This window comes from Thermobia domestica, chromosome 13 (assembly GCF_964235325.1).
Source record: "Thermobia domestica chromosome 13, izTheDome1.hap1.1, whole genome shotgun sequence".
Lineage (NCBI taxonomy): Eukaryota > Metazoa > Arthropoda > Insecta > Zygentoma > Lepismatidae > Thermobia > Thermobia domestica.
Genome location: NC_137466.1, coordinates 152,265,132 through 152,409,310, shown reverse-complemented (window position 1 = coordinate 152,409,310; position 144,179 = coordinate 152,265,132).

Below are 144,179 nucleotides of genomic sequence, written 5' to 3'. Positions count from 1 at the left end.
GAATGCAAAAATCTGAATGCATGAATAGGATATGGTTTATAGATAGCTACTGTTAAAGTTGCCGTTATCCCTTAATATTTCATCAGATTAACTCCGTTAACGAACTCGTCCGAGCTCGCTTTCGTTCAAGAGTTATCGTGTGGAGTAACGGACAGACGAACGGACAGAATCGTGTTAGTCTCACTGCGATAAATAAGAACAGACATGTAGGATTGTGGGAAGTGTCAGTTAATTATATATACCGTATTTACTCGCGTAATTTTCGCACTTTTTTAGACGAAAAAAGTTGTTTTGAAACAAGGGTGCGTAAATTATGCGGGGAGAAAATTAGCCGCATCAGTGAACATCATCTAATTTTTTCCCCAGTCAAAATAACACGAAAATACCGGTACACATTTTCTTTGTAGCAAGAAGTGACAAGAAACAACTAATTCTAAATTTGTAGAAAAATAACATTAAAAAATTGATTAAGAAGTCGTGTTGTTTCTTACCTTACAACAATGGCTTTGCTACATTGCCAATTGTTCATTAGCTACCGTAATTCATTCCTGGAGAAATGCTGTTTCACAAAAAGTTTCCGCGTGCGCAAATTACGCGAGGAAAATAAAATATACAGAAAATGCCCTTCAAAATTGGGATGCGAAAATTATGCGAGGGCGAAAATTACGCGCGTATTTACGGTATTATTACGTTAATTCAGTCCGACGTAGCAACCAGTTGAGTGCGGGCGTGTGTATGTGTCTTGGCGGATTTTTAATTGCATAAAATGGATAAAAAATTGAAACAACGCGTTTGTGTGAAATTTTGTTTTCAACCTGGGAAATCTGCTTCGGAGACTTACGAACTCTTAAAACAGCTTTTGGAGACAAATGTTTGAGCCGGTGAAACATGTTTATGTGGTTTCGCAGATTCAAAGATGGCCGCGAGTCAATAGAGGATGATCTCCGGTGTGGCCGGCCTTCAACATCAAAAACTAACGAAAACATTGCGAAAGTTTGCGATTTAGTGCGCTCGAACCGTAGAATTATATTAGGAAGATGGCTGAAGCAGGCACGTAGCCAGGATTTCGTGAAGGGGGGGGGGGTCCGTGACGTGAAATACTGTGTTCATCACAAAAGGGGCTTGATCACTCTAAACTATTTTACTGGAACATATATTGGTTTGTTTAGCCAGGATTTCGTAGATGGGGGGGGGGGGGGTTATATGAAATTCTGAAGTCCCAGGAGCTCGATCAATCTAAACTACTTTACTATCAACATATATTGGATTGTTAGGACAATAAAATGAGGATACGTTGGCAAGTATTTTAGTAACAAACTATGAAGAAATTTCGAGCAAAATAATAAAAAAAGTATTGAAAAAGATTTTGCAATATTTACGTCTTTGTCCTGTTTATTCAAATATAACAATTTTCCTTTCGTTATGACCTCAATTATTATAAAAAAGTACATACTGAATACTGTCTTGTAAACTATCTTCTAATATAAATAAAATAAAGAGTTTGTTTGTGTGTTTGTTTGTCTGTCTGTGTGCGGCCTGGGGACCAGACGAGTGGACGTACCTTGGTCCAGGCCCCAGATCAAGACGAAGCGTTTTCTTTTCAAATTTCGAAACAGTGGGGTCTCAGGGGGGCGTTTACCGGAATCGGCTTGGAAGCCAGACAAATTGACCGAGAGTTACCAAATTTTAGTCACGAATACCTTGGTCCAGGCTCCAGACCAGAGTTAAACGCTTTAGCGAAATTCGAACCAGGGGGGTCTCAGGGGAGCGTTTACCTGGACACGTAAAAGTAGTAGAAAATAACCGATATTTATTTATTTAACAATCACCAGATACAGCTCAGAAGTCATTTTACATTGAATATCCAACAATATTAACAATGGAAAGGATTTGGGAAGGTATCGGCCAGGGCCTGTTTTGTAGGTGCCATCCCGGCATTTGCCTGGTAGGACTGAGGGAAACCCTAGAAAACCTCAGTCAGGATGGTAGGCAACGGTATTCGAAGCCACGACCTCCCGAATGCGAAGTCAGTGCTCTACCACTTGAGCTATTAATGTCGATTTCATATTTTCGCGGTCGCTGAAATCAATGGTGAAACTCCAATCGCATTAACCTCCAATATCACGCTATTAGGCTTAGGGGGTGAGATACCAAGACATATAAAATGACCGATATTAGTGTCAAATCCATAGTTTTCGCGATCGCTGAAATCAATGGTGACACTTCCATTAGCGATGACTTGCAAGTATGCGGCCCGGGAGTCAGCGGGGGGTGGATACCAAGACATGTAAAAAATATAGCTTCTGTGCGAAGCATGTGTATATTCAACTAGCTTTACAATATATGCGTTCCTTTCTCTGTTGAATCAAATGATAACATAACTTTCTTTCCACATGTTTATTATTATTATTATTATTATTATTATTATTATTATTATTATTATTATTATTATTATTCCGTCAACTACTGTCGGTTCCAAATGACAGGTTAAAGGAGCAACAGAAAATTGTCCTTGAAATAACATGTTTGATAGTGCAAGGATGCGATGACGAAAAGTTATGATTAAAAATTTCCACGCTGTTACACAACGGCACTTATGCTTTCAAAAGCTTGAAATCTCCCTGACTAGTAGCAGGAATTCTGAGAATTCCATAACTTTTCTTGAAATTTCAAATTCCCTGACTCTTCCAGAATACCTCGCTTACCTCGCCACCATATTGCAAGTAATACAAATCTCCTCATAAGAAAGAGTAAGCAAAAGCTTCTTGTGGTTTTCTTTTTAATTTTTAACGCTGATCCTTCTTTTTGTCATTTCATTTTGTTTTATCCTCCCTTAATTTTTTCATTTCTGATCTCGAAGGGGGGAGGATCCGGACCCCCCGGACCCCCTTGGCTACGTGCCTGGCTGAAGACCTGAATTTAAGTCTCTATGCGGTTCAGTCAGTTTTAACTGATGATTTGAACATCCCTCGAGTGTCCGCGAAATTTATTCCAAAAGTGTTGTCACACGAGCAGAAACATCACAGACTTGAAGTATCCCAAGAACTTTTTAATCTATCCGAAATGGGCTCAGATTTCTTGAATAGGGTAAAAACATGTAATGAATCATGGGTTTATGGGTATAACCCAGAAACAAAGGCCCAATCTTTTCAGTAGAAGAGCCCAGATTCACCAAGACCAAAGAAAGCGCGACAAAGTCGGTCGAATGCAAAGACAATGTTGGCGTTTGTTTTCGATTCTAAGGGCATCGTGAATTAGCCCCTAGGGAGCAGACAGTTAACCAGGAATATTACAAAAGTGTCCTTCAGCGTCTGCGCGAAAATGTGCGGCGGGAAAGGCCTGCCCTCTGGAAAGAAGAGAATTTGGATTCTCTACCACGACAATGCACCAGCGCATTGTGTGTTCTCGATCCAGGAATTTTGGAAAAAATCAACATTCCTGTGCTTCCGCAACCCCCGTATCCCCCACATTTGGCCCTAGCCGACTTCTACCTCTTTCCTAAATTGAAATTGTGATTGAAAGGGAAGAGATTTGACGCAATTGAGGACATTCAAGCAAATACGGAAAGAGTGCTTCACATTATCATGGAAAATAATTTTCTGGAATATTCCCAAAAGTGGAAACACCGTTGGAAGGTGTGTGTTTATTCAGTAGGGAAGTACTTTGAAGGAGTATCATCACAATAGCCTGTAAGTATTGCCATTTTAAAATTATAAACCCAGTCTTAAAACTTTCCAATCACACTTCGTATCTAAACAGACAGACTCTCTCTAAATAAATAACTTCAAAAAGGCGAAATGTTTGGGCTTGTCTTAAGATTTAGAGCATTGTGTGACGAAATTCTTTAAAGTTATTTAGATAATTAGTTCTAAGAATACATATTTCCTCAAATCAAAATCGAGATTAATGTATCTGGAAAGCCTATTCAAGAAATGTTAGCTGGCTTGAACTACACTAAATATCTTGCAATTTTAAGAGGAAAAACCCTAAATATGGTAGAGGAATAGAAGAATTTCCATTGTAGAAGAATGTCCCATTTTAATGCCTTGAGAGAACTTCCACAATTTCTTTGACCCTATCGATGCAAGTGGAAAATTTTATTTGCAAACCAATCTTGAATAGTACAAATTAATACTAACTCTGGATAACCTCTCTGCGCTGAATATGGTAGAGCTACCACATGCGGCAGCGCAGAAGAGATTCATACTCTGTATGAAATCAAAAAATAAAGAAACAATTTCAAGTGGAAATCTACGTGCACTGTGCTTCATTGTGTTGAACCTGGCACCTTCATTCCCACATAACACACCGGCATCCACGGAACGTCAAAAACTAATCCGCAGTGGACAACGGGACATCCCTGAATTATCCGAATTTGCTCCCGGTACATCCCTAGGAACTCCAGATATCCAGAAGTCCAATTATCCCAGAAAACTTGATGTTCAACGGTATCTCAAAGAGATGTCCACAGATAAATCGTTATCTAATGTGGCCCTTGGTATGTCACGGGTGGGATTTCTCTGGGAACTCCTGTCCCATCGGGACGTCCCGTGGACATTCTACGTAAAAATCATTTAGGACTTCCCATGCAGCGCGTCCATAATATGTCTACTCATTATCCCGATAATCCCGGAAACTATAAGGGATAATTGGGAAGAGAATGGGACGTCGTGTGCAATGTGGGTTCCGGAAGGGAATTTATTCTGTATTCCTAGATTTAAATATGGAATGTAAGATAAACTAAGTATTATTTCAATCTTTTAAAGTGAATGTAAAAGATAGAAGATTGAAGTTAGATTGTAGTTAATGAAAGCCCAATGTGTAAGTGATAACAAAAACTTTGTAATTTTCTCTTTTGCTTAAAAAATACTTTTTTTCAGTAAATTTATCACAGTGTTGGAATACGAAAGTAACTTTTTCAGGTGACGTTTGTAATTATTTGTATTAGCTTCAATTCAGTCCTACAATTATAATTTTTGTTCAAAATAATAGTAGAAAATGGATCGATCTGGGCCAGACCTGGAACAGACCTGGGCCATACTTGCTCAACTCAGGAGCCCCTGGGAAACCGAACACCTTGAACCGTCGACCCACGGTCTTTTACGGCCACCATTTTAGGGATGTTTTGTTCCCTTTTATGAGCACTTTTTAGAGGGTGTACTCATACTCTTTTATGAGTACATTTTAAGGGGTGGGCTCGTTCCCTTTTCCAACCCCTATTTTAACATAGCAGAGAATACATAAGATTCGTTCCCTTTTATGATTACTTTTTCCACCCCCATTTAAACATAGCAGAGTATGGCTTATTTTCCAACCCCTATTTTAACATAACATAAGAATACGAAGACATAGCAGAGCAGAGAATACATAATATTCATTCCTTTTATGATCACTTTTTCAACCCCTATTTGAACATAGCAGATAATACATAAGACTACGTAACATAGCAGGGATTTACTCGTTCCAACCCCTATTTTAACATAGCAACGACTGTAAGGTGTGTACTCGTTTCTAACATAGCAGAAATTACATAAGACTATGTAACATAGCAGGGGTGTACTCGTTCTCTTTTCCAACCCTTATTTTAACATAGCAAAGAATACATAGCAGTTGGCCTATTTTTCCACCCCTATTTCAACATAGTCCATTTTAGGGGTGGACTCGTTCTCTTTTATGAGCACATGTTAGGGGTGGACTCGTTCTCTTTTATGAGCATATTTTCCAACCCCTATTCGAACTTAGCAGAGAATACATTAGACTACGAACACATAGTTATGTAACATAGCAAAAACTACTTCAACCCTTATTTTAACATAGCAGAACTAATAAAAGAGTATGACTTATTTTCCAACCCCCATTTTAACATAGCAGAAATTACACAGAGACTACGAACACACACAACTATGTAACATAGCAAAGAGTACTAAGACAATAATGAGGGTGTACTCGTTAGCTTAGTACATAGCAGGAGTGTATTCGTTCCACCCCTATTTTAACGTAGCACTGATTTCGTTCCCAACCCCTAATTTAATATAACGGAAATGACACAAGCATGTCCTCAAACTACTAACCATCGAGAACAGAGGTCAAACTAAAAAACGGAGCCACATTTAGTAATAGGTCATCAAAGACCACATGTCCCAAAAGTGTTGACCATCGAGGTCAAAGGTCAAAATACTTAAAACCTAATAACTCGGAAACGGAGCTACATATTGAGACGGTGTTTCCACATTTAGTAATTGGTCATCAACTACTACAAGTTCCAAAAATAATGACCATCGAGGTGAAAGGTCAAAATACTTAAAACCTAATAACTCGGAAACAGAGCTACATATTGAGGTGGTGTTTCCACATTTAGTAATTGGTCATCAACTACTACAAGTTCCAAAAATGATGACCATCGAGGTCAAAGGTCAAATATTTAAACCCGAATAAATCTTAAAGCGAGCCACATATTGAGGTGCTGTTTCCAAATCTAGTAATAGGTCATCAACTAGTACGTGTTATAAAGGTACTGACCATTGAGGTCAAAGGTAAAATATTTAAGCCTTAATAACTTGTAAACAGCGCGTCGGATAAATTTGTGTGACCTATTCAGTTTTGTACCAAGTAGAAAAAAGTGAAGAATGAATAAATTTGAGTGGTTTATTTGCTATTGTACTAACGAGAAAGTAACCAAAGATATAAAATTTTCAGCTAGTTAAAATGGCATATAATCTTGTACGATTTAGACAAAAAAGAGATAAATTTGAGTGACCTATTCAAAATTGTACCAACGAGGAATGCCATTTTAATTAGCTTAGAATTTTATATCATTTTGTACTACTCAAATAAAGATAGGAATAAATGTGTACTAACCTAAAAAAGCGAAAAAGGCCCATTTTAATTTTCTCAGAATTTTATATCATTTTGTACTACTCAAATAAACAAATTAATAAATTTATACTAACCAGAAACAGCGAAGAAGTACCATTTTAACTAACTCAGACTTTTGTACCATTTTGTACTACTCCAATAAACGAAGGAATAAATTTGAATGAAGTATTCAGTTTTGTACCAACTAGAAAAAAAGACCGAAGGAGGACCATGTTGCATATACGTAGCTACAATATATTTTATATCGTTCTGTACTACTCAAATAAACGAAGGAATAAATTTATACTAACCTAAAGAAGCGAAGAAGGACCATTTTAATTAACTCAGAATTTTATATCATTTTGTACTACTAAGAAAAACGAATCAATAAATTTATACTAACTAAAAAACAGCGAAGAAGGACCATTTTAACTAACTCAGACTTTTATACCATTTTGTATTACTCCAATAAACGAAGGAATAAATTTGAATGAAGTATTCAGTTTTGTACCAACTAGAAAAAAAGACCGAAGGAGGACCATGTTAACTATTTAAATAAACATAGGAATAAATTTGTACACCGAGGAAAAGCAAAGAAATAGCATTTTAATGCCATTCAAATGAACAAAGGAATACATTTGGATAGAGTATTTAGTTTGGTACCAACCAGAAAAAAGAAGTGAAGAATGAATAAAATTTGGGAGGTCTATTCTCTTTTGTACCAATTGGAAAAGTGAAGAAGAGCCACTTCAACTATCTTAGAATCTTATATCATTATGTACTGTTTAAACAAACGAAAAATTACTATTTTAACGAGCTCAGAATTTACGTACCTTTTGTACTACTGAAATGTTCTGTTTTTGTACAAACCAGAAAAAATCGTAAGAAGGACTATTATAACAAGTTCATAATTTCTGTACTTTTTCGTGCTATTCAAGTGAAGGAAAGAAATAATTTGTGTCCTCAAAAATGAAAGTTCAATTTAACTAGCTGTTCATTTAAATATACGAAGAAATAAATTTGAGTGACCTATTCAATTTTGTACCAACGAGAAGGGCCATATTTAACTGGCTCAGAATTCTATACCTTTTTGTACTATTTAAACAAAGGAATAAATTTGTACTAACCAGAAAAAGCTAAGAAGTTTCATTTTAACTAACTCAAAATTTTATATCATTTTGTAATACTCAAATATACGATGGAGTATTCACTTTTGTAGCAAGCAGAAAAAGGAAAGAACTAACATTTTGTACTAATCAAATAAGCGAAGGAAGAAATTTGGGTGACCTATTTAGTTTTGTACAAGCCAGAGAAAAACAGAAGAAGGTCCATTCTTTAACTAACTCAAACAAACGAAAGAATAAATTTGAATTGCTTAAGCAAAGAAGGTCAATGGTAACTAGCTCAGCAATTTGTACCTTTTTGTGCTATTAAAATAAACGAAGAGTTAAATTTGAGTGACCTATTCAATTTTGTACCAAGTAGAAAAAAATGGTTACAAATGTTAGGTAACTTTTTCGTACCGTTCCTTTTTTATTTTATTTAAAGTGCATTAATATTGAGAAGCTTAAACATCTGCAGCAACAGAAAGAATAATTCAGCACTGTTCTATAGATGATGTGCAACATGGAACTGTTCTTTTCCTTCGTGAGCTGATTTTTACTTTGATATGATCTCTTCTGCCTTTTCCTCTATCACCAAAATGGCCAAGCATGCTGTTTCTTCTTTCTTTATTAATTGCAATGATTCGTTGTCATTCATCAGTTTTCTTTAGAACGCTAATTGCTATGTAGTCTGTTCTACACAATTAAGTTAACATTGAATTATGACGCAACTCTCGTCTGTAACCAATGGCAGTTAAATCTTACATTCAAATATGTTGTTAGTGATCGGGAAACTTTGGACTTTAGAGTCGCCCCTCTATAAAAATTGTTCCGTGAGCACCTTAGGACTTTAAATGGCACAAAAGGGTATAAAATGCGGAGCTAGTTAAAATGAACCTTCTTTGTTTTTCTTCTGATTGGTAAAAAATAAAATAGACCACTCAAATTTATTCCTTGAATTATTTGAATAGCACAAAAGGGTATAAAATGATCCTTCTTCGTCTTTTCTGGTCAGTACAAATTTATTCCTTTGTTTACTTGATTAATTCTTCCCTTTTTCTGCTTGGCACAGAACTAAATACTCCATCCAAATTTGTTTCTTCGTTTATTTGAGTATTACAAAATTTATATAAAATTCTCAGTTAGTTAAAATGGTCCTTGTTGCTACAAAATTGAATAACCACTCAAATTTATCCCTTCGTTTGTTTAAATAGTACAACATGGTCTAGAATTCTGAGCTAGTTAAAAATGGCATTTCTTCGCTTTTTCTGGTTAGTACAAATTGATTTCTTTGTTTACTTGTGTAGCTTTTTTCTGTTTGGTAAAAATTTAACCCTTCGTTTGATTAAGTATTACAAAAAGGTATAAAATTCAAAGCCAGTTTAAAAAATGATCCTTCTTCGCTTTTTGTTTTTACGTTGGTACAAAAGGAAATAGGACACCCGTATTTAAATGGCATAAAAAAGGTATAAAATGCTGAGCTAGTTAAAATGGTCCTTCTTTCCTTTCCTTCTGATTCAAATTTATTTACTTGATTATTTGAATAGCACAAAAAGGTATAAAATGCTGAGTTAGTTAAAATAGACTTTCTTCGCCTTTGCTGGTAAGTAAAAATTTATTCCTTCGTTTATTTGAATAATACAAAAGCTATAATGGCCCTTCACTTTTTCCAGTTGGTACATAAGGAAATAATTCACTCAAATTTTATTCATTCTTCACTTTTTTTCTGGTTCGTACAAAATGATATAATCTATGGCCTTTCTTCGCTTTTTATCTTACTACAAAATTAAAAAGTTATCCCTTCGTTTGTTTAAATAGTACAAAATGGTAATGGAACTACTGAGCCAGTTAAAATGGTCCTTTCTGGTTAGTAGAAATTTATTCCTTTTTTATTTAGTAAAGAAGCGAACAAAATTTATTCATTCTTCAATTTTTTCTACTTGGTACAAAATTGAATAGGTCACTCAAATTTAACTCTTCGTTTATTTTAATAGCACAAAAAGGTACAAATTGCTGAGCTAGTTACCATTGACCTTCTTTGCTTAAGCAATTCAATTTTATTCTTTCCTTTGTTTGAGTTAGTTAAAGAATGGGCCTTCTTTTGTTTTTCTCTGGCTGGTACAAAACTAAATAGGCCACCCAAATTTCTTCCTTCGCTTATTTGATTAGTACAAAATGTTAGTTCTTTCCTTTTTCTGCTTGCTACAAAAGTGAATACTCCATCGTATATTTGAGTATTATAAAATTTTGAGTTAGTTAAAATGAAACTTCTTAGCTTTTTCTGGTTAGTACAAATTTATTCCTTTGTTTAAATAGTTCAAAAACGTATAGACTTCTGAGCCAGTTAAATATGGCCCTTCTCGTTGGTACAAAATTGAATAGGTCACTCAAATTTATTTCTTCGTATATTTAAATGAACAGCTAGTTAAATTGAACATTCATTTTTGAGGACACAAATTATTTCTTTCCTTCACTTGAATAGCAAGAAAAAGTACAGAAATTATGAACTTGTTATAATAGTCCTTCTTACGATTTTTTCTGGTTTGATACAAAAACTGAACATTTCAGTAGTACAAAAGGTACGTAAATTCTGAGCTCGTTAAAATAGTAATTTTTCGTTTGTTTAAACAGTACATAATGATATAAAATTCTAAGATAGTTGAAGTGGCTCTTCTTCACTTTTCCAATTGGTACAAAAGAGAATAGACCTCCCAAATTTTATTCATTCTTCACTTCTTTTTTCTGGTAGTACCAAACTAAATACTCTATCCAAATGTATTCCTTCGTTCATTTGAATGGCATTAAAATGCTATTTCTTTGCTTTTCCTCGGTGTACAAATTTATTCCTATGTTTATTTAAATAGTTAACATGGTCCTCCTTCGGTCTTTTTTTCTAGTTGGTACAAAACTGAATACTTCATTCAAATTTATTCCTTCGTTTATTGGAGTAATACAAAATGGTATAAAAGTCTGAGTTAGTTAAAATGGTCCTTCTTCGCTGTTTTTTGGTTAGTATAAATTTATTGATTCGTTTATTTTAGTAGAACAAAATGATATAAAATTCTGAGTAATTAAAATGGTCCTTTTTCGCTTTTTTTAGGTTAGTATAAATTTATTCCTTCGTTTATTTGAGTAGTACAAAATGATATAAAGGTGGAAACACCATCTCAATATGTAGCTCCGTTTCCGAGTTATTAGGTTTTAAGTATTTTGACCTTTCACCTCGATGGTCAACACTTTTGGGACATGAGGTCTTTGATGACCTATTACTCAATGTGGCTCCGTTTTTGAGTTTGACCTCTGTTCTCGATGGTTAGTAGTTTGAGGACATGCTCGTGTCATTTCCGCTATGTTAAATTAGGGGTTGGGAACGAAATCAGTGCTACGTTAAAATAGGGGTGGAACGAATACACTCCTGCTATGTGCTAAGTTAACGAGTACACCCTCATTATTGTCTTAGTAGTCTTTGCTATGTTACATAGTTGTGTGTGTTCGTAGTCTCTGTGTAATTTCTGCTATGTTAAAATGGGGGTTGGAAAATAAGTCATACTCTTTTATTAGTTCTGCTATGTTAAAATAAGGGTTGAAGTAGTTTTTGCTATGTTACATAACTATGTGTTCGTAGTCTAATGTATTCTCTGCTAAGTTCGAATAGGGGTTGGAAAATATGCTCATAAAAGAGAACGAGTCCACCCCTAACATGTGCTCATAAAAGAGAACGAGTCCACCCCTAAAATGGACTATGTTGAAATAGGGGTGGAAAAATAGGCCAACTGCTATGTATTCTTTGCTATGTTAAAATAAGGGTTGGAAAAGAGAACGAGTACACCCCTGCTATGTTACATAGTCTTATGTAATTTCTGCTATGTTGGAAACGAGTACATCCCTTACAGTCTTTGCTATGTTAAAATAGGGGTTGGAACGAGTAAATCCCTGCTATGTTACGTAGTCTTATGTATTATCTGCTATGTTCAAATAGGGGTTGAAAAAGTGATCATAAAAGGAATGAATATTATGTATTCTCTGCTCTGCTATGTCTTCGTATTCTTATGTTATGTTAAAATAGGGGTTGGAAAATAAGCCATACTCTGCTATGTTTAAATGGGGGTGGAAAAAGTAATCATAAAAGGGAACGAATCTTATGTATTCTGTGCTATGTTAAAATAGGGGTTGGAAAAGGGAACGAGCCCACCCCTTAAAATGTACTCATAAAAGAGTATGAGTACACCCTCTAAAAGGTGCTCATAAAAGGGAGAAAATACACCCCTAAAATGGAGGTCGTAAAAGACCGTGGGTCGACGGTTCAATGTGCTCGATTTCCCAGGGGCTCCTGAGTTGAGCAAGTATGGCCCAGGTCTGTTCCAGGTCTGGCCCAGATTGATCCATTTTCTACTACTCAAAATCAAAATGTACGGTTTGTTAATGTGTATTCTGCAAGACGATGTTAATGATACGTTGTTCTAAATCATGTAGTGTGAAGTTCATTTAATGATAACATAAAAAGTACTAATAAATTAAAATAGAAGTGAGTAAAATTAACTGCATAATGACATATAGATACTTTAATCAACACTAGATGGTACTCTCGTGACTTTTCTGTGAGCAAATATGGACCATATCTCTTTGAAATCTAACTTTCTGGCTTCATAATTTTCAATAGCTACTATGGCCAATGAATTAAGTCTTTCATGGGCCATTATTGAACGTAAATATATCTTTATCAGCTTTAACGTACTAAAATATCAGTGGGATCCTAGCAAAGAATTTAAGGAATGATTCAAAAATTGCATCAAGAGGTTGTGATCTTGGCCAATAATTAGTTTTTGGTTCAGGGGTCACAAAATTTGGAACGGTTCCTAAATCGGTTTTTCGCACTCCATACTGAGTTAAGTGATATTTTGGGTTTGGCTATACTATATGTAATTCTCCAGATATAAGGCGTACATGAAAATGTTTGACTGAATGAAATATATTGAGTTTTTTGGATCAGGGGCCACAACATTTTTGAACGATCCTTAAGTCGAGTGTTCGTTTTTTTTTTTTTCTACGGAATAAGCACTTCATGCTGAGTAAATTGTTAGTTTTGATTTGGCTACACTATATGTAGTTCTCGAGATATAAGGCCTACAAGAAAATTTTTGCCTGAAATATATTGGATCTTTTGATCCAAAAATAGAAAATTATTTTTAAAAAATAGGTGTTTGTTGGACACGACAACGATTTGTGTTGTTGACATTATAATAGTTGACAGGGACCCAGCCAGGATTTCGATTCGGGGACACCGGGAAAGGGTGTCTGGGAATCCCCACCCCCTACGAGTATACGAGGTCCGGCAGTACTCTTCCAAAATTTTTGTGAAACTTAAGCCTTAAAAATTGCATTGTAATGCCTTTTTAAAAACTGTTTTCAGTTTAAACCAATATAAGATAGCCTAAATTTGAATTTTATTAAGATTGCTTCTTCGATTTTAGGGAGTAGGCCTTGAGCCCTCTCCAAGGCTACGTCCCTGATAGTTAATGAACACAGTTGTTGTATGAGGTTAGTACAGAATTGAAGGACTGAAAAGATATTTATTCTGTTACTGGAGGATTTTTTGGACTGAATAAGAACAAAGAAATGTTATTGAATTCTACTGAAGTTTCTTCAGCTTGTACCAAACTGCCATATGGATAAGAAGTATGTAATAGCAGATCTTGGTCCGTTTTTCAAGATAAAATCTCTTCTCACAGACTGCTGGAGAGAGTTCCCGTTGAATAATCCTAGACGATGATTTACATTACCAACAATTTTATTAGCCGTGGCCTGGTCATTATTAAAATATCTGAATTAACATTATTTAAAAAAAATAATTTACCAACATAATATGAATACCTTGAATTTGGTTGATTTGTCGCCCCGGCGCCCCCATTGGTCGCGGCGCCCGGGGTAAACTCCCCGGTCATCCCGCCCAAGCGACGGCCCTGAAGGTAAAGTTTTTTTCTTTTTCTTAATTTTCACTGATAATAAATAGGAGAGCATGGGAAGTGGCTATGGGAGATGTAGTTAGGATTTTACCTTCATTTGAAAAATTGTCATGGAAGACGGTTTTACGTTGTAATGTTTGGCTCTGCTTCTTTCTGATCTTGATAAGTTCTTGGAGAAGCAACATTACCGTTATTTTCTATAGTTCATTTAGATTTAGTTTAGTATCCCTTTCAGCAGCGAGATTATATGAGACGCGGACCTACAGCTTAATATGGGATTTGAACCACATACTCCTTGGCCGGTACTCGAACCCAGGTCTCCCGCGCCAAACGCTCTTACGGTATCCGCATAACAACGAGGGAGCTCTGGTTGTATTGCATAGTTCCTGTATTTGTAGTGCAGTCATCTAAAAGTTTACTTTAACTTAACAGTATCTTTAAGTTTTTGTTATTACATTTATGCTATTAGTAGTAAATTGAATATGCCAATGTGAGACTTGAAGCTTCTATTGTAATTACAGTTGCATACCGATAGGATAGACTCTGTGTTTAAGATTAATGATGTCCCTGCTGCAGAATTTAATAAAATATAATATGGATGACTTTAGTTTTGATCTCTTCGATGTGCTTAGATTAGTAATATGTCTGAGAGGTATGCTCAAGTATTTAGCTGTACTTGGTAAGACATTTTATGCTAAGAATAATGCTGTGTTTCTTGAGTTCATTGTACATTCTTTTATCCCATTAAGGGGCATAAAAAGGATGGGTTGGGTGCTTTTCGAATTTAATTCCAATTTCCAGATTTCTCACCAGGTTGGAAACGAATTTATCTTTGAAATCATAATATAGTAATAGAATGCAATTTTCTTTGTGATTGTACATAAATCCCCATTTTTGTGAATCTTCCGGAGAATATTTCCGAAAAATATCTTCCCGTGAATTTACCCATCACTAATCAGGCCATGGGTAAGGAAAATTTATTGTCGTGTACATAATTATCTATCACACGCAAATATACAACGTAACGAGTCGCCTGTGGACCATTACCTGTAACTTATGGAAGAATGGACTCGTTCCAAGATGTCTTGTTGTTGGAAAAATTAATAGATTATTAATTGAATTTTTGTTTAAGGGAATAGATATTTATACTATTTGTGTCTTAATTAACGCCAGACTCTATTATATTAAGGAGAATTATAATCTAATAGGAGTTTAATGCTTATTTTTTTTTTTTTTAAAGGGAGAGAAAAGAAGCACTGCGCTTTACAAGAGAGAATATGAAAATTGTTCGAGTTAAAGGTGGGCATGGCTTGTAGCGTGAAGCTTCGAGTCAGCGAGACATTTTGTGGTCGCTTACTGTTCTCTTATGATCCACAACGATCGGACCTTCGACTTAAGTAGTGTCTGTGTGTGTGCTTTGCTTGTACTGTTTCCTCGCTTGTCTGTTGAAGTGGTTAGTAAGGAACAAATTGGAAGTGTGTGCCAAGGAAGGAAAAGTAATTTCCGTCGTGTTTTGTGCTCGGAAATATATCTTAGTTTTGCTATTATAAGTAAGTTTGGCAATATTAACGCAATTTAGAATGCTTTCGTGTTCTTGGAGAAAGGAGCCGGAGCCAATGGGGCAAAAGTGGGACTTTTTGTATGCCCGCTTATATTGGTGTTTTCTCATTCTCCTAAGTATTCATTTAGTAAAACTGTCCTTTCCTTAATTGTCTGATTAATTTGGAGAATATTGGCTCAGTGGTTGGATTTTTTGTAATGTGATATCTGCTTTTTCCGAGGCTAAAAGGCAGTGTGGTGTATTAGCCGAGTTCCTATTGTATTGTTATTGCAGAAGGCTTTTTAGTGTTTAACCGCTTAATCGGGAACTCGTTATGAAAGCTCAACTATTTCCTTTTTGGAATAAATCTGTACTTTATACAGAAATATTAGGCTTGGAACAGGACTTGAGCTACATACTAATTGGCATGCATTTTACCAATATGTTCGATTGCTGTAAACATCAAGAAGTCAGTCAAAACAAGATGCCGAGGTCAACATTGCGATGGTTAGAGTGCAGGTAATAAGGAAAAATAAAGGATTGTATTAGGTGAGTGAAATTTCCTCTAATAAGTGGTTGTCACGTTCTATGTTTCTCGATTGTGAGGTTGTGTGTTGCAATTCCGCTTTGTCTGGTTTTAATTGTCAATCATATTGTCCTCATAGAAATCTGTTTCTAATTGGTAAAATTGCCCTCCCCTAATATTTCTTTTTTCGGTGGAATAATAATGTGGAAGATTTTTTGACTGATAGATTAAGCCAAGTTATCCAATATTCCTTGTAATTATTATAGTATTATTGAATGGTTCTTTTTTTCATTATCCGTTTATATATGAATGATGTTCATTCTTAGCATCGAATGATTTCCTGAACTCTCTTGTATAGGACATGAATGAAAGACAATATTGGTTAAAAAAAAAAAGAAAAAAGAAAGAAAAAAGAAAGAAAAAAGATAAAAAGAAAGAATGAAGAATATTTGTGGCTATGAGTAGAATTAAATTTAACTACAAAGACTTGAAACACGTCAATTTAAGAATTTTGAGAATTTTTCGAATAAAATATAGAGGCTGTTCGGAAAGCAATTGGACCGGAAATTTTCATAACGTGTTTTTAAATGAAAAAAAATTGTGAATGAAGAATGTTTAATTCTGGATTGGATTACATTTTATGATTGTAAAGGATTTTGAGGAGACTAAGCTTTATACCAAAAAAACAAAAAGTTAAAAGAGTGTAGTAAATGAAATTTTTTCGTGATTTAATTAAACTTTGAGATTTGTTGCACCCTATATTTCTTTGCATAGTATTTTTGGCTTATAAGAATCTGGATTTGATTTGAATAACGATATTATACATTACTATTCTGAATTGAATAATTCTAGGATTGGCGATTAAATGACAATTAATCGATTTTTCCCATCGAAAGAAATTAGAATATTATTTGAATCTGTAGTCTATAACAATATTTTTTCATATACTTCTATTTTTGTTGAATCGTGTATATAAATTAATCTAACGAATATGTATATACACAATAGGGCGCGTCATTTTTGAGGGTGAAATATACTTTTTGCAATTTTTCATGATGAGGGGTCTTAAAAGTATGTTTCTAGATATGAGAAATTCAAATCCGTACTTAGTTTTGTGATTAAAGACATTCTAGCTAGGTAAATCAAGATTTGAATATAGCACAAGAGCAGTTTTCGGAATTTCATACTGAAATACTTTCGAAAATGCCATGCAATGCTATAAAATAAATTATTTTTCCGTATGAAACATTTTATTAATCATCAAACATATTAATAAAGCTAGAGGCACAGTAAGAAAGACTATATAACCAATATTTTGGGAAAACACTCAATAAAATTTCTGCATACATAGACGTACGTATTGAAATACTGTATTTAGACTTTATATTATTGCATTGCAGTTACTAAGAACAGAAAGTATTATTTTGATTACGTACTATTATACTTTATAATTGTTTTAGTAAAAACATGTAACATTTTCCATGTTTGAAGTGTATAGCTTCTGTTACAAATTTTGAAAAACACATTTTTCATTGATTTTAAAAGTACCTTACTCAACCACATTGGCAAACTACTAATTTTTAATTATAATGAATTATTTTGCAACTGCTGCATCATAACAGTTCATACACTTCTTACTTACTACTATAGTATTACTATATATATCCTACATTTGTGTTACATTTTGTGATAAAGCTGTCCTTGTTTTACTTAATACAAATGTATTCAAGAAACAGCAACAAGTAAGCAATACTATTAAAGCACAAGTTATTCACAAAACAAGTTTCATTATGTCCTGTTTTGATTCATTTTCGGACATCATCTGTGGACTTGCTTCTTGAACTATCATGTACCCGTCACGTTTCTCATGCGTATAGACTTTTGCTGCTGCTTCTGTGACTTGTTTCATACACCTTTCTATAGATTGAGCGTGATTTGGCCACTGTGGTACTTTCGTCGGAACGTCTACAAATTTCTTTACTGCTACTGTTGAAAGTTTGCATGTCAAGGGAGGTTCTTAAACACCTTTAGACCAGTCGATCAGATCTAGCACGAACGAGGCATTGGCGTCGATAGCAGGTGTTTTCCCCGGACGTATAGAGAGATTTCCTTGTACTGCCTCACTTCTCAAGTTAAGTATCTTTTGAAGTACAGCATCCACAACAATCTTCTTCTGAATATGAAGTCACTGCAGCTGAAACAAGATGTGGCGTGGCCCTTTTTCCCAGCAATGCTTTGACTTTGATGTTGAATCAGCAGGGTAATAGACACTAACAATGTATTTCACTATCGGCCTAAGGTTTATAAGATATTTGACGTTAAGTTCATGTTTAAAAACCCACAAACAACGCAGTCTATGTGCTGTAGTCAACCATCTTGAATGACTGACTAACAACCAATTTCAAGAAGCGCCAGATCCCATGGAGATTTTCCAGTGAGAATGGCCTGTGTAATCTGATATCCGTATGCTTGATCTGTAGATAAATCTTTTACGATATTTTCACTCAGCGCAATAAAAGGCTCTCCAATTGGGAGTTTTTGCTATGAAGAATCGATTCCAAGTCCAGTAACTGCGTCTGGCATATCTTCAATTGTACCTTTCCACTGATTGCTAGACAAAATTATGCCATCCAGTGTTGTAATTAAGTGTCGCAAAGGTAACCAACCATCTGGTGTGAAGAGCACACACTCACCAATTTAGCTTATGACCGAGTTTGACTTCTACCCAATGCATAGTACGACCTTCCCAACCAGTGTTGACGTTAGTAGAATCACCTCCAATTACTCGTAAGATTTTATCAATGCCCTTCTAAAATCTTCAAGATTATCAGAAAAAATTCAGCTTGCTTTTTATGGTCACAATCTTTCTAAGGAGTGAAATTATAAAGATAGCGTCTACCTGGTTCGCTGTAAACAGAATAGTTTTGTTCTCGTATAATCCCAGGGAACTGGTGATTTGAATTTTCTGCTACCAACATAACGTCCGTAACATCTTCACGGCCGTCAAAAAAAGATGATGTCTATTATACCTTGCTGACAGAACTCATCAAATTCTTGGTCCACGGATTTCATTATTTTTTTCTAGTGCTCTCTTCGCTTTATTGTGATCAATCACAATCCTTTGGCCTTTGTCGGTCATCAAGCCAACATCCATAAGGGAGGCAGTAGATATGGTATTTGTGGCCCGCAAGCCGACATCATACCAAATGCTCTGCATGACAACATAGCTTAATGACGGGAAGTTCAGAGGGTAACAATTCTCTGCCGGTTCCAATCAAATTACTCCTATGTGTAAATGTATTACGTTTTGTTTTTGTCTTAGAAGTCATTGTAAAGAACCATCAAGAAACCACGATGTTAAAATAAGGACTAGTTGAAAAAGTTTACACACTCAAATTTGAAGCTCTCACTCTTATACCCTTGGAGTTATTATATAATAAATGTGAAAACTTTAGCACCCGTTTAAAATTGAAAATGTATCTAATTTAATGGTTGTAGAATATAAATTTGACATACTATTAAAACTGTAATTCAGCAATGTGCAAATAGATAAAACTAATCTTAACAAGCATGTATTTCTGCTCAATAAATGAAATATAACACTGGCGCCATCTATGAACAACAAAAGTAAATTTGTAAAAAAAGAACGAAAATGACAAAATTTTGGACTGATATTTACCTAGCTAAACAACATTATATCGAATTTGTAAATATATGCCCTGAAATACAATGTCAGGTCTCAACTTTTTATCACCCCTCATTTTAGGATTTTGAAAATTGAAAAAATCGACACCCTAATACACAATAATTATTGTTGTAATAAAGTTTGTTATCTAAAATTTGAAATTTGGTATTTTCTTATATATATATATATATATATATATATATATATATATATATATATATATATATATATATATATGTTTACCCTTTATTGTTTTTTTTTAGTACAAGGAGTATTGAATACTATCACCGTTCAGACACAGGCTTGAGATAAGTGTCCGTGCCTTCAAGTCTCTTCTGCCAGACTATGCTAATCGAGTTTAAGTCGATTGTTATTATTATTATTATTATTATTACTATTATTATTATTATTAATAATAATAATAATAATTTTTAGACATTCGATTTGGATTCGTTTGGTGGGTTAGGCGGAAAGGGACGTTACAACATACATTATTATACATATACAAATATACGTCGTTTAATTATGCAGAAGTTATTACCTGACAATTGTTTTGAACTTGTTTTCGGACATAATAAATACATCTACTACATGAAATCTAATTATTTCGTTATAAGATGCACACATTCTCCACAGAGGAGAGTTATGTAATATGTTAGTTCTTGCTTTTCTGTAATAGAATGTCCCAGTGTTTGTTGTTCTAGTATTATTGAGACACGTAATAATACTTCTGAAAGTAATTCTGGACTATCAATTTTACCGTTTAATAATTTATGTAAACAGATCAAAGATTCATCTCCTTTTCTCTAATGTTTGAAAACCAAAATTCGTTACTATGTCTTCGTAGGGAACATACTTTGGGTAGAAACATGTTTTCTTGTATGCAAGCATTTAAAAAAATTAAACTGTATTCTTTCTATTGCATCAGAGTATTTAGAGACATTTGATAGCTAAACAGTACATCAGTATTCTAATCTTGACTTCACATACGAAAAATATAACCTTATAAATGTTAAATCTTTGTAAAAATCCTGTCCTACCCTATAAATTAAACCTAGGTTTCTATATGCATTATTCGCTATCGCAACAATGTGTTGAGCAAAGTTAATTTGCTATCAAATATAACTCCTAGGTCTTTGATAGTATTTGGGGTAGGCAAGGAAATTCCACTTATTGTATAGGTAAAGTTATTTGCATTTTCTTTCGTTGTGAAAGATACAGATTTACATTTGGACACATTCAGAACTAATTTATTCTTATCACACCACATTTGATCTCTTTATAAATTCACGCAGTCGTCAATTGAACTTACTTCGGAGTATAATTTGAGACTCTTGGCAAAAAGAACTTGAGAAGCTGTAATACATACAGGAATATCATTAATAACAAGAAGAAACAAAAGGGAACCTAGATTAGATCCTTGAGGAAATGCCGATAGAGTATTGAATTTGAAAATTACCAGAAATGTAAACCATCGTCTAGGATTATTCAACTGGAACTCTCTCCAGTCCTCTGTGAGAAGAGTTTTTTCCTCCTGGGAATTTAATATTCGTCTCATTATTTGCATATTCTATGCTATTACTATGTCAATAATTCAAAACGTTTATTCATTACCTTTTATGTTTTACTTAGGTACAAAAGCCATTCACTTTAAAAAATGACAATCAGAATTTCTTTTGTCTTACATTATGATCTTACATTTCATATTTCAATCTAGGAGTACAGAATAAACTCTGGTTATTTTTCATAACACCCCACGGGGAGAAGTTGACGCCTGTAAATTCTCGCCCCGGGCGCTTACATCCTATGCGACGGTCCTGTTGAGGTTCATCGAACACGCCTACTTGATCTTCTCGTAAGACAAACCAGGAAATTTAGAAATTAGATGATGAAAGCAGTCACCATCAGTATTTAGTACCTCCACGAACTGTTTCATCAAGCCAAGCATGATGTGGAATGGGGGGGGGGGGGCGGAATGATTCTATCTCGGCTAACAATTGGTTCATTTGCAATATTTGGAATTCCTAATTTCAGAGTGTCACGAATAGGTCATTCTTTTTATGTCCAGTGCTGCTCTCGAGCTCGGCTATCTCAGATACATAGATAGGACGGGTATTTCGTGAAACCTTTTCGTTGTTCAACAAGAAAGTTGATCATTTTGGGATCAACATAGTTATGCTCTACGTACTAGAGTAATTAAACAACAAGTTTAGTGTTATTATGTTGTCGCAAATACACCGAATAACCAATTGGAACCAATAAGTAAGCATTGAGGTTGTGCGAAAAAACACATTCAATTCAGGAATTCGGGCACTAAGTAAATCAATTCAGACTGGATGAACTGCTGATGTGTAGATAACTATTTGGTGTCAGATGAGTCTTCGGATTCCAGAGCCGTTTATACACACATCTCAAGCCCTGCGATCCCCCTCAATTTCACTTTCTTCGTCTTCAAAAGAGCGGAAACCATTATAAACTGGAATCGAGGAGTTCATCCAAGTGCGAGATCGGTCGAATTACTGATGGAATACTCCTGTATAAGATACAAGGTTCTTTTTTCTTTCCAATACTTTTCGTATTGACCAGGCAAAAATAGCAGTCACTTAGATGGTCCTTCGGTTCTCGCCAAACGATAACTTCGAAAAGCATACCATTTTGCTTTTCTTTTATCCAGTCACGTATCATTTCCTCACAATTATGACCACAATATGAGGAGACCATTTTTTGTCTTGGTTGTAAAGAAAATTTAAAAATACGTTCTGTACGCACGCCTAATAAACAATGTTATATTGGCCTTTGAGGGGGAAGTGTGTAGTACCACTCTGAAGCACAGAATAGAACAGAGAAAACATCAATATTGTGACTATGTGCTCTGTTGTTAGAATAGGTTTAAGGGAAAACAGATACAAAATAAATAAGTAATGAATTTCACTACAAAATATGGAAGTTTCAAATTGCATGGAAACTATAGCATGCACAAGAAAACGGATTTCAGATTTCGATTCAGTACGCAAAAAACATGCAGAAACAACTGAAAAATCTCATGCAACAAACAACTTTTTAAAAATTGTTCTCAGTGTAATCATTATATATATGCTGTATATAGGATACTAAATATACAGGGTTAGCACAAATGATCCATTCGTTTTGAAAAAATATATAAAAAGAACCACAAACTCACCAAGTTTTATTGTGTAGAGTTTGACATCCCCCTCCATTGGCACATCCCAGTTCGTTACTACCTAAGCGATGAAGTTCCGCATCGCTGGATTGGGCATGTTGGTGAGAATGACCTAGCTTTTATCCCTGGCTTCCCAGATCTCTTGATTTAACCCAATGCGACTTCTTAATGTGGAGGTACGTCAAGGTCCTTGTTTATGTACTCCAACTACCGCAATCCTTAGTCGAGCTTAAAGAACGCATGAGTGATGCAGTGGAGGCAATTGACAAGACTATGCTACAAAACGTATGGAATGAGCTCGAGTATCGTATAGACGTGTGTCTTGTCACCAAAGGGGTACATATTAAACACTTGTAGAGGTTGTATAAACTTGGTGAGTTTGTGGTTCTTTTCATATATCTTTAATATGTGTACGTGTAATACTTTCGAAAATATAGTCTTTTCAAACTGAAAGGATCATTTATGTATACACTTATAGAAACTTTTAACTTGTAACAAATTATAGATATTATACATATTACTTTCCTTAAAGACAAATATGATTACACAAATACTATAAATTTACTGAACCAAATCTAATCACATACATAGCATAACTCTTCAAACGTAAGTAATAAATAATTTTAAATTTTAGCTACATAAAAAAGCATGTAATTAAATGGAACATAATTTACATCGTATTTTTCACAATAGAAGACAATAAAAACCATTCTGTTAAGTTAATAAATAACCCTATAGCATTGAGTATAATAGAGTTACTCACTTTATTACATGTAAATTAAATTTATAGCTCATTTTGTTGGACTAATTACACATTTTGCATTAATTTGAATAAACAACTGAAAGAAATAATTAAATACAGTATTTCGAAACTGCTTTTTCCACTAAAAGAGAGATAAATAAAAAGGAATTGTAGATTTAAGTGAAGTGTAATTAACTTTATTTTACAGCTTTGAGAGCTGAACGGAAAATTAAGACTAGATACGTAACATTGCTAATAGTTGACGTATCAATAAAGCTAATGAATATAAAATCGTGTATGAATTGTTCCTAAATCGATTTATTTGTTAAAACATTAGTAACAAAAAGGAGAGAAAGAACTCTTACGGGAACAAATGGTTCAATAATGTGGAGTACATAGCTGCTGCGAAGGGACCATGATCTGCTCCCAGGGGACAGGGATATCATCAATATAATATAAATGTGTTTCCTTGGAGTTTCACCGTTCCTTTCTATGATTCTAGCTCAGCTGCTGCTTCATAATCAAAGCTATTATACATTCTAGTTAATTACTCCCTTTATACAACCATCAGCAAAACACTGTATCTATCTACACAATTTCAATTTTTTATATTCTTCGAAATGAAGACTAGTATTTGTATATCTTGTTAGCTTTCCTGCTGACATTAACCTTCTTATCATTACGTACATTCTATTTGTGTCATGAAGATTGTTCGTGTAGCGATTCGATTCCTAGTTACAATAATTTAAGTCTAAAAAATGATTTCAACTAAATCCAAATTCACAATAGTCCAAGGACGAAAATGGTCTCTTCGGGTTCCCTTGCGTAGAATCTTTGGATATGATCGAGCTGTATGGTTATGGAGTTGGTTCGTGTAAATATATAAAGATATTTATGTTCTTTTCACTTTGCTAAATGGCTGTGATCGGCGGTGGAGAGCCCATAAATGAACCAGAAATGTGTCATTCTTATCTCTATTGTTTCATGGATAGTGCTTAACTGATATTTTGATGAAGGACAGGCTGCAGAGTAGCCAGCAATGCATCGGAACATAATAGCGGTCAAATACGTTGTTCGGGAGAGCCAGTGAAAATCTACTATTTTATTGTGAATCACCTTCTGCCAGTGTTGCCACAGTCCTAGCTCTGAAGTGGGTTGAAAAATAGTACCAAATTGAAACAAAAAGGGCTGAATTCATTATTTTATACCAGTGTAATACATGGCTCTGTAACACGACTAAAAAAGCTGAAGTGCTAGAATTTTTGTAAAATACTGTTTCAAAAATTCAAATTAAGGGAATGTATTGATAATTATCGTTAGTTCCAAAATCTTAAGATTAGTTTCATTGATCCGGGCGCATCTACCGCTGACGTGATTTCTACCCACTGCATACCAGCCAAATCTAGTTTAAATTACTATTATCAAACAACTCAGTTATATTACATTGTACACCACAGTCTTATATATTTTCCTGCCAATTATGTACTTCAACGGTATTTTGACTTCTATATTCAGAATTCATGCCACCTGTGAATCTATTTGTAAATCCATTTCGTGGAAAATTAAACTCATTATTTGTTTGATTACTAAAGGTGTTACGCTTATTATTTCTGTTGTTATTCCTGTAGTTAGTTTCGGTTCTGGTACCGGTAAAATTTAGTTAATGTTTTCTGCCATTGAAAGGAAATCTATTATTATTTCGCATATTTGACACACCTTCTTCTTTAACATTGATATTACGAACAGTCACTGGCGTAAATCCCGGGGGCACGAGGGGGACATGTCCTCCAATCTTGGACCTGGGGGACTGTCCCCCTCAATAATCTGACGTGAAAAGTGCTTTTTGGGATAAGTGTGATGATTTGTTTCCCACGGCCACAAAGGAATGTAAGATGAAATTGATTTCTCTTAGCTTTTCCACTTTTTTTTAAAGAATCGTATTCTGTAGTATTTCAAACTGAACTTCGTGCTGTAGTGCGTTTAGTAGTCTCATCAATATGTATTAATTCCATTTCCGCTCCTTAGGCACAAATTGCAATAAATGCCAGAGGAGGATATGCTCCTCTCCTCATGCTGGAAAGTTGTCTCAGCTGTGGGTACGGGCACAAATTCCGGGGATATGGGGGAGACATATCCCCCCCAACATTGGAACTGTAAGTTCTCCCAATAATCTGATTTGAAAAGTGCTTTTTGAAGATAAGTTTGATTATTGATGTCCGCCTGCACAAAGGAAAAAGAGATGAAATTAATTTCTCTTGGCTTTTCCATTTTTAATGAAAATGAAGGTGTGCGACTGTGCGTGACGTAACCTGATGTGAAATCTTCTCTTCTCCCCTAGGCCCTAGCACACGAAGAGTACACAGACTACCCAATGTCAGTAGAACAAATCGTTTCAGTAAATGCGCATTTCATCTATTTGTAGTATCAGCCTAGGCATCTACTCATGCTTCGTAAGCTAACCAACTCTATGGCCTATGGAATCCGGAGGTTCAGTGCCGCGTTCACAAAAGCTCTCCACTGACTTCTATCCTTAGCCAATTGGATCCAGTGTCTACTTTTTATTACTATTTCTGCGAGATGCATCTTAATATTGTCCTCCTATCTACGCTTAGGTCTTCCTAATGGTCGTTTTCCGATTGGTCTTCCAGTCAAGATTTTGAAAGCGTTTCTACTTTCTTCCATCCTAGCTACATGACCTGCCCACCTAAACCTCCTAGACCCTAACAATGTATGTTAAACCGTATAAATTAAGTAGTTCCTCGTTGTGAAATTTCCACCATTCCCCATTCCCGTTCCTCTTGGGTCCGAATATTCTTCTCAGGATCTTGTTCTCAAATACTTTCAGTCTTTGTTCTTTCCTCAGAGTAAGTGACTATGTTTCGAAACCGTACAGAACAACAGGCATGATTATTGTTTTATATATTTTAAGCTTCAAATTCCTCGACAGAATTCGCGACGACAAGAGATTTTGAATTGACTAATAACACGAATTTCCTGTTTTTAGTCGACACTTAATTTCTTCTTGAATGTGATTTCCGTTTGTTAATATTGATCCTAGATATTTCAAAGTATCCACTTTATCAGAAGTATTATTTAATATTTTAACGCATTCATAATTTGCCGTATTACGGCCCCGATGCATTTCCATGTATTTAGTTTTCTCTGCATTTACTTCTAAACCCATGTCCCTGTAAGCGTTTAATAACACCTCTGTATTTCTTTCTATTGTTCTCCTATCATCCCCGATTAAATTTACATCATCAGCAAACGCCATAAACTGGTGAACACCGTTCATCTCTAGGCCCTAGTTGCTATCTTTGATTTTCCTTAGAGCGTATTCCAGGACAAAGTTGAATAATAATGGCGACTACGCATCTCCTTGTTTCAGGTCATTCTCGACGTGAAAACTCGTGGACAAAAATTTTCCTACCCGGACTTTACTTTGGGATTCATTTAAACATGCCTTAATTAATTTAATTAGCTTTTTCGGTATTCCAAATTCTGTAAGAACGTTGTATAACGTTTCTCTGCTAGCAGAGGCATATGCCTTTTTAAAATCAATAAATAGTGATGTACTGGGATATTGTATTCCCACTTCTTTCCGAGTATTTAGCGAATGGTAAATATTTGGTCGATAGTTGATTGATTTCGTTCAAATCCGCACTGATAATCCCCTATAATTTCATCTGCATATGGGGTCAATCTTGCTAATAGAATGTTTGAAAGGATTATAGGATGTTTTATAGGATGTTAACAGAACAGACATGCCTTGATAATTATTAAGTCAGTTTTATCGCCTTTTTGTGGATTGGAACAACGATTGATTCTTTCCACTCTTGTGGCAATTCTTCCTTGTTCTAGATAAGGAGGACGAGTTTGTGTATCTTGTTCCACAAGTTTTCGCCTCCAGTTAAAATTAACTCAGCCGGAATTTCGTCTAAACCCGGAGATTTGTGTTTCTTTAATATCATTATAGCGATTTCTACTTCTATTTGGTAGGGTTCTGGAATATAAGGTTCTGCGGTGTGTATCTCCCTTTCTCCACGCACATTAGTTTTTGGCTGTGTGTTAAGCAAATCGTCAAAGAAATTTTTCCATTTATTTAAAATGCTATCGGTATCAGTGAGAGCTTTTCCGCCAGCTTTCTTTAATATAAGCACGAAGTTTATAGCCTTCTTTAAATTCGTTGATCCCCTTACTCATGTCCCGAATGTTTTTATTTTTACTATTATCTTCAAGTTCCTTAACTTTAACTTTCAAGAAATCGCGTTTCTTTGTTCTAAAAGTTTTGGAAGTTTCCCGCCTGATGTCTACGAAATTTTGTGTAGTTATTTCATTCGGATTTTGTAGCCAATGTGATTTTGCTTGTTTTCTCTTCTCTGCTAGTTTAATGCATTCCTGGTCGAACCATGGTTTGTTCCTACGTATTTCCGCGTGCCCCAATGTTTGTTTTGAGAGAAAATGCTTCGTAAGCAAAGAAAAGAATTCAATTGCTGAAATATTTTTCTCCATAACCTTAAGGTTGCATCTGTTAACTAAAGAGTATATGACATGCGTCAGATTTCTGTAACGATTCCTGTAATGCTATTGAGATTATCATCATTTTGCTCAAATAAGAGTATTGTTGGGTCATACATAATTGATATTCTTTCTTCATAGTTTTGGGGAAGTCATTATTTATATTATTATATTATTATAAAACAATTTTAACGTGGATCTTTGTAGATGCCTAATTAGAAATACTAATTATAAATATGCATGTATTCAGATTTCAGAATGGGTTCACAGCAGTGATTTGTAATACTGATATATACTACTACCATATACATCGCCTAATATATAACATACTTTACAACAGGTTCATCTCAGAAATCTGAGTTTCATCTCCCTTTCCTAGAATAAGCCTCAAATCTGCTCACCTCCCAATGTTGAAGGCAAACAATGACGTATTTTGCTTCGAGGGCTATGCCCAACACAGGGAAGGAAGTGGACAATTACCCACCTGAGTTTGGGAATTAAATATATTTTAATTTATGCATAAATTGTTATAATGGCAAATATTGCAGACCGATAAATTCTATATGATATGATACAAAAATTTAGGAGTGAATCTAACATTTATTCTATTCATACAAGGAAAAGGAAGCCTCTCTTGGCCTACCTAATTTCCCGGGCTAATTATTCCCCCGTTTTGATTTTCTTTAAGTCAAACATTTCCTTATTTTAAAAATAACTAAACAATATAATTTTTCTTTTGTTATAATAACTGAAGTCCCGTCATATTGATATCCGCGGAAGTTGGTATGGAACACCAGTTTCGCTTATCAACTCCTCTTAGTTTTGGTATTACTGATGACGGCAGACTTCAATCACAACTGACAACGGTCGATAAAGTATGATAAGCGAAACGAAAGAAAGAACAAAAGGACTTAGTTTTTACATGGAATGAAATTTGACAAATACAGTATTATTCCTGAACAAAGAGCATAAGAAAATGGAAAGTGAATGATTTTTAGAAATGGTAAGAAGTGTATATATATACATATATGGGAACGGTCTTACTCGTCCCTCCAATGTTGAAAACAGATTTGCGCCGATGCGTACAGACATAATTAACTTGGCTACGATTAAGATTGACTTGACCTCGATTATTATTTTGTATCATAGATTGACTTTCAAAATTTTGTACTATCACAATATGATGGTTAAAATTAACACATTGAGCTGAAATTAACATCTGTTGTAGCTTAAAAGGTAACAAAATACAAATGGAGGCTATTATTCTTAATTCTGGTTGAAAAGGATTAATTGATTTCAATTCATTGTATGCCGAGCCTATTCCGGACTAATGCATCCCTATTGGCTAACATGAAGTCATTATCAAAATTGGACAATAAAGCATTCTTAAAATTAGAATAATTACGCAAATTGACTTTGATAGCCTTAAACCATGTGGAACAGGAAGGTAATAATACATGCGGTAAATTTTTAAGAATTTGGATTCACCCAACCCCATTAGGTCACATTCATCTTCGAACTTTTCTATAAATGTACTGGCTGGTGCATCATCAGATCTTTCTCTAAATCTTGCAAGAGATTTGATTTCACTAACACGAAAAAATTTACCTCTTTTAATATTCTTCATATGTCGGGGACTTACATGATTGTATCTTCCACGGTGAGATGAACGATTTGTTCTCCGATGTCTGCCCAAACTAAGTTCACTATCACCCTTTATCGAGTATCCGGATGAATCACTCTCTTCCACATTCACTCTGGGTTGATACTTTGTCGGTTCCATATTGGTAATAAAAACTCGGTCACCATTTGACGGGCATTGTCATGATCACCATTTGCAGTAACAAATCTTTCTTTAATGGAATATACTTCCTCTTGTAATTCCCTGATTTGACTACTATGTTCACTTATTTGATTAGTTTGTTCATTACAGTTTCCACAACTTCTACAGAATTCTGGACTTCGGTGAGCCTACGTAAAATCTGCTCCATTTTGTGATCACTCTGCTCAATCCGTTGTGACAAATCTTCTGATAACTGTTGATTTGTCTGCTCAATCCGTTGTGATAACCATTGATTTGTCTGTTCAATCCGTTGTGATAACTGTTGATCTGTCTGTTCAATCCGTTGTGATAACTGTTGCTTCATTTGCTCTGTCCGGGTATCCCATTTAATATCCATCTGTTGCATTTGCCCAATCTGCTGATTCCTTTGCTCACCAAGTTGTCTGATAAGGTCAGCTATGTTTTTGAGGATGCATTCATTTCTATATTGTCACTTGCTTCATGTATATTTTCACTTCTGGTAACACTAATTTTAATATTTCTGTAATTTTAATATTTCCGTGTTGATGGATTTTATAAAACTGCTACGTAATCTTAATACCAATCTAAAGGTTTTCCTTGGTCAGTAGACTAGTCTCTATTAATTAAGGTTATCTTATTCTTGAAGTATGAATACTATACTTCGGCACGAATTCACATAAAATATAATCCTGCGGCGTAAGACACCACATAAAATGTTAGGTCCATAAGATATAATCTTGCGGCTGAAGACACCACATAGAATGTAACCACTATGCTTAATTTTCTAATTTTGGTGTTACACTTCAGCCCTTAGTCCGAATACATCTAGAATTTTGTCTACTACTTTACCAAAATCCACTTAAACACTCCATCTTGATATTACCTTTTATTATAATACGTAATGAAGTAAACATTTACACCCTTTAAATAACATACATGTTGATTCTACAAGATGCATTCTTTGTTATATATTTTTTCATATTTTCGGAGTTGTACGTATTTCTTGTAAGTAGTAATATTTTAAACTATATAATTGTGTAGTGGAAATATGATGAATAAAATACAAAATCGGTTCAATATTTGCAACATTCTCTAAACGGTGTTCAGTAACCATCAGTATTCATATGAAAATTATGTTTCCAACTTCTTTAAACTGAACTGGAACTGTAATGATGTGATTTTACTGTTTTTTTTAAGGTCTAGTTAAATTGTCCATTGTTTTTTCAATATAAATTTACATTACTATATAGATAAACTTAATATTACGTATTTAGAATAAATTTGATTGTTAAATTTTAAAATCATACAAAACAAGATTTAATTTTCATGAAATAAGAAACATTCAAGAAATAAATTTCAAGAAGAAATAAAAAATCAGTAAAACCAGACAATTAAAAGCTCTATTTCATTTGAAAGAAAATAGAAAAAATAATTCCCATATAAGTGACTGGGATAAAATAAGTACAGATGATGTGTGTAATCAACGCCGATAACATTTGTAGTGCATATGTTCTTAAACTTAAAATTGCGTTAGGTATAAAAAGAAAAATTGTGAAAATTCGCTTTCATTTATATGTTGATCTTCGTTAATCGTATTTGAAAATATTGGAAGAGTAATATCAAAATGAATCAGATATAGATGAATAATTAAAAACAATCTGGATTGGTTTGACTTAACATTAATTAGTATCCATTGATAGACGGCAACGAACGTACTCTTAATGCATACAGTATAATAAGCATATTTACTACTTTTGATTCACCCCAAATTTGTATTGCCAAAAATGAAATAAAATGAAACATCCTATCTTTGAGTTTAACGTCCCACGATTATCCAATTTAACCTAAGGGAGATAATGATTAAAGCAGGAATTGGTAGAATAAGAAAGTGGCAGGAAACGGGAGTATCCCGAGAAAACCCACGGGCACGATGTTGTCCACCACAAACTGACTTGAACAGGGACCTCACCAAGGGCATCCATATTGTGGTTTCCAAGGGGGGCAAGTATAAGCGATGTTTCAAAAATAGTTACAAATTTTGCTCTAACTAATGTAAAAATTCTATTGGATTTTCGATATTCTGAAGTACAATTTCCTCTAGGGGGTTCAAGGGCCCCACCCTATCCCCCTGATGGGCGCCTTTGGACCCCACACACGTTCCTGAGTTGAGCACTCTACACCACTGAGCCACCGTGTCTCTCTTTTGCATTAACAAGACAACGAATATACATGTAGTGTTAACCATTTAATTTAATCTTTTGAACACCTTTAAATTCTTGTTAATCAAAGCCAAGGTCTTATACCTGCTAAAGTTCTAAATTTAATTACCTCCGTTCCAATGGTCTGCGGTCTGCATAGTTTCTCGTCAGTTTTGGGAGGGAACTCAAAGTGTTTCTTTTTGTACATGGTGTGTAATCCTTTTCTGTGAAGAAATACCTCGTGACAAGCTACCTTCAAAGATTGTGTTAGTGAGAAATGCTATTTCAACTTGATCAGATTTGACTCACGCGAGTGGCTGCATAAGTTTCTCACAAACGCTGTGGCTGCTTCTAGTCTAAAGATGATGAGAATACATACTCATCTTTGATATATTAAGCAGAAAATGATTTGCTAAATGCAGCTTTAAATGTACGCACATAACGACAAATTGATCTGTGTGTTACATAAGAGGAGGTAATTCACTTATTTTAGCAGACATTTAAACTAACACTACAGGTAATCTTTGGTAAGTAATGGATAATTATATAGAAGAATAAAGAAAAATACAACAAAATATTTTAATAAACATTTTTGTAGTATGTTTTAATTTGATACATTATGAGCATATAACAGGAAAAATGTCGAAAGAGCATGCAAAAGTGGATAGATGTCATTAAATTGGGCAAAATGAAATCAATGAGCGTAAATCTTTATTTTATTTGAAACGCCAAATTTATGTAATAAACTTAATACTTAACGGTGTACGAACACTACGCCACCTGTTAAGAAAAAAGTGAAACCGTCATATGTAATCATCAAACGTTTCATCATGACACTAAAAGGACAACAGTACTTATAGTTAATGAGATACAGGACAAATTTATGATTAACACTTTAATATTCTTAATGCAGAACATTCTGCAAAGATTACAACAAACTAAACAAACAAGCTGCGTGAGAATAAATTGTCATGTGATTTTTTTTTTTTTTTTTTTTTTTTTTAGAAAATTGAGAAAAACGGATATTTGTGACTGAAAGGTATATTGCTCATCGCCAATATTCACGATGATAATATCAATAATATTCACATTGTATTGACTCATTTTTATTTATTTGTGCTTATGTATTTAATTCTGTAAAAATACCTCGTTATCCAATAGTGGCGAATCTAGAAGCTAAAAGCTGGGAAGTCAGAACCCAGGCTATGGTAAGTATATCATTAGTTTACCGTAAACTTTCAAAAATACTATATAAATAATAGGTTCAATTATTTTTGTCACTCGAAAAGCTGGGAGGGCCTAGGCCCCCCAGCCCCGGGCTAGATCCGCCACTGGTTAAAACCTGGGTCCAAACTATAAATCTTGAGGGTGCACCGCACCCACACGATTATTTCTGTGGGTGCCGAAGTCCCGGAGCACCCTCGTAGTCGGCGCGCATATAGGAAAATATGACATGGTTCATAATATTCTCTGTGTACAAGAAAAAATCGGAACAATATTACCGAGAATTCAAGATTTATAGAAAAATCTTCCCACCTTCCGCCTTCATTTTGCAACCCAGCTTGTCATTCACACAGTGAAGAAAACCTTACGCGTGTCAAGTTAGACCAACCACAACACCAAAACGACCGGAACATATCTAAGAATTATGGGCTATTTATGGGGCTAATTAGTTGCTCTAATTCCAATTTTTGGGTTCCTACTGTTTAGTGGGACATCGGATTCAAAGTGGGCGAGTCTAGCTTGATATCAAGCTAGAACCCCCCATATGTTTACAATCGTCCGATCGAAAAAATTCAAACGCCAGAATTATGAGCTAATTAGTTGCTCTAATCCCAAGTTTTGAGCTCCTACTGTTTAGCGGGAAATCGGATTCAAAATGAGCGATCCGATCGGAACAATGGTCCGATCGGAAAAATTCAAAAGCAAGAATTATTGGTTATTTATGAGATAATCAGTTGCTCTAATCCCAGTTTCGGTTAGAATGGTTCGATTGGAAAATTTCAAACGCCAGAATTATGTGCTACTTATGGGTTAATTAGTTGCTATTATTCTATTTTTTGGCTCCTAATGTTTAGCGGAAAATCGGAAACAAAACGGGCGAGTCTAGCTTGACATCAAGCTAGAACACCCCAATGCGGTAACAATGCTCCAATCAAAAAAATAAAAGAAAACCCTCAAACGCCGGCGTTATGGGCTATTTTTGGGTTAATTAGTTGCTATTATTCTATTTTTTGGCTCCTAATGTTTAGCGGAAAATCGGAAACAAAACGGGCGAGTCTAGCTTGACATCAAGCTAGAACCCCCAATGCGGTAACAATGCTCCAATCCAAAAAAAAAAAAAAAAAAAAACTCAAACGCCGGAGTTATGGGCTATTTTTGGGTTAATTGGTGCTCTAATTCCGAGTTTGGGGCTGCTACCATCTAGCAAGAGTTCTTAATCAAATTGTGGGATTTGGCTTACCTTCTAGCTATAAACCTAGTGTTATAATACTCCGATCAAATAATTAAAATGCCGGAATTATGGGTTATTTGTGTGCTAATTAGTTACTCTAATGTCGATTTTGGTTCTTCTATCGTTCGCAAGAAATCTCATGTAAGATTGGTATTGATTTCTAGATAACGTGGGATGATAATTTAAAGTTGCAGTGAGAAAACGTCGATGTCTATTAACTGAAAATTGATTTATTTGCATTCTCCGCGAATGCAAATATATATCTCTACTAGTAAATCCATGAATTGTCTTTTCACGTTTATATGTTCAGTATGTTTGGAAGTAAGTAGTGTATATATAGAATTTATATAGTGAAATATCATATTATTTTTTAAATATTTTTTTTTGTTTATAGGAAATGCCTCTTCGCCGTTGCTGGGGGACGCAGTGGCACAGCGGTAGAATGTTTATCTCTTGCGCGTGTGATCCCTAGTTCGATCCCAGATTCTGCCAAGTGGTCTTTGTGGTTGACGAACACCGTGTGCTTGTTTTATGGAGATTCTCCTGTTTCCTCACACTTTATTCATTCCACCATTTCATTCATTTCTTATTATCACCGTCTCCCTTAGCTTCGGTTAATTGGGTCGTTAAACTAGATTTTCTGTAGGCATGACCACAAGACTATTTGAAAGATATTATTTCTGATTATTATTTGCCCATTGTTATGCAAAGTTTAAGTTATATTTCGAGGCTCATTCCGAATGTAATGCCTCTTTTTTGTGTGTGTATATGTTGAGTGATCTATAAGTTAATGCAGACGGTAATAATATCAAATGAATGAATAAAGTGGGAGGAAACGGGAGAACTCCGATAAAACCCAAGCACATGGTGTTTGTCAACCACAAGAACTAATTTGCGCGATCTTGGATCGAACCAGGAATCACACGCACAAGAGGTAAACGTTCTACCACTGCGCCACTGCGGCCCCCAGCAACGAAAAAGAGGCATTTCCTTTGAACAAAAAGTTTATTTAAAAAATAATGATATTTCACTATACGTATACACTACTTACTTCCAAACATAATGAACATAAACACATGAAAAAAGAATTCATGGATTTACTATAGAGATATAGATTTACATTTGCGGAGAGTGCAAATAAATCAATTTTCAGTTAATAAACATCGATGTTTTCTCTGCAACTTTCGCAGAGAATATATATTCGCAGGATACAGGATTTTTCGCAGGAGAGGCCAAGGTTTGTCCTCTGGTTTTCATATTTTTAATATACAGGGTGGCCCAAAAGTAGTATACAGACCTGCATTGATCACGTATGACATTTTAATTTATTAAGATGATGTGTTTACTTTCTTCGGTCTGTTCCGAGCTTCAGGTATAAGTGAATAGAAGTTAAGAACAGCTCATGAAAAAACTAAGCCAATACCTGTATGGTTGGGGCACCCTGTAGTTATAATAAAAGAAAGGATATTTAAAGAAGTCGTAATGAGGCTGATTTATTTCATACCATCTCGGTATTCATGGTAGTATCACATGACGTAATCGGTAAGAATGCCAGGAACTTTTACTTAGTGGGGTGTTCAAAATAAAAGAGGGTGTGCGCCCAGAATAATAATTTTTACACAAGCTCAAAGAAAACAATATTTTATGGCCAGGGATGTTGTAGGGAAGTTTGGGGGAGTGTTAGAGGTGTTGGGGTGTGCAAAATACTCTATATAATATCTATTTTTACAACAAAAGTTGTAAACGTAAAAAAGTAAATAAATTACTGCAGCATTAAATTAAGAAAACATTTGCTTACGACCGGAACTTAATACACACTATTCATTTGCTAGTTAGGGAGAGGCCATACCCTCCGTTGTGGAGTCGATGGATGTACCTGTATTGCAGTATGTTGTTGTGTGTAGGCCTACTTGACAACCAAGATTAGCAAGACCATCTTAACGGTACCATAGCTACTTAATCGGGGTCCCCGCAAGCATTGGGGGCCCAGCGTACAGAATGGCATGTATTAATTACATGTTATTAGGAGCAAAATTTAGTCATAGGGACCACAACATACTTCTTAACCCTGGGGCCTAATATGCTGTTTAAACGACACTGGAGAGTAGATTAGACTGGACAGTAAAGTATAAGGCACTAGCGCGGGGCCCCTCAGGCGCGAGGCCCGATTGGGAGCAATCGGTCCAATTGGCTTAAGACCGACCGTGCGTAGCAGGTTGTACTCATGAATGTCAATTGCAATGAAATAAAAATACAGTAAGAAAAAAAAACGGTTACTTTAATAAAAGTTATAAACCATTAAACAGCTATAAAATAAAGAGTAGTGGCGTTGTTTTCACTGGTGCCTGCATGGAACATTTTAGCGGTAGAATGATATTATAGGTACATATTATGGGTCGAATTACTGCATATTTTGTGTTTTGGATAAGTTTGTGTCCCACCTTATAAAGCGTTCCACTTAGGCATAATTCAGGACGCTGAAAATTTTCTTTACATGGACAGATGGCAACTCTATTTCCGACACCTATATTTCGCGTATTTCTAGTTTATTTCTGTAAAATTTTGTATCTCTTTCCTTTACGAAACTTAACCTATTACATCTCTATAGTCATCAACAGATGTCGCAAAAGTGCGAATGCTAATAAAACAGAGATTTTTACAAATCAGTTTTTTAAATATGCTCTTCTAGTAAATCTAAAGGGAAGCGGAAAAACAAAAACGCTCAACTTGCATTATTTTAGCAGTGTAATTTGAATAAATTGAAATATTGCATCATTTACCGAACTATCCAAAGCTCTTTCTGTTCTTTGAAGGTTGATATATAACTCTTTTCATAACTCCAACAGTGATGTATATGTTTCAATTATAAGGGGTGTTATGCAGACTTGGTTAGACGCGTGATTAGTGACATACTAAAGAGTTCGACTTCCATATGTTTTCTGCAGTAGTCAGACCTTTAGTATGACGCTAATCATTAGTCAAAACGACTGTGCATAAGGCGGAAGCAGTAAATGTAGTTCTAGACGCTGAGCATAAAAGGGAAGTTTTGAAGCAACTGCAATTTTAATGAAGGTTTATGTCAGTTTATGTAGTTATATATATATATCTATATATAATTAGGATAGTTGTAATTAACAACCAGTGCAATATTGTTGGAAACATTTTCTTGCATTAATAAATTAAATGGATTGTGTTGTGTTATTTCTAAATAATAAATGTTCCTATATGTTACTGTGACCAATATTTTGAGATCCCGCTGCTGCGTCTTTCTGAACTCTGAAGTCTGACACGAAATTCGAACATCTCGTATGGGCTTTTAAGAGAACCAGCCTGATCACATTATTTTTTTTCTCTACTTGGCCAAGTATAAAAAATCTCTGTAACACTACTTTAAATAAAAAATCCAAACATCAAATGTCATGTCTATAATTCAGGAAAATACAGGCATTCTTCTTTTGGGTACACATTTATACGTATAGATCTAATATTATATGCTATAAGAATTTACGTGGAGAAAAACGAACATCAATGCACCCAGAGTCATTGGCGCCGACTTGAATAAAATATTGGAGGGGGGCAAACAATGAATAAATATGTAATCATATTCAGCCGTTTTCTATCAACTGCTTAATAAAAGCTGGAATCTCAATAACCGCAAAGATAAACAGGAGTTCCAGGTTTAACACCGCTGATACCAAAGTGATCCTCTTACAATATGAACTTCTAGATAGGTCAGTCTTGCTCATTATGTAATGTTGCATGTATTAGCGAATAGTGTATTCTACTAGGACGGTTTGTTACACCTAAACAATCAGTATCATTAAATATACAATACACATGCCTCCTCACATTACATCTTTGTTCTTTAATTAAATCACATATACAATAGGGTGCGTAGTGTTATCACTCACAAAGGAGTGTGAGTGAACTGACTTCTTCCCACTGGCATGGTAAGTAAGAAGTTGTCGGCTCTAAACTAATACAAGTGAGAGGAATTCGAAAGTACTGTGTTTATGTTTTTCATATTATGTTCTCTTTATAGGTCAAGTTATAGGTTCGGTTTCATATGTACAGAGCGTATGGGTATACAACTTTTCCTCTCACACCTATTCCGTCTATCAAAACAAAAACCTCGTACACTCATATCTTATGTCCTATAGTATTTCTCGAGATACATCAGGATTATGTGATTTTACCCAGGGCAACTCCGAAGGGGGCCAAAGTTGATGGGAGGTATTTCGGGAGGGAATGTTCTTAACATTCTCCCAATTTTCCCTGTTCAAGTACGTTATGGGCCCCGATACATAGCACCTCTGGCAAGCTTGTTTCATGCTAAAGAAAATGAACTATAAAACATGACTTTCCAAAGAATAGTGTTGATGTAATACCGGTAGCTGTTTCACTGTCTACGATTTTTCCGAGGGATTTACTCCGTCGTGCATGGTACCTAAATTTTTTTATGCATGAACATATCTTTGTTATGTATATCGAATGGACTATTTTTGATTCGGATGTCCGGATGACACGTTCATCTCAGTTCCTTGTGAGGAATAATATTTCTTAAGAATTTGCTAATTGAAGACATTTTTTAAAAAAAATTTTCATGAGAACAAAATTCTTGATTGTACTACATATAACATGAAACCTTGTGTTTAGCATCAAAATTTTTATATTTCGCAATCTAAAAGTGAAGATTCTCAAAGAAAATGAATGAAACTATTAATGTGATGAAGTCAGTGGAAAGAAATGGGAAATTTAAGTGACCATCCTGAAAATACTGTTTTAGGTATTTTCGAATGAAAATGGAGATTTTCTTGGTTTTACGTGTTTTCCCTTCTTTTGTTTGATTTGTATATCCATTCCGCTGACATTTGGAAATTCCTTTGACGCTTCGGAAAACACTTTGGTTCTGTGAATTCTGCTTTGGTTTTCAGAAAGCTTTGGTTTTCAGAAAGCCTTGTGTGCCGGTGCTGTGTCATCAGTTATAGCTCAGAATACGTAACAAATAAATGCAACCAAATGGGGATGGAACTGATGCACAACACGGTACTTAACTGTAAAATTGTGGTTGAATTTAAATAAAATTCAAATGTTTTTAATTTAGAAAATGACTAGTTGGGGAAAAGGGTGAAAGAAAGAGAAAAGGTTATGACTAAAAGATAAAGGATGAGCACTAGCCTGAGAGATCCAACAGGGCTGGCGTCGTCCTGGTCATCTGGAATGATGAATATCTTTCTCTGGAAAAGTCTGGATTAGCCGGAGACAGTCAACATCTGGATCTTAATCCTGTTGAACTGCAAGGGGCGTCGATAATGCTTCTTTACGATAATGTCCTTCTACATCTTCATTCTACTACTCTGGTGACAAACTTAAAGGTGTCTGCGGCGATGAACCGTCAGAATGGTACTCTTTGTCTTGTGGAGTCGGTGGTCCTCCAATGGTGGGATCTGCTTCTCTCCGATGATCCTGCACCTCTCTTGATCGCGTGTCGAATACCCCTTGTTGTTCTGTTCCTCCTAGTTTTGTCCAATTCAAGAATGATGACCTAATCGGGAAGTATCAGGCTGTGCTCGAAGGTATGCGGAAAGGAAAGAAGGAAGCTAGTCGAGTTTATTTAACAAATGTGCATTTACAACAGCCGTCTGAGAATGTACAGTTGTAGTCAAAGTTTTCTTTTATAAGTTTTCAAAAGTTCATGCTTCTTTATATCAAATACACAGTCACTTCATTCCCAATAGACAGATACTTCACACCCCCTCCTCGTAACTGAAATACACGAAAATTTTAATTTTCCGTAGAACAAAAATAAAAAAAAATGAAGAAATTCCAGAAAAAAAATGTTTGTTGAAAATAAAAGTTCTTTGTATGACATATTGTTTGTTTTGAATAAATTCTCGAACGCAAACTGCTGAGTGTATATTTCTGAGATTGTCCATGTAGTTCAGTAGGCTGACCTTGTGATAAGTAACGACAGCGTCTCTGGGAAGATGGAAAGTAAAAAAAAGAAAAATAAACATTAGTGCTTGCATAATATCATTGTGAGTGACATGTGTTGTAAAACGTTAAGTAGGAGTTCCGTTAGTGCTCAGGGAAGGGAAGTGAAAGATAGGAATAATACTAATTTTAATTATCACTAACACAGATTATCAAAACTTAGATACGTATAATAAAATAAAATCATAATCAAATAAATAAATATTTCATAATCCAATGTAGACCTGTATATATGTATGTTCCTCTAATGCAGAAAATAACATCAATATCACACGTGACTAATACGCGAAAAGAAAAAAAAAACGGTGTAATACTATCTAGCTAACCAAAGATAGTAAAGTTAGACTGCACAAGAAGGGTACTGATTTCAGTTTGAGAAAAATGAGCTTTAAGTTATTTAAGCTTAAAGCGTCCGTAGACTGGAAAAGAATTCCAAGATATGGTTATAGCCCCATATACTGGCTGTAATCAAACTATATGAAATCAGCACGATAGAACTATTCACCACATATAACCTACAACCCTAACTAACATATAAATTCTTCTTATCTTCATCTTCTTTCTTCTTAAATCTTATCCTCTTCGGGCATCGAATGCTGGACATCAATCATGGCATCGAATCTTAGACATCTGAAGGATGGAGCGTGGTTCTTGCAATCTTGACTTTAATCTTCTTACATCTTCTTAATATATCCATCGAAATATCTATCCATATACGTGTCGTTGATTTTCTACATTCTTCACATACTCACATTTCAAAAAAACATAAAAGTAAGAAACTTCTGTAGTGATACGCTGTCCAATCAAACGAAATGGTACAATTCTTGAAGATACCAAGGTGTTCCAAATTTGTTAATAAGGTTAGCTGATCGTAAATAACCTGGTAATTCGAAAATTTCTTGTTTAACTGTTTGAAGTACTTCAAGTTTCAAAGTGTTCTAAGTTTTCGAAGTTTTCCAAATTTTCGAAGTGTTCCACCGGTGGATTTGGATGCACAAATCAAAACCAAGATAAACTAACTTCTAAGCGTGGCCAGTGCTAAAAGAAAGTTCATCATCCATCTGCAAGGTTTTCCTATGCACAATCCAATCTTCAAGAAAAGTAACCCACATACAAGTTACGTGCGGACAGACGGACTAACAGATTCTTCATCAATGGGAAAATATATAGGGAGTAATCGCTGATAAATGTCCCAATTTTCTCTATCATAAACACAAAATACGACACGGTTTACGTCATCAAGATGTTCTTCTAAAAATATTCTTGTTGTAGCCAAGGCAATTTTGGCAGCTTCTAACTTCGGAAATTTAAATGCTCCAGTTGAAATGTTAGGTAATACAATTGTAGATAGGTCATTCTCCAACATTACTTTAAAACAATTTTTGTACGTCTCTCGTAAAATCTTCTTGTCTGAATTCCGTGGTCCACATGTCATAATTACATAATTAGCTGGTAAACGATAACCATTGGCAATCTTCGCTTCTCCTGGCTTCAATGATGATATGGTCAAACATTCTTCTAAAAATTCAGATCCAGCTGCGTCTTGAATGGCTTTATCTGCACCACCTAAAGGAGTTAAGGTTTCATTCGTTGGATTTACTAAGGCATCTGCTTTTATATCCACTATGTTACCTTTATAAATACTAATCTTCTGATTGATGGCAGTATTACAGGCAAATTTCGGTTTTTCTTCTATAGAATTCTTCCCTATAGTTGCCCACGTTGGTAGATTTTCGGCAATCACAATATCCTTAATATGAAGAGAAGGGATGAAAATTTCTTCTTCCAAACATTGTTTCCTGGGGTTGAAAATCTCTTCAGTTGGTGGTTCTTGATGCTCTTCGCATCTCGTCTTCTTCTTTTTCATCGTATGGTCTTCCGTGCAGACGTTGATAGGCATCTCTTCGTCAGAGTCTTCAAGGTGGTCTTCCTCTTCCGGGTTTTCCTTCTCATAAAACTTCTTCAATCTCTGGACTGCTATGCTGTCTATCTTGTAATATCCTCGGGCGGTCTTATACTTAACAAAATATGAATTTTGATTTTCCACACGTTCAATTATGCCTGGACCAATAAACTTTCCGCTGAATGCTTTGGCGTGACCTTTTTTTCTTGTAGTGTCTAATATCCAAACTTTTTCTCCTTCTTTAAAAGCAGGTTTCGTATGTCTCTTGTCAAAAAATTTTGTCGCCGTTTTATGACGTTTGTAAAGATTTTCTTGCGCTTTATCTCTAATCTCTTGTAATTGCTGTGAACGAACGGCATTTTCTTCGTATTGACACGGGGTATTTAAAATTGCCTGATGAAGTAACCTAGGTTTGAAGCCAAAAAGACATTCAAATGGTGAAATTTGAGACGATAAATTCTTGGTGACGTTAAGCGAAAAAACTATGGGTTGTAATAAGTCAATCCATTCTCCTAAATCTTTGTCACATAAAGCTGATTTCAATCGTTTTCTATGTTTCTAATAGTAACTTCACAAACACCATTACTGTAATGCCCATGTACATTTACAAAACGCATGTTAGCACCAATCATAGCACATAATTCTTTAAATAGTCCACTAGTGAAAGCACTGCCTTTATCTAAGACAATTTCATAAAAAATTCCAAACTTTAAAATTACTTTGTGATAAAGAAATGAAGCCAAAGTACTTGCTGTAACATCAGGAAGGGAATCTGCAATTATGTATCTAGTACAACTGTCTACTACAACTATCATATATTTGTGATTTAACATATTATTGGGGGAATAATTCCCAGCTACATCTATGTGGATGCGATAGAAGGGGGGAACGGAGGGATAAGTAAGCAATGTACCATACGGAGAACCAATTTTCGATTTCGATACTTGACATATCGTACATTCTTTACACTTCTGATATATATATTTCTTCATGTTGGGAAAATACACTGTTTTTATTAACATATCATAGGTTTTAGAATAGCCAGAATGAGATGATCCCAATGCAGACGTATGACAAGCATTAAAAACTTTATAACGCAAAGAAGTAGGAACTGCAACTAAAAATTTTATACCTTGAGAAGTTTTTTGTTTTCTATACAAAATTCCATCCTTAATAGTAAAATATAATGCTTGGCGTTCTATTTTAGGATTTCTATTTTCTTTCTGTTCCAACCAAGAAAAAATATCTTTAAAAAACGGATCTTTACGCTGTTCTGTTGCCAGATTTGACTCATTTAAAATTGAAAATGAATTTGTGGTCTGAGTAAACAAAATTTTCGGATCTTCTTGATTCTTTTTCTCGTCTTCCAAATCTCTAGGGGGGTTAGAAAAACGTGAAATGGCGTCTGCCTCTACGTTACTGGAGCCACTGATATGTGAAATAGTGAAATTATACGATTCGATTTCACTCAACCATCTAGAAATTTTACTTACATTCTTTGTTTGCTTCAAATAAATTAAACTATGACAATCTGTCTTCAAATAAAAATGACGACCCAAAAGAAAATACCTAAATGAATGTAATGAGTACAATAATGCTAATAATTCAAGCTGATATGGGTGTAATTTTTTCTCGCTAGGAGACGTTGCACGACTACAATAACTAATGGGAACTAGATTTGTATCGTCAGGTGAATTTTGAGGTTGTTTGATTAGTCCAGAAAGAGCGAGTTTGCTGGCATCAAAATAGAGATACAGAGGATAATCAGGCTTGTATCTCATGAGACAAGGTGCTGAAATGATGGCTTGTTTGATATTATTGAATGCTGTCTCCTGTGCATCCTTCCAACGAAAAGGAGCGTCTTTTTTCAACAAAGAAAGTAACGCTTCTGCTAATTGACTAAAATTAGGTAAATACGAACGAACAAAAGAAGCCAATCCTAAAAAACTTTTGACCTGTTTCTTTGTTTTGGAACGTTGATAGTTGGAGATTGAGTTAATTATTCGTTTCGAAATAGACAAACCATCTTTACTAACAGTGTGACCTAAAACATCTAATGAAAAATATCCCAATTTTGTTTTTTCTGGGGAAAGCTTTAAACCAATTTCTTTTATTCTTTGAAGCAACATACGAGTTAACTGCACGATTTCATCAAAACTATCACTAGACCAAAAATAATCGTCAACATAGGCAAATATTTTATCTTGTGGAAGACCTTCTAAGGTGAGTTTCACTAATCTGTTCATACCGCTAGTAGATGTCTTTACACCCTGAGGCAAAAAATTAAAATGGTACGATCCCACGCCCGGAATCGAAAAAGCTGTAATAGGTTTTGATTCTTCAGTGAGGGGAATATTAAAAAATGCTCCAAAAACGTCGCTAGAACATAAATATTTGCGTCCTGCCAAATTGGTCAAAATATCCTGGATAGGAGGAACCGGATAACTGTCAGGAACCATTTTTTGGTTCAAAAATCTCCCGTCTTGTACAAATCTATACTGTCCATTCTTCTTTTTAACAAGCATTACCGGAGAATTGTACGGACTAATACTAGGTTCAATGATCTTACTTTTCAATAAAATATCTACTTGTTTTTTGATCTCATCCCGTAGATGAAATGGTATCGAAAATTGGGGTCGATTTACTGGAATATTGTCTACTAATTCAATTTTATGCTTATATCCCTTAGCACAACCATAATCAAATTCATTCCAAGAAAAACTAGAATAAAATTCCTCTACTAAATCATATAATTGCTGCTGTTGATGTGGCAACAATTCAGGGTTAACATTTACTCTATATTTATCATAACCTTCAGGAAAAGATTTCGTATCTACTGCATTAACCTGATGAACCTTATTGTTAGTGCTATTTTGTTTCTTGAAGTTGGTATCACTGATAACATTTTCGGCAGAACCCAAAACAACATCTTTTTTCAAGTAAAGTTTACTTTTGGTAGGATTAATCACAGATATTACCGGATGAATTTCGTCTACAACTGATTTACGGACAAAAATTTCTGCCTGCGTATCTATTAATTCATTGGGAACTAATAAATTGCGAGTTCCTGCAAGATCATTTACTTTTTTCAATGTAACTTGAACACTTGAATTTGGAGGCAAAACAACAGAGCGAGCCACTAAAAATTGAGGTTTATATAATTTTGCTATATGGTTAGAAATTTCTTCAAAAGATACGTATGGCGGCAATTCAATTCTTGGAGGAATACCAAATTTAACAAAACTAAAAGAATTCTTATTGTGATCAACCATTGCAAGATGACTTTTTAAAAAATCTTGGCCAATTATGCTATTATACGGAAAATTATTATACACTCGAAAAGGATGCGTAAAATACTGTCCTCCTAATTTAAATTTCACTAAAGCGATTTGATCACTTCCTTGAGAATTTCCTGTGATACCACGAATAAAAGTCGTTCCTTTGAGTATTTTATGCTTATTGCTTAAACTATTACCAGAAATTAAGCTAACAGTGCTGCCTGAATCCAATAAAAATAAATGCGGCTTATTATCTATATATGCTTTAACATGAGGCAAATCAGCTTCGTATTGAATAGGCACATAATATCGCTTACTATTTCTAACATTATTACACATATTATTGTCTAGTTTATTCTTATTATTCGATTTAACATTCTCGTTTACATTGACTGCATTGACAAAAGAAGCAAGACGCTGCGAATGAGAGGAAGCGAAGGATGCAATGGATGGATTTCTTCGCTCGAAACGCGAATGCTCATAAGATTGTATACACACAGATTTTCCTTTGTGTGCGTGAGAAACTTTTGCGAGCGCTGTTCTTTGCACAAGATCTTGTAACTGGACTTTGATACCGTCCAACTGAGCTATCAATGTATTTTTTTCTTCAGGCTGACTTACAATTTCATTTTCGTTCTGAATATTAACATCTAAAGTATTTTCTTTTTGCTGAATAGCATTATTACTAACAGGATGTATATTGTATTCGTTTGTTATTGCCAAGGACTTCAATTGCTGACTACGCATGCTGACAAGAAAATTAACTCTTTCCTCTAAACCTAAGGACTTTGCTAACTCAATAACAGTCTTATATGATTTTCTTACAACTACAGAATAAAATGAAGGCAATAACCCATCGATTATCAAGTTAATTTGTTCGGTCACTGGCATCTTCGGATCGTACTCAAGTATTAACTTCCATTTATGAAAAATGTAATCTAAAACAGATTCAGAATCTAACTGTTCTCTATTTCTCATTTCTTGCTCTAAAACTTGCGAAACTATATTATCTTCATAAGCCTCTATTAATTTATTCTTAATCTGTACATACATGAGATTATCATATTCTGCGGTTGATTGTAAAGCTAGCAGATAAGCACGAGCCCCATTTTCTAAACAATACGGCAACAAATGACGTTTCTGTACATCACGTAGGTTATGAAGGACAGAAAAATCCTCAAAATGACTAAAAAATGACTGAACTGACTCGTTCAACTTGCCGGAAAATTTGGGGGGTTCTACTAAACGATCTAAGGCAGAAGATATAGCACTAGTATTCTCCATTATATCTATTTTCAAAATCACACTTGAGATAAATATCTTACACTACTATGTATATATATCCAACACCACAAGGAAAAACAAAATATAATAACTTGGCAAAATTTTCTCTTCTCACCCACTTATCATTCGATTAAAATACAATAAAAAAAATTACTCTAACAGAGCAAATGAATAAAGTAGCGAGGGTGGGTGGGTGGGTTAAAAATAACTCTACTTAATTTCTCTCAACAAACTATAAATTACACAGTACAAATTACTCAAATTTTGGGATCTTAAAGCATCTACCGAATATTTAGAATCGTAATTTATCGAAATTTTAGGATCGCAACAAAGGCGTAAGCCTCACAACATCTCCACCATGTGCCGGTGCTGTGTCATCAGTTATAGCTCAGAATACGTAACAAATAAATGCAACCAAATGGGGATGGAACTGATGCACAACACGGTACTTAACTGTAAAATTGTGGTTGAATTTAAATAAAATTCAAATGTTTTTAATTTAGAAAATGACTAGTTGGGGAAAAGGGTGAAAGAAAGAGAAAAGGTTATGACTAAAAGATAAAGGATGAGCACTAGCCTGAGAGATCCAACAGGGCTGGCGTCGTCCTGGTCATCTGGAATGATGAATATCTTTCTCTGGAAAAGTCTGGATTAGCCGGAGACAGTCAACATCTGGATCTTAATCCTGTTGAACTGCAAGGGGCGTCGATAATGCTTCTTTACGATAATGTCCTTCTACATCTTCATTCTACTACTCTGGTGACAAACTTAAAGGTGTCTGCGGCGATGAACCGTCAGAATGGTACTCTTTGTCTTGTGGAGTCGGTGGTCCTCCAATGGTGGGATCTGCTTCTCTCCGATGATCCTGCACCTCTCTTGATCGCGTGTCGAATACCCCTTGTTGTTCTGTTCCTCCTAGTTTTGTCCAATTCAAGAATGATGACCTAATCGGGAAGTATCAGGCTGTGCTCGAAGGTATGCGGAAAGGAAAGAAGGAAGCTAGTCGAGTTTATTTAACAAATGTGCATTTACAACAGCCGTCTGAGAATGTTTTCTTTTATAAGTTTTCAAAAGTTCATGCTTCTTTATATCAAATACACAGTCACTTCATTCCCAATAGACAGATACTTCACACTTGTTTCTTTTGAAATGTCAGGAAATGCACTAAATATCAAATACAACATGGGCGTAACACTAAGTGTAATTACAAGTAATATACATTCATTAACATTGAACATGTATCCATGTATCAATCTCTATTAAAATTTCAGAAAGTATTAAATACTGTTATTAATAACTAATTTTAGAACCATCCTGCATTTTCAGTTATAAAATGAGGATACAAGTGTCCATGTTCCATCCGTCTCTTCTAGAAATGATCCTAGTTTTGTGTTGTTTCAAGCGTATTGATTTCTGAGTTTCAATAGTATTGATATACATATTCCAGCTAACATTGATGTTATTTCATCCGCTCTCCATTCATTCAATCAACAAATCATCGTTTCCTGAAACGAATACAAGTTATGTACACTATACACACACATAATTATATATATATATATATATATATATATATATATATATATATATATATGCTCATCAATACAATTCACATTACCGTTGTTTCTCTTTGCCAAATTAACAACATAATTATTTACGATGTGATAATTCGTGTTTAATGTTTGGCCGTTGAGTTGAGTACAACGTTTCCCACGTCAAGATTATTACTGTATTATATGTCGATTAACTGAGAGAGAAGCGAGTGGAAAACCAATTTGTTTAATGTAGGGATGATGAAGTAACGCATTTATCACGTACTAACAACACTTATGGAGCATTACTGCTGGTCATTGCGACATATTTGTCATATACATTTAGCAAATGCAGCATGCAGTAGTAGAACTGTTTTTCAACTAATTGATTTTAGCATTTGCTAATGTCTTTAAAAGTAAATTGTGCTTCAAGTGATCGTTCAAATGTAGCGAAAAACTACAAGACACGAGACTGTTCTAGACCCGTAGTCCTCAACCATCGTGTCGCGACACACTGGTGTGTCTTAAAATCTTAGAGTTAAAAATCATGAAGAATTTAATAATAATTAGTTAAAATCGAGACAAACTGTACCAGTCAACACCAGGATACTATAATAATGCTCAGAGCTATATAGTTATTATAAAAACTAATAGGTTTCACTATTGTAATAGATATTATTATTATTATTATTATTATTATTATTAATATTATTATTATTATTATTATTATTAATACCACTACGATTAATAATAATTTTCATTATTTAAGTTAAACTAAATTAACGGAAAAGATCATTTTTACAACTGTCTAAAACAACAAATATAATCGAGTCCTGCATTACTAATATGAATTTTTTTCTTGATTACGTTTCAGTCTACAGAACTAGTGTAAAATGAGGAAAACTTATATTCTAAATAATTAATAGACAAAATATTTATTACCACATAAAATATGTATTTAAAATAATAACAAATAATAATATAAAATGTAATAAATAGTTTGAAATATATATTAATGTGGAATCCATTGATAAATTATTTATTAGGCTGGTGCGAATGAAATGTCTGCTTTGTCAACTCACCTTAGCAACGCAACATAGAAATGGAGGAAGGTTATGCGTTCGTCGTCAACAACTGAATACACTCTCATAAACAGGACCAGAAAGTCACATTGCTAATTAGTGCGTTGGTTAGCAGAGCAATATGGAAATGTAATATAGAGAACACACAATCTAGAGTTATTTTCCTTTACGAGTTCAAACTTCGACATTCTGCAGAGCAAGCCACGAAGTTTAAAAATTTGGTATGGGGCAGGAATGACTAACGAATGCACATTTGCTGTTGGTTTCCCAATATTTGGTTTGGTAACACAGCATTGCAAAATGAGTCCCGTGGGTATTGACTAACATCATGTCTGGATGAACTCCTCAGGGACATCATTGAAGCAGAAGCTCGAAAGAGCGTACGCACCATTGCAGACTAGTTAGCCATACACAATACCACTGTCAATCGGTGGTTCCGTGCAATCGGTAAGGTGATAAAGTTAGATTCATCAATGCCACATCTCATGCCGGTCATCAAGCTTCACTGTCTGGAGATGTGTAGTTGTCAGAGGGTCAAGAATAACCAACAAAAGTGTCCTGCATCAGATTGTTACTTCAGATTAAAAATTAGTCTGCTATGTTATGAAACGGTCAGGGTAATAGTTTGATTCTGTTAACGTTCGTCCTTACTTCTTACATTCACAAAAGCTATTGTTGATGATGTGGTGGTCTATGGTGCATGACCCATCATGACTTGCTCAGGTAAGGTGAAGCGATCAATTCAGATCGATATAGCTGAATTCCATGAAATGAACAGCAAGTTTACTGCAATCAGCTTGCAGTGCTCAGACATTGTGTCCTTATATAGGACAAATAATGGTCGCGTGTATGTTGCGCAAAGGACTCCGCGTGTCTCAGAGTGAAATCTAACCTCAACAGCAGCATTCCTTGTTCTCTTTCTAACTGACTACAACTTCTTTCAGGATAGCGATCACTTCGTGGGAAGGAATACCTTAACTCACGATTAGGCTCTTAAAAGACTCCTGACTTCTTTCTCCACATTTGTTGAGCGATGGAAAAAGTATATAAATGCAGAGGGCAACTATTTGAATTAACTAAAAGTAGTACTTATACGACTTGGCCTAACATATCTCTGATTGGCTCTTGATCATATGGTATGACGTCACAGAGGGCAATGCCTTCTTGATGTTGACAGGATTACTTATAAGCAACCCCTAAATTTTTGGGATTTACAAAGGATCACCCCCTTAAAAATTTTGGAAAATGCCAAGTTTAAAAATTTGGTATTGTGGTATAGGACCGGGGTATGTACCTCTAAACGATGCAGTTCTGTATTCGTAATATGATTCTTTTCCTTCATTACTTTCCACACTTATTACACTATTGTAAAATGAAGAAAAATACTGTTATAATTATCTACTAGCCCTCTCGGGATCTTATGGTACTACTGATTTTAACTCTCCTATTTGAGCTTTTTCGTCCGGTTTTTTGTTTTTCAAGTCCAGAGGCATCATTGTAGAAGACGTTACGTATGGTTTCACACCTTCCTGCGTCGAGATATAGGAGGTGAAGACGTCATAATTTTAAAAAAATATATATTTTCTTTTATTAAGCCTATGTTCATTATTTTTTAGCGGGCATATTTTTGCACGTAAAAGATTGAAATTTTGCACAAACATTCCGTCCAGCGAGTAGTGTTTACCAGATTTCTTTCAGATTTCTGCCTTAGCAGAAGGGGGGTCCAGGGGGACAAAAGTTTAAAAAAGAGATATTTTAACCCAAAAATCCCTTTCTTCGGGATTTTCCCGCCTCAGATACATGATAGAGACACGTGAGTCATACCGTCTGAAAAGCAGTTCTATTCTGAAGAGAATGATGAGCGAACCATGATCCTAGGGTAATTAGGGATGTCTCAGGGGACTTTTATCAAATATCTTTCTGTATACGGGAATATGGGCCATTGTCGGTATATATTTTTTGGCGGGCTTACTTTTGCACCTAGAAGATTGAAATTGTGCATAAACATTCAGCCCACCTAGTAGTATTTATCAGATTTTTTCAGATCTCTACGTTAAAACAGAGGAGTCCAGAGGGGCAAAAAGTTGGGAAAAAGGGATATTTTAACCCAAAAATCCCTTTCTTCAGGATTTTCCCGCCTTAGATACATGATGGAGACACTTGAGTCGTACCGTCTGAAAGGCAGTTCTATTCTGAAGAGAATGATAGGCGAACCATGACCTTAGGGTAATTAGGGATGTCTCAGGGAATTTTTATCAAAATATCCTTCTATATAGGGGAATATGGGACATTTTTGGTATATTTTTTTGCGGGCTTACTTTTGCATCTAGAAGATTGAAAATGTGCACAAACATTCAGTCCACCGAGTGGTATTTAACAGTTTTTTTTCAGATTTCTGCGTTAAAACAGGGGGGTCCAGAGAGGCCAAATTTTAAAAAAGATATATTTTTTTACCAAAAAATCCCTTTCTTTGGGATTTTCCCGCCTTAGATACATGATGGAGACATGTGAATGGTACTGCCTGAAAGGCAGTTTTGTTCTGAAGAGAATGATTGGCGGATTATAGTCCTAGGGCAAATAGAGATGTCTCAGGAAATTTTTTACCTGAGATCAGGGTCTTTTGCGGTAATTTGGGGCATTGTGTGGATTCTTGATAAAATTTCTCTCATCCTTACTATTGAAGATAGAAACTTGAAATTTGGCACACACATTCAGTCTACCAAGTACTATTTATCAGATTTTTTGAGATCTCTACGTTCAAATAGGGCCGTTCCAGAGGGGCCCAAATTGTGAAAAAATTCCCCCCGAAATTTTCCCTTTGACATTACTTTTCCCTCTTCTGGTATATGGTATGGCATGTAAATGGTACCATTTGAAAGCCTGCTCCATTCTGAAGAGAATGAGGTATGAACCATGATCCTGGGATATATAGTGACGATGCAGTAGCTGCTTGACTGATAGTCTAAAAAATACCCCAAAAACCCAAGATCCCGAAAGGGCTAGACATAATACTTATTACCATAGAGTCATAGGCGCCGACTTGAAGAAAATATTGGGGGGGCCAAAACAATGAATAAATATATATAATCATATTCAGCCGTTTTCTACCAACTGCTGGATAAAGGTCTCCATCCCTCCAGATCTCGGTCCGCTGCATCCGCTCCGCTGTTAAATTCATGACCTAAGTCCAATTTGTCTAAACGCATTAAAACAAATTCAAGTTGAAATTCTGGGAACTTCACTGCACTACATTGATCTTCACTTCTCATATCAGTGTTACCATAGTATTGGTTGAAGCTTCAGTGCTCTATTAACTCTTTTAGGATTTTTGGTAACTTTTGTTACCATGGCGTACTATGGTCTTTGACCTCTTATTTAGGTTCTATAACAGGTACTTAAGTCGTTTTTTTATTAGTCAAGTCAAGGATGGACCAAAGAACACTCCAGATGCCAGATGGAACCAGGTGGTCAACTTGGCTGCGCCAAGTAGGTGCGGAAGGGCGTGACTTTTTACTTTTTCTTAGGGCAAATTTCAAAAATTTTTCACGCCTGTAGTTTTCACGATATCAGATTGGAATTGTATGTACCTTTGGATATTTCTCAAATTTTTCTGAGATCTCTACGTGAAGCCGAGTCCGGGCACGAGGGCCGGAAATGTTCCGAAGGGCTGATTTTTTTAAGAAAAAAAAAGTTGTCCCGATTTTTCCGGTTCAGGAATACGATACGTACATGTGTGTGGCGCCGTTGGAAAGGGCTTATTATACTAAAGAAAACGTTTAAGCCATGACTCTAGCCTAAATAGTAATGACGCAGTAAATTTTTATAATAAGTATATACGTATGTGTGTGTATAAAGAGAGAGCCTAAATTCAGACTTTCAACAATTTTTCTGCCCTTTGTTTTTAAGATAAAAGATTGGAATTTTGCACACGTATTATGTACATAACAATGTATTTTTAGAAAAAGATTCAGATCCCTACGTCAACCCAGGCCTAGGCCAGAGGGGCAAAATGTTTTGGTTGGATTTGCAAAAATACTTCCGAGTTTTTCCCTAATTATCTGGTTTAGGTGTATGATACGAACATGTGAGTGATACCGTTGGAAAGGGCTTATTATACTGAAGAAAATGGCGTTTGAACCATGACTCTAGGTGAAATAGGAATGACACAGTACATTTTTAAAAATATTTTATACTTAGGTGTATACATAGAGGAAGTTCGGGTATTATGGAATACCATTTTTGTTTCGCTTGTAACTCAGTTAATAATTGCACATTGAAACAAAAAGGAAAACAAGAATACGCCTTACATATTTGCTTTATTTATGTATATCTTGATAAAGAAGTTTCGTTACAGGGTGGGTGAAATTTATAATTTGTAAAGAAATCACTTTGGAGGGCAATATGAAATAGTCGGGTAATATGAAATACAAATGCTATATAGAAAAGAAAAAAAGTTTTCTGTTGAACATACAATGAATATAGTGACAATATATGAAAATTCTGAATACCAAGCCATAATTGATTGTGATTACTTGCAAAAGTCTAAATATAATACTCTGCTTCAGGATCGGCACAGTCATTGTGTGCTCACATTAAACATGATGAACGCTGGACTCAAGCTCACCCCTTGTATCATCAGAAAATTTGCTGTAATAAAAAGTACACTTAGCATTGTTGTCATCATAAATGTATGTTTAATTGCCCAATACAGATTGATATTTTTGTAATCGGAATACTATACGGAATACGAAATACCATGCTTTTCATGCGAGTATTCCATATTGCCCTCCACGCCAGCTTGGAAACGAAAGAGCTGTTAAACGCATTCGAAGGCTAGTGGTGGCTATAGGATAATGGTGCTTATCAAAGTACCACTCTGTATATCCAACGTCATAGTAAATAAAGAATTGTTGTTCTATTATATTTCAATAGGAAAATACAGGTTGTAAACCACTTACCTGTAAAAGTATTTCTGAATAAGAAATCAAATTTTCACGTCTACCAACACAACGAATGTCACAATCACATGGAGACTGAATGTAGAGCATCATGGGGACGTGAGGTAATAGTTTCTTTCCTCTCCGCTTGGAAGCAATACATCACAGGCGAGCTAATGAGGTATTCCATATATCCGACTATTCCATAATACCCGAACTTCCTCTATTTATATACATATATGAAAAGATGGGTCACCTTCAGACTTTCAAAAATTTCTCCCGACCTCAGTTTTCAAGATACAAGAACGAAATTTTGCGCACGTATTATGTATATAACAAGATTTTTTAAAAAAAGATTTAGATCCCTACGCGAACCCAGGCCCGGGCCAGAGGGGCACAAAAATTTCGATTTTTTTCGAAAAATCTCATGTTTTTGTTTTCAATTTTCTTATTTCTGGTGTATAATACGGACAAAAGAGTGGTACCGTTGGAAAGTATGATATATCCTGAGAAAAACGAGGTATGATCCACGATCCTAAGATAAATAGTAAGGAAGCAGTAGCTGTTTGAGTGAAAGTCTAAATTTTACCTCAAAAAGTGGAAATACTAAAAAGGTTAAACTCCGATTTGAAAACAGTGCTTTTTATCGAATAAGAAGGCTGTTCCTAATATTGAATTAAAGGCACGACGTAATTTACGACAGAAATTCTTGCTCCCCTTTGGTAATTCTTCCTCAACTGGATTATATTGGGGGGGCGAGGACCCCACCTTTAAATATTGGGGGGGCCAAAAGTGCCCTGCCCCCCCAAAGTCGGCGCCTATGCATAGAGTTATATATTTAACCTAATAATAAACAATAATGCAAAAAGTAATAAATAGTTTGTAATGTATGTAACAACACTTTCATGAGTAGCAGTTATACAAGGTATTTCTAACATGGAAAGGCCATCCACTTTGAAATGCTTGTGAGCTGTGATAGAGAAGTTAGTAAACAATCCTTAAAGAAAAGGAATTAACATTGAAACAAAATTGTTTTGTAGAAAGAACGTTCACCTGTTACTGTGAAAGCTAGAACGAACTAAATAATTTGGCGTGATTTTTAAAATATAAATGTTTTGTGCTTGCTGAAATCCGAGTTTAGTTGGGTATGACAGTACAAGTTAATTCAAATCCAACTAAGGTCGGATATGGGTCGGAGGTCGAATATGTTAATGTGACATTCAATACACACACACACAAGTTATTTAAACATGAATATTCATAGAAGACAGCTCTGCAGGACAACTGGATTGAAAGCAGGTTCATTTATCATTGCACCATCTTTGATCTAGGTCTTTCAATGTTTTTGAGATATTTATCTCTGTGTGTGATGTGTGGCCTAGTAGAAATTCCAGAGATTGGGTCCACCCTAGGCTTCAGAACGTCTTCAGCTTTGTATGAGAAAGCTGCAAAGATATATTCACAATCCGCCTCATGGAAAATTGAATGCAGCCAGTGGCGTATTTAAGGGGGCGGCTTCCGGGCTTAAGCCCCCCCGAAATCTTACTTACTATAGTCAAGTATATGAAATATCTTGCAAAATTTTCATATTTTCAGGCAAAGCCCCCCGCCGAAAGTTAGTAAAGCCCTTCCCGAAACAAAATCGTAAATACGCCACTGAATGCAACAGTCAGTTGAAGTTCAAAAACCATGTTTCTTTATTTTCTTCTTTCTTATTCCTTCTTCTTCTTTTTCCATTCTTCATTAGATTTTCCTCTAAACAATCAATATCACAAGGGTAGAGCATATCGTACGTCACCAGATAGACTTATCCAAATTTTCACCACGTCTAGCGTAATGAAAGATCTTGCTCTGCTTATTACGTATGTGAAATGTTTTCTTGTGTGCATTTTGGAGTTTCGAGTTATGAGTCATCAAAGATGGAGTTTGTGCTTAGTGAAAGCTTTTTAAAAAAAAAAAAAAAAAAAAAAAAATGAGAAAAGTCTAAACGTTTAAAGATGAGCACTTTCAATCCTTATGGGACTTAACACAGTAGAATAGTATTCCTAGACGTGCTTAGTAAGCATGTAATGTGAAGTATTTTGTTGTGGAAGCCTCTTACGATAAATGTTGATTAACTATGTGGTAAGTCGAAGTTTGTGTTTATAATTACTAGTTTGAAAATTATACTTCGTGTATTAGATATGGTACATTGAGAAAAGAAAATTGTAGGTGGCGTACTTAAAAAGATAGGTTACATGCGTAATTCCTATAGTTTTTGGACTTAACGTACAGCAGACGTATAACTGAAAACGCATGTTTTTATAATACTTTCTGTATAAGTGTTCCATCTATACGTACTTTCCATACGAAACAGTGTAGGCGGTCAGTATCTTGCATATAATTGGAGGTATATAACATATAGCATATAACATATAGCTGACGAAGGTAGCATAAGTATATCCGTGTGATATACGGAAAACTGTTAGATGTCAGACACCTTGCAACGGCATGATGTAACATTTAAGGGCAGTGCCTATCTAACATACGGATAACGTATGCTCCGTACTGATTTCTATAGTAAGCAAGAGGATACCGTATATTTGTACAATATACCGCTGTCCCGAGAACGGATTTTTCTCTGTGTAATACTGCAAATTATACGCAAGGATTGTTCTTCTAACAAATAAATGAGTGTTGTGGCCTGATGAGGTTAGTACGACTAAAAAACACATTTACGGACTTAATAGATTGATAATTGAAGTGCATTTTAAACACTTTTCACAGAAACTGGTTATGGGAATAAATTCTGCATTCTTTTCGGATGGACGAAATTGATGAATGTTAAACGAGATTGGAAATATGACGTAATTCCTTACATAAAATCAGGTTGATTATATTTGTTATACGACTTCCATTGCTGCACCTATTTTTAACTACACAGAATGTATTGCCGCAATTGTGCGGCAAATGCCGCATATGAAGAGGCAAACTACATCATTCTCTTCTCAGATGAATCCTACTTCTGTCTAAAGCATATCTGTGCCAGCTTCCATGTCTCGCGGTACCGTACAACTTCCTGGGAAACTCCTACATTCTACATCGACACACTGCGATACAGACACGTAGCCAGGATTGCGTGAAGGTGTGAGGGTCCGTGACATGAAATACTGGTGTCATCACATCAGGGGCTCGATCATTCTAAACTACTTTACTACCAACATATATTGGTTTGTGAGGATATGTTGGTAAGTATTTTAATAAACTATAAAGAAAGCTCCAGTAAAATAAAAGAAAACGTATTGAAAAAGATTATACAATATTTAAATCCTTCCTCTGTTTATTTAAATATAACAATTTTCCTTTCATTATGACCTCAACTATTATAAAAAGTACATATTCACTATTATAAAAAGTACATACTCAATAATGTCTTGTAAAATATTTTGCAATATATGCGTTCCTTTTTGCTGTTGACTCAAATGTTAACAGATCTTCCTTCCCACATATATTTTTGTTTTTATTATTCCGTCAACTACTGTCTGTTTCAAATGACAGGTTAAAGGAGCAGTAGAAAATTGTTTTTGAAATAACATGTTTGATATTGCAAGGATGCGATGACGAAAAATTATGATAAAAATTGTCTACGCTGTTACACAACGGCACTATGCTTTCGGAAGCTTGAAATCTCCCTGACTAGTAGCAGAAATTCTGAGAATTCCGCAACTTTTCTAGAGATTCCCTGACTTTTCCAGGATATATCGCTCATCTCGCAACCATGTATTGCAAGTAATACAAATTTCCTCATAAGAAAGAGTAACCAAAAGCTTCCTGTATTTATAACGCTGATCCTTCTTTTTCTCACTTCATTTTGTTTCATCCTTACTTAATTTTTTTCATTTCTGGTCTCGAAGGGGGGGGGGGGGGTCCGGACCCCTGGAACCTCCCTTGACTACGTATTTGCTGCGATGAGAACGGGCTCTATGTTATGAAAGGTTCCTTTAAATTGACTACCAGCTTAAATGTAATACGCATTGTTGCCAGTTAATGGTACATGTATTCAGTGGCGTGTTTAAGAGGTTTCCGGGCTTAGCCTCCCCCGCGAAATTTCTTTTACCCATCATCATCATCATAGGTATTCTTCCTTTACTGGCAGGTCACTTGCCGCAGCTGAGAAGCTTCCATGCTCCACAGTCCCCCTCTAACCTCTTTGTTTTCGCGTATGATCTTTCTGTTTTAATATCATCCATTAATTGTAGTCTCCTTCGCCCCCTCCCTCTCTTTCCCGCCACCATACCTTCTAGGACGTCCCTCATGATACAATCTCTTCTTTGGCAATGTCCCAACTAGTTTATCTTCCTCTTCCTAATACTATCTAAAAGTATTCTTTTCTCACCCACCATTTCTAACACTCTCTCATTCGTTTTCCGCTCGACCCAACTAATTCTTTCCATTCTTCTCCACACCCACATTTCGAAGGCTTCCAGTCGATTTTCGTCACCTTTACGTAATGTCCACGTTTCCGCCCCATACAGTACAACACTCCACACGAAGCATTTTATTAGTCTTTTTCTCAACTCTTTATTCAAGGTCCCTCAAAACAGACTTTTCTTCCTACTAAAGGCTTCTTTCGACATTCCTATCCTTGCTTTTATTTCACGTTCGCACTTCATGCCATTATTAAGAATACTACCCAGGTATCGAAAACTATTCACTTGTTCAATTTTCTCCCCTCCTACTTTTATATTTGACACAGACCCCTTCGTTTCAATCACCATGGCTTTTGTCTTTCTAACATTTATTTTCCCTCACACTTACTTGTTGGTTCATGTATAAGTTTCTTATGAGTCTTCTATCTTTTCATTCCAACCCTATCTTCGTTAGAACTCCCAACAACAATTCCCAATTCACGCGGTCAAAAGCCTTTTCTAGATCAATAAATACAACATACACCTCTTTCCCTTTTTCTATAAAACTTTCACCGATCACCCTTAATAATCCAATTGCATCTCTTGTGCCCTTGCCTCTTCTGAACTCGAACTGCTCCTCTTCAACATCTTTATTTGTTCTTTCATATAACCTTCTGTTCAGTATTCGGAGCCGAATTTTAGCTGTATGAGATATGAGACTAATAGTTCTATAGTCCTCACATCTCTTTGGGTTCGATTTCTTAGCCATTGGTATCATGATCGTTTTCAGAAAGTCTTTTGGCCATTCTCCTGTGACATATATTTCATTGCATAGTCGCAACAATTCTTTCTTTCCTTGTCTCCTCTATTTTTAATGAATTAGATTGATATGCTGTCTATTCCGGTTGCCTTTCCATTCCTAATCTCGGATATAGCCTTTTCAAACTCATCCTGAAGAATACTAAATCCTTTATCATCCTCGTCTACTTCACTTTCTACTTCAACAAAGTCTTCAACGTATTCTTTCCACCTTCGTATGACCTCATTTCTCTCGCTGACTACCTTCTCATTCTTATTTTCTACTGCCATCATAATACCCCTTGTTTCCTTCGAAATTCCATAGATTTCACCTCCTTGTACATTTCCTCATATTTCCCAACTCTTTCTAATTCTTCCATATCCTCGCATTTTCTTTTGTAAAACTCTTCCCTCGCTCTGTCTGTTTCTCTTCGTAATTCATTATTTAACTTTCTGTACATCTTTCTGCCCTCTTCTGTATCAACCTGTTTCCACATCTTCCTCTCACTCATTTTCTGCAACATTTTCATTTACTAATTTAACGTGAATGAAATATCTTGCAGAATTTTCACATTTACAGGAATAAAGTTAGCAGAGTACCCCTCGAAACAAAATCGTAAATAAGCCTACGCCACTGCATCCATTGCATGTTGTACTTTTGCAATAAAATTACCCTTAAATGCATGTGACACGCACTTCTCGCGTAAACATAATTTCCCACTGTTTCTTTGATCGGTGCTATCACCAATTGAATACGTGTCGTTCATAATTGCACAACGTGTCGTACACTAGAGATCTCTCCGATTTGTAGTTGAGTTTTGGCAACATATCAAGACGTATGATCTTCCAAATTCGAGAAACATATCCAAGTTCTTATGCTCTTTATAGTTCGTCATGCCAAGGCCCTTATGGATACTTATAGTGAATTCATTTGCTATTGGCTTCTGGACTTTTTACTAAGCTCTCTGGCTCTATCACACACCACATAGGGGATAAATGTAAGTTTCAAGTTTTATTGTATATAATATGACTTCTGATTTTGTGTGCGGGCTGTTATTTGACCTTTTCTGTATTTCATTTTTGTGATTTTTACACTGTAATACTTAATCTGTGACCAATAGGTTTAGGTTGAGTTCATACTTTCATTGTGTATTTATATTACATTTGGTTGCTTAGTTCTTTCATAGATATTTCTTTCTCTACGAACTAGGTATAAAACCTTGAACGCAACGAACATTTATCAAATATTCTTCGTTAAGGTCACCCATATTTTCATGAATTTCAGTGAATAACTGAGAGATAACCAAGAACATAAAAATTATAAGAACGTAATTCTATAAAATCCTATTAAATAAACTGATAATAGTTTCAAATCTTTTGCCAAGAATTACGAGCAGTGATCAGAAAGTAAGGTTATATAAAATAAATAAATAAATAAATAAAGATAAAAATAAATAAATAAATAAATGAAATCTTTAACTTTTATGTCCTACGGTTCTGCCGGTTAGGCTAAAAGAGACGGTGATGATAAGTAATGAATGAAATGCTGGAATGAAGAAAGTGGGAGGAAACGGGTACGTGTATAAGCACTTCTATTCTTTGTAATAATATAAGTGACAATGTATGTCCAATGTAGAACTTGTGCTAATGCATACTCCAATTTGCCATCTGTAAGTGTAATTTTCACAATCATAGCATCAGTTGGAGAAATTGGTGTTTCACCCCATCCTTCCTATCAACCATTCATTCATTAGAATCGCATTTACTGTTAATGAGTTGTTTCTGTTGGAGTAACTACGTGACGTCAGCAGTAGCTAGCATCTGAGTCCCTGGCAGCAGTGTTAGAAGGTTCAATATAACAGGAAATTGAATTACCTTTAGGATACAATTGGAATGTTTTGAATATTTCAACGGGTACCCAGTGCAATCTTTCATTCGTTTCGTTGTGAATTATTGCCAACAGACTATGTAGTTATGTAGCTTTAACCGACTTAAAAGAACGGACGAGGTTGAAATTCAGTATATGTGGACGAGGTTGAATATATATATATATATATATATATATATATATATATATATATATATATATATATATATATATGTGTGTGTGTGTGTGTGTTATGGGTATAGTTTTTAGATGGGCATACCGATTTTGATTATTTTGTTTGAAATAGTAGCTATACTACAGGCACGTAGCCAGGATTTCGTGAAGGGGGGGTCCGTGACATGAAATACTGTGGTCATCACACCAGGGGCTCGATCATTCTAAACTATTTTACTGGAACATATACTGGTTCGTTTAGCCAGGATTTCGTAACGGGGGGAGGGGGAGACGTGACATGAAACACTGAAGGCCCGATCAATCTAAACTACTTTACAATCAACATATATTGCTTTGTTAGGATAGTAAAATGAGGATATGTTACTAAGTATTTTAATAACAAACTACGAAGAAATCTCGAGTAAAATAATAAAAAAATGTATTGAAAATGATTTTACAATATTTACGTTCTTCCTCTGAATATTAAAATAAAACAATTTTTCTTTCATTACGATCTCAACTATTATAAAATGTACATATTCACTATTATAAAAAGTACACTCATGTCCAAAATGATTGTCGCATATCTATGACTGTCTTCTTGTAAGAATATAATTTGATAATGATTTTGCAGGGTACTTTTAATACTGATACCATGTGTATAATCGGGAGATGTATAGACCCTATTTATGGTAAATTTCATAGAAAAAGAATTATAAATACGAAAATTAGAGTGAGTAAAATGAAATGTTGCTGAATGAACAAGAAAGTTTTATTTTTTTATTGTTCTTATTTACTGATCTTTTGACAAAATTTGTCATTTACATGTCTTTGCCGATTATACACATACTAACATTGTAAGAAATACAGGGCGAATTCGTTATCAAATTATACTCCTACAACAACATATTTATAGACTTGCGACAATAATTTTGGACATGAGTGTACAAACTCAATAATGTCTTGTAAAATATTTTACAATATCTGCGTTCCTTTCTTTGTTGAATCAAATGTTAACAAAACTTTCTTTTTACATAATTTTTTGTTTTTATAATTCCTTCAACTATTGTCTGTTCCAAATAACAGGTTAAAGGAGTAGTAGAAAATTGTTTTTGAAATAACATGTTTGATACTGCAAGGATGCGATGACGAAAAATTATTATCAAAAATGTCCACGCTGTTACACAACCGGCATTATGCTTTCAGAAGCTTGAAATCTCCCTGACTAGTAGCAGAAATTCTAAGAATAGCGTAACTTCCGGAAATTTCAAATTCCATGACTCTTCCAAGATATCCCACTCACCTCGCCACCATGCATTGCAAGTAATACAAATTTCTTCATAAGAAAGAGTAACCAAAAACTTTCTGTAGTTTTTTTTAAATTTTTAACGCCGATTTTTCTTTTTTCATTTCATTTCGTTTTATCCTTTCTTAATTTTTTCATTTCTGGTCTCGAAGGGGGGTCCGGACCCCACGAACCCCCCTTGGCTACGTGCCTGTATACTATTTCTTTCTAGTGTTCCCATATAAATTTCTTCAGGATCTCATGGTAATCTTTATAGCTAGTCCATGAAACACGTCAACGAATACTGTGTTGAGCTCGCTTAAAATGTTTATGGATAAATTTATTATTATTATTATTATTATTATTATTATAGAACATGCGATAGTGAGGACCGATTTTTTTGGACTGCATTTATTGTCTCATTCTCCTTGTTAACTCTCTATTCAAGTCGGAAGTGATAGAATTTAGCAATTTCTAGTTTCAAAGTTGATCTCCGTAGAACTAACACTATAATATACAGTGACAACCATTTTTTTTTTAGATCAATTCATCACAGCAAAGATATAGTCCACCTTCGTCCTGATCAATGTACTAAAATCTACAATCAATTCAGTTTTGAATTTTAATCTTATATTGCAAAAACGGTAATAAATAGCAAGAAAGTGCCTTTTGATATGGAATTCCAGGAATCAGTTAAAACTAGACGTTATTGATACATTTAATTTCGTCTACATTGTGAAACGAAACTACCTTGTTTCAAAAACTATACACGCCAGAAAAACATCTCTTTTCAAGGGGTTCAGTATCAGAATATCTGATTTTAAGCCCATGACTGCAGTAAGTAAGAACAAGAAAATTGTTTATGAGCACTTACATTGAGCGCAATGTCTAAACAAAGGAATGTGAGATTGAGAATGCTTGCGCTCACTCAAATGTGTTTGTGGCTTTACTCTTTTCTTGAAATCCTTCCATTGAAGCTGTGACATTAGCGCACTTACAAAATTTGCAAGGTTAAATCAGCCAAAATTATGTCTCTAGTAATTGAGTTGCCCTGTCAAATATATAACACCCCGAGCTCTCAGTTACTATAACCGAATACTATCGGCTACTTAATCATCACTTATTTAAGAGAGTAGTTGACTGATTGGGCAGAGGGGATTAATCGTGCAGAGTACAATTAACCGAGTACAAGTATTTAATGTAGCAAAGAATAAGCCTCTGTGCTCGGTTGATTTGGAGAAAAGTAACTCTGTGTGCTTGGTTGATTTAACCGAGTGTACGAGGTATTAGTTAGTGTAGCCAAGGTAATTGGTAAAAATGACCCTCACTGCTCAGAAGATCTAACCTTTTACTTACCATTAAGAAAAATAAGAAAAAATACAAAAAAAAAAAAAAAAAAAGAAATGAGAAGGATCGAACCACCGATCCACATGTAACCTTAATACACTGGCTGTTTTTTCCATGTTGAGTGATTAGTGAAACGCTACTCAGTTACTCGATTTACCTAATATTTCCTGAGTTAACTCTTTTATCATTTTCTACTTAACACGACACGGACGTGAACACAGAAAGATCCACAACATTCGATATTCCATATATACTCTCCCTATGCAAATCGAATCCAGGACCACGTATCTCAAAGACACACGCGATACCACTAGACCAGAGGGGAGAACAAGCAGTGGTCTTTATGCTTTAAGGAAAATAAGCAGCTGCCATTTGTTGTTTCTCTACATTCAGAACATTCAACTATTGGTGTCGACTACAAAAGGAGAAAACTGAGCGTGTGCTACGAAGGAATTTGTTCCCAAGAAACTTTGTAAAGGCATAACTCCACCTGAAAACTCATCGTTGAGAGAAGTAGACGAACATTATTATGCCAAATCCATTTCATGAAAGAACTTATGGTATGGATGGTAGCTCCCTGAGTACCTACATCATTCTCGGCCCCTCTCCCAAAGTGTACTTTTCCGAAATAAATCGTTTCGATGAGAGTCAAATTTTCCTATTTCTTCCAAATACTTCAACCTCATATCGTGATCCTAATATTCAACACTAAGATATTTTGAATGTGCGTTGCACCGTCCGTCTCTGACATTTAATCTGTTGAACCACCCGATCGATCACAATCAAATTTTCAACATAGATGAGGTTTTCATCATTTTACTTTGACGGTGCAACATAGAGTAGGGGGAAGGGGAGAAGAAATGTAAATGAAAGTGACTATCTTTGTGACTTAATAACTCTTGAACCTCCCCAACTGATCTCGATCAAATTTTCAACATGGATAATATTCGGAACTGGGATGGATTTTACTATACCACTTCAACTTAGGAGAAGGGAAGAGGAGATATTTAAACATCATCGATATTAGTGTCTAATCTATAGTTTTCGAGGAAGCGGAGAAGGACAGTGACACTTCCGATGCTGTTTAAATCCCAAGTTATCCCCGCAACTTGGAGAAGGGAGAGAGAAATATAAAGTACGGGATAAAAGTAAACGACCAAATTTTCTGTTAAAACTAATTACGATTTTGGTAGTTTATTTTTGTTCTATACTTTATAAAAATGATCGAAAAATATCAATATTAGTGTCGTATCCATAGTTTTCGTGTTCGCTGAGTTGAACAGTGATACTTCCGATCCCGTTTAAATCCAAATTCAACCCTTTATATCTAAAATGAAGTGTATTCTTCCCATACAAAGAAACGGTATTCTGCTAGTGATTAATAAAAGTGAATGATTGTGAAAGCAATTTTTTCATACTCTCCCACTGGAAATCGAATCTTTGACCACGCGCACCTAAGATATATACGCTACGCGCTAGACGAGCAGAGAGGCCTAATTTGGATGTTTGTAATACTGTAACATCCTTAGTTTGCAACACTGAGCAGTAGGCGTTGTATTTACATTTTAGTTTGATATGTGGATTTGAAATATTAATTTGACTTATTGCTATTTCAAAAAGTACGATTTTATGTTGGGTTGGTAACTCTGTTAATGAAGTCGATGCTGATTATCTCGAATAATGTTCCTTGTTTGTATTTACATAGTGCAAAATTTAAACATTTCTTGTCTACTAGTTTAAAAATTACAAGGTCATTTAAAGATAAGTGGTCCACCCGTTGAGGCAGCAGTAATACCTTGTTAGACCGTTATATTACCTATATATATATTCACACAAATTGAGCCCGTGTTTTTCTCATACTTACGCAGAGATAAACTGGTCATAATGTTAACGTCAGTGCCTCAATGAAATTTGAGAAACTCGGCACATGGCCCAAATACTCATTGTGCAATTAGAAGACACTTCCGATATATACATTGTTAATTAAATGCGAGACGTGTTTGAAATAACTGTCAGAGTTAATAAGAACAGCAATGTAAAAATTATATATATATATATATATATATATATATATATATATATATATATATATATATATATATAGAGAGAGAGAGAGAGAGAGAGAGAGAGAGCAAGAGAGAGAGCGGTGCACCAATTTATACTAAAGAAATGGTTACTTTAACATAAGAAGAGGGTTCAAATAACCAATTTTATTGTGTAAAATAACCCAGGTACTCTGTAATTATCTAGTACAAAGCGCAATTACCAAGAACAAACTGCTATAGTTACTGATAGATGGTAAATGTTGCCATTCTTATTTAAAGTCCTCAAGAGAATTTGTTAAAAATAATTTTGATATTTGTTTATAAAAAAGTTAAAAGAGGAAAGTTTCGTATAACCAAGTACTGCTTGTTTACTAGTAATTCAGAAACTTTCTGCAAAAAGATTATTTTTAGTAAGATTTCACTTACCAACAACTGAGTTTTCATTTAACTCTGGGTCAACAAACGAACAATTTTCTCCACACAATGCATCTAATATTCCTCTATGAATCATCTCATTTACGAAAGCTTAAGGTGGATCACTAGGTGTTCTCGGTGCTATGCTAAACTCTGCTTGAATAGTGCGGCATTGCCAGATAGTGTCGAGTGTTTACTGATGCCAGATAATAAGGGGAGTAATCAGGGACTTCTGCTTAGATATTTACTGGAGACATTATTTTTCAACCCTTACTGCGATTCCTCTTCTCGAACTGCAACGCTAGAATCCAGGAATTTTCTTATTGTGACTACTACAGTAAACGTACAAATTTGGCAACAACGCATTATGGCGTTCTGCGTAAATTCCGTCACAAAATCTATTTCCTTAAATATAAATTAATATTTAAATAAAATATGAAACATAAGACGAATAACGGGCAAGCAATACATCTATTTCGTGATAAGATTGTTACTTTAAAACATTTTACACTCACATATAAACATTTCATGAAACGGAGCACTTCTAGTAAGATCTAACAGCAAGTGCTCGTTGTAAAACGAATCAAATATTTTGTTTTATTTCTTACATTTTTCGATATCAGGAGACACAACCAAATGAATCAGTGTCTTGTGCTATAGCTGAAATAATACTCTATCTTATAGTACACTTTTTATAATACCTAACGTTTCATTGCGCAGTACTTAAGGGAATGATCTAAAATATGTACTGACTTCCAGGTGGTGCTCCACCTTAATAGAAATAAGAACCAACCATTCTTATGTAGTCCTACCAATTCTCTACAATTATGAAGAGAGGCTTGGTGGCTCAGTAATGCAGCATTCTCACTCGTGTCAGGGGTATCTGGTTTGATCACAGATCTCGTAAATTTCTGATGAACATCATTTCCGTGGATATTCTCGAGGATCGTGGATTTCCTCAAATATTCTCATTCCACCAATTACTTTATAATAATTCAAATTAAATAATCATCCATCTGCTTTGGGGCGGGAGACCTGGGTTCGATTCCCGGCGGCAGCTCATCTGGTTCGCAGCCGACGTTAATCATAAATTCACGACTCATATAGCCTTATAAAGTCAAATCAAATCAAATCCATTAGCCTAGAGGGAGATAAATGTGGGATGTAAGACTGACAGATTACGTTTCAGTTCTCCCCTGTGTAAGTGATAAATAGCTTGTTGTCCATCCTAGAAGGAAGGTAGCGTCGCAGCTGGTTACGATAATAAAATTTGATAGTCTTTTGCAAATTCATAAAATAAGACATAGTTTATTTGCTACTCGCACTTTATGAAGGCTTCTAAGCAATCTTGACGAAGTTGGTTGAGTTTTCGAAAGTGAATTTTGAAAAGTTTTCTTAGATTAAAAGTTGTTTTTCGCCACCTGCAGTGCAAACCAGGATCAGAAACATTTCATTCCAACAGCATCATTTTTCTTTCTGACTTTCTCTTTTTATTTAAAGTTGAGGCCTTGCAACTTCCTGCAACAAAGATGGAAAGAAGAGAAGAAGAGAGTGATTTTATAAACTCCAAAATTGACTCCTCCTGGCGAAACTTCATTTAGATAAAGGAAGAGAGTAATGCTGTGTCGCATTGCTTGTGGCTTACCGAAGCCAAACTCTTTTTCTAAACAAGTTGTTACTCTGTACAAGTTTGTAAGATTAAAGAGTGACATTTCAATTTTTCTTCTCATTTGTAAACAAGATAAATAGGTCAAGCTTTCCTAAAATCCGAGAATATGAAACAACATTTTAGAGCACTATAATAATATCGTAAATTGAGATATTTTATAAAAGATTTAAAGTTTTGCGTAATACCTAAGTGTATCAATTAAAAACTAAATTAATTCTGCAATATTGTTAGTGTTCAACAAGATAATATATGTCTAGGATGAGACATTCATAAAACGATAGATCATATTGAGCTTATCAAAATGATATAGGATAGTTTATAATATCATGTGTAGTTTTCGAGAAATGGAGAAAAAACATTTTTTTAAACCTTAAAATAGATGAGGTAAGATAACACTGATATATATAGTTTTATTATTTTCAAGTGAAGAGGTGTATCGGAATCGCTTTTTTCTGCAGATTACGGAAATGACCTTCAAAATTGTGTATCACGACAGGTTTTTTCACAAATCATGAAAATGTCAACATTAAAAAAACGTATTTTTTAACCTGTAGACGCCTGCCAGGGAATTCATATCTTGAAGTTGTTATCCCTGGTGCCTCTCCTAATCGCTGCAGAGACATGAACGACCCTTGTTGGAAAGCTAAGAGAACAAGTAATGCAACCAGCTATGTTTGGTGCATCTGAGCTCCCATTCGGAGAAAAAGAAGAAGAAATTCGAAATATTTGTAAAGGAAAAAGACATTTTTTGAATTTCCGGCCACGCTGGCAACACTGTTAGTTATTCTACGTTGGTAAAAAATTATACGAGTTTCTTACATAGTCATATCAACCATATAGAAGAATGAAAGCCGTAGCTACAATAGAAAGCGAGGAAAAAGTCAAAGTGTGACCACAGTTTATAAAATGTTGTGGTTCGTAAATATTCAAGTTGTTACCCCTTGCGCCTCCTAATTGTTACAGAGACATGATCGACACCTTGTTGCAAAGGTAATAGAGCATGAAATCCAACGAGATATGTTTGGTACCTCTGAGCTCCCATTTGTAGAAGAAGAAGAAATTCGAAATATTTGTAAAAAAATGAACTTCCGGCCCGTTGACAACACTGTTATTAATCCCACGCTGATCAAAAAATTAATACAAGTGCCTTACATAGTAATACTAACCATATAGAAAATGAAAGACGAACTACAATAGGAAGGAGAACAAAACGAAGTGCAATCACCTGTATAAAATTTATAATTTGGTTTGTATGCATTCACATTGGCAACCCTGGCGTCTCCCCTACTCCTAATTGTCACAGAGACATGAATGACATCTTGGTTGGAAAGCTCATGAAACAGGAAGTGCAACGAGGTATTCTTCGCACCCATAGTCTAATAGTCATAGAAGAATGGTAAGAAGAAAGAGAAAAAAAGAAGATAAACATAAATACAAAATTTGAAACATACATACTTAACATTCATCACCGGGCTTCCCTTGAAAGTTCCTCTTTTCGAATTTTCGTTGGTATTCTTCCGTACAGTCTGTTTTTAACATCTAGCAATAGTCAGCCATCATATGGACAGTCCACCCTCCTTGGTATATCTTTTCCATCACTTTAATGTCCTGATGAAAACGCTCGTCATGTTCTTCCGTAAATTCACCAAGATTGTCAGGAAAGTAATTGAGATGTGCATGAAGAAAGTGAACTTTGACGCTCATGTTGCAACCAAGCAGTTTAAAGGATTCCAACATCTCGTCGATTAAAACGCTGTAATTTGCAGCCTTCTTGTTCACCAAAAAGTTTTGTACCACATTTCTGAACGCAGCGCATGCTTGTAATTCTATCTCACTCATACTTTCCTCAAATGTTTTGTCCGCCATCAATTTTCGGATTTGTGGGCCTGTGAAAATTCCAGCTTTGATTTTTTTCTGACTTGATAGATGGAAATTTACTGGCAAGGTACTGAAAGCATTTACTATCTCTGCTTCAAGCTATCGCGAATTGTTTCATTAAACCTAGTTATATATGTAACGGTGGCAACAGTACTTTAGAGGGATCAACCAATGGGAGTGAAACAATTTTCTTTTTACCAGGTATAAAAGTACTTCTGAATGGCCTTTGCTTTCGAACCCAATGTTCAGTTCTTGTTTTGGAGTCCCAGTCACACAAAAAGCAAGGATATTTTCTGTAGCCTGATTGTTGGCCTAGCAATATTCCAATGGCTTTGAAATCCCCTCCCCCACACACCACTCATAACGCTTGTATTGCACTATGCCGGTGCTGTGACATCAGTCATAGCTCAGAATAACGTCTATAATACTCATTAAATAAATGCAACAATTGGGGATGAAACTGATGCACAACACGGTTCTTAACTGCGAAATTGTGGTTGAATTTAAATAAAATTCAAATGTTTTAATTTAGAAAATGACAAACTGGGGAAATAGGTGAGAGAGAGAGAGAGATAGGTTATGATTAAAGATAAAGGATGAGCACTATCCTGAAGATCCAGTTAGACTGGTGTCGTCCTGGTCATCTGGATGATGAATGGCTTTCCCTGGAGGCGCCTGGATGTACTAGAGAAAACCAACAATTGGATCTTAATAATGCTGGACTGCGAGGATTGTCGACTTCTCTCTTGACGATGCGCCTTTCACGATGTTCTTCTACACCTTCATGCCACTACTCAAATGCCAAACTCAAATGTGTCTGCGGCGATGAACCAACAGAATGGTATTCTCGGGACATGGAGTCGGTCATCCTCCAATGGTGCGATCTGCTTGCCTCCGATGATCCTGCACCTTCCTAAACTTCGTGGCGAATACTCCCTGTCGATATGTCCTATGTGGTTTTGTTTGGTTGTAAAATGATGAATCTGATGTTCAGTGAACTTGGATATGTCAAGCTGGGCAAAAGGAACGCGGAAAGGCAAGAAAGAAACTAGCCGTGTATATTAACAATTGCAAAAGCGAGAAATAACAAATACATGATTATACAGGCCGTCTGAAAATGTACAACATTAATAAAAAGTTTAGTTCCGTTAAATTTCAAACAGTTCATGATTCTTTAGAACATAGTCGCAATTTATTAAAACAATTGAATTTGGCGAACTAAGTTAAAAGTTTACACAGTTATCTTAGAGTCATGTCACTATAACTACACAGATACTTCACACACCCATCCTCGAAATCGGTAATCCACGAAAATTTCTATTTTCTGTAGTACATAAGAACAAACAAATATCGAACTAACTAACTAACTCTATGGCCTATGGAACCCGGAGGTTCAGTGCCGCGTTCACAAAAGCTCTCCACTGACTTCTATCCTTAGCTAATTGCATCCAGTTTCTACTTTGTATTCCTATCTCTGCGAGATCCATCTTAATATTGTCCTCCCATCTGCGCCTAGGTCTTCCTAATGGTCGTTTTCCTATGGGTCTACCAGTCAAGACTTTGAAAGCGTTTCTACTTTCTTCCATTCTAGCTACATGACCTGCCCACCTAAGCCTCCTAGACATGACGACCCTAACAATGTTGGGTAAATCGTATAAACTATGTAGTTCCTCGTTGTGAAGCTTCCGCCATTCCCCATTCTCGTTCCTCTTGGGTCCGAATATTCTTCTCAGGATCCTGTTCTCAAATACTTTCAGTCTATGTTCTTCCCTCAGAGTAAGCGACCATGTTTCACAACCATACAGAACAACAGGCATGATTATCGTTTTATATATTTTAAGCTTCAAATTCCTCGACAGAATTCGCGACGACAAGAGATTCTGAACCGAATAGTAACACGAATTCCCTGCTTTTAGTCGACATTTAATTTCTTCGTGAATATGATTTTCGTCTGTTAATATTGATCCTAAATATTTGAAAGTATCCACTTTATCAAAAGCATTATTTAATATTTTAACGCCTCCACAATTTACCGTATTACGGTCCCGACGCACTTCCATGTATTTAGTTTTCTCTGCATTTACTTCTAAACCCATGTCCCTGCAAGCGTTTAATAAGATCTCTGCATTTATTTCTACTGTTCTCCTATCATCCCCTATTAAATTTACATCATCAGCATATGCCATAACCTGGTGAATGCCGTTCAACTCTAGGCCCTGGTTGCTATCTTTGATTTTCCTTATGGCGTATTCCAGCACAAAGTTAAATAATAATGGCGACAACGCATCTCCTTGTTTCAGGACATTTTCGACGTGGAAGCTCGTGGACAAAAATTTTCCTACCCGGACTTTACTTTGGGATTCACTTAAACATATCTTAATTAATCTAATTAGCTTTCTCGGTATTCCAAGTTCTGTAAGAATGTTGTATAATGTTTCTCTCCTAACCGAGTCGTAAGCCTTTCTAAAATCAATAAATAGTTGATGTACCGGGGTATTGTATTCCCACTTCTTTTCGAGTATTTGGCGAATGGTAAATATTTGGTCGATAGTTGATCGATTTCGTCTAAATCCGCACTGATAATCTCCAATAATTTCATCTGCGTATGGGGTCAATCTTGCTAACAGAATATTTGAAAGGATTTTATAGGATGTTGACAGAAGAGAAATGCCTCGATAATTATTACAGTCAGTTTTGTCGCCTTTCTTGTGAATTGGAACAATGATTGATTCTTTCCACTCTTGTGGCAATTCTTCCTTGTTCCAGATAAGGAGAATGAGTTTGTGTATCTTGTTCCACAATTTTTCGCCTCCAGCTAAAATTAACTCAGCCGGAATTTCATCTACACCCGGAGATTTGTTTTTCTTCAATTTCTTTATAGCGGCTTCCACTTCTATTCGATTGGGTTCTGGAATATACGGTTCTGCGGTGTGTATCTCCTTTTCTCCACGCACATTAGTTTTTGGCTGCGTGTTCAGCAAATCGTCAAAGAAATCTTTCCATCTATTTAAGAGGCTATCCGTATCGGTGAGAACTGTTCCGTCAGATTTCTTTAATATATAAGCACGAGGTTGATAGCCTTTCTTAAATTCGCTGATCCCCTTATACATGTCCCGAATATTTTTATTTTTACTATTATCTTCGAGTTCCTTAATTTTAGCTTTCAAAAAATCCCGTTTCTTTGTTCTAAAAGTTTTGGAAGTTTCCCGCCTGATATCTGCGAAATTGTGTGTAGTTGTTTCATTCGGATTTTGTAGCCACCGTAATTTTGCCTGTTTTCTTTTCTCTGCTAGTTTAATGCATTCTTGGTCGAACCATGGTTTGTTCCTACGTATTTCCACGTGTCCCAATTTTTCTATTGCTGAACTTTTAATGCTATCTCTAATTTCAATCCAAGTATCCTCAACACTAGTGCACTGCAAGTCTTCTAAAACCGCGAATCTATTCGAAACTTCAATCTGGTATTCCTCTCTTACCTGGCTCTCTTCTAATTTCTTTAAATTAAATCTCTCCGTTTTCGGACATTGAATATTACCTTTATTCAACGATAATCTCTCCCGTATTATCGCTACTACCAGGTAGTGATCAGTGTTACAATCAGCCCCCCTAAACGACCGGACGTCAATTATGCTAGATTGTCTTCTTCTATCTACTAAAACGTGATCAATTTGATTATGTGTTTTTCCGTCTGGTGATGTCCAAGTGTATTTATGAACGTCGCGATGTGGGAATTTTGTACTCTTCACGATTAGGTTTTTGAATGTTGCAAAGTTCACGAGTCTAACACCGTTGTCATTACTTTCCTTATGCAAACTTTCGTTCCCTATAATCGGTTTGAAAATATCCTCTCGTCCTACCTTCGCATTGAAATCCCCTAATAGAATCTTCATATGGTATCGCGGGAGTTGGTCAAATATCCGTTCCACTTCTTCGTAAAAACTATCTTTTATATCGTCACCCTTATCTTCAGTTGGAGCATGTACATTTAAAACAATAATATCACACCACCGTCCCTTAAGAGTAATAAAAGAAAGTATGTCAGTAACAAATTCAACCCGTTTAATTGCTGGTAATATTCGTTTGTGAACGAAAAACCCTGTTCCTAACTGGTGATTTTTATTTCCTTCCCCGTAAAAGAACGTAAAATTTCCGGAATTCTCAGATCCATTTCCTTCCCACCTAACTTCCTGAACTCCTACTAAGTCCATCCTGTATTTCTCTAACTCACTCGTTACAGATTTTAACGCGCCTGCCCTATAAAGACTTCTAATATTCCATGTTCCAAATCTCATGTCCATTTTCTTTTGCTGATGTCGTGCCAAGTTATCAGTCCTTGTCCGAGGCTTTTGTGAATGTTTCTGAACAAGTACCTTTTTTTACAGGATGAGGGTGTTAGCCTTACCCAAACCCCCAAGCTGGAGGACCACTCCTACTCGTCTGTCCGCGACTGCTTATTCAGTATATTCGCAGCTAACCTCTATATCTAGAGGCCTTCTCCTCGATCCGCAACCTGAGGACGCGCCATGCCGTGGTGACAGGAACCCACGTTACACGGAACAAATATCGAAGAAATTCAAAAAAAAATGTAGAAGGTAAAGAGTTCTTTATATTATATATTGTTTGTTTTGAATCCAGCTTCCATTGCAAACTGCTGAGTGTATATTTCAAAGACAGTTCATGTAGTGCACCGGGTAACTTTAAGCGTGTGACGACAGCGTCTCTGGTCAACAACACACTTGTATTGCTCTCTGTAAATTAGAAACGTGTATAAAAATAGAATGTACTTCCAACGTATATTTTTTTAAACGTACAGTATGTGTATATCTTAATACATATATATACAATTCTCCAAGTTTGGAGAAGAATGGAGGTTATTTATCGACGCGTCAAAGGTCAGCCTTAAAGCTGTCCTTTTACATAATGGAAATAAAAAACCTTCTATACCACTTGCGCACTGAGTGAAGATTAAGGAATCCTATGACACCATGTCAACTTTGCTAAATCTTATAAATTACAAGGACCATTGTTGGCAAATATGTTGTGATCTCAAGGTAGTTGGTATTTTATTAGGACTGCAGTGCGGTTACACGAAGTACCAATGTTTTTTATGTTTATGGGATAGCCGAGCTGATGACAAACATTATGAAGTGAAGGAATGGGAACCTGGAGTGAATTATGTACCTGGAGAATGCAACGTCAAATACGCTCCTTTGGTAGATCCTAATAAGATATTACTACCGCCACTTCATATCAAGTTAGGACTTATGAAAAACTTTGTTAAAGCCATGGACACATCTGGTGAAGGTTTCAAGTATTTGCGAGATAAGTTCCCTAACCTGAGTGATGCTAAGATTTCAGCGGGAGTGTTTATTGGTCCCCAAATTAGGAAATTAATGCTTGATGATAGCTTTGACAGCAAGTTAAACAGTGCTGAGCTAGCTGCCTGGACAGCATTTAAGTGTGTTGTGCGCAACTTTCTGGGCAATAACAAAGCTGAGAGTTACACAGAAATCGTACAGGACATGATACAGAAATACAAAGAGTTGGATTGTAGGATGTCTTTAAAAATCCACTTTTTGCACTCCCACCTCAGCTTCTTTCCTGCTAACCTAGGTGCTCTCAGCGACGAACAGGGGGAAAGATTCCACCAAGATATAAAGGCAATGGAGAAAAGGTACCAGGGACGATGGGATCCTTCAATGATGGGGGACTATTGTTGGGGTCTTGTTAGAGAATGCAACATTTCTTACAAAAGAAGGAAGTAGTGTACGTTTTTGTAACCCAGTGGAAGTTTCATATATTGTGATAGTTTTGATTTGTCTTTTCATGACCTTTTGGTACATTTGTATTATTGTTTATTGTAAATTGTCACACTTGTAAATTATACTGTATTATATTTTATATATGTGTTTGTGGTAATAAAGCAAAACGTTTTACCTCAACTTAAGAGATCTGAAAGCATTACTATAAGGTGCAATAAACAGTACACACAGTATACATACAAACATATTTATTTCTCTAGAAAGAACAAAGCGATTTGTACGAAACTTTTAGGGTTTATTTAATATAAATCAAGATATACTTAGGTATAATTTTTATGTTACTATATGTAAGGGGACAGGAGCTAGGGGAATAAAATATCTGAAAAAGGGAAATTTTTGAGGGAATTTCCCGAAAATCCCTCTGTTACGGGAAAATCGTACGCGATGGAGAAAAACCGAGTGCATATTCGAATTCAGCGCAAAAAGTTCCTTTAAGAACAGGTATTTCCTTTTATGTAACAAAACCTTTGTTAACTAGTGTTATATATTGTTTGTTTTGAATCCAGCTTCCATTGCAAACTGCTGAGTGTATATTTCAAAGACAGTTCATGTAGTGCACCGGGTAAGTTTAAGCGTGTGACGACAGCGTCTCTGGGAAGATGGAAAATAATAAAAAGAAAAATAAACATTAGTACTTGCATAATATTATTGTGAGTGACGTGTGTTTTAAAGTGTTAGTGTGGAGTTCCATTAGTGCTCAGGAATGGGATATAAAATATGGGAATAATAATAAATTCAATTATCACTAGAGACCGGATGTTTAGGTACTAAAAACCTGGAAAATAGGCAGGCAAATAGGCACTTAAAATTTAAAAAATAGGCAAGAAAATAGACACTAAAATGTAACTCGAAATAATGAAGATAAATACTCAATACCATTAAAAAATTGATTCAAGTCATAGATAATGTTCAAATAATATAGAAACACTTGTTTGTTAAATAATATCTTCTTTTCTGTGTATACAGAAACGAGGCATGTTATGCATTGCACATACTGGGTGAATCTGAAAGATGTGCACATACTTTGGGAGGTGATTCGTGACATGAAAAGAAGACAGAAAGTGCTGTTGCATGTTGTCGAATTCTGCGTCGTGTTCGAGTGACAGGGGTGCCAAATTGGAATCGAAATCGAATCCTGACAATTGGATCGGGCCATAAAGGTGTGCAGATACTTCAGATGATGATTCGTGAAATTCAAGAGGACTTTTATCTTCTTTTCATGTCACGGATCACCTCCCGAAGTATGTGAACATCTTTGAAGTTCATCCTGTATATATATTGTAACGTACCACGAGCTTGTGTTTACAAACACATAATATAAGTAAATATGTGTGTATTATGTTACGTAAATTATATATTTTCCCAATGAAGGCTTATTTTCAAGAAAATGCATAGAATAGGCAATATTAGGCACTAAAGCAACTATTTAGGCAGTAAAGGTCGAAATAGGCAAAATAAGCAAAATAAAATTGGCTTAAATCGAAACTATAACCCCCATATAAACTTTAAAACGTTATTTTTGATCATATTTTTAATACTAAAGAATAGGCATTTTGCCTAAAATCCGGTCTCTAATTATCACTAATACATATGATCAGAAACTTAGATACGTATAATGAAAACCATAACCAAATAAATAAATATCTCATAAATGTAGTAAAATCTAATATTATCAATTCTCAATCTAATTCAATTATCACTAATACATATGATCAGAAACTTAGATACGTATAATGAAAACCATAACCAAATAAATAAATATCTCATAAATGTAGTAAAAACTAATATAGAGCTCTCTCTCTCTCTCTCTCTATGTCAAAACGCCCACACAATCGGTCATAACTCCCACACAAATGGAAAAAACTCCCACACATAGCAACGGTCACAATCCCCACATAAATGGACAAAACCCCCACACAAATGGACAAAACTCCCACATGCAGAAATTGTCACAACTGCCTCACAAATGGACAAAACCCCCACACAATCGGACAAATCTCCCACACTCTGAAATGATCATGGTTGCATGTCTTGCCCTTGTACTTTTTAATAACTTTTTTATTCCACTTAAACTGATGTTGAAACTATTCTTCTTGCACTGTTTTCTAATGATAGAAACACTAAAGTGGGCGTCATAAAGAGAAGCAACAAAGACGTGCAATCATGATCATTTCAGAGTGTGGAGGATTTGTCCGATTGTGTGGGGTTTTTGTCCATTTGTGTGGCAGTTGTGACAATTTCTGCATGTGGGAGTTTTGACCATTTGTGTGGGAGTTTTGTCCATTTATGTGGGGATTATGACCGTTGTTATGTGTGGCTGTTTTGTCCATTTGTGTGGGAGTTATGACCGATTGTGTGGGCGTTTTGACATTTCTTGAGTGTGGGAGTTTTGCCTGTGGGGCTTTTGACCGTTCGTGTGTTTGGGAGGTTTGTCCATTTGTGTGGGAGTTATGACCGATCGTTTGGGCGTTTTGACATTTCTTGAATGTGGGAGTTTTGGCTGTGGGGGTTTTGACCGTTCGTGCGTTTGGGAGATTTGTCCATTTGTGAGGGAGTTATGACCGATCGTTTGGGCGTTTTGACATTTCTTGAATGTGGGAGTTTTGGCTGTGGGGGTTTTGACAGTTCGTGCGTTTGGGAGATTTGTCCATTTGTGTGGGAGTTATGACCGATCGTTTGCGCGTTTTGACATTTCTTGAATGTGGGAGTTTTGGCTGTGGGGGTTTTGACCCAGACCCGCCCGTAAATTAGAAAAGAATTCTAAAATATGGTTATAGCATCATATACTGGCTGTAATCAAACTATATCAAATCAGTAGGATAGAACTATTCACCACTTGTAACCTAAAACCTTAAATAAGATATGAATTCTTCTTAACTTCATCTTCTTTCTTAAGTCTTGTCCTCTTCGGGCATCGAATCCTGGACACCAATTATGGCATCAAATTCTGGGCATCTAAAAGGATGGAGCATGGTTCTTGCAGTCTTGATATCAATCTTCTTGAATCTTCTTGATGTATCCATCGAAATATCAATTCATATGAGTGACGTTAATTTTCTTCATTCTTCACATACTCACATTTCAATAGAATAAAAGTAAAAACTTTTGTAGCCATACGTTGTCCAAGCAGAAGGAATATTTCAAGTCTTGAAGATACCAACGCGTTCCAAATTTGTTAACAAGGCTAGCTGATCGTAAATAATCTGGTAATTCGAAAATACGTTTTTAACTCTTTGAAGTACTTCAAGTTTCAAGGTGTTCTACGTTTGGAAGTGTTCTACCAGTAGATTTGGATGCACAATTCAAAACCAAGATAAACTAACTTCTAAGCGTGGCCAGTGTTAAAAGAAAGTACATAATCCATCTACAAGGTGTTCTTATCCACAACCCAGTTTTCAAGAAAAGTAATCCACATAGATGTTAAGTGCGGACAGAATGACTAACAGATTCTTCATTAATAGCAATATACGTTGGGAGTAATCGCTGATAAATATCCCGATTTTCTCTATCATAAACACAAAATACGACACAGTCTAAGTCATCTAGATGTTCCTCTAAAAATATTCTTGTTGTAGCCAAAGCAATTTTGGCAGCTTGTAACTTCGGAAATTTAAACACTCCAGTCGAAATGTTAGGTAGTACAATTGTAGAGAGATCATTCTCCAACATTACCTTAAAACAATTTTTGTATGTTTCTCGTAAAATCTTTTTGTCTGAATTCCGCGGTCCACCTGCCATAATTACATAATTAGCTTCTAAACTATAACCATTAGCAATTTTCGCTTCTCCTGGCTTAAATGATGATATACTTAAACATTCTTCTAAAAATTCAAATCCCGCAGCGTCTTCAATTATCTGTGCTACCTAAAGGAGTTAAGGTTAACCAGAATGAGCTGACCCCAATACAGACGTATGACACGCATTAAAAACTTTATAACGCAAAGAAGTAGGAACTGCAACTAAAAATTTTATACCTTGAGAAATTTTCTGTTTTCTATACAAAATACCATCCTTAATGGTAAAATATAACGCTTGGCGTTCTATTTTGGGATTTCTATCTTCTTTCTGTACCAACCAAGAAAAGTATCTTTAATAAACGGATCTTTATGCTGCTCTCTTGCCAAATTTGGTTCATCTAAAATTGAAAATGAATTTGTGTTCTGAGTAAACAAAATTGTCGGATCTTCTTGATACTTTTTCTCTTCTTCCAAATCTCTAGAGGGGGTTAGGAAACGTGAAATAGCATCTGACTCTATGTTGCTGGATCCACTGATATGTGAAATAGTAAAATTAAACGATTCAATTTCACTTAACCATCTGTAAATTTTATTACATTCTATGTTTGCTTCAAATGAAGTCAACTGTGACAATCCGTCTTGAAATAAAAATGGCGTCCCAAAAGAAAATATCTAAATGAACGTAAAGAAAATAGCAATGCTAGTAATTCATGCTGATATAGGTGTAATTTTCTCTCACTAGACGCGACTACAATAACTAATAGGATCAAGATTTGTATAGTCAGGTGAATTTGAGGTTGATTAATTAGTCCAGAAAGGGCAATTTTGCTGGCATCAAAATAGAGATAAAGAGGATAATCAGGATTATATCTCATTAAACAAGAAGATGAAATGATGGCTTGGTTGATATTATTGAATGCTGTCTCTTGTGGTTGTTTCCAGCGAAAAGGGGAATCTTTTTTCAACAAAGAGATTAGGTAAATTAGGTAAATTAGGTAAATATGAACGAACAAAAGAAGACCATCCTAAAAAAGTTTGACTTGTTTCTTTGTTTTGGGACGTTGATAGTTGGAAATTAAATTAATTATTCGTTTCGAAATAGACAAACCATCTTTACTAGAAGTGTGACCAAGAACATCTAATGAAAAATATCCCAATTTTATTTCTTTTCTGGAGAAAGTTTTAAATTAATTTTTTTATTGTTTGAAGAGGCATACGAGTTAATTGCACAATTTCATCAAAACTATCACTAGACGAAGAATAATCGTCAACGTAAGCAAATATTTTATCTTGTGGAAGACCTTCTAAGGTGAGTTTCACTAATCTATTTATACCACTAGTAGACGTCTTAACACCTTGGGGCAGAAAATTAAAATGGTCTGAGCCAACGATAGGAATCGAAATAGGTTTTGACTCTTCAATGAGGGGAATACTAAAAATGCTCCGAAAACATCACTAGAACATAAATATTTGCGTCCTGCTAAATTAGTCAAGCTTTCCTGGATAGGAAGAACTGGAAAGTAGTCAGGAACTACTTTTATTGCTGCATCTCGCATCTTATATAAATCTATATTATCAATTCTTTTTTTAACAAGCATTACCGGGGAATTATATGGACTAATACTAGCCACAATTATCTTACTTTTCAATAATATATCTACTTGTTTTTTAATCTCATTCCGTAGATGATATTGGTTGGCAAATTGCTGGCGACTGACTGGAATATTGACTACTAATTCAATTTTATGTTTATATATTTTAGCACTACCATAATCAAATTCATTCCAAGAAGAACTAGAATAAAATTCCTCTACTAAGTCATATAATGGCTGTTGTTGATGTGGCAATAATTCAGGGTTAACATTTACACGATATTTATCGTAACCTTCAGGAAAAGATTTTGTATCTACTGAATTGACTTGTTGGACCTTATTCTTAGCATAATTTTGTTTCTTGGAGTTGGTATTACTGATAACATGTTCGGCAAAATCCAAAACAACATCTATTTTCAAACAAAGTTTATTTTTGGTAGGATTAATCACAGAAATTACTGGATGAATTTCGTCTACAACTGATTTACGCACAATAATGTCTGCCTGTGTATCTATTGACTCATTAGGAACAAGTAAATTGCGAGTACCTGCAAGATCATTTACTTTCTTTAATGTAACCTGGACACTTGAATTTGGAGGCAAAACTACAGAACGAACCACTAAAAATTGAGGTTTATATAATTTCGCTATATGGTTAGAAATTTCATCAAAAGATACGTATGGCGGCAATTCAACTCTTGGGGAAATACCAAATTTAACAATACAAAAAGAATTCTTATTGTGATCAACAATTTCAAGATGGTTTTTCAAAACATCTTGGCCAGATATCTCACTGTCATGCCACTATAACTACAATATAATTCACAGCACCTTTTCCAGCAGAAATTGAGGGCTTTCGTATGTCTCTTTCATAGTCACGGAATGTGCTATTGGAATGGACGGATGGACGTTAGTGTTGTGTAATAAAACACTTTTTAAGCCCGATTTGCTGGAATCTTTGAACAGCCTCCATTCTCCTGAATTGCAATTGATGTTGTAGAATTTCATGACTGCCGGAATGTCTGGACAATATACCGAACCATTTTCCTCTGCAAAAAGGGAAACTAATTTTGCCTCTTGATGTCTGTACCAGGAGAATCTCGCATTCGCACCCAATAAATTATTTTCATGAAGTCGCGATCAATAACAATTCTGTTGCGTCTTTAGGTAAATTAAGGTCACGAAACAAATCATTAAGTTCATGCTGGGTAAGTACTTTTGATTTCTTTTTACCAGCGTAGGAATACTAACAGTGTTGCCAGCGTGACCGGAAATTCAAAAAATTCACATATCTTACAACTTTTTCGATTTTCTTCTTCCTTTTCTTCTACGAACGGGAGCTAGGGTTACCAAACATATGTCGGTGGATTCCATCTTCTATTACCTTTCCAACAAGGTGTCGATCATGTCTCTGTGACAGGAGGCGCTAGGGGTAATAACGTGAATGTTTACGAACCACAAAATTTTATAAACGGTGGTTGCACTTTGATTTTTTTGCTTGTTTTCTATTGTAGCTACGGCTTTCTTTTTTCTATATGGTTGATATGACTATGTAAGAAACTCGTATAATTTTTTTTACCAACTAACAGTGTTGCCAGCGTGGCCGGAAATTCAAAAAATGACTTTTTTCTTTACAAATATTTCGAATTTCTTCTTCTTCTTCTACAAATGGAAGCTCAGATGCACCATCCATAGCTCGTTGTATTACTTGTACTATTTGCTTTCCAACAAGGGGTCGTTCATGACTCTGCAACAATTAGAAGAGGAACCAGGGATGACAACGTCAAGATATGAATTCCCTGGCAGGCGTCTACATGTTTATAAAATTGTTTTTTATTTTCAATCTTGACATTTTCATGATTTGTGAAAAAACTAACGTGATACACAACTTTGAAGGTCATTTTCGTAATGTTCACAAAAATCGATTCGGACACACCATTTTATTTCAAAACAACAGGAAAAAAGTTGAAAATTTGCAGATCAGTGTAATCTACAAGAATAAAACATACTTATCAAGGTATACCTTATGACATTAGGAGGACGCAGTACAGAGTATGGTGAACATATATATATATATATAAAATCACAAAATTAATATTAACTTTACACTTTAGTATCTGTTTAACTAAAATACTAGAGCTCTCTCTCGTGGTTAAGCGGTTGAAGTACGCCCCTTTGGCGTTTGAGACCGAGGTTTGATTCCTAGTGGGAGCTCATGTGGTTTAGATAATACGTTAAGCTGTAAATTCACATTTCGTATAGCTCCGCTGCTATACGAAAAGAGACGCTAAACTAAAAATAAAATCACCTATAATACTATTCAATGACAACACAGACACCAATCAGGAGGTTTACCGAGCTGAACAAAATGACTGTTTGAAAGTAAATTCTCATGGTGTCTAATGGTCATGGTGACTACTTTCCCAAATCCTTGTATTTGTTGTGTTCTTTTGTAATTCTAGTTTAGTGCAAACTATTGTATTTGTCAATTTAACGGATTAAAGTTGTAGTGGGGCAAGTAACTTTTTCAATACTTAGAGACAGAAACCAGAATAAAAAATAAGTTAATATGTCAACAATAAATGTTAATCAGGGCTTCATTTAGTTGCCAACAGTAGGAAATAGAAGTTCCAGCTATAAAAGAAACAGTTGTTACTCCGAATTTGTTGTAGTAACTTTTGCGTTAATTTACGAAAAACAAATAAAATACGATTTACATTCTCCAATTTTCTAAATGTTTCCATTGGCGTCAGAAAGCAGTAAACATGATACTAGTGGTGTATTTAGGGGACGGATCTAGATTCTGGGACGCCTGCACAGAGGGGTCAACCCGTTCAAGACCCATTGAATCTTTCAACCTTAGAAACCCCAACAAAAATTTTCGGGTGCGCTCTTGCTCGTCTTTATATATGTTTATATTAGGCAGCAAAAATATAATAATTTAGTATTTTCCATTCGCATATCACTATTACTATATATTTTATATTATATGCCATTAAATTCGTATAAACTATATTTAACTATTATTTTCTCAGCCTACAAGATTATGTGATGAGTATTTGATTCGATTTCGCGACCGAGTTAAGCTTAACTTGTAAAACAGTACATAATTTCACAGTTCCTTTCTTTAAAAAAAATCTCAAACGACTTCATACACATAACGTTTTAGTGTACGCCCCTGTGACGTTATGCAACCACAATAACACTCTAGAATGTATGGTTGCCTATACGCACGTTATTTTGCTATAATCAGTCCACTATTCGTTTAGGTCCTATAGTTTAGCTCGAAAGATTACCATCAAATCCAAACTATTTTTATGTAGGACTACAAGAAGGCATATTTTTTGAAACGAAGAAAGAATCCTTAATTTAGGTACTCTTATGTTGGAAAGTTACGCGTGAGGATATTCAGAACATATGCATAAACGGGTTGAATTGAGTTCTTTCTTATTTTTGAATGCGGTAAGTACGTAAATATAGATTTGAGATTATTTTTCTTCTGATTTCGTGGACTAACATATTTTTAAAAAGTTCCATTCGATTCATCCTCCTTAAATTAATATTAAAACAGCAATCAGAAATTTTTCCAAGTGTGGACAGTTTTTACATAGGAGTGTTTTTCTTTGATCAAAGAATCTAATATATTTCAACCAAATTTTTCTTGTAAGCCTTATATCTGGAGAACTACATAGTGTGTAGCCAAATCCGAACTATCACCTAACTCAGTATGATGTGCTTATTCCGTAGAAAATATGAAAACTTGATTTAGGCGCCGTTCAGAAACTTTGTGGTCCACGATTTATAAACTAATTATTGGCCAAGATCGCAATCTTCTGATCCTTTTTTTTTTTTTGATCATTGCTAAAATTCTTGTTTAAATTGGAAATTGTGCCAGCTGAGTCATGACCAGAGAATGAGTTTTACGTTTCGAACAGAATACTAATATAGACTGTATGAACTGTATACTAATATAGACAAATTTCATCTTCCATTAAAAAAAAAAAAAAAAAAAAAAAACCTTATGTTTTGTGGGGTACCCAATACTGTTCGAACTTATCGCTGAATGTTGTTGTCTTTTAAAAATACTTCATAAGTAGTTTATTGGGTGGTTTGTAAATTCTTTAGATATAGATAGAGGTATATACTAATTTGTAAACAGCTAAAAGCGGAACGAAATACGTAGACCAGATAGAAAGTTCCCAGATTGCTTCAAATTCTCGTGTATAGTACGTAATTGAGTTGTCACCGAATGTTGGATTATTGTTTTTTTTTTATTTTGAAGAAAGAAAAAAGAAGAATGATAATTTTTTCTTCATTTAATTGAATGTGAGATGGCAGGAGAAGTTGAGTTGGAGTACTGATTCAATTACAGGTTTGCTTTCGCTTCCAACCGAATGAGAAATTGGAAATACACACTGTCCACTCTGTTTACATGTAGAGGTAATAAAGTCACAGACACCCCTTGTTCATCAATTCAATTCTACTTGATCAACTTTAGCTGCTTCTATAAAATATTCTCTCTCTATCTCTCTCTCTCTCTCTCTCTGTCTGTCTCTTTCCACCACACTATCCTTTCCAAACAGAATGCGGTAGTAAATTAGTCTACGGCGGAAACCATTTCAGATTGACTTTGAAGTGGAAGGTCAAATCAAGTGTACACTTCACCACTACACTTGGAAGGCGTCGTAGCTAACTTTGAAACTAATGAAAACATACAGAATAGACCACAAATAAGCATTGGCACAAATCCCGGGGGGATGAGGGAGACATGTCCCCCTGAATCTTTTAACTGGGGTTCTGTTCCCCCCACTAATCCGATTTAAAATGTGTGTTTTGGTGAGAAATGATTATTTCAATCCGACTGCCACTTCATCTACATTGCGTGATATATATAGTATATAACAGGTTCACCTCAGAAATCAGATTCCTCTAACGTAATATTACTCTCTCCACCCCACCCACCAGAATTAGCCTCAAATGTGTCTGCTCCCCAATGTTGAAAACAACTCTTCTCCCCTGATCCTCCACAGCATTGCTTTTCAACTTCATAAATATTTTGAACATAGTATATGGGAACAGTCTTATCTGCCCCCCCCCCCCCCAATGTTGAAGACAGATTTGCTCCGCTGTGAATAAGCAGCCCGGCTCCGCTTCAACATGTGTATCATTGTGGGGCTGTCGGCAAATTCTTTTCTATTCATTGCTATGCTCTATTGAATATATTGATCATTAAAAGTATTGAAATATCAGAGGAAAAAGCGATTAATAAAAGTGAATGATTATGAAAGATTTGGTGGAATGAGAATGTGGAACGAAATGGGATAACTTCGAGAAAACCCACGGATGCGATGTTGCCTACGACAAATTCCCATAGTCTGGGATCGAACCAGGATATCCTCATACCAGAGTTGAAAGCTTAACTACTCAGCCACCGTGTTCCTTCGCATTCATTACTGTTGTTGTCAGCTAGAATTGTTTTATGCTCTAGGGAAGATAAGAGTCACATCACATAACGTGATAGAACGTATTTGTCGTTCAGGCGTGTGCCTACTTGGGCACATGCGCTCTCCGAAAGTACTATTCTTCCCCTAAAATGTGGATAAAAATGCTCGCCCAAGTTGCTCTTCTCATTCATTGAAAAAGATAATGAGTTCGTACACTTATTTGGGTGTCAAATACATAGGAGGCAAATAGTGGTCTGTGCCTCATTCTCTTAAAATAGAATAAGTTTATAGGTTACGCCGCCTGCTAAAATCTTGTACTTTTGATGAAAAAGGAATGCGTTCGTTCCTATCACAAGCAGTACAAATGTTATTCATATTATGTTCTCCTTCATAGTTACCGTTATAATCAAGGTGCGAATTGCCATTTCCAGTGACAAACTATGTCTCAACGAGACATCTCATGGACACAAGCAGCGTCCTAATACCTGTCTGTGGTCATCCCCGTAGTTCAATCTATGTATGCAATTTGCTTAACAAAGAGTGTTCTCTGCACAACAATCAATGGTGATGGCTGCTGCGATTGTCGCACAGTATGGTTACTGCAGGAATTTTGGACCTCTTTCTGAACTTTATAACTAACGAAAACTGTTCCACCTGTTCGCTTATGTGAATGCTTAGAATACGGGAAACTAGTGTTCTGAAGATCTTTACCTAACTCTCAAAGAGGGCGGCGGTGGCTCAGTGGTAAAGCGTTCACTTCTGGTGCTTGAGATCCCGGGTTCGATCTCAGCCCCCGCCAAGTGAACTTTGTGGTGACAAACATCGTGTGCGTGGGTTTTCTCGGGGTTCTTCCGTTTCCTCCCACTTTCTTCATTTCACCATTTCCTTCATCAATCATCATCACCGTCTCCTTTAGCCTAACCGGCATAACAGTGGGACGTAAAACTCAAAGATTTCACTCACAAAGAACCACTAAATAACATGTAATTTTTATTTTCTGACCAGATACATGAATAGTGGGTCCAACTTTCCTTATATCAACGGTGAACACTGAAATGCATCTTGACATAGCTGAAGAGTTTTATAATCAACTAATACCAGAGCAAATTAACTACTTCTCTCTCCATCAAGTGAAGCACACACCAAAGCTCACGCTAGCCATTAACACGAGCCTGAGAATTGTTTTCAGAAGAACAAACTATCAACAACGAATTGTGGCTACTGTAATCTCCTAATATTTATAAAAGACTGCCTAATTGCCCGTTCTTTGCACGAGGAGAATATTCATGGTGGACATAAAGGGCAATGAAGCTGAGTTTAGATTTTGTCATTCCGTCTCAGCCCGAAAACTATGGACACGACACTAATATCGGTCCTTTTCGGTCATTTATATATATATGGCCCCAATCCCGCCCCCAAGTTGTGGACCTGAATTTGGATTTAAACGAAATCGGAAGTGTCACTGTTCATCTCAGTGACCCCGAACACTATGTATTCGACACTAATATCGGTCATTTTGGATCATTTTTAAATATCTCCGCCTGTCCCTCCCATAAATTGCACAGTCAGAATGCAGTGATAACAAACATCCTAGGCTCGAACCTAATCTATGTTGAAAATTTGATTGAGATCGGTCAGGTGGTTTAAGAGTCATGAACGTAGTCACTTTCGTTTTTTATATTATATATATAATCTTGTAGACATACGCCAAAGTTTCGCCACCCTCAATCTGCCCACTCCGCCCAATAAGATGAATGTTAGAGCTAACATTCATGGCGGAAACGAAAGTAATTAATCAGGTGTTGGCTGAAACGAGAGTTCCTCTTGCCCCTCTCCTACTTGCCAAGCGAAATGATAAGAACCATCACAGGTCCGAACCTTATCTATGTTCCACATGTATCTTTTTCTTATTAACTCAATGAAGCCAAAAAGCAACCGAGCATCAGCAAGTCTGATTGGCTACTCTCGTTTCAGCCAACACCTGATTAATTACTTTCGTTTCCGCCATGAATGTTGGCTCTAACATTAATCTTATTGGGCGGAGTGGGCAGATCGAGGGTGGCGAAACTGTGGCGTATGGCTTCAAGATTTTGTTGTATAAGCAGAATCTCTATTTTACAACATCCTTGATTCCGACAGTAAGATTGTGGATAGATTCTTCAATAGTACTAGCCAGATTAGCATCGATGCTAGTATAACCGGCACTTGATGGCACTTTTGATAATTAGATCAATGTTTGATTCTGCTTCCTGCTTTTTAAGTAGCAGGGTTACTCAAGGGCGCCGATTTCTCTGTAAATTTGGGGAAGGGGCATTCAGATGCAGAAGGTATATATATGAAGATTTTAAGACAAATTGCACTCAAATTATGCCAAATATTTTATATTCACAAATACAATAGGGGAGCCCGGGCCACCTTGGCCCCCCAGGTTTGGGGTTACCTTTTTCATCTATTATAATTAAGTTATTATTTATTATTCAGATCCTCCAGTCTTCGTCCTCTTTTGTCTGTTTGTTTACTACGCTGTAGAATATTTTTTGCATTGGAGCCCATATAAGCTATTGTGTTATATCCTTTGTATGTCTGACAAAAATCGTCAGTGTTGTTTATAAACTGTTTTACCGGTATGTCGCAGTTGGATTGGTAATAACAATTTATTAGTTTAACATTTTCTAAGTTAGTTCCTGAATCTAAACACATTGTCCAATTATCATCGAGCTGCGGTATGTTCAATGTTTTTATATTTTTATTTCTCTTTACAACGAATACCGTTGATTTTTTTTTACCTCTGTTTTGCACATAATAGTTTCTCTGCGTTTAGTTTTCAGCTATTGTCTCCTATTTTCCCATGTTTATTAGTTTCTGTTTTCTTGTATATGGTTGTTGTAAAATAATTAAGTCTTCAATTTCTCTTTCGGCCAAGTTCTTAACTTCATCGATGGTTACTTTGCATGCCATTGCACTTAACTATATGACTGTTTAGATTAATCATTATTTACAACACATGGTTATAATTTTAAACAGGATTTCTGTTTAGCTTTGGACTTTATAAATCACTTTTTTCTTTCTTTCTTTCTTTCTTTTTTTCTTTTTCTTTTTCTTTTTTTTTTTGCAATTGCTCTCTCATATAACGTTTTATAGGTTGCACAGTATTGTTCGTTCTTTGCATTGCATTTTCTTCTTCTTTTTTTATTTCTTTTTCTTTCTTTTTCTTTTCTTTCTTTTTTTTTTTTGCAACAGTAGCACACCTTCGGTTTTTAGTTATCTCTATAATTTGCTTGTTCATGATTTTTGTTTCCAGACTTGCGGTAAACTCTATGCTCGTCTATGCAAAACTAACTTGTGGATAATTTCAGCATGAAAAACACATGGAAACTGTTATAAAAATCTTTTATGGCATGTGCCTCATACATTAAGCGTACGCTGCCATTTTGCACTACCAGTGTTTGTTTTTTTTTGGTCTAGTTCTGAATCATGGTTTTATTTCCTCTTGAGCTTCCAATTTCTCTAAATGGAAGTTTTGTTCTATGAGAATTTCAATTATCTCTTCATCCTTAAAACCGGATGGAACATTGTAGATAATTATTAACGATTTCGTTTTTTTGGGGGGGGACTGGGTTGTTCTACTTTTACAATTTAATGTAGCTTCTCATTTTTCGTTATTTTCCCATATAATCTTCAGTGGTGATCTTCACAATTAAAGTGTTTTTCATTTATTTTACCGATGGGTCAATTCAAATTAAATTGACCAATGATGGTTGCTGACAAAATTTAGTTTTTTTATTAATTTCTTACCTAAGATTCTACCACATTTAGGGAGTTGAAAACGGACATTCATTTATTTTTTAGCCGCGCAGATTTTATCGTAGCAGCCAATTTGTATAGGCGCCTGAGCACATTTTGAACTTTTTAGTGCATTCCCTTAAATGTTGCAACCTTTTAGGTATTAAAGATAATGAGTTCAAACTCAAAGCATATGAAAGATAATGGAATGGACAATATTCTATGTTCTATGCACATTGAGACGTGCTTAAGAACATTGAGAAAAAAAGCTCTGAACATTGAGGTTGGAAACCTGGAAATGGCCATTTTGGAATGTACATTTCGAAACGAAATAAATAAGACTCAGCTTCAATTCTTTGTCTACATAGAGACTAGATAGTATACAATCTCCCAAACAAGTTTCAGATCTGAGAACCATATACTTGATTTTTTGGAAATTTTTAAACTTTGCGAATTTTCGAAAATCGTGTATTTTCACCATCAAATATGTCAGGGAGGACAGAAGTAAAAAATCACAAATTTGCACAAAACAGACAATAGCTGTGCTGGGTAAAATTGCATCACTGAGACTCGAGTAGTTTCTGAGTTATGTGTTTTTTCTTCCTTGGGACTTAATATCATGAAGCGCCATTGGAGTGAATATAAACTTTATAGCAAAAGTCAAAATAACACGACAGTATTGTTAAATGGGCAAAGTATGCATAATTAGGAATCATATCTTGTACAATAAACGAAAGTTGTCTGTTATTTCTTTTCTGCCTACAGCGCTGGTGTTAAGAAATGAATGAGGTGATTAATTGACTAATTTGTGTACAGAGTTTGGCACTGATAATTAAAAGTACGACCTGAAGGAGTTTTAAACTGTGTGAGTGTGTTTCCAGCGAACCTTAGTGATTGGCACCTACACTTTGTCATTTGTACATAGTTTAAAAGAGGTTCTTGGGCCATGGAGATGGAAAAAGTGATCACAAAGATAGTTATTTTCCTGACTGATGTCTTCAATTCCCCCAATCCATCATTTCTAGAGGCTACGGTATGATTAGGTGCAAATGACAGCATGCTATGTTTTGGAAGTAGTGAAGTACTGCAATCAGTAAATTCATCCGATTGTGAGTATTCATAAAATCTGATTTGTGTTTTCGTCCGAGGACAAATCTATGGTATGATCTGATATTAACAATTCGTTTACAAGTAGCAAATCTCCAATTTCTTGCTGTTTCACTGCACTTCTTCTGATGAAACATAGATAAATTGTATGACTGAGATACTATATTAACACAAAACCTGCACATGTGTTCAGTTTTTAACATCACTGCAACAACTTATAACTCAGAAACTACTCAAGTCTCAGTGTTGCAGTTTTACTCACTTCTTACTGCATAACTGTCGTCTATCTTGTATAAATTTGGGATTTTTCACTTTTGTCCTCCCTGAGATATTTGATGGTGAAAAGACACGATTTTCGCAAATTCACAAAGTTTAAAAATTTCCAAAAAAAACAAGTATATGGTTCTCAGATCTGAAACTTGTTTGGGAGATTGTATACTATCTAGTCTCTATGTAGACAAAGAATTGAAGGTGAGTCTTATTTATTTCGTTTCAAAATGTATATTCCAAAATGGCCATTTCCAGGTTTCCAACCTCAATGTTCAGAGCTTCTTTTTTCGACTTTCTAAAGTACGTCTCAATGCGCATAGGACATAGAATATTATCCATTCTATTATCTTTCATTTGGCTTGATTTGAACTCATTATCTTTAAAACCTAAAATGTTACAGCGTTTAACGGAATCCTTTGAAAAGTGCAAAATACGCTCAGGCGCCTATACAAAATGGCCGCTACAAACAAACCTGCGCGGGTAAAAAATAAATGAATACCCGTTTTCAACTCCCTGAATGTTGTACAATCTTAATTTGAAAAATAATAAAAAACAAAATTTTGTCAGCCACCTTTCACCTGAAAATTGCTCGATTTAGTTTTGATTGTCCCCGATGTATTTTTTCTTTTTTCTTTTGCCAATTTGATTGTTTTGCATAGTTTTCTGTGTACCTTTACTTCCTTGTCCTCACTCTTCCCTATTAAGAATATTGCTTTCTTTGTTTTGCTAATATTTAGTGTACTGATTATGTCCTCCTTCTTGTTTCTACTTAAGTGTTTGCTATTGCAGGCATTGCTGAATTAAATCTGTTTGTTTTCATCCTGATTTCCGTATTTTGCTTTCATTTGTGTTGTTATTTTCCATTTTGAGGTGTTTATTAATAATGCCTTCTTACTTCAATTGTTATATAGCCTTCTTTTTGTAAATTCTTTCTTAACCTTATGACGCCAACCTGGGGTCAGTGCGGACCCCAGGCTCCATTACGTTCATATATTTTCTCTGTTTGTTTCATTTTCTTATCCACATCTAGGACATCTCTTTTTAATATGTTTTCATTTCACTCATAACAATTTACTTGATGTACGCTTTTGTATTTAGAAATTATAAACATATTTAAGAACCAAAACGTATTTAGCACACCTAGGGTCCGTACGGACCCCATGGTTTTCCATGCTTCCATATGTGCAGACATATAAATAAAGCTTGCTAATTGGTAGTTAATAACAACGACAACATAAATAAAAGTAAATATTTATTCCTCTGACAAGTGAGTTTTGTTGTTTTAAAATTGTCAGAGATAGCAGCACTATCTTTGTGTTACTATTCTATTAGAATTTGGATACCTTACTGGATGTTAATATACACATATTTTTGAAACAAATACATTCTCTTTAACAAAAAGTGTACTTCCTGTATAATATTTGTGAGGAAATTGTTCAATTTTATTTGTATTTCAATGTTGCCGGAGTATATTACTGCTCAAATATACAGAAAATGATGCGCTTTAGGCAAAATTACATTGAGAAAGTTCTGTTATTTAGTTGCAGTGTCTCGTCTAGAACTGCCTAAAGAAAGCGTTCTGCGGATGTTAGAAGTAACTAATAGCAAAGCAACTGAGGTTGAATCGGACGACAGCCATTACGAGTATGAACGTGAATTGTCTGAGGAAGGGAAAGGAGACTAAACTACCGGTAGCTCTAATGAACATGACATGGACCTGTTTTCTGATTATGATCCTCCGCAGCGTTCTAGCCAAATTTTAGACATGTCAACAGAGCACGGAATAAAGATTACACCTCCACGTGGAAAAACTCAAGTGCACAGGACCCACCAGAACACCAGACATTGACAGAAAATGTCGACAAGGAACTCAAACAAGCGGAATTAGGTATTCAGAATGAACTACCTGCCTTCCAAGTTTTCAAACTCCAGAATCAGCAAATCTAATTGTGCAGGAAAGAGAAGCTCGAATCTATGTTGAGAAAGCAAAGGAGTAAAACTCAGAAAACGACGAAACTGAAATATATGCGTTCATAGACTTCATTATTTTGGCCCTATTGCCAAAATCGGCAGAAGAAGGCTTGAATGAATTGTGGCCAAGTGAAAATGGACGTCCAATATTCGAAGCAACGACGTCGCTGAATCGTTTCAACTGTCTCCTTAGCTTTTGTTGATTTCATAATAGTCCAGAGAATCTGGAAACAGACAAGTCATCAGCATTCCGTGAACTCGGGGAAATATTCATTCTGAATTTCCATGACTTGTACAGATCTGGAAATTTGTAAGCTATGGATCAGTAAGTGGTACCTTCATGTGGAAGATATCTTTTTGTACGTTTACATTCCAAGTATGACCGGAAAATACGATATAAAAATTTACTGAGTGTGCAATTCTTAAACATCATAATGATTCAGAAACAAAATATATGTTTGTCAGCATCTAGGGCATGAACGAGGGAATGTAAAAGACCGGTGAAGTGACTTGTAAAGCCATGGTTAGATAAGCGAGAGTATATAACAATGGATATTTTTTTTTCAGAAGCACCGGGCTTTCCGGGAGTTGTGTCTTCTCATAACAACAGTTCGTGGTACAATGAGAAGGTGCAAAAGGGATATCCATATGGAAATGGTTGAAAGCCGTGAGCGATCAGAAAATACGTAGAAATAAAGAAAATGTAGTATATATAAAATTTCAGTAGAATGTATTGTGGTACACAAATGTTGCGCTACCTACCTATATATATATACAGTGGCGTATTTACGATTTTGTTTCGGGAGGGGCTTTGCTAACTTTCGGGGGGGGGCTCTGCCTGGAAATGTGAAAATTCTGCAAGATATTTCATTTTCTTTACTATACTAAGTAAGATATCGGGGGGCTTAAGCCTGGAAGCCACCCCCCTAAATACGCCACTGTATATATATATATATATATATATATATATATATATATATATATATATATATATGTGTGTGTGTGTGTGTGTGTGTATGGGTTAGGAAAGGAAAGATCCACAAGCAGGAGAATAAAAAATGGTATATTATAATAAATAAAACTAAGGAACTGTATGTAACAATATAATAAAAATATAATAAAAATAAAAGCTAACAAAAAAGTGCCTACTAACAACGTTATTGGTTGGGGTCCGCACGGACCCCAGGTTGGCATTAATTTAATTTTCAAAGGTTGGCGTCATAAGGTTAATATTTGGGGCCGCGGTGACTTAGAGGTACACCTCTGATGCATGGAATCCCTGGTTCGATTCCGCCTCGCACCAAGTAAACTTTGTGGTGGACAGACACCTTGTGCGCGGGTTTTTCTCAGGATTCTCCCGTTTCCTCTTACTTTCTTCAGTCCACAATTCCATTCATTTCTCATCATCACAGTATACTTTAAAATAGCCGACATAACGTGGGATTTAAAACTGAAACATTTCATTTTCTTAATACTTTTGGCAATAGTGCAAATACCCTTGCTTGTTTGGACCTTAAATCTGGGAATTCTAGTCTTGATTCGTATATTTGCGTGACATATTTTTCTGATTCCTGCTTTTATTCTTTTTCATTTTTTCTTGCAGCTTCATTCTTGTCACCAGAGTACTCTCCATCATTGTTTTGTTTCTACTAAGATTTATGTTTTGAGTTGGTAATGTACCCGACTTTTTCTTTCTTTCCACTTTTATCTTTCTCAACTGAAGACTGTACTTTTCTTCTTTCTTATCCTTGTATTTCTTTCTTCTCTTGCTCTTCTGTTGTAGAAGAGTTTTAATTGTGATTTGTTTCTCTCGGATGCATTAAGTATCCCTGTTCCTCCTCCAGTACATCTAGCATTTCACTCTAAGATCCACCTGTATATCACGGTATTCTATTTATTGTTTTTCGATTTTATTCCCTAAATCTGAGTTTATACCTTTTCCTAACAAAGAAAAGATGTGAGCTCTTTTATCTGCTGTGTTATAATTTATAAGGATTTATGTTGTTTACTTTTTACTTATATGCAATCCAAACGGACATAAAACTAAGGTTGATTGCTTATCTACAAAGGCGTTTGGAAAGAGTTGCCAAGAATCAATTTCTTGGTCTGCAGCTTATAATTTTGAGGACGGGATTACCAGTTTTTTTCGAATATCATGGAGAGGTGCCGGAATCCGACCTCCGATTGTCTCTTATTCTTCTTTTCTTTTTTGAATCAAAAGATCCGACGTATTTCAATGATAAATGTTCTTGTATGCGTTATATCTGGAGAACTACACATAGCGTAGCCAAACTCAAACTGTCACTTAACTCAGTATTATGTGTTTATTACGTAGAAAATACGAAAACTCGATATAGGGATCGTTAAAAAATGTATCCTCTGATTCAAGATCCAATATATTTTAATCAAAAATTTTCTTGTACGCCTTATATCTGGAGAACTATATATAGTGTAGTTAAAACCAAACTATCACTTAACACAGTATGATGTGCTTATTTCGTAGAAAACACAAAAACTAGATTTAGGGACCATTAAAAAAATTGTGGCCCCTGATCCAAATGGGATATGGATTAAAGTTACCGTTGTCCGTTAAATATGACTTCATTAACGGCCTCGATTCAGATAATCGCTTTAGCTATCTATTGCAAGAAAAATAATTTAAACATTCACTTACATGTGTGGAATATAGGTTATAGAAAACCACATTTAAAGTCGCCGTTGCTCGTTAATTCTTAACGGTTTTAACCCATTTGCGAACTCGTCTGAGTTAATTACCGTAGCTATCTGTTGCAAAAATCAAAATTCAAAAATTCGCTTTCGTTCAGCAGTTATCATAGAGAATAACGGATAGAAGTAGGTATTTCAACACAATCTTATAAGACTCACTGCATAATCCAAATCAATAAAAACAGACATGGAGGGTTGTGGAAAGGACTATGGAAAGTGTCATTTAAAAAAAAAATAAAAACAGACAGGCTCTCTCTAAGTAAATAACTTCAAAAATGCGAAATCTTTGGACCTGTCTTAAGATATAGAGCAGTGTTTGACGAAATTCTTCGAAATTATCTAGATAATTAGTCCTAAGAATGCATATTTCCTCAAACCAAAATCGAGATTATAAATGTATGTGGAAAGCTTATTCAAGAAATGTTAGCTGGCTTGAACTACACTAAATATCTTGCAATTTTAAGAGGAAAAACTCTAAATTTGGAAGAGGCACAGAAGAATTTCCATTGTAGAAGAATGTCCTATGTTCCGTGCAAACCAATCTTGAATAATATAAGCTAAAACTAACTCTATGATGGACTGTATCACACAAACGCTGGTTCGTTCTTTAATAATTCGGTTTAATAATATTGTTAATATTTCTTACAATTCCCTAGTTAAATAAAATGCACATTGAACACTACGATGATGCAGCTATAGGCTACGCGCTCACTCACACACTGCTGCTATGCACAGTTTCAACAAGCAACTATACCTTGCTTCTTCTTCTTCTACAGATAACAAGTTACATTGAACAAACATCTTTAAACAAAACTAAACAATTTAAATAAACAAGTTAGGACTGAACATAGCCCCCACTCTTGAACGATCTAGTTCAAGATACACACAAAGATGAATTGGTAATATTTGAAAGAACTGTAAAAATTGAAACAATATGTAAATAAAAGTTCTGTTACTGTAAGTGGACCTGTATGCTTGTTTCCTTGCGACACACGACAATTATTACTAAAGCGCTTACAATATGCAACAGTTCGCTCAAGTTTCACCAACGATGAACAATTGTCAATAATGGAGGTATTAACATAAACATGCACACAAACTATATGTTTTCTTTCCTCTTGGTTGACTAACTTTGAATCCACTGTGAGCCACTTCACTGATGGCAAAAGAGTTTGAATCTTTGCTACACGATTCGCGACAAACACTTTCCATCTGCTTGAATCCGAATTCAGCCACGATAACACAACAGTAGAGTCAGAGTAGGCAATTACATCATGCACTTCCAAACGTAATGAATTTAATATGAGATTCATCATTTTAGCTAATAGCAATGCACCACAGAGCTCTAATCGGGCCAAAGACACTTGTTTGATTGGAGCAACCTTCATTTTTCCCATAACAATGTTTACACTTACTTGGCCGTCTTGAGATACAGACCTCATATACACCACTCCACAATAGGCCTTTTCGGAAGAATCACAGAATCCTATTAACTCTCTTCTCGTAGCTTGAGTGATACTGATACACCTGTTGATTTTGATGTTTTTCAATAAAGAAAGCTCTGAGTAGTAATTCCTCCATTTTCTCAAAATCCATTCAGGAACTGGACTGTCCCATTCTAAATTTAGTTTCCAAATTCCTTGCAATAATATTTTCGCAATAATAGTAGTTGGAGAAATCAAACCTAATGGATCGAACACCTTTGCACTTTCTGATAAAATGTTACGCTTAGTTACAACTGACTTAACTGACACAAGATTGACATTATACGAAAATACATCATTTGATGGATACCATTGAATTTCTAACGTTTTCACTTAATTACTACTATCAAAGTCTAAACTACTCGTCGCTTGTTTCAAATGAGAGGGTACGGAGTCCAAAACGTTGGGACTGTTGGTTGCCCATTTTCTCACTTCAAAACCTCCTTTCTGCAATAATGCACTGAGTTGTTCTTGTAACTGAATTGCTTCACTAACTGAGTTGGCACCACTGATCAAGTTATCAACAAAAAGTCTTGCATCACTACAGCCGATGCAATAGGAAATGATTCTTCTTCATATTTCGCTAATTGCTGCAAACTTTTCACCGCTAAATATGGTCCTGAAGCTGTACCATAAGTTACCGTCACAAGCCTGTAATCTTTGATCGGAAGATTAGGTTTATCACGCCACACAATTCGCTGGAAGTCTCTATGCTCTGGTTGGATTCTCACCTGTCTATACATTTTCTCAATATCAGCAGTCAATGCCACATTATGTTGTCTAAAACGCACAAATAATGGAATTAAGTCACACTGCAACCTAGGCCCGACAAGTAACTTATCATTCAATGACACATTAGATGAAGTTTTACAACTACCATCAAAAACTATTCTCAGTTTTGTTGTAGAACTGGAATCTTTCAACACTGCGTGATGAGGTAAATAACACACTTCACTGTTTGGTTTCAGTATTTCACTCTCTGGAATAATCTCCATATGCCCAAGTACCTCATACTCATGCATAAAATCTACATATAATTGACGCATTTTAGGCCTCTTCTTCAATCGACTTTCTACTTGCTTAAGGCGTTTAATTGCCACTTCACGTGACTCACCAAGTCTTGCCCTGTTGTCACGAAACGGTAACTGCACATGAAACCTACCTTTCTCATCTCTTTGATGGGTCTTCTCGAAATAAATTTCACACTGTTTTTCTTTTGATGACATTATATTTTGTGTAGGAATATCTTCCAATTCCCAAAATTATTGCAAAATTCTTTCACTGTTGCACTGGATATGATATGTTGACGCTGTGAATTCTTTACGTCGCACTTCATCGTCGCCAATAGAACCAAACAACACCCATCCTAATTTGGTATTCACTGCTACGGGAGAACCATTAACACCACTACACACACCCGCCAATAGCAATTGAGGGTAAATATCTGCACCCAATAACAGATCAATTCTGTCAGGAACTTTAAAATTTGGATATGCTAATGTTAACGTGTTAACATGCGACCACTTCTTGCTTTTATGAATATACCGTTTTGGTAACATGCCTGTTACTTTTGGCAATACTAACGCTTCTACAGAAAATTCTGACTTAACATCATAATTTGATGTAAACACAATATTAACAACATCTTTTGCTCGAGCAACATTACTGGAACTCAGTCCCGAAACATGTACATAAACCGGCTGTTTTTGTAAACGAGTCGTTGTATGCAGTTTTCTGACACGAAGCTTTTTTCACTGGCTGAATCTAACAAGGCTCTCACAGGTTGTAAATTATCATATGAATCCTTCACCATCACTACTGCAGTTTGTAATAACACTGCATGTTGCAGATTAGTTTCACTTGAAAAATGAGTCCCCATAGAAACACCTAAGTTCTGTTTATTTGGAAAATGAAGTAAAGTATGATGACGTTTTCCATACGACACGATGCTGATTTGCAACTGGACAGTTTATGATTAGATTGTAAGCAATTAAAGCACAATGCTTTGTTTTTCACTAAAGAATGACGTTCGTCAACTGACAGCGAAAGAAAGTCATCACATTTATGCAAAGGATGATTTTTGCTTTTGCACTGGCAACACGAAAATTGAGCTGAAGCATGATGCGCTATTGTTGATTTGTTATTACTCTTGTTTGGCTCACTGGGTGGGGTTGATTTTGCATTAGAAGTACTACTTGCCAATGCACGACATCTATGATCTATGAATTTCACCAATTGATCAAATGTTGGTAGTTCTCTGTCTGACAATGAAAGTTCCCACTGTCTTTTTGTTTCACTGTCTAGCTTCTCTGTTATATGAAATATAAGCAAAGGATCCCATTCGTTTACTTTTATGTCCAACACTGGTAACGATCGCACACACTCAACACTTGTATCCAACAACCGACGTAACGCGCCAGCTGATTCTTGCTGCACTTGACCTTGACTTACAAACCGCCGCAAGATAGACGTGACTAATTCTCGTTTATTTTGATATCTTAAATTTAACAGGTCCCAAGCTTCTTTATAGTTATCGTCAGTTATTTGTATAGATTGAACAAGTGTTACTGCTTCACCTTGCAGACTAGTTTTTAAGTACTGAAGCTTTTGTGCACCCGTCAATTTTTCATTATTATGCACTACTGCGATAAACAAATCACGAAACGAAAGCCAATCATTTAAGTTCCCACTAAAGCATGGCAACTGCAATTTTGGAAGTCGAATTCCTGTTGTGTTTTTTTGATTATTCACATCACTAGAAGCGTGAGATAATTTACCCTGCACTTCCACTAACTTCACGATAAGCTTTGTAAGTCTATCTTCAATAGCAGCAAGCTCTTCTTCATGCACCAAATAAATTTCTTCTTCGGCACACAAGTTACTGGCTAGCAACAAAAGCTCATTTGTTTCACGTGTCAGTTCACTCACTTTGTTTTTGTAGACCTGAACTACACTAATATCTTCCTGTTCTGTGATATTGTTTATGCAGTTTTCAGCACGAGTGACCTTACCTTTTAAAACACGCTTTCGGGAATTGTAAGCTTCCATTGTCGCCCACACAGTTTTTTCTTTCTTGTTAACACACAAATCTTAGCACATAGGTCACATAAAACACATAAACACGTATTAATATCTGGGTAGGAGGACCAAATCTTTATGATGGACTGTATCACACAAACGCTGGTTCGTTCTTTAATAATTCGGTTTAATAATATTGTTAATATTTCTTACAATTCCCTAGTTAAATAAAACGCACATTGAACACTACGATGATGCAGCTATAGGCTACGCGCTCACTCACACACTGCTGCTATGCACAGTTTCAACAAGCAACTATACCTTGCTTCTTCTTCTTCTACAGATAACAAGTTACATTGAACAAACATCTTTAAACAAAACTAAATAATTTAAATAAACACGTTAGGACTGAACAATCTATATAACCTCTCTAGACTGGATATGGTGGAACTACCACATGCGGGGGTGCGGAAGGGGTGCAGGACGAAATCAAAAATAAAGAACATGCACTGTGCTTCAAGTTGTTGAACCTGGCACTTTCTTACCCTTTATTCATTCCTAAGGATTCTCATTATATTCACTAAATGTGTAAATTTCTCCCCTCAAAAATACATATAGAAATGAGTATATTTAGTTTAAAATATAATAAATTAAAAGGAAACATTTGAAGAAACCTAATGCTACTCGCATTCACAAGCCACAAGTTTTTCATTGCTTATCTAGCATTCTTATGTTGGTTTTAAATCTTTTTTCCTCCTTCTTCATTCCATCATTCCATTCATTATCATTGCCTTGGTCTCGATTTTTCAGAAAATAAGTTATATACAGGGTGTTCCACTCGAAAGAGGCCAAGCGAACATTTGTAGTAATCCCGCTGAAATGGACCCACAAACATGTGTAATGATTCTGCTGAAATTACTCCACAAACCTGAAAAGAAATTCCACTAAAATCGTGTAATTTTTGAGGTTTGACGTGGCATCACTGCACTCTGCAATATCGGCTGTAGCTCTGTGTTCAGTTTTTAGTGACAATGTATCGCTATTCTGTCGAAGAGCGTGTGCTTCTTATGAAACAATATTGGATCACTGGTTCCATTTACACATGGCAGCGAATCTTTGTTGAACGGTTTGGTGATCAGCATATACCGTCTAAATGCTGCATACAAAAGTTAGTGAACAGGACGGAGAGCAGTGGAACGGTGTTAGATATTCACGGCGGGGGACGGCAGCCGTTATCTGAAGAAAAGTGACTGATGTGAAACAATGATTGTTAGCCTTTCCTGCAAAGTATGTTCGACGTTTATCCCAGGAATGTGGAATGTCACGGAGCACATGTCACAGAGCTGTGAAGAAAGCCGGCATGTATCCCTACAGGTTTACAGTTGTTCAGGAACTGAATGTCAATGACAAAGACAAAGGCATTACATTTTGCCGTTGATTTAAGCAATTTATTGTTAAGAGGCCAGGAATATTGTAGTACATATGGTCCAGTGATGAGGCGTGGTTCCACCTTTTTGGCTATGTAAACTCTCAGAATACATGTTTATAGTGTAATGAAAATCCACATGCACTGGAGGAGCACCCCTGCATTCACAAAAGATTGGCATGTTGTGTGCAAAATCACAGCGTCGCATCATCAGACCAAATTTTTTAGAGTCTACTGTGTGTGACAAGTGCAGTTTACATCGAAATGTTTCGAGAATTTGTGAACCAGTTGTACAATGAAAAACTTACCCACGGCTGGTACCAACACGATGCGGATCATTTTTTCCCCTGTAGAGTGATTTCGAAAGGATTGTAGCCCTCAAGGTCACCTGATTTAATACTAGTAACACTACCTTGACTTTTTCCACTGGGGTTGTTTAAAAGGCAAGGTCTACAGCAACAAACCTCACAACATGGAAGATTTACTAGGGAACATCATCCGTGAAATCCAGACAGTAACACCATAGGTTCTGGCAGCAACATTTAAGAATCTGCAGTCATGTTCAACTGTGTTTACAAATCGAGGGCGGTCACTTCCAGCACCTTTTGTGATTCTATTTATTTCCCCATGAACAAGGTATGTTCATTTCATTCCCATTTTTATGCAAAGCCTTTAAGTGTAATTTAAGCAAATGATTGTGGTACCCTCTATATAAATCACGGTATTATTCCGTGAAAAGAGAACTGAAATAATTTGTTTATTGAGTCATGCTACCATACGAATATTGTTTTAGTACATTAAGATGCAAGCGCTGGGGATGCTTATTATACATTATATTTATTTTCTTAATGGGAATAAGAGGCTCTCAAGCCACTTGTTAAGTATCTTTTAGATCTTTTGCTCTTTCCGTCACTCTTTGTACGTTCGTTAATTATAGAAATATTAATAAAAGTAAAAATTTCTTGAACTAGCATTTCAAACAAACTAAAATTGTGTTTTTTCTTACCTGGGTATATGATGGGCATCTAGTGTGAGCTATTTTGTCTCATGTATTAATAAGTTTTTTTGAAGTTCGTTAGGTCTAGGTTGCTTATTAGTTACAGTGACAAATTGTATTCTGAAGAAAGGAATCTGTTTTATTTGTGCATTTTGTGTATGTGTGTGTGTGTTGCCGTAAGATCTTATCAGATGTGTGATTTGTTAAGTGTAGGTAAGGAAAACTTTGTAGCCTATCTATTAGAGATAAAATATCGTCTAAGAAGGTTTTTCGTTGTAATATTTGCCTGTGCTTCTTTCTGATCTTGACAAACTCTTTGAGAAGCAACATGACCGTTATTTTCTATATTTCCTTTAAATTTGGTTTTCTATCCATTTAAGCAGAGATATTATATGAGACGCGGACCTATACCTTAACGTGAATCATGAACCACATGAGCTCCTGCCAGGAATCGAACCCAGGTCTCCCGCGCCAAACTCTCTTACGCTATCCACGTAACCACGAGGAATCCTAATTGCATAATTCCTGTATTAGTGTGGTACAATCATAAAAAAATTACGTAACGTAAGAATATCTTTCCGTTTTTATTATGGTTTTGTTATTGCTAATAAATACAATATATTCATGGACTAGAAGTTACTGTAAGACGGGGTTACTTTGCACATCAGGGTTACTTTGTACAAAATATGAAAAGAGTTTTACAGTTCTCTGTCGGCAAAACCATGAGCAGTAAAGAGGAAGTTGCAACTGCCACTGTAAGATAGAACATCTAACTGTATTTTGGCTATAATGTTGGAAGTTAACATCAATTCTAATTACCGGGAGGGTCCATTGTTGTAGAGGTATGGAAAGCAGTCACTGCATCACGTACAAGAATTTCCGCCAAAGTGAAGTCAGTTTAATAGAATAGGCCTTCTACTGTGTATAATTGGACTTTGATGAAATAGTTGAAATTGAAATGTGAAACGGTTTAAAAGCCATAAAAAAGTAAAACTGGGAGAAGGCGGTTTCAGACTCTACTCAAGATTACTTTAGACAGGTCCAAAATACCGCTTAGATAGGAAATTATTAGTATTGGAACCTTCTGTATTCTAAAGTTAGGTAAATTTCGTATTTAGGTAGATGCCGGAATGAATTTCTTGTTGGAAGATAAATTATGAACAGTGGCAGATCCAGAAAAGTAGTTTGAAAGGGTCTTCACTCACTAATGCTTTTTTTCTTTTAGAAATCACTAGACGTTTGGGGGGCTTGCAGCTTATACATATAGGAATGACTAACAATAGATTTTTTTAAAAAAAGAAATCATGCAATTTGGATGAGCTTCAGATTGAAAGTACCAAACCCCGTAAATCTTCCACTGATTACGGTTGGGATGATATTCTTGGACATAAGGAATAACCAAGGCAAATCAGTTCAGTGGGACATATGCTAAACTATTGGAATGTGGTTCCTGTGCGGATACCAGAAAATGCATAATTTTCTTTAAAAATATCGATAATTCAAAGTAAGTACTGATACTGGTACCATCATTCTAATATCATATTTGTAGACTGTATGCAGTTTTGTATAGAAAGTAAAATGTATAAACACTAAAAGAGAAAACATTGTACAGAAACGTTATGTTCTATGTCATATATACCTTTTGTATGCTGTGCAAAGTAACCCAATCTACGGGCAGAGGCGGATCCAGAGGGGGGCGATCGGGGCGATCGCCCTCCCCAGAAGAGGAAACTTTCTTATTTTATATATATAAATAAAACTCATCCTAAAGTTTGGAGCCCTTAAAAGTAGTAGTATGACAACCCACCGCCCCTTCCTCCAGAAGTCGGTCCTGGATCCGCTCCTGTCTACGGGGTTACTTTGCACCAAAGTTTATATTTTAATAACTATGGTCATATTGAGTGTTTACTAATGAACTTATGCTAATGTTTTCCACATATATCTAGCTATCATATGTTTAAATTACAGTGTTCTAAATCATTATGTTTGTAAGTTACATGCGATTTTCTTTAAAATTCCTTAAATCGTGTGCAAAGTATCTACTGTATTTACTTACAGTATCTACTGTAATTACAGTTGCATGAAGATGGACTTTGTTTTTGAGATTAATGATGTACTACCATGAGCAAAATAAATGACGCGTCTCTTTATTCTGAAGTTTTTTGAAAATATCTCCATTTTCTTTATATGTTCGAAATTTCGGAAGGTTTCCCCAGCAGGACAGGTTAATAACAAACCCGTTTTTAATATTTGTGTTAGATATTAGCTTAAAATAAATAAATTAGAAGCAAACACCATTAAATCGACAGAAATCTCGAGAATTACCAACTCTGCTAAAGTGGGAAATTTTCAAGAACGCGAGGGAATTCTGCAGTTCAACACGAAGCAGCGACATCTATGTCATTGAGAGAGACGTGGATTAGATCTACAAACGAAACTTTTAACGAAACATTTCTAATGTGTCTTATTACATGCATTATCAGCGAACTCCAAATATATGAATCTATGCTAAGTATTAACGTATAGATAGAGCAAATAGTGGAAATTGCCTATGGAAAAAGACGAATTCTTAGCACAATCGTAATGAAAAATCGTCTTTACCGTAGAACAGGTTCAGTTTACGTAAGAAAACAAGTAGCTCAGTTAGTTAAAGCAACTAGTCTGTAAGCCGAAGGTATTGGGTTCGAACCCCATGAAAGTCCCGTTGCAATTTTTATTACTTTGGTTATTTTATTTATTTTTTATGTGGGAAAAAATCAAATTGTAACATATGTGTAAAACTCATGACGATACCAAAAAAAAAAAAAAAAAAAATGCCGTTCTCGCACTTGCATTAGTGTCTCTAATTTTTGTTTGCAAACAGTTTCGTAATAATTTCCCCTGTGCTCACTACTCACTACATGCTCACTGGTGCATAACGAATGTTTTCCAGTAAATGTTAATTCTAATTTGGAGAATTTTATAAAGTTTCACAATGTTTCTCGCTTGATAGTCTTCTATCTACTTTTTTGGACACTTTGATAACAGATTTCCCTATTAAATGTTTAATTTCCCCTATATATATTTAGCTAATTACAGAAAAGTTTTACATGTATTTGTCTTAAATTGAAATTGTTTTGAATTTACCACATGAGGTAAGTAGCCCGAAGGAGGAGAACTGAAGTAACTGATATTGTACGTAAACGCAACCTATTGTAGAATTATTATGCTTCTTAACTTCAGCACATAATCTTTACGTTGGTCAGACAGAGAAAAACCCTGTTTTTTCCTCTCCTATGACCACTCACCTTAAAGCTCTACATGTAATGATTCGTGTCACATAATTTCGGCTCTCCAAAGACATTTATTGTTATTATTATTATTATTATTATTATTATTATTATTATTATTATTATTATTATTATTATTCCTGAATATGCCACCCCTACATAATGTAACTTTACATATCTTGGTTTAAAGTGCTTTCTTTAGTAATAATTTGAGCAACCATGTAACAAAATTTAAAATGTATGAGGGGGCACGAAGTTTTATTCCTCCCCCCTCTCTTTTCAGCACCGTCCCAACAGAAAGTATATAATTTCTGACAAGCAGAGTAGACAAAATGAATAAGAAATATATTTAAAGTAACCTTTCCTCCTTCGTGAATGGAATATCACGTAACATTTTTTATTCTACTGAAGACGACCCTAGGCCGTTATGGTTAGGTAACAAAAGTTGCTGTGACCAACTGAGTTTCGATTTCTTACGCGAAAGAAGTCTGTTATATTACGAGGCATGCTTTTCATTAGCAAAACTGTTCGAAGTAATACGAACATGGCTCAACAACAGAGACGGAACTGAATTACCACTCGATTGACCTTGAGGCCAAATCACCAAAGAGTAGCTATAAACGTAAGTTCAGCATGCATTTCTGTGGAGTTCTGTCCAGTATTCCTATCTGCCAATCACGCTTGTTTGTAAGAGTAATATTTTACAAACCTAACCTTTCGATAGAGCATAATAGCAAAAGAATAAAAGGGAAGGAATTATTGCCCTTGTGAACGTTGGATATCACCATGTACAATAAAACTGTCGCGTCTCCTTGAAGTGATATTTTATCGAAAATAACTCTTTTCCCTTTATATATCCGAAGTTTTTGAGGGTTTCAAAATGAGGAAACGTTACTGACAAAGAAGGACGCATTTAGGGGTGGGTACAGGGGGTCCGGACCCCCTCTGAAATCCCAACTTTTCTGTAAATTTAGCCTAATTTTTGGGATTATCTTTTAAAATTTTATTATAATTTATCCTAATATTGAAGTCGGGCCCCTTCCGAAATAAATTACTGTATACGTGCCTGCTGACAATTTTCAATATATTCGTAAAATAATAAAGTAAAATAATTAAATTAGGAGCAAAAAGCTTCAACACTGGCTAACTTTTGTCCACTGCCAATATTGTTAGAAGGGATATTAATAGCAAAAACTGCTAGGCAATGCTGAACCTTGAAACTTCACCCCGAACAGCAAGCCTATTATTGAGAACTACATATGAAACATTTTATCAAAACTTATCTAGCTTTTATCTGGTATGAAATTATTATATACACTAAAATGCACTATCCTAAAATGTGTATCTAAACATTGCTCTACGTATCTACGAAGCAATGAAAATTTTTTATCGAAATATTTGGGCAGGAATCTCTAACAGCCAGCCATTTTATTTAAATCGTAATAAACCCTGTAACCGTGCGTTAACGTGAAGACAAAGCTTGGTCCATTGGTAATGTGTTGGAAGAATGAAAACTCAATGTTCGTTGGTTCGAATTTATCCACTCACCAGAACATTTTACTCTTATGTGTAACGATGAAATAAGAAAGAAAAAATGTATAACCGTTAAGACAAAACTTCAACCAAGTCTGAAGAGAACAATACTAAAATAGTAACACAATGACGTCAACCAAGAATTATTTCATGTAGCGTTTGGACGAAATTACAACTGTCAACAATTGCAGAAGTAAAAACAGGCTGATAGGCGTAATGTAGTCTAGACTTCTGAATGCATTTACTTCCTCAAAACTTCCGTCTCGTCATTGGTATGCCGTTAATCATGGTAAAACCTTTCAATTGGAAGAGAAATGACAAACTAAAACAGTTTTAAATCAATAAATGTCTATTTGTAAAAGTAGGTGTCTCTTATCTGTAGTTCTCAGTTCCTTTTACTTTGAAGTGACAAATGAGAGAAGAAAGTATGGTGATCAAAAAAAAATCAAATTTGAGATTTCAACGACTTTACACGTATTATAGCCCCTAATACCGAAAAAGTTATTTTTTGATACATGTCCATCTGTTCGTCCGTCCGTTCGCTACACTTTTCTGTGCACTCGCCTAAAGGCCAAGCGTTCAACTTATCTGCACCAAATTTTAGTTTAAGATTTTCATAGTATTTCCTATAGTTTCTTTTATTTCCCTCCTACTTCCAAAACAAGGGTAGTTTCCTGTACGATGAAAATAGAAAAAAATATATTTTCTAATAACTGGCTCTAACGATCTTGTTTTCTTTCTTTCTTTATAAATCAATATTTAATTAGCAACCCTATTTTGTGGTATAAGGCATTTATCTGAGAAAAATCTACAAGGGGTAGTTTATACTTAGGGGTGAGTTCTTTCTCAGTGATTTTCTCAAAATGGACTCAAGTGTTTTCGTTCATATTTCATAAATAAATATTTCATTAATAACTTAACAATATGGCATAAATAACTCGTTTGTCCTAAAAAATGCGAGGGGTAGTTTATTCTTGGTGGAGTGTGTTGTGTGGGTGATTTTCTCAAAAATGACTCAAAAGAGTGTATTCGTATTTCAAAAATACATATTTCGTTAATAACCGAACAATATAGCAAAACTCATTTGTCCTGAAAAAAAATATACGAGGGGTAGTTTACTCTTGGGGGTGTTTTTCCTCCACGGTTTTCTCTAAAATTAATCAAGCAATTTTGTTCGTACTCAGAAATAAATATTTCATTGAAAACCTAATAATATGGAATAACTCGCTTGCCCTGAAAGAATCCTCAAGAGGTAGTTTACTCGGGGAGTTATTTTTCCCTCACGATTTTCTCAAAACTTACGTGGACAATTTTATTGATAATTCATAAATAAATATTTCATTAATAACCCTATATTTTAGTATAAGTCATTTCTATGAAAAACAATTACGACGGATAAATTATTTTGAGGGTCAAGGTTTTTCCCAACAATTGTCTCGAACGACAGGCAATTTTGTTCAAATTTCGCAAATAAATATTTCATTAATAAGCAAAAGTATATCTTAACTCATTGTTCGAAACAATTCACAAGAGGTAGGTTACTTCTGACGTGTTCTTTTTGAACGACTTTCTCGAAAATGACTCATTTGATTTTTTCATATTTCATAAACAATTATTGCATTAATTGCTCTATTATATGTCTAATGAAAATGTGCTCAAAGTGTGAGTTAGTTTTGTAGTGTGGATTTTCTTCAATCGAAGTTTTTTATTCGATAATCTGACATTCGATGTATTTGAATAATACGATAGTTTTTTTCGTATTATCCAAATACACACTTCAGTAATAACTGCGGCCTAACACAGTTAAGAAATTGAATTGAAAAAGTTTAGTGCGGTGGCCCTGTAATTGAATATTTTTTGGTAAACACCCTAGCTTTTTGTGGTAAACTCAGGCTTTTCTTTTTCGAGCGACAAAAGAGAGAAGAAAATATGGTGATTGTGAAAATAGTATTTCAAATTCAGATTTCAACGGATTTACATACTTCATGGCGTCTACATACCGGAAATGTGATTTTTCGATACCCGTCCTTCAGGTCCGTCCGTTCGGTACACTTTTCTGTGCACTCGCCTAGAGGCCATACTGTTCAGCGTATCTACACCAAATTTTAAACTTAGGGTTTACATATTCCTACAGGAGATTTTCCCATTTTTTTCCTACCGCCTAAAATAAGTGTGGTTTACTAACAGCCGAAAATCGAAAAAAGCTATTTTCTCCAAAATGGTTTTAACAATTTTGTTTATTTTTCATTAATCAATATTTAATTAACAACCCTAAATTGCAGTATCAGATATTTCTCTTAGAAAAATTTACGAGGGGTAGTTTATTCTTGGAGGTGACTTTTTCTCGACGATGTTCTCAGAAAGGACACTGGCAAATTTTGTACACACTTCATAAACAAATATTTAACCTTGCAGCATGGTATAAGTCAATTGACCTGTAGTAGCTTATTCTTGGAGTTGAATTTATTTCCAGTGAGTTTCTCAAACACGACCAGTTGGCAACCCTGTATCTCGACAACGAAGCTGAACTCGAAAACTGCAAGAGGGCTATTTGTCTCCTTTTGATGTCACGAATCATCTCCCGAAGTTTGTGGACATCTTTCAGGTTCACCCTTAATGAAGCTTCTTTTCGAAAAGTTAACTATTAACTTTAGACATTGTTTATTTTTTTAAAAAAATCACAAATGCCGTTATTAATTTTAAGTCAGAGAGCTACTTTTGAGAGAATAGATCTTTAAAAATAATTTTAAAACTTAGACTTTTGTTTTCGAGACATTCCAGACAAGACGAGACATTTTAAAAGCTATCTCGTGTCCAAAACATTTGTTACGTCTTCTTTTGGATGCCACAAAGCGCGTCTCGTCTCTTTCTCGAGACATGTCTTATCTCGTGCGCATTCGTTAACACTTGGGAAGGATTATCTTTCTACTCAAAGCATTGTTTTTATAATGGTTGCATATTTATGATAGTTGCCGTCAACATAAATTACAGTTCTTTCAGTTGAATTAATTGTTTATTATTATTATTGAAATTAAAATTAAATGGAATATCTAGTTTAATGTTGCACGCTTATGCACCTACGCTAAGGGAGAATGATGATGAATGAAATGATGAAATGAAGAAAGTGGGAGGAAAATGGAAAATTCCAAGAAAACCCATACCCATGCACACGGTATTTTTCTACCTCAAATTTCACTTGGCGCGAAGTGGAGTCGAGCCACGGACCCCATGAATGCTCTATTATTATTATTATTATTATTATTATTATTATTATTATTATTATTATTATTATTATTATTATTATTATTATTATTATTATATTAATATAATAATAATAATAATAATAATAATAATAATAATAATAATAATAATAATAATAATTGAAGTGAGCTTAACGAGTTTCAACCGTCCGACTCACCCAATGTTTGGGTGTCTGTTTGTTCGTCTACTCCATGACAACTTTTCATAAAAGACATTTCCTTTTAATGAAACTAGTAAGTGCCTTTTAGCTTTGAGAAGTAACTATGCTTGGAATTTGAAATCTGCAAAATATAAGAAGTAAAATTAACCAAATGGTGCAAGTTTACACTAATGTCTACAAAACAATTTTGCAATATCAATTACGTGAATCTTGTCCCATAAAGAAGCCGAAACCCCTACACCAAAGAGCCCTCCGAGATTTGATAATTGTCCACAAGGACTGAAATTGTCATTTGAAGCCAAGACTTTAATATGAAGCCAATAATTTCTTTAAAATAGACGAAAAATTCGTTATAAGCATTTTCATATTTTTGCCTTTTCCCATAATGAAGCCGTAGCACACTATACTGATGAGCCCCCCGTCTCCAGGATTTGATCATTCTCCATCGGACTGAAATTGCCATTTGGAACCAACACTTTAATACGAAGCCCAACAATTCTTTAAAATAGACGAAAAATTCGAACGTTAGAAAAATTTTAATATTTTTGCCTTTTCTCATAAGGGGCCCGTATTAGCCTACACTGAAGAGCCGCACGAGATTTGATCCTTGACCACTGGGATTGAAATTTTCATTTGAAACCAAAATTTTAATATGAAGCCAAAAATTAAACTTTTACATCAATTTAAACTGACTGGGTTCCAGTTCACCCCACTATTATTTTTAGTTTAGTTAAGTGGTAATTTGTGACAGCTTCACATCATCAAAAGAATCTTTCACTACCCCCCCCCCTCAGAAGTTTGTGCTGGATCCGCCACTGGATTCAATAGACATTTTTCCTATTCTTTTTATCACCTTGTTGGGGCTCCCTCGTACAAATAAAGAAGCGGTAATATTACAATCAAGGGGCGCTATATATTAGGTATTTCTTTAGTTACCTACCCCTAACCGCACAGGGCCATCTTTGGTAGAATAAAAAAATGCTACGTGATATTCCAATCATGAAAGGGGAGAGGATGCTGTAAATATATTTCTTATTCATTTTGTCTACCCTGCTTATGAGAAATTACTTTCTGTTGGAAGGGTACTGAAATGAGAGGGGCAAAATAAAACGCCGCACCCCCTCCTACATGGTTGTTCAAATAATTACTAAAGAAAGCACTTTAGACTAAGATATCTAAGATTTAAACTAAGAAACTAAGATATCCTTACATTATGTAAGGATGGCATATTCAGGATTATTATTATTATTATTATTATTATTATTATTATTATTATTATTATTATTATTATTATTATTATTATTATATTAATGTTTTTGGAGCACCGAAATTTTGTGAGACGAACAATAGAATGTAGAGGTTTAAGATGGGTGGTCATAGGGAGGAAAAACCAGAATTTTTTTCTGTCTGACTCTCTAACGTGAAGATTATGTGCTGATGGCAAGAAGTATCATCATTCTACAATAGGTAGCTTTTACGTAGAATATCAATTACGAGTTTTCCTCCTTCGAGCTACTTATCTCATGTGGTAAATTCAAAACAATTTCAATTTAATACAAATACATTGTAAAACTTTTCCGTAATTAAACTTCTAGGGAAAATTAAACATTTAATAGGGAAATGTGTTATCAAAATATCCAAACAAGTAGATAGAAGACTATCTAGTGAGAAATATTGTGGAACTTTATAAAATTCTCCAAATTAGGATTAACATTTACTGGGAAACAACGCGCCAGCGGGCATTACGTATAGTGAGCAGTGAGCACAGGGGAAATAATTACTAAACTTTTTGCAAACAAAATTAGGGATGCTAATGCAAGTGCGACAACGACATTTTTTCCTTTTTGGTATCGTCATGAATTTTACACATATGTTAGAATTTGATTCTTTCCCACATAAAAAAATAAATAAAATAACCATAATAATAAAACTGACAACGTCACTTCCATCTGGATTCGAACCCGCTACCTTCGGCATACAGAGTAGTTGCTTTAACTAACTAAGCTATTTGCTTCCTTACGTGAACTGACCCTGTTCTACGGTAAAGATGATTTTTCATTACGGTCACGCTACCAATTCGTCCTTTTCCATAGACAATTTCCACTTTTTGCTCTATCTTTACGTTAATACTTGGCATATATTCATATATTTGGAGTTTGCAGATAATGCACGAAATAAGACATATTAGAAATATTCCGTTAAAAGTTTCGTTTGTAGATTTTATCCACATTTCTCTCAGTGACATAGATGTCGCTGCTTCGTGTTGAACTGCAGAATTCCCTCGCGTTCTTGAAAATTTTCCACTTTAGCAGAGTTGGTAATTCTCGAGATTTCTGTCGATTTAATGTTTTTTGCTTCTAATTTATTTATTTTAAGCTAATATCTAACACAAATATTAAAAACGGGTTTGTTATTAACCTGTCCTGCTGGGGAAACCTTCCGAAATTTCGAGCATATAAAGAAAACAGAGATATTTTCAAAAAAATTCAAAATAAAGAGACGCATCATTTATTTTGCTCATGGTAGTACCTGCTGCAGAATTTAACACGTTCGATCCTGGGCTACTCTGACCTTGTTTCTTCCAGTATCCTGGGGTTTATAGGCCTTTTTTAAAAAGTTTATAACGCTCTGGAAACATTGCAAACAAGTTTTTGGACTTTAGATTTTATTATGAATATATAATTTGGTGATGAAAGAAGAGGTAGTTCGCTACATTGCTGTTTGAAATATGTACATTTTGAACAAACGAAATAAATTTTTACAATAGAAAAATAATACTTCTGCTGCGTATGAAGCGCAAGCAGTGACAATGGTGTGTAATAAGGAGCGAGAAATCTGCGGGAACTGATCGCTGAGTTCTGTTGTTGTGAAACGACTATTCTGCATGATGCTTTCCCGAACAAGGTCTACAAGGTCGTCTGTGATCACGGTTGACCTCCCACTGCGCTCCTCATTATTCACATTTTAGCGTCCTGCTGCAAATTGTATATACCAGCAACGCACCATCTTCTTGCTCATGATTTTAGGTCCATAGGCCTGGCATAACTGATGATGGATTTCAATCGGCGCTATGCCCTGTGTATTCAAAAACTTAATAACTGCTCGCACTTCACACGCAGCGGGAGCTGGAATAGGAAACCACTTCCATCTTTAACCATTGCCACGACGCTTCTGACAAGGGAACATCTTATATTAATAGTAGCATTGCCCAATCAAACAATGTGCAATCGGTAGAAAAGTGAAAAAAGTAAGAAGTCCAAAGTTTTAAGGGCCGACACTCAGAAACACAGGTGATACAGAGGAAAGAAGAATCTACTGTAGAATTATGTGAAGATAGCAATGCAAAATATACATTGACATAGAAAGAACTTCAATATGATTAAAATAATCAAAATGGCATTTACACAACAGTATAGTAAGCAAACATTGTACCTACAGACGTGTTCAATAACATTACATGTAATGCAGTGTTGCCAAATGAGCACAAAATGAAGTTTTGTTAAATAGCACGGAACACAAATTATAACGTAGAAATCGCACGAACCATTGTGGAGCTTCGTGGCTGTTCTGTCGACTTCACTCATATGTACGGGAGGAGGGCGTCGTATACTCTCGCCCAGGCGCTGATTTTCCACGGTACGGCACTGCTCCTGTGCTCAACTGCTTTTTAAATTTCGAAATCAGAATCTAAATCTAAGCCATCAATTTCACCTTCTGAAAGGGATTTAAACTGTACTCTTTTAAAATCTTGAACATTTCTTCTATATTCACTTTAGTTGCTTCAAACAAGACAACTTTTGTAAAATTAGAAAGTTTTCGAAACAAAATATTGCACTATATTATCGAAGTGCTGCAGTCAAACGGAGAAAGTTAATCACAACAATCAACCTGCAAAAGTTCCTTTATTCTTCTTTGGATGTCAGGTGAATAATATTTCTTCAAGAACTGAAAATGAAAATGAACTGAAATCTTTGGGTTTTACGTCCCACGATTGTGTCGGTTAGGCTAAAGGAGACGGGGGTGATGAGAAATGAAGAAAATGGTGGAATGAAGAAAGTGGGAGGAAACAGGAGAGCTCCCGAGATAACCCACGAGTACGGTGTTTGTCCACTACAAAGTCGACACGGCTTGAGCTGGGATCGAATGAGGGACTCCAAGCATCGGAGGTGAACACTCTACCACTGAGCCACCGCCCCCCTCCTCTTCAAGAACTGAGTCAAAGTAAGTATTTAATACGGTCGACAACCGACCGGAACTCATAATAAGTTACATAGGGGCTATTACGTAAAAAACTAATTAGACTCGGGCTCCGGCGCACAGTTGTCGGAAACTTGGAAAAAGTGGACAAAAATAGTTTATTCCGAAACAACAGAAGTTAACGGACGTCTCTCTATCGTTCTATACGTAATTGTCCTTTCTAAATCGATTGCATCTGTCGCGAAAGTGATTCGAAGAACCCCTGATGCAATACCTGCAGTTATATATATATATATATATATATATATATATATATATATATATATATATATATATATATATATAATGTGGAAACCCCTCGCACAAATGTAAAATACTTCAAAATATAACCAAAGGAAAAATGTAGAGGAGTAATAGAGATGAGGAGAAATTGGGGAGGACACAGAATAATTAAAGCAGCCATGTTGAAATCCACCTAATGAATCATATATACAGTTTATAAATTGAAAAAACACAACATGTTGACGCCTTATGTGAATTGGACATCGCTAGCCAGTACGAAGTTAGGAGAAGTGTTAATATGCATCCAAGAAGTGGCTACGGTTCAACGTCCTATTCTTCTAATTGAATGTGCAGCTAATGAAAATGATGGAAAACAAATGTGTGCTTAGTCTTATGGTACAAAATTGAAGTTCGTGGTTTTGCACTCGCACCATCTTCGAAGAAACACTAATAATTACTTCAGGATTACGTTGTTTCGGTATAAAAGATTCAGTATAGAATCTTCTTATATACTACTGCACTGACTCGTAATATATAGCAGCTCCACATGACTGATAGTTCATCACTGCAATATGTATGCGGTTTTCACTACAACTTTGATTCAGGGACAAAGGGCAATCCAAATTAAGTACAGACAATATGCCTTTTCCCTTTGTAAGGCCCAGATTGCTTATCTCGATTGCGAAGACAACAACATTACTCATCACGCATTTGCTGTTAGATGGGGCTGAGTCCTTCAGCTGCACTTGGCTGCAGCTACTTCCAATGCTGAATCTTTGTACTACTCATGGTCAACTCAATAAACCTTATTTTGTCGATAAGCAATGATATGCTTAGACTGCAGACCTACTAACATCAGCGTATATGTAACTTTTCGGTTGCACTAACAAACCTACCATATAAATGGTATGATAATGGATAACAAATACTTCACCATAACAAAACTCTTCACCAAACACAGAGTATTTGAGTCCAATGTACTTTTCAACCGTTTTCATTCACTTTAGAAATGATATAAATCGTTAAAACATAAATCGTTTGGTTCATTTTTACTGATTTTTCGGCATTGTTGTTTGTTCATGTTTACATGCATTTTATGGACAGCGACAATATCCCTATGTTCTGAACCTCTGGGTTTTAAAGCAGGAGAGGTACTTATAATCAAATATCAATACCGATTTCATAGGCCGCGAAGTTGACAAAATCGATTTTTAATAGCTTTTTTCCAGTTTCCAACCACTGTGCGGCGTTTTGGAATAAACATAAAAAAACGAGTCTGACTCGGGCTTAAGAAAGTAGTACGTATTACTGTGGATTTGATTTCTTCAATATGCTTAAATGAGTGATATGTAGTATATAAAAGTGTTATGCTCAAGTATTTAGCTGTAGTACTTGGGAAGACATTGTTAAGAAACCTGTTGTATTTCTTCAGGACATCGTACATTCGTTTACCCCTTATGGGGATGTAAAAGAGGGATAGTTGGAAGGAAATGAGAGGAAACCGGAGAACCCCGAGAGAACTCATGCACACGGTATTTGTCCAATACAAGGCTCACTTGACGCGAGCTGGAATCAAACCAAGGATCTCATGCACGAGAGGTGAACGCTCTACCACTAAGCCACTGCGGCCTCTGTAAGAGTTGGGTCGTTTTCGGACTTAATTATAATTTCCAGGTTTTTTTTATTAGGTTGGAAGGATTGAAATACGTTTTCTAAGTCGAGCAAACTTGAAGCTCCCGCTTTTCACTATTCGGTGACCTCAGCGAAAAGACCAATTTTAGCATGAAATATTCAATTATTCATCGTGGGGTATCATTTAGTAATGAATATGTACTATAGGAGAGGCAATTATTGATGTTTGTGGTACTCCTCTGCTACTCTGGGTGTTCATTTTATGATTTAATTATACATCCGTCTAATTGTTGTCGTAGGAAGTTGAGGATTCACTAGTTTGAGTAAAAGGCCAATCAATGCTCCTGTAATGTTTGTTTGTTTAGATTCATTGATGCATGCTTTTTAAAAAGTATTAATTATGCAAGGTAGTTGATTCTGAGATGATTGAGACAGGCAGAATCCAGCTTGTTGTGGAATGAGTCATTTGCTGTGTTGAAAGTAGACGTCTGCACGGGCCGGAATATTTAGCCCGGGCTCGGCCCGGTCCGTGAATTTACAATTTAAGGAGTGACTCGAATCCGAAATATGTTTTAGCATTTAGGCCCGAGCTCGGCCCGATCTCATATGATAATCAAATGAGCCCGAAATAAGCCTGAATTACAGAAACTTAATAATTAACGCAAAATTTTGTTTTTATTTACAGCAATTAGAGGTTTAATTTTGCAGTTGTGTTTTAAAAGTTCTCCAAAAGAACTGTACAATATATATCGTTGTACAGTATATTTACAAAGTTAGGCATGAAAAGGCCCGAGAAATATGGTTATATATTTTAAAATCCAAGGCCCGAGCCCGGGCCCGGGCCCGAAGTGATATATGCTTTGTAGGTCTGACCCCGGCAGGGGCACTAGTTGAAAGTAAGTGAGCAGTCGGTTAACTAATATTTTCGCATGATTTCGTAGGTTAATGAGATAGACTTGTGATTCTCTCTATTTGCTGGAAGGTTCGCCAGATTTTAGAATTAGAATTATGTTCGAGATTTTCTAGAATTTAGTTATATATATGCTGGCCTTTTATACATAGTTCAGCAAGTTTCTTCAATAGTAACAAACGGGAGGAATACTTCTTCAAATGCTGGATGGTTACTTTGTCAGGACCAGAAGCTGAGATTCTCCGACTGTGGATCATGTTTTCCACTTCCATGGAGTTAATTGGATCGATGACGATGCCAATAGGTCCAGAATAAGAGTATGTTTTGTATGCTTCTATGATATCCATTTAAAGCGTTTAGAGCACAATAAAATCAAGTCTAATAGCCAAGGTTGTGAGGAAAAAGAGACATAAAATTTGTACGGTACTTGTGTCAAATATAAAAGTAGGAGGGGAGAAAATAGAACAAGTGAATAGTTTTCGAAACTTGGGTAGTGTTCTTAGTAATGACATGAAATGCGAACGTGAAATAAAAGCAAGGATAGGAATGGCGAAAGAAGCCTTTAAAAGAAAGAAAAGTCTGTTTTGTGGGACCTTGAACAAAGAGTTGAGAAAAAGACTCATAAAATGCTTCGTGTGGAGTGTTGTGCTGTATGGGGCGGAAACGTGGACAATGCGTAAGGGTGACGAAAATCGACTGGAAGCCTTCGAAATGTGGGTGTGGAGAAGAATGGAAAGAGTTAGTTGGGTCGAGCGGAAAACGAATGAGAGAGTGTTAGAAATGGTGGGTGAGAAAAGAACACTTTTAGATATTATTAGGAAGAGGAAGAGAAACTGGTTGGGACATTGCCTAAGAAGAGATTGTATCATGAGGGACGTACTAGAGGGTATGGTGGCGGGAAAGAGAGGGAGGGGGCGAAAGAGATTACAATTAATGGATGATATTAAAACAGAAAGATCATACGCGAAGACGAAAAGGTTAGCGAAGGACCGTGGAGCATGGAAGCTTCTCAGCTGCGGCAAGTGACCTGCCAATAAAGGCAGAATACCTATGATGATGATGACTTGTGAAATGAAATGAAATTTTTGAGTTTTACGTCCCACGGTTATGCCTGTTATGCTAAAGGGGACGGTGAAGATGTGAGATGAATGAAATGGTGGAATGAAGAAAGTGGGAGGAAACGGGAAAACACCGAGAAAACCCACGCACACGGTTTGTCCACCACAAAGTTCACTTGGCGGGAGCAGAGTTTGAACCCGAGACCCCTAGCACCAGAGGTGAACGCTCTACCACTGAACCACCGCGGCCCCTCAAAACTACTTGCGTTGTCTCAGAGATTGGAACTCAGATCTCCTTCGACGAAGGCAGTTAGGTTAGCTATTTAGCGAAGAGCGGTCTGATGCAATTATGGCGTAGTACTCAGATAACTGACCTAACTTGACGAAGTGTTACTCTTCTTTAATGATCTACCTCATTCTGTGTAACTATGTTTTACATTAGTTTATTCTGCTATCCCTACTCTACTATGGAAGAAAAACTACATTTATAATCATTATATATATGTTGTAGAATATTTTATATATATATATACGTGTAGAAACTTTTAATCTGTAAAACGTTACAGATATTATACATATTACTTTCCTTAAAGACAAATATGATTACACAAACACTATAAACTTATTGAACCAAATCTAACCACAAACATAGGATAATTCTTCAAACGTAAGTTATAACTAACTTTTATATTTTAGCTACATGAAAAGCAGATGATTAAATGTAACATAATTTATATCATATTTTTCATAATAGAAGACAATAAAAACCATACTGTTAAATTAATAAATAACCGTATAGCATCGAGTATAATATAATTACTCATTTTATTACATGTAAATTAAATTTGTAGCTCATTTTGTTGAACTAATTACACATTTTGCATTGATTTGAATAGACAACCGGAAGAAATAATACAGTATAACGAAAAATACTGTATATAAAAAGGAATTATGGATTTAACTGAAATGCAATTACGTTTATTTTACAGCTTTGTGAACTGAATGAAAAATTAAGACTAGACGTGTAATATTGCTAATAGTTGACGCATCTATAAAGCTAATGAAAATAAAATTGTGTATGAATTGTGCCTAAATCGATTTACTTCTTAGAATATTAGTGACAAAAAAGAGAGAAATAACTCTTACGTAAACAAATGGTTCAATAATATGGAAGCACATACTTGTTGCGAAGAGTCCATGATCCGATCCCAGGGGACAGGTCACACCAGTAATATAGTGTATGTGTGTTTTCTCGCAGTTTTAACTTTCCTTTCTATTGTGTCGTCTCTTAATCAAAATTATCATGCATTTTCGTTAATCACTCCTTTCATTTAGCCTAAGAAGTATAAGTGCCGAAACGAAAATATGAGTAAACAGCCTAGATGTTACTTCAGAACCGATGATGCGCATTCTTCTGGGGATTATTTGAATTACTTCCGCAGTGAATACTAGATAGCCTATTTCTGGGATATGATTATGGGATATTACACAATCATAAGCAAAACACAACATCCATCTACACAATTTAAATTTTCAATACCTTCGAAAAGAAGACAAGTCTTTGTGTATTTTGTCAGTTTTACCGCCAATATTCATCCTGTCGTCAGTACTTAAATTTTCTTTGTTTCATGAAGATTGTTCTCGTAGCGATGGGATTCTTATAATTGAGGAAATATTCTAAATTCTAAAAAAATAATTTAAATCGTGTCCAAATTCACAGCAGGCCAAGGATAGTCGAACATGGTTACACTCGAATTAAGGTCTCTTCTGCTTCCCTTACGAAGAATCCCTGGGATGATCGAGCTGTATGGTTAAAGTCAGTGGCGTATTTACGATTTTGTTTCCGGGGGGATTGGCTAGCTTTAATCCTGGAAATGTGAAAATTCTGAAAGATATTTCATTTTCTTTAAAATAGTAAATAAAATTTCGGGGGCTTAAGCCCGAAAGTCCGCCTTAAATACGCCACTGGTTAAAGGCTTTATCCATTTGAATATACATGGCCTCATCGCCCAACAAGTGTAGGATGTGTGTAGTATACAGAGGATCCATGACTTTTTTCTGTGTAGCTTTTGGTGTTGGAAGGCGCATCAATAAGTGGCAGCTATTCCCGACACTAATATCCTACCACAACCAGTAAAGCACATGGAAATTTTTTCCTTCCATTCCAACATGAATTCAGAGCGAATCATATGATCTACTTGACGATAGAAAATGGACGGAAGAACTCTATTGGTCTCATCTAGGTAAAACCATCGCTCATCTAGGATACACACCGAGTTCCACTTGTCGCCTGTTAGGTACGTGTCACACAAATTTTTGGGGTTTTTGAGCCTATTCTTGAGGTAGCGCTCTGTCAAGTGGTGTCTCTGTTCTCCCAATGCAAGGTTCTTCCGTAGGTCGTTGACAACTGCGCCTTCTCGAGATACTATGTTACCGAGCAAAGTAGCTCAAGGGGTAGAGCGTTGTCTTCGCATTCGAAAGGTCGCGGAATCGATTCCCGCTGCCGACCATCCTGTCTGGGGTTTTCAAGGGTTTTCCTCAGTCCTACCAGGTAAATGCCGGGATGGTACCTACTAAACAGGCCCTGGCCGATACCTCTCCAAATCCTTTCCATTGTTTTTGTTGTTAGATATCCAGTATAAAATGGTCTCTGAGCTGTATCTGGTGATTGTTAAATAAATAAAATAACTAAATATGGCCAAACGTCTCTCTACGTTGGAGGATTGTCCTATGCCATTGCTTTCTTAATGCGCACACAATATTAGGGGTGGTGGTCTTCCAGTTGATTGCAGCAGTGTTCTTGTCACAATTTTCTGGCCGACCACGTACAGCAGTTGGGCACAGTTGGGGGATTGTCGAGTGATGAGACCAACACGAGCTTTAATGACGATTAACTCTTCTTCTTCTCATGGTTTCATTGTTGCTGAATGACTGTAAGAGGTGGCAGAAACTCCACATATAAATCTTCCAGAGAGATCATTTTTACCTTCATCGTTCCATGGATGTTGCTCAACTGATACTTTTATCAAGTACAGGCCACAGTGTAGCCAGCAATGTATTTGGACATAATAGCGGTCAAATACGTTGTTCAGGAGCGCCAGTGAAAGTCTACTATTTTTTTTATCGTGGGCCACTTTCTTTACGCAGTTTTTCGTATTACATACCATCTAATATGGATATCCATGAAGAGTACTCAATACAAATAGCTTGTAAAGTCAGATGATTGAGACAAGAAACGAAAATTGGGATAGATTGCATGCAATGGTTGGACAGTGTATAAAGGCTATTACTAATTTCACAAAATACATTTCTAAGTCTCAAATTATATGCTTTGTTCCATAAATATAGGATAAATTTATTATAGGTATCATTTCACATACATATTGGAGTTGTCGCAGAATTTGTCCATTATTCTTGACCGACTTCGGCTTCTGACAATTGGCATCATTAGGAAGCATCAAAGAAAGAATACGGCATGTTGCATCAACGTGAAGTAATTTTTAGCTATGATAAGTTATTTTGCGGAGATTTCCAAGTTGGGGTTGGTAATTCTTGTTCTCCATATCCTCACTCCTTTCTGATTTCAACATCAAACAGTGAGACCGAGAAGTCAGAATACTGTATGTTATATTGCAGTAATCTTCTCGAACCTGCCTTTGTTCTCATCGTTAGAAACAAATGTTTTTGTATTTCAGAGAACATAAAGAAAATCGCTAGGTGACATGTTATTCTATTATTAGTACCCATCTAATACCCATCTTAGGTATCACATATTCTCAACTAAAGCATTTCATTATAACAATAATATGCTTTACTTGAGAAGTAGGTATCCGTTGGAATACGCGGATCGAAAGAATTACAATCGAAAATTCTGTTTGACATACGTATGTAGATCGATAGATTCGATTAAATTGAACATGATATGTGTGAGAGAAAATTTTCAACTGCAGTTGTAGAGAAAATTGACGAAATCGAATTTTTACGGAGCTAAAATATGACATTTGTGGCCAACGATAGCAAGCGTGATGATACGACATCTAACGTAAGCACTAACTACTGGCATGACAGCCCTTACTCCAACGCTATCTGTTAGGGACTGGTTGAATTATGTTTACCCTAGCGACTAACACGTAGTCAGCGCGCAGCGTCGCCCTGTCTCTAACAAGGAGAAGGCAGAGTTTGGTGAATGAACTTCGGGGCCATTCTTGCGAGGTGGTAGTGCACATATAAAGATTTGATTTTAGAAACTGGGAGAGGGAAATGGTCAAAAATAACCGAGAAAAACCGTCTTAAAGTTTGCTACTCGCCGCATACATCGTAAGACGTGCAAACTTATCACGGGACTGCGTGGCAGAGGGAGAAGAATCTGAGATTCAAGTGCAAAATGGCCCCGAAGGTCACTTACCAAAGTCTGCTTTCTCCTTGTAAGACTACGGTCACAGTGCATCCGACTTTTCACTCTGGTGATTACGGCCGACTGGTCGGCCGACCGCGTCTACCGACTGCTTGGTCACACTGCAACCGATCCGTCGTCAGTCTGTCTTCTTGTGGGATACAATATGGATGAGGAAATGCTGCTATTAGAAAATGCTGTGTTAAAAATAGTACTTTTAGAGGAAGATACAAGCGAATACGTAAATACTATTTTTCAAAAAAGAGAGGAATATGGCGAGTATAACACGCTATTTCCAAAGTTGGTGGAGCAGCCTCAGAAGTTTTTTCAGTACTTCAGAATGAAACAGGATTCATTTTGGCACATCTTACAGAAAATCCGAGGAAGCATAGAGAAGCAAAGTAATTTTCGAAAATGTATATCAGCAGAAGATCGGCTTGGTGTAACATGTAAATGGGAGTCTCGATACCTGCGATGAGTTGTAAACCCCCCGCTAGTCTGGCCTAGTCTGACGACAAAAACAAAATAATTTGTTTGTGATCGGTGGTCAGTAGAAGTCGGCCGTAGTCACCAGACCATGTTGGCGCCAGTCTTACCACGTACACTTCTCTCAATGCATTTGTTTATTTCACAGATGTCGTCAGAGTATGTCTTACTAAAAAGTCGGTGAAAGTCGGATCCACTGTGACCATAGGCTAACAGTTGTATCATTAGCTTTTTAGACCTAGTTGTCGTCACGTGCTTTATTTACGTGACGCCCCAATTTGCCTCACGACTCCGAAAATTGGGAAGCACCGGCCGGGAAACGACCCTGGGACCGCGCGGACGTGAGTCGAACCATTAGGCTACTGTGTCCCCTTATGATACGATATTTATTAAAGTAAAACTTATACAAAAAACATACTGCTTCGAGCCTTTGATTATAACACTAGGAAGCGGGCAGTATACACTATGATTAGCGACGTATAATAGCATGAAAATATCAGTTTTCAACTTTGATTTTGAATTTCTTTCCACTATTTTCAGAGTTGTACCTATTTCTTATATATAATAATATTTTAAACTATATAACTATGTAGTAAAAATATGAGAAATAAACTACAAAATCTTTCCAATATTGACAACTTTATCTTAACAGTATCAAGTAAATATCTAACCTAAGCCATGTTTATTCATATGGAAATTATGTTTTCTAACTTCTTTATAATAAACTGGAAATTTCATAATGTGATTTTACTTGTTCCTTCTTCAGGTCTAGTTAAATTGTCAATTATTTTTTAAAATTTAGTAAATTTACATTACTATATAGATAAACGTAATATTACGTACTTACAATAAATTTCATTGTTAAAATTAAAAAATCATACAAAACAAGATTTAATTTTCATGAAGTAAGAAACATTCAAGAAATAAATTTGAAGACGAAATCAGAAATCAGTAAAACCAGACAATTAAAAATCCGTCTTCATTTGAAAGAAAATAGACGCAATAATTCTCATGTAAGTCAGTGAGGTAAAATAAGTACAGATGATGTGTGTAATCAACGCCGGTAACATTTGTAGTGCATATGTTCTTAAACTGCATTTAATAGAGAAAGAAAAATTGTGAAAATTCGCTTTCATTTGACCTTCATTAATCGTATTTGAAAAAGTTAGAAGATCAATATCAAAATGGATCTGATAAAAAATGAATAACCAAAAAATCCATATTAAATTGACTTTACATTAATTAGTATCAAATGATTGAGATTTGTGTCTGTGGCAACGAACGTACTCTTAATGCATACAGTATAATAAGAATATCGCCTGTTTATTTCAAGGGTGACAAAACTAAAAAATCGCCCTTATTGGGTTATTGGCAGAAAATAAAAGCTAATCTTGATGTCTATCTCTGGTAAAAATTGCACAGATGTGCTTCCAAAACTGGGCGCTAGAGAGCACTTTGTGTCGTTCTTGCGCCCATTTATTTTCTTTCGAAACTTTCAAACGCTTCTATTGAAAAGTTAGGAATTTTGAGTTACGTATACCACTCTTGAAATAAACAAGGCGAATGCACAACTTCTAATCTACCCCAAAGGGCCTATTCGGTTGCAATGATGTGAACAGACTTTGAGGGAGATGGATGAAATTCAGCTCAAATGTAGAAAAGATAATGTAGATTTTATATTCCAAAAGCAATTTTTTCTAAAATGAATGCAACATCAAAAACGGCACGAAACATTAACATGAATATCAATGCAAAATCAATAAAAAACAAATAATTCCTCCAGTTATCTCAGAAACCAAAAGAGGGATATTGCTGAAATTCAGTTTAAATATAGACGAGGTATGCAGATTCTATGTTCCCAAAGCAAATTGTCCTAAAATGGATGGAACATAGTTAAAATTCAGGAAATATTAACATAAATGTCAATGGAAAATCAATGAAAAAATTAATTCGTTCACATATCTCAAAAAACTATAATACGAAGATGGCTAATTGAAAGCTTATTGCAAAGACATAATGAAGAGCTTAAAAATGATGCATAACACGTAAAGTAAATATGGATAGAACATTTTCAAAAGTCAAGTTTTTTGAGTAAAATCAATAATAGTGATAAAGTATATGTATCTTCTTCGAATTACTCAGCACGCTCCACGCGAGAATTACGTGTTTGAAATATCTCACATCTCGATTTGGAATCTAGACTCGATTTAACGCTCAACTTGATTTTTAACCTGATCACGTGACACAGTCTGGTCCTTATGAGAAACCGGATGCGTTATCAAAAAATGAAATGAAATGAAACGTACCATCTTTGAGTTTAAAGTTCCACGCTTATACCCTTTAAGCTAAAGGACACAATGATTAAAGCAAATGAATGATGGACTAATTGGTGGAATGAGGAAATGGGAAGGAAACGGGGGTTCCCCCAAGAAAACACACGGGCACGATGTTGTCCACCACAAACTTACTTGGCCGGGGATCGAACCAGAACGCCACACACGTGAGATAAATGCTCTACCACTCAGCTACCGTACCTCCCTTTTGCATTACCAACGTATGGAATATACCTTTAATGTTAACCATATTGTAATTTAATTCTTCCAACACCTTTAAATTCTTGCTCATCAAAGTCATGGTTTTATACCTTCTAAATTCAATTACCTCCGTTCCAATGGTCTCCGGTCTGCATAGTTTCTCGTCAGTTTTGAGAGGAAACTCAAAGTGTTTCTTTTTGTACTTAGTGTTTAATCCTTTTCTGTGAAGAATTACCCCGTGACAAGCTACCTTCAAAGATTGTGTTAGTGAGGAATGCTACTTCAAGTTGATCAGATTTGACTCACGCGAGTAGCTGCATAAGTTTCTCACAAACGCTGTGGTTGCGTCTAGTCTAAAGGTGATGAGAATACATACTCATCTTTGATATATTAAGCAGAAAATGGTTTGCTAAATGCATCTTCAGATGTACGCACATAATGACAAATTGATTTCTGTGTTACATAAAAGAAGGTAATTCACTTAATTTAACAGACATTTAAACTAACACTACAGGTAATTTTTTGGTAAGTGATGGGTAATTATATAGAAAAAGAAACAAAAGTAGAACCAAATATTTGGAAAACATAACATTTTTGTAGTATGTTTTAATTTGGTACAACAATATCAGTATATAACAAGAAAAATGTTGAAAGATGAGGCACAATCTAGTGGATAAATGTCACTAAATTGAAGAAAATGAAGATGGTGAGTGTAAATTTTTATTTGTGGGAAGTTTTATAGAAAATGGCGAAATTAATATATACTTAATACTTAACGATCATCGAAGCAACTTCATGACTTGTCGCCCGGGCAAGAACCCGCCTTAGTGCCTCCTGATGAACCAAACCAAAATGCTCCCAAAATATTTCCTCAATTTTGTGCCCTCCTAATCTGGTGTCCTGATCACAAGCCTCGTTTCCCCCTTAGTTACGTCACTGTTAACGATGTACGATCACTACGACGTCTGTTAAGATGAAACTGGTACTAACATATGCAGTCATCAAACATTCCATCACGACACTAAAAAAGACTACAGTACATATAGTTAATGAGATATAGAACAAATTAAAGATTAAAACTTTATTATTTTTAATATACAATATTCTGCATAGATTACATCAAGCGGAACTAATAAACGAGCTGCTTGAGAATAAATTCTCATGCGTCATTTTTGAGATAATTTAGAAAAACGGGTTTTTGTGACACTGAAAGTTATAGCTATTCTTCATCGCCAATATTATGCATTTATTTCTGTAAAGATACGTTATTAACCAACAATGTCGGATCTAGAATGTAAAAACGGGGGGGGGGGGAGTGGCAGCCAGTACCCAGGCTATGATAAGTATATCATAAGTTTACCATGAACTTTCAAAAATAGCTTAAATTATTCTTGTCACTCAAAAACTGGTATCGGTTCTTGGTCTCTGGCTAAATCCGCCACTGTTAAGCAACAGGTTTGTTCCTAGTTCTTTCTACCTTCTCATGACGATGTCACATACTTTTAACAGTGACGCGCAATTATTTATAAATGAATGAATCAAAAATAAAAAAAATCAGTAATGCTACAATGATAACGAAAATAAGTTGATCTATTTTATTAGGAGGATTATTACTAAGTTATATAAAGATATATCATGACATGGTGCATAATATTATATGTGTACAAGAAAAAAAATCGGAACAACATTACCTGGAATACATTATTTATAGAAAAATATTCCCACCTTTCTTCTTAATTTGGAACTCAACTGGTCATTCGTATAGTGAACAACCCTAAGTGTTATCCATAATTTATTCGAAGTGAAACCCATATTGAAGGGTGCTCATGGGATAGACAAAGTTACTAACAATATTATGACTGATAGATGATACATGACTCGTTTTGATATTGTATCGAGTTGTTGAAAAAAATCAACTCTTGTGCGTAATGTTTTGTTTCAGTACTTGTAGAAAGTAAAACAGTAAGAAAAATTGAAGCAATAGTTGAGGTTTCATCGGAGTGACAGGAAAATGAAAAACAAACATTTCAGTTTCCCACAATGCATTTCTATACAACGATAGTTAAAAATTTTAGAACTCCTCTGGAATTTATTGGAAAACATCTATTCTCTGCTTACTTGGACATTAACAAGATAGAAACTATTTTGCTCTTTGCAAATCAAAGACGTTTTGTATTTATCAAATTTTAATAAATCGGTGAATGGGATAAAATCTCGGTCCATTATTGACTCTACCAAAGTCATTACATGGTGATAGACACCGGAGTTTTGTACGGGACGCTCTTTTTATTAACTTTTTAACAGGCACAAGGTCAGTATCAGAATATATTTTATCTAAGTTTTACTATCAAAATTCAGCTAAAAATATATAAATTCTTTCCCTCTCCTTTTTTCTCTCTTACTTTCCTTAAGTGCGATTTATGCCGGAAACTAGATAGGGTAAACAGACATATAGATCAGGAGAGAATAACACGAATATGACAGAGGGAGCATCTAATTTATCCTTTAATATGCCACACTTAACGAAGTATGCGGGACACGTGCACGAGCACCCGGATAGGTTTTTCATGCTATTCGAACATATGACAACAATACAGGCATGGTCACCGGCTAAGAAAAAGGAAATTCTACCAATATATTTACAAGACACGGCACTAGATCTCGTATTACAGCTTAAAAATCAAAATGAATTTGATGCGATGACCTATGACAATCTAAAATCTAAGTTAATATCTTATGTACGCCAAAGGTCCCATCGTATAAATCAGAACAGGAATTGTTCGAGGTACAACAGGGAATGGACGAGCCCATAGACTCATACGTTTTACGTAAACGTCGAACTATAAGGCAGTTATTACCGGAAGCGAATGAAGAACAAAAGATCCACCATTTATCTTTGATTTCAGGAGGATCCTTAATAAAATAGCATTGGAAAGGTTTGCCACGGTAGACGCTCTACAGACTAAATTAAACACTCTGGAATTCGCTAATGACCTTTTAAGGAAAAGAGAACAGGCAAAGCTATCACAAAAATTACATATGTTATATGGCCAGAATAATATACCTGACCCGCAGAATATGTTCTATGGTTTACCAACGGAGCCAAAGTCAATATATCCTGGACAACAGTTATATCACCATACCTATCCTGTACAAATGCAACCTATTATACAACCAATGAACAACTATCTACCTACATATCAACAACAAATTAATCCTCCTATGGCGATGTCTCAAGAACCTAAGACCGTTCCACACAAAGACCAAAATCCTACACAAAGTGACCCCTCTACCTTGGCCAATAAAATATTAGAACTGTCGCTTGTGATAGCCAAGACGAATTACAGAAGCCATTCGAGGAATAGGAACAAGGGAAACAGAAGGAGAAATAAGAATAATAATGGGAAGAAAAAACAGGGAGAAGCCCGGAACAATCAACAAGCTCCTTCCACGGAAAATCAAATTTTGGTGTGCGCAATATGCCGGAAGCGGGGGCATGGTCCATCTGTTTGCTACAAGGGTCAAAAACGCATACGGCAGCCACTTTACTGAGAAGCCGACAGTCACCATCACACGGAACGAGAAAACCTCGGAGAAACTGTCAAAAATTACGAAATTCCTGTAATAAAAGAACAATGAGGACAATTGGCAGAAAGACGGAATAACAGGTCAGATTTAACAACTAAAACTAAATTAGGCCTTCAGAATGCGATAATTGACACAGGAAGTACGGTTTCCCTCTGGCCAACTGAGGCCGTTCCCCCTGGGATAAGTCTCATTTCAGGCAATAATAAAAGAAATTTCAGGCAATAACATTCATTTGAACCAAATAGCATTAATAAAATTTAAAATAGGTCAAACAACATTCACTGATTACTTTAGAGTAATCGACAAGATTATGCCAATAATTATAGGAATTGACAATCTCCAACGTTCACATTCCGCCATCGACTTAAATAAGAATACAATCTCATTTAAACTTCCGAAGAAGCCACAGCTACCAGCGCAAAGCAGCGAAAATACATTGCCAGCTTTTACGAGTCAGATAGTATAGCAGACAGTCCGGAATTGTTTATATGTGACGAAGCAAATAACTTTACCTCCTCATTCTCATACATTTATACAAGTACCCGCAAAGAAAAAAATAGCTGACTGAATATTTATGTGTCTCACTGCTTCCTGGATTACGAGAAATATATAGGTTAAATTCCCTCGATCAAAAGATAGAAACAAGCAAAATGATAATTTTAATTTCAAATCCAAATGGCAAAAGCGTAACTATAAATAGGAATACGCCGGTGGCGGCTGTTGAGGAAGGGCACGACATTTTTTAACGCCATAGAAGAACCAGATTTTTTTGAAAAAGCATATCAATTTTAGACAAAAGAGGAAACGGAAGAACGTGTAAATTATACAAAAACACTTTTCAATAAAGTCCTCTTTGACGTTAACCCCGACTTGGACAGAAAGAAAAGCAAGCAGTTTATGACTTGTTGTTTAAATATAGAGACGTTTTTACGTATGCCCTTGATAACATAGGATATTTTAGGGGATACGTTATAACGAAATACTTTAGTTTGCATAATATTTACCTGTACCGTGGGCAAAAAGTGTTCATAAATAGGTAATATACTTAGTAGAATGCTCATTTTAAATTAACAAAAAAGAAGAATGTTTTTAATATCTGTAAGAGAGATTATTATGGGATAGTTGTGACTACGTACATGTTATGTGTTGACCTAGTCAAGTGAATTTATGTATTTTACGGTCTTAAAAAGAATATTAAGACATATCAAGCAATAAAGGTGAGACTAATAATCTTTAAATATCTGAGTTGATTTTTGCATTGAGAAAAGTAATTATCGCTTCGTAATTTATATGTTACAAAACGAACCAGGTTGACGACGCTTTTCTATAGAGTCGTTATAAAAATTTTGGTTTACCGAACCCGGGACTTTTGAAAATTCAGTTCCCGAAGAAGGAAAGTAGGGCTGAATTTATTTGGATATTACCATTTATGAATACGAACTTAACCGTATTACGAAGCGGTAAGGTCATCAAAAGAAAAATGGATAGTGAAATAGTGCAACAGGAATCTAATACCAGTAATCCAGATGAAATTAGTGCAACGCCAAGTTTGTCATCTGAGGATCGACTTTTGTTAGCTGTACAGCGACAAATTATGCAAATGACGACTGAGATAAAACAAACCATGGAACAGAAGTTCTATGAAGCTAACCAAACCATGGAACAGAAGTTCTATGAAGCTAACCAGACCATGGAACAGAAGATAGAATTGAAATTCAACGAAGCTAGCAAGCAGTATGAAGAATTAAGTAAACGAATAGAACGGATAGATCTGAAATCTGACGATACGAAACAAACAATCGTCCAGGTGATGAACGACATATCCTCGCAGTTTGAAGAGAAGTTAAAAAGGTTAGCCGATGAATGTCAAGAAAAGCACGATCATCAAAATCATGAAATCTGTGCTGTAAAAAAGGATTTAACGTCAATAGAATCTTCCGTTAAGCATCAAAAGATCCAGTTGGCTACTATGCAGGAAGAAATTAAAATGTTACAGGCGAGAGATAACATTTATCGCAATAATCTGAGCAGTGATCGCTTCGAGTTTCCCCGATCACCGGATATAAATACGCCTTCGCCGGAATCTGAGGAGGATATTATATTAGAGGAAAATTGCCCGAAGATCACTGATGAACGAAATATAAATGGTATCATGACACAGCACGCTACGGACCGGAACAATCACACCACAAGAACAAGGAGTGAGAAAAGAAAGGTTAAGTTAAGTGTCAAGATGAGCGAAATCAAAGCCATGAGTAAATTTAGTGGTAAGTGCAATGAAAATGCTAGTTCTTTCTTAGAGAAGTTCCAAGACGAATGTAATATAATGTCTATCGACCGATCACAATACATGAAATTAATACCCCATGTATTACTCCCACCTTGTTCCTTATGGTTTAAGGCAATACGTGATCATATTAGTACATATGAGGAATTTAAAGCGGCATTGATCGCGAATTACGAAAATGACTTTTTGCTGGCAAACAGAGATGCCACTCTTAGAAATCAACATTTCAATCCTCGATTGCACAAATCTATTGTAGAGTTTGTTGTAAATGTCTATAATGAATTAAAAGTTGTTAATCCCTTGCAATCGGAATCAAGAATAATTGCATCGATTCGCAATTTGCTTCCATTTAAATTACAGCAGATCTTATTTTCCACACAGTGTATGAGTTTCAGTCATTTATTAATGCTTGTACAATGCTACGAAACTCAATATCATGCTATGAATCTAACACAACCAGGAATGAGTAAAAATAAGAATAATTCAGATCATTTGGTCCCTGTTCGGAGTTTGAATATCCGAAGTGTGAATAATAATGAACCGAACCTAAGACGAATATACTCTAGCAATCAAAATGAACAAAATAGACAAGGTTATGTAGGGAATCCGCCTAACCTAAGCAACCGAAGTAGACACAAAATTAGTAGAAATACATATCGAAATCCTAGAGATGCTACCAATCCTATGTATAGATATAATCATTGTTCACGAGATGGTACTTCGTATCCAAATTCAAATCACGATGAAAGACATGTACAACCTAATGTAGAACCTAACCACGATTGTGCGGTACAATGCACTTTATTAGATTCATATGCCAGTGCGAATGTAACATGATTACCGTTAACGAAATTAGGTTACACCCATGTTGATTATAGATTCTTGTGAATTTTCGTTTTAAAGTTTGTGCTAATATTAATAATGAAAACGATGGTTATAAATATTTGAAATGCATCTAGTTAAAGAGTTAGTATCACCTAACATTCTTGATCAAATAAATAAGAATGAAAAATAACAATAATAATGAAAAATGTGTTTATTTAATAACAAAAGGGTGTCTTTTGTTTCTGTAAAATAAATTTATTTACTTCCATTTGATTATTCAAACGTAGGTTATGTTTAATTTTTATTCTTTCTTATTAATTTGAAGAATCATAATTCAATTTATAATTAGTTAAAGACAAAAATTATTTTATATTAGATTGATTTGTGTTTAATTATCAAAGATTATGTTAAGAATAAGATCCATTCTATAAAATCAATTATTCAATGACTACCTTGAGTGAAATCCTTTTTTTATTTTGGACATCTTAGTGCTACTATGTATACATTGCAATTGCAACATCTAACTTATTTGTTATACAATGCGCCCGAAAAGAACAAATATTATTTGTCATATCATCGTTTGTAATAATGATCGAAACTAGTAATCTTGATAGTTTGTATTTCACCCTCGTTAATTATATTTCTAAAGCGACGATGTTTTTAATGATAAAGAATAAATAATAATGTAATAAAAGAGAAATATTAATGAAATCAAAGATTTATTGTAAATGTATTTATGTGAATGATAATAACTAATATTTTATATATATGAGGGTTAACCAAAATGTAATGAAGATATGTACGAGGTGTGATCGAAATATAAAGAACATACGTAATGTACGAACATTAATCTAATCAGACCAGTGGTTCTTGAATATAAAAGCCAAGCCCACTCATGACTTTTATATTCAGTCCCTTTATCGGGCGACATTTTCTATAACGAAATACTTTAGTTTGCATAATATTTACCTGTACCGTGGGCAAAAAGTGTTCATAAATAGGTAATATACTTAGTAGAATGCTCATTTTAAATTAACAAAAAAGAAGAATGTTTTTAATATCTGTAAGAGAGATTATTATGGGATAGTTGTGACTACGTACATGTTATGTGTTGACCTAGTCAAGTGAATTTATGTATTTTACGGTCTTAAAAAGAATATTAAGACATATCAAGCAATAAAGGTGAGACTAATAATCTTTAAATATCTGAGTTGATTTTTGCATTGAGAAAAGTAATTATCGCTTCGTAATTTATATGTTACAAAACGAACCAGGTTGACGACGCTTTTCTATAGAGTCGTTATAACGTTCATAAAATTAGAATTTCTAAGTCTGCCGTATTCCATGACTGCTCCCCACCTATTCCATTAAATATCAGAAGTCAGGCACATAAACAGATTCAAGACCTTATCAAGGCAAACATAATCAGGCCCACAGACAATAATGAACTCGCCTCTCCACTTCTGGTGCTCAAGAAGCCAAACACATAAGAATTCCGGATAGTTCTCAATCTGCAGAAATTTAACAGTTATACCAAGTATTTATCAGAGCCATTTCAATCAACAGAGGACGTTCTAAACTTTATAAAGGAGAAAACCTTCATAACAACGGTCGATTTTTCGAATTCCTACTTCCAAATCTTGTTGTATCCTAAGAGCCGTAAATACATGACTTTCAACCTCAATCATAGTAGAAAATCATAGTAGAAATTTTTGAGGTGTACGATGGGCCACTGTACCTCAAGTCAAAGCTTGTCTCTCGCTACTAGGATGATTTTGGAAGGTCTACCAGACAGAATTACAAGTTTTGCTGACGACCTTGTCACCAGTTCATATAATTTTCCACAGCACTTGAAGGATTTAGAATTATTATTTCAGAAGCTTAGGAAACACGATTTTCGGGCATCACCCAAGAAGAACACAGTAGTACTAATAACACCTTTTTCTTTCCAGAATTATGTTCCAGCTTCTGCTACCGATAATTCTTCTTTCCCTGGTCCTAATAACTATAATAATTTATGTGTGCCTGCTCTTTTGCCAGTTCCGTTACAAAAACCGAAACTTAGCTAATTGACTCCATATATCATTGCCATTAGAAAGACTCAATACACCGGCGCCTACGGACGGAAACTCAACATACGCAACCTACACGTATAGAGTGCGACATCAATATCAACAGCGATTTTACTGACCAAAATGCTCAAACCATACCTACAATCAGTGAACTCTTGTATATTTATTAATAAGAGTGATAATATTTCTGCCACTTTGAGGGAAATGATAAACTGTTTTTGATCCTGCTTAGTTGGAGCGTAACTACAGTGTTATTACCATTATGTGTATATTTCACAACAAGTTTTTCAAAGTGATCTGGGTGTATCATAGTGTTTATAGTGTTTTCTAGTGTCTATACAATATTCCCATAGGTGTCAGTGTTGTACTGCCGACAAATATCTCTCATAACAATTGTGTATTTTCTTAAAATAATCTTCCAGATTATTTTTTTCCAGTGTGGAGGTGTGAGGATTCCCTCATCACTAATGACGCACGTGTCAACTCAACACGTGCTATTGATTATAAACAACCTAGCAAACAAAAAGCCGACACGAAGGACACCGATGAACGCCGAAGGATCCGAAGAGGACAAATAAAAGGAGAACCACCGAGGAACCCATCATCAGTCGTCCAACTGATCAAATCACCTACACCGCCCTGAGGTCGCACTGGACTAGGGGTACACCTATCCTTCCCGAGGTCGCACTGGACTAGGGGTCCTTTCTACAACCAAGCGTTGCGAAGCTGCTTTGAGCTGAGGGGGCTATGCTTCAAGACTCACGGAGCCGGCAGGTGCCTTAGAGACTGCCTTGAGAGAAAGGGCACCGTGCAAAACACCTATTCTCCTCTTACTTGGACATTAACACGATAGACACTATTTTCCTCTTTGTAAATCAAAGACGTTTTGCATTTATCTAATTTTAATAAATTGGTGAATGGGATAAAATCTCGGTCCATTATTGACTCTACCGAAGTCATTACAATATAGATTTTAATGGTCACACCATTTAAAACTACTTATAATATTCAATTTTTACGTTAAAAGAAGAATGTAATCAACTATAGAAACTAATATCAGCATCTGACCATTCTTTTAGAGTTTTACGTCTCACGATTATGTACAGAAACTGAGGTACATGATGATGATAGTATTGAACGAAACGGTAGAATGAAGAAAATGGGAGGAAACGTTAGAATTTCGAATGCTCTCATGCGGGTTATGTATCCACCTCAAAATTCACTTAGCAGAAGCAATCGATCCAAGGAACCCACGGACCCCCTTAGGTAGTGCTCAACGCCAGATCCTCTTAGGTTCACGCATTTAACCGTGTTTCACCAATGATTTTCTAAAAATATCATTTTTTAATGTTATATTTCTCTAATATATATTTCTCTAAGAAATGTAATTCACCAATAAATTGCTTTTTCGGTAACAACAGTAAGAAATCATTGAGAAAGAGATAAACATTTATTAGGGTTTTAAAGTCTTGAAAACTTAAGGAATGGTGTGTTGGTGAAAGGGGCAATTTGTCCCTGTCTGTAACAATCGACTATGGAATAATTAGAAAGAAAATGCAATGTTTATGAATAATTAGAAATAATATTTCTTAAGAATTTGTTGACTGATGACATTCTTTTTTTTTTTTACTTTTTAATGAGAAAAAAATTGCTGCTTGTACTACTCATGAAATGAAACCTTGTTTAGCATCAATTTCTTTATATTTTACAATCTAAAAGTGAGGACTCTCACATGAAAATGAATGAATATTATACTATTAATATGGTGAGGTCAGTGGAAGAAAAACACACTTTTTCAGAGCTTGTTCTGGAGCGTTATCAAGTGCATGATAACGAGATTTGAACTATCCTTCCTGTTCCACATCCTGAGCTTCTTGTCTGTCTCTTTCTTGAAATGCTCTCGTCAGACTTATCCAGTCAAGGGCGGTCGGATCTACGGATCGAGCCAGAGGGGCTGCTGCACCTGGACAGCTATCCAAACGGGTTGTCCTACCTTCATCTTCACATACATCTTTCATCAAAATCTCATCGGTCAGTGTCACGGCTTATTACTTTCCCGGTATGCAAGATGGCGGACCCAAATGCTTCGGGTGGACCCACAGTGGATGGCCGACCCGCTAATCTACCACCTGTTTTTCTCCCTCCTCTTCGGCCACGAAGGTGGTCAAGCGGAAGGATACGGGTACTAGACAACGCAACCAGTCGGGCAGTTCGACTGCTTCTACGATATCAAACGTTTCCACGCGGTCTAGATCACCACGTAGCAGGCAACTATACTCTGATACTGTAACGCAGCCTCGCCATCAAGCGAAACAGCAGCATCGAGATAAACCATCAGATTCTTCGGATATGGATGCAGCCGATGACCACACTGCTAATGAAACCAACCATACTCAGTTATCATTCATGAACAATCACATCTCTCCGGATAAACCCTCTCTTCACTCATTTCTCCTTCAGCAATACGATACAAAGCTCAACAACGAAAAGTTCATAATAATTCAACTCCGAAAATATCTACCTAGTATACCTTTAACAGAAGTCATTAAAACTAGGAACGGATACATTTTCAAATCACAAGACCCACAATTCGCCACTACAATCCCGAATAAGGCTTCATTCGAAATCTTCGGCAAACAGGCTACCATCACTTGACTCAGCTCAACTCGACACAAACAAGCACCTTCACCAAAACGACCTCCACTACTTTCAGTAGTGATTCGAGGAGTTGACCCAACCTACAGTGATGAGGAAATTCATGAGGAACTTCAATACGAAGGACATACCATCAGCAAAGTCATACGTATTCGAAACAATGCTGGTCCCACTTACATGGTACGTGTCCTCACGTCATCTCAAGACACCATCGATAACTTCCTCACGGCAGGGGCACTTATCTATAAACGCAAACATCGTGTCGAACCATCGCGTTCTTCTCCACCTTTGACTCTCCGATCTGAACAATGCCAGGTATACAACTCTCATCATGCTTTTCAGTGTACAAACTCTACTGTCTGTGGTTACTATTCAGGGCTCCTTCAAACTCACATCTGCCCTAATATGCAACAACCTCCGAAACGCCCCACGTGCAATGATCAACATCCCGCATATAGTTATAAGTGTAAAGCCAAACCTACAGCTCAAGAATCTCATCCAGAGCTTGTTGTACCTTTACGGGTTGCAGAACAGACCGCTTCTACCAACTGCACCGTTGACGATCCAGTCCCCGTTAGCAAACTACTTGAATTTATTGCTCTGACATTACAAAATATACATCCATTCCAACGTCAACATGTTCTTCAACATATCATTAATTCCGTCAAATCTACTTTTCATGTGTCATTATACGCTACATACTCCAACAACTACGTTCACCTCCACACCACCAAACTCGAAACAGCAGTATAATTCTATCAACTATGGATATCATTTTCTTATTTCTCAATGTCCGTTCTCTTCTTAAAAACAAAACAGTATTTGAGACTCTCTTACTGGAAGAAAACGTTACAGCATTTCTGTTAAATGAAACACTTCTGAAGCACACTACCTCCTGCACTATTCCGCGATACACCTTATTACGTCATGATAGTCTCATCCCAGCAATCAGAACCAACGGAGGTGCTGCGATAGGTTTTCGTCATTCAATTCCATTTCGATCACACCAGTGTCCTGTATTACATATCCCCGAATACGTCATCACTACCTTATATTTAAAAAATATCGCTCTTACTCTAGCCACAATCTACATCCGTCCCGGCCTTTCCATTCCTCACGACTTTTTTCACACATCTCTCAATCATATCAACACTTTATTATTCTTGCCGACATCAACCTTCATAGCCGTTCTCAAACAGAACTCGATGACTTTACGGACTTCATTACAGTCCATACCAGCGGCACTCTGCTTGCACTACCGTCCCCAACTCGTCCCATCAGTACTACTACACCGGATATAGCATTGGTCTCCAACACTACCATTAACCGCTGTCCAGTAACTGTTCTGGACTTAATGGGGAGCGACCATGCGCCCATCAAGCTCACTTATCATTCCACTCTTACTTCTCCTACAACATTATCTTCACCACGTCTATCACCACGTTACGATAAAGCTGATTGGTCATCGTATCGCTCCTATATATATAAAACGCACTGGCAGAATACGAAACACCAACTACACAAGATGAACTCACACACCACGCTGATACAATCACCACTGCAATTCAACAGGCTTCCTCCCTATATATTCCACAGTCTGAATCCATCCCATATCGGCCGAAACTTCCTCCAAAATATCTGGCTATTGTTCGTCGCTCACGTCAGTCAAATCAAGAATTCTTGCGCACCCGAAATCCTGAAGCCCTACGCCTTCATCGTCAACTCCAAAGAACAGTTCATAACTACATTTCGGCTTATAAATTACGCCAGTGGGTGAATCTTTCCGACACAGCTCATCCTACCCTGTACTGGAAGCGCTTCAATGCACTCTGCGGTAAACACACCAGAACCCCATACCCTCTTCTACTACACGATGCTACACTTCATTCAGAGAAAGATAAAGCAAACGCCTTCGCTGACTATCTGCAGAGAATATTCACCCCATCCGAGTCGGACAACACAGCCATACATCATCCAGTCGATCAATTCAATCTTGACACTAGATCTTTGCAACCGAACACCACTCACGCACTTCCCGACCATGTTCTCACTAGTCCTATCACAGTTTCTGAAATCTCATCTGTCATCCAGCGAAAACGAAACATTGCACCTGGTTTCAATTCTATTACTTACAGACACATTAAAGAAAGTCCTATAGCACTACTTACACTTTTGGCATTTATATATACGTTTATACTCCTAACAGGATTTTTTCCTCCCGACTGGAAAGTGTCTAAAATACTCATGTTCTCCAAACCGAATATGCCTTCATCGAATGTCTCATCCTATCGCCCCATACAGTTAACGTCTACATTCAGCAAAATATTCGAACGAATACTTGTCAAACGCCTACATCCCTATTTACACGACCGCCAACTACTTCCATCACACCAAGTCGGTTTTCGACCATCATTTTCAATCAACGATCAACTACTCCGCCTCACAACTCTTATCATCAATCATTAGAACTCCATTCAACCATCCGTTCTTCTCCTCTTTGATCTCGAAAAAGCATTTGATAAGGTTTGACACATAGCACTCATATTCAAGCTCATCAAATTTAAGTTTCCGATAACCTATGTACGCATTATTTACCACTTCCTAGCATGTCGCATCTCATACATTGCCATTAATGAGCAGCTTTCACATCCTATTTTTCTTATGTGTGGGGTCCCTCAAGGTTCTGCTCTTTCCCCTCTCTTATATACCCTGTTTGTTGCAGATCTTCCGCAGCTGCCTGCCGACGTTCACCTTTTCCAGTATGCTGACGACACTACTTTTCTTGCTCTAGGCAAAACCATCCAAGCCATAAACATTTCATTACAAGCCGCTATAAATCGTTTCACTCACTGGTGTTTTCTATGGAAGCTTAAAATAAATTCCTCCAAAACCAAAAATAAATCCCCCCAAAATCACTTTTGTTCCACTTCGGAAACGTACCGAAGTTCATCGCAATCCATCCCTCCTATCGCTCACTGTCCATGATATACTCATCACTCCAACTCGAACTGTCACATACTTAGGCATTATCTTCGATCAACATCTCACCTGGAAACCGCATCTCCAAAGTGTCAAAACTAAAGCCTACAACCGTCTGAACTTACCCAAACGCCCAACCGGTACTACCTGGGATCTTCAAGCCAATGTTGTATTGAATACCTACAAAGTCTTCCTTAGACCAGTTCTTACGTATGGCTTTCCGCCTTGGATTTTCGCTTCTTCCTACTATCGCAAACTAGCCATTTGTGAACGACATGATTTTCGTATTGCCTTCCGAATCTCTCTGCCAAGTCCGACTGGTGATCTCTATTCCTTGATCTCATTTCCTACTCTCCGCTATCACCTTGAAGCATTCCGTTTAAAGTTCATCACTCAACGTTACACACATCATCAACCTCTTCTCTTTGACACAATGCATCACCTTGCACTTCACTCTGCTCTCGCATGATACCCCACTTCATCTTCTATTTACATTATACTGCTACACTGTACCACCAGACCACCTCGATCGACAACTCCTTGACGACTATCGCCTGCATGATCATCTCCCTTATATTTTTCCATCATTTTGTGTACATTGATTCCATCATTACTAACAGGGCTCACCACGTCCTCATCAGCCTAGAGCAGCCCCTAGGCAAAAGATAACCACATTTGTCAACATTCCTCATGATGTGTTGTGGCGTCGAGTGCACCTCATTTCATTTCTCATCTCCATCAGAGCATATGATTTCTAATTTGTATCATAGTTATACCCTACTTTCGTCAGTTCTTTCTTTATTGTTACTTTATTGTTAAGTTCCTTCATTTACTGTATTATTTTCGCTCTTATATATTCTTAATTTAAGATAGTTTTGTAATTACTCGTTTCTTTTTCCGTATTCTTTCATTTACTGTATTATTATTTTGTTATTTTGATAGTTCTGTACAATGTATAGTTCCTTCTACCTCTGCTGTATGTTTATGATCGCAAAGATCATGAAGATCTCAAAGTAAAAAAAATGATGAAATATAGTTATCAATAAAACAGCCCATAGCCCATCTATCCTTTTCCCACTCCTACTAGACCTATAACTTTCCTTCCCTAAAAGAGGGTGTAGCCCTCTGACAGGTTGCTACCCAAAGGCTAGCCTTAAAAAATGGAAGGAAATTGGAAACCTAACTGGCCATCCTGAAAATGCTGTTTTAGGTATTTTTGAATGAAAATGAATATTTCCTTGTTTTTACGTTTTTTTTTTCATTCTATTTCTTTAGCACAGTGGAAAATACTTATCTTGAGTGAGAATATGGCGACGTAACCAGATTCTAGGATTCTAACCCCCTTCCACTATCCTAATTCTTATCTCAGTACTCTGAATACTAAATTTTAGATTTACAGATTTTTAAAAAGAAAAAAAAGGAGCAAATGAACTTAGTGAAATATAGCAAAATTTGAGTGCTTTTTTTTGTATTTTTGTAATATGTAGAATGCAGCAAATTGAAAAGAAAGGTTTGTCTTTAGTTCAAAAATTAAAGTCTTTGTGGAATTTCTAATTCTCACACATAAAGTGTTCTATCGAACAGCCGATTATTAGATTAATTTTGTAATATTCCGCACATGGCTCTGTCGACAGAACAATCTACACGTGCTTATGTTTACAAACATTAACCATGTGCGTCCTGCTACGAATTACTACAGTGGCACAACTCCAGCGCCACCTCTTGTCATGTGACAACGGAGGACCACCAGCTCCAGAGCCTCACTGAGCAGCTATAAAACCAGGCGGATCACAGCGATTATTGTCAGTCTTTGGCTGGTCACCTCCACTCTCTCAGCTTGCTTGGAAGTTTGAGAGGAACCTAATCCAAAGCCTTTAGTTTGCTCGGAACTCTAGACCTATTTTCCTGCCCACATAGTTTACGTGGAACTTTGTGGTCTTTAACCTCCTCTCCTTGCGTGGAGCATTGGGAATCCTGACTCCACTCCACCTAGCTTACTCTAAGCTCCGAGGAGATCCTACCCTAGGTTACTCGGGCCTTGGGATACATATTTTACCCAAATATTACAGTATTTTACATTATAATGATTTTTGTAACACACTGTTTATAGAAGAGAGGATTTTGTAATAAAACCTGGTAGTGGAAGAAAACGATTCCGCACTATAATTAGCTGTACATATGCTCTACCTATACCTGCATAAGCAGAACTTGACAATATGTTTGTAACGTTCGAAG